The following is a 104,085-nucleotide window of genomic DNA, read 5'->3' as shown; positions in this document are numbered from 1 at the left end:
GATTTAGGTGAGGCTTTTGAATCACTTGGAATGGAGGTTTGTTCAGGCTGACAAATATGGTGTTATCTCCTTTCTTCTACACATAGAATCCAGTGAGAATGGAGCCATTTGTTAAAGATAATTCTCATTTGCATTGCATAGTTCTGGCTTCTTTATAAAATATCAGGTGTTCATAGGTATGTGGATTTGTCTATACTTTGTCACTGTTTTTACATGAAGAGAAAACGTTTTTATCTAGATGTGTAGTTACACTTTCAAATAGATTATATGAGCCGGGCGGTGGTGGCGCACGCCTTTAATCCCAGGACTCGGGAAGCAGAGGCAGGCAGATCCCTGAGAGCTCGAGGCCAGCCTGGTCTACAAGAGCTAGTCCCAGGACAGGCACCAAAATCTATGGAGAAACCCTGTCTCAAAAATAAAAAAAAATTATGTGCAATTATTGGTCCATGCCTAGAGTATGTCATGACTCCTGGAGAAGCAACCTAGGAACGGAAAGAAAGTTACCTATTGAGAGATTCTTAAGCTTTTCAATTTCATTTTATTTACTTGTGCACATTACATATATGTGTATATATATATATATATACACACACATACACATGTATATATACATAGCAGCACACGAGCACACACATATACTATTCATGTACATTATCCCTGTTAGGCCATAGAAAACTGTATACATAACACCACCTGAATGAATCAAAAGAAGAATAGCCCCTTGAGATGCAAGCACCAACTGAACCAAACGAAGATGTGGTGAGTGATTAGTCTTGCAGCAAAAATGCCCCAATCCCTATACCTAAGCCCTAAGACACTCTCCCTGCCTTTCAGTCCCTGTGGGTCTTGGTGAAGAGCACCTGGGAAATGATCTTCCAACTGCATTTCCAACTGTCCAGGCCCTGGCCCAGGTAGACCTAGAGCTGGTCACACAGAGCATTGATCTCCTTCTTGATCTTCTTGGGGGTACCCCCGAAGAGCACCGTTCACATGCCAGAGGGCTCTTTGGGGAAGACCCACAGACAGGGCTCCAGCTGTGAGTTTACCAGTCATAGCTGCTAGTGCATGGACAGTAGAACATGGAAGGAGAAGTCAGCCCAGCTGCACTCTTCAGCCTGATACTTCAGCTATGCTGTGGAAGAAAGGTGGCTGCTGCTCCTAGTCTGTGAGCAGTGGTGGTGCCTCTTCCTCCCTCACCATTCCAGGCACCTTAATCTCCTGGGAGACTGCCCTGCAGTCACTCACCACAGCACCAAAGACACCAGTGACACCAGGGGGGCTGGCATGGCAGCCATGACCACATCTTGGGATTCCTTGACTTTGGGAAGCCGGTGGCCTTGCCCTGGGAGGAGCTAAGGAGGGGCCTCTCTGGTCCTTTGGGTGCAGAACCCTAAAGAGGAGAGGATTCCCCTGGGGCTGTGCGTGCTGAGCATAGAGTCATCCTCAGCCCAGGATGGGCACTTCTGCCTCCAGGGCTCGGGAGTGCCAAGAGAGATGCTGTGGCTTTCCTCTGCCTCAGGTGTCCCCATCCTTTCACTGGAACAAGAAACAATCTCAGCCTCAAAGACAGACCCTACATCAGAGTAAAGGGTGGCAAAGGATTTTCCAATCAAATGGACCTGAGAAACATGCACGTGTGGCTATCCTAATATCTAACAAAATTGATCTCAAACAAAATCAATCAAAAGAGATAGAGAAGGAGCTTTATACTGATAGCAGCACAATTCATCAAGATGAAGTCTCAATCCTGAATATTTATGCCCCTCATTCAAGAGCGACCACATATGTAAGTGAAACTTTCCTAAAACTTAAATCGCAAATCAAAGTTTAGGAGATTTAAACACCCCTCTCTCGACAGTGGACAGGTCAAACAGACAGAAACTTAATGGAGAAATAAGAGAACTAACAGATGTAATGAATCAAATGAAAGTAACAGGAAGAGAGGGGGTGGGAATTTGAATTGGTATTTTTAAGTAATATTAATAATAATAAAATTCATGACCTCATCTCTAATTATTATGGCTACTTATGTAAGTACATACAAATGAAATATATAAAATATATAATACATCTTATACATGCATATGCTATATAGATCTAGATATAGATATATATTCTGTCCTACCGCTTCCGATAACTATTGCCTGTGTGAAGGGGTGTTTAGGTCTGAACACTTGGGAATTAGATTTCAGGTGGCTCATCTAATTCTATCATCTCCCCTTTCTCTGTCATCTCTCCAAAATGCCCCATATACCTATATATCTCTTATTGAACCCATTCACCTCAATGCCCTCTTTTCACATTAATTATATATATATATATGCATGATATATATGTATTATGTTATATATACATATTTTGTTATGTATGTACATTACTACATATTCCTAAGTATATAAATGCTATGAATACTATCATTAACTTTGAAATGAGCAAAGCAGTGGACCTCCAAGAGAATTTTTAACACATTCTTAATTTTACCTAACCTGCTATGTTCTTTAGCCACCATACCCATGATAAGATGACACTTCTGAAAATACTATGAGCTTTAGTTAAATGACATCAAGAAATCAGTCTCAAATCAACCACCAAACTTCTTCCCTACCACCTAGATTTCATAATGATAAAAGGTGCTGATTTGTGGAGAAAAGACATCAATGGTCTTACCCAACTTTAGACCTAGTATCTGAAATACTTACCTTACAGGTAAGATACGTCTGGTGAGACAATATTTACAAGCCTATTATAGAGTAATTAACCACTTTCTAATTAGATTGAATACTTGCTTCTCAGAATGGAGTTTCATGTTTGATCCAAGGCAGTACATGGTAATGCTATCTTGCAAATGGTCATTCCGTCAAGTTGCCTTCACAGTTTATATGTGCACACCAATAGAGCTATGCTGATGTCGACCTTAATCATAAAAGCTTATTTTGCAGTGAACAGAAGTCAAAGAAGTTCTCAACATATTAAGCACAAAAGCCTGAATTCTCAATTCTAAACAGCACAATTATCTTAAACCCACCACTACCAACAAGTTTCCAATAACAGCAAGAAGGAGAAAGCAGAGCAAATGTTACAGGGAAGAGGATTACAGGGTGCTGTCTTGTGTACATGACACAGCTGTAAAAATCATGACCTTATAGCAGCTGTGGTTCTCTTCACAGACCTACACAAGATCAAGAAAGCCAAAATCCTAGTGTAGATGGAGCAAATAATTTCTAGATACTACTCAGTACTGAGGAGATACTGGTAGCTGCTGGAGGATGAAGAATCATTTGTAGTGAGGAGTTGCGGGCAGGCCTGCTTTTCATCCTGCCCAGCTCCCACACGGCTAGCTTAGCCCCAGAAATAATAACACATAAGTTGTATTCATTTAAGCACTGCCGGGCCCATTATCTCTAGAGAGTTAGTTACTGGCTAACTCTCATATCTTGATATTAACCCATTTCTAATAATCTGTATAGCACCACGAGGTGTGGCTTACAGGGAAAGATTCAGCATGTCTGACCTGGTGGCTGGCTCCATGGCGTCTGCCCCATTGCCCTCTTCCCAGCATTCTATTCTGTTTACTCCGCCTACCTAATTTTCTGTCCTATCAAAGGGCCAAGGCAGTCTCTTTATTGACCAATGAAAATAACACAATAGACAGATAACCCTCCTCCATCATTTCCCCTTTTTCTGTTTAAACAAAAAAGAAAGGCTTTCATTTTAACATAGTAAAATTACATATAACAAAACAGTTATCAAGCAAGAATTACAGTCACAATATTTATAACTATATCTTTATCATAATAATGGAAAACTATAACTATGACTATCCATTCTTCAACTCCATCAAAGACTCCAGAAGGATATAATATTACCTAAGTAAACAAGAAGCAAGCAACTTCCAAAACTCTAGAAATGACAGAGACATCTCGCTGCCTGGACAGTCACCCAAAGTTCCTCTGTATCGTTGGGGCACCGATCTTCAGCCTTCAGGCCCATAATATCCAGAGAAATTTCCATGAAGCAGGAAATTTCAAAGGCAATTCAGTCACTATCTGCTGTGTCCTGCAGAATGTCTCGCAGACTCTTTCATGAATCAGGAACCCTGAAAGATCATCTCACCTTTAGGCAAGTTCAGCAGTCCTCTCTCTGCGGGTTCTGTGTCCAGTTTATACAACAGTCCAGGCAAGAGCAGTTTCTTGACCAAATGGCTAACCAACTCCATAAGGAGCCTCTTCGATGCCCATCTTCCTCTTGAAGTAGATTGGTGCTGCCAGGAGCAGACGTGTCTCATTGTCATGAAAAGTCCTAAATTATTAAAACATTAAATGCCATGTTCTGTAGTCTTTGAAAGATATGAAGAATGCATATCTGAAATATATCTATGCACATCTAGAAAATCAAACCAACATTACTACAAGCTTGACTATTATCAATGATTATCCATTAACAACCTATATTTTTAATTATACATTGCATTTTAAATGAACTACACAATCAAAATCAGAAATATATACACATATAACAAAATTGACCTTAAAATCCATACCAATGCAAATTATTCATATCTATATCATATTCCCCTTTAAATGTAAAAGAACATTTATAAGCAATATTTGGGAATATGGATGTAGTTATTTCTCTCCAAACTTTTTCCTGTTGTATAGGGGCACAGTTAATCTGGTCTTTCATGGTATAACCTGTCAGCCAGGTTCATCTCAGTCGGCAGCTGAGTGAAGTAATTTTTTGAGGGTGTTCACAGAAACCTTTCAGGAGGGCGTGGTCTATCCTACCATATTGGGATAGAAGCAATCCACAGGGTCTCATCCTCTGTGAAAACAAAAGAAGAACCTCCTTTCCAAAGTATCATATCCTTAGATCCAAATTTAGAAGTCAAGGTATTTTTAACATATCTATCTTGGATTAGTTCAGCAGCATTTATAAACAAATATCTTTTAGCAGTTGTTGCTCTTTTCTCAGCATTTAAACAATTTAAAGGGAGCATAATAGCATACAGTATCAAGATTCTTTGTGTATTTTTCATCTTTATGTAGCTTTATTTTTAACCTCTATTTTTTTTATTTTTACTTTTACTTTTTGACACAGGTTCTCTGTATATCTTTGTCCTGGAATAACTCTGTAGACCAGGCTGTCCTTGAACTCACAGAGATCTGTCTGTCTCTGCCTCCCCAGTGCTGGAATTAAAGGCGTGTGCTACCACACCTTGAACTCAGAGATCCTTCTGTCTCTGCCTCCCAGGTATTGGGATTAAAGGTGTGTGCTACCACACCTAACTATCTGTAGTGAGGAGTTGCGGGCAGGCCTGCTTTTCATCCTGCCCAGCTCCCACACGGCTAGCTTAGCCCCAGAAATAATAACACATAAGTTGTATTCATTTAAGCACTGCCGGGCCCATTATCTCTAGAGAGTTAGTTACTGGCTAACTCTCATATCTTGATATTAACCCATTTCTAATAATCTGTATAGCACCACGAGGTGTGGCTTACAGGGAAAGATTCAGCATGTCTGACCTGGTGGCTGGCTCCATGGCGTCTGCCCCATTGCCCTCTTCCCAGCATTCTATTCTGTTTACTCCGCCTACCTAATTTTCTGTTCTATCAAAGGGCCAAGGCAGTCTCTTTATTGACCAATGAAAATAACACAATAGACAGATAACCCTCCTCCATCATTTCCCCTTTTTCTGTTTAAACAAAAAAGAAAGGCTTTCATTTTAACATAGTAAAATTACATATAACAAAACAGTTATCAAGCAAGAATTACAGTCACAATATTTATAACTATATCTTTATCATAATAATGGAAAACTATAACTATGACTATCCATTCTTCAACTCCATTAAAGACTCCAGAAGGATATAATATTACCTAAGTAAACAAGAAGTAAGCAACTTCCAAAACTCTAGAAATGACAGAGACATCTCGCCGCCTGGACAGTCACCCAAAGTTCCTCTGTATCGTTGGGGCACCCATCTTTGGCCTTCAGGCCCATAATATCCAGAGACCTTTCCATGAAGCAGAAAATTTCAATCATTCATTTTGAGTATGTGGCTTTTGGCATGTCTTCCATGCTCCATGAAATGGCCCCGTACCCATTCACATATGGACACGATTATTTGTAATATAAAAAACAAAAATATTGAAGTTAGGAAGAATACATACAAAATACATAGGAGATCATCTTGGTTGGATTAATGGGAGTGGATATGGTTATGTTTAATTGTATGCAATTCTGAAAACTAACAAAAAATTAATATTAAAGTCAAATAAATAATGAGGTAGAGGTGTTTGGTACTTCATCCTCTTTCCTGATGAAATCGTGATTGATATGTTCACTTGCTTTCTGTTGCTGTGATAAAACACTATAAAACCAATCTAGAGAGAAAAGACATTTATTTCATCTTACAGTTTGTAATCATCATCAAGAGAATTCAAGACACCAAGTATAGACAGGAACCTGGAGGCAGGACCTAAAGCAGTGACCCTCAAGAAATGCTGCTTACTGGCTTGTTCCTTGTGGTTTTCTCAACTTGTTTCTTTATACAGCCCAGGACCATCAGCTCAATGGTAGCTCTTCCCACAGTGGGCTAGAACTGCCTGAATCATACATTAACAACAACAAAAAAATACCTGTTACATTGTTCAAAGGTCCCATTCATGTCTTCTCCTCACCTGTGAGATAATAGTCTGGACATCTAGTGTCCCAGTCACTAACCTTAAGAAATTCTCCCCAAGCCCTCAGCCCCGAAGCAGGCTGAGTTGGGAAAGACTGGCATGAGTTTGGCAGAGTGGGAGGGTGGAGATGGAGGAATGGTGGATATAGGAGCAGGGAAGAATATATCTACATTAAGGGAGCCATTTTAGGGTTGGCGAGAGACTTGGCTCTAGGGGGGATCCCAGGTGTCCACAGGGATGTCCCCACCTAGGTCCTGGGCAGCAGAGGAGAGGGTGCCTGAACTGTCCTTGCCCCACTATCACACTGATGATTATCTCAATTTATCACCATAGAATCTCTGTCCAGTGATGGATGGAGATAGAGCCAGAGACCCTCATCAGAGCAATGGACTGAGCTCCCAAGGTCCAGTTGAAGAGCAGAAGGAGGGAGAAGATGAGCAAGGAAATCAGGCCCACAAGGGGTTGATCCACCCACAAACCCTCCAAGGTCATTGCGTTTTATTCAACAACCTCTGTAGACATAGACTTTTCACAGGGATTCCCACCCACACAATACTGTACCACAGCAGAGATGTGCTAAGAGAATAGATTTGGTCCTCTCTATCACACACCTATACCTAGAAAGTAACTATGAGAAGGTGTGCTACACTAACTCTGTGGCTTGTATTTAGTATTCAATAATTTCTATAGTAGGAGGAAAGATTACTTTTCCTAGGCATATCTCAGTCCCTCTACAATGCATGATAAATAACTCCTCTATTCCATCGGCCTGCAAGACTGTGTGTCTATTTCAAAATAGCCAGTATGGTTCCTGTTTCGGCACAATACAGTCACACCCCTTATGCAAAATAAGATATACCAGATTAGAACCTAGTATCTGCAGACTAGCACCGGAATCTCACCAGCACAGACACTGCACTGAGCAAGTCCTTTGCTCTCAACATGCTGGACCTGGACTCCTGGCCTCACACTCTTCTCAGTGTCCTGCTGCTGGCCCTACTGCTGGGACTCTCAGGTGAGCATGCTCAGGAGTACAAGAGTATCTCCTGTGTGAAAGGGGAAGTATTGACTCAGGACCCCCAAGTTCAAGTTCTCAGACCCAGTTCTCAGGACAAAAATTTATTTGCCCCAGAGGGACAGAGGGTAGGGATAGGAGACAATGACAGGAAACAGAGAAAGAGGGGATGGGAACCAGGGAAAGGGAGCTGGGATATTTGTCCTGGAGGGACAAAGTACTGCCTCTGGATAGAGAGGAGACAGATGTGGCACACAGGAAAATGTCATTTTATAAAGGAAAAATAGGAAACCCTGTGTTAGAAAGAGGTGCTTAAGTTTAACTGGGCATGTTGATTAGGTGAGCCCAAGAAGGCTTTTGACTACTGGATATTAATACATTGATAGCAGAATGTTGGCAATCAGCCTCAGGAAAAGGGATTGTCCAAATACTGGAACAGACCTTAGGGGACTAGCTTCAGGAATGTAATCTGGTGGTTTTTAGCAAGGCAGAAAGAACTGGAGAGAAAGTCAATATCTGTTAGAGCCACATGCTCCAGTGGGCTAGTGTCCCCTTCACTGTGAACAGAACTGAAGGGTTTCCGGTAAACAACAGAACTGCCACAGGAGAGAGGATCAGACCATTGTTCATTTTCTAGAGGCCATGTCTGGAGTACTGCTATGTGAGTCCATGGGTTCCCACAGGTGACCAGAAACATTCTGTCTGAAAATCATTAAAAAATAATAATGAAATTTTTCTAATATTATAGCTGACAAATTTATTTTAGTAGAACCCCACTTAAATCCATGTAACTCTCAGTCCCATCAGAGATTGCAAGTCAATTCCAAAGTGGTTGATGGCCTGTCTCCACACTCTCTGCTCACTTCCTGAGTCAAGGGCGGTGACATGGCTAGAGGGAAGTGTCTCTGGCAGTGCTCACCCACCATCCTTCTCACTAAGTTTCCTCATTCTGTCCTCCAGTTCCTTCCTCGTGTGACCACAAACTTCTCAGTGAGTGCTTCTGTCTTACTAGTGCTTGTGTTTTATTGGTAGGGTTCCCACAGCATTGTACTACATACTGGTAATCAATAAAATAGACACTCATTTCATCGTAGTTCTGGAGGCTGGAAATCCAGGGTCAAGATGCCCACTAAGGTATTTTCTTCCTTGATGCCTCTGCTATTGTGAATCGTACCTTCTCCTTCTCTCCTCACAGGATCTCACTTCAGAATGTCTCTGGATCTTTTGTTTCTTGAAATGAAACCAGTCACATTGGGTTAAGATCCACCTTAATTTGACTCCTTCAAAGACCCTGTTTCAAATATAGTCACATTATGAGGTACTGGGCTATGGCTTTGATATGTAGAGTGCAAGCAATTCATCTATACCAGGCACTCACACATCCCTGATCTTGTTGGTATTCTCCAGGGAACTTTGTTTCCCTTCTTCTCATATAAGGATGGTTGACACTCTGAGTGGTCCCTGCTCATGATTCTCAAAGACAATTTGACCTCAGTTCCTTCTTTGTTCATTAGAGAAACTTGATGACTTCAGGTCAGGGCTTATCAGCCCTCAGGCTCCCACTTTGGTTAGGGGATCTATTGTGTTATCTAATAACAGAAGTCAAACTTTTAATCTGTCCTCACTATACTCTCACTGCAACTGATACTAGCAATAAATGATGAGTCTTTCTAGTTATTTGAGCACTTTCTGAAACTTTTGTATTTTATTTTCTCAAATTAATATATATCTTTTTCCCTAGTCCCATTCTCTAATTTATTGACTCTGTTTCTTTAACTGTTCTCTTTCTCCCTCACTTTCTTTATATGCATATTTCCTCTGTATCTCTGTTTTTGTCTCTCTTTCAAACACACACAAACACACATCTTCCTAAATATATAAAAGCAATTTGCTCAGTCCATATACTGTTACTGGAACAAGGACAACACCAATGCACATGATAGCATTAAAGGAGAATATTTTTCACTGATAGACATTGTGTGTCCTTGCTCTGTCTTTCTATTCACATTTCACTCAGCCTTGCTTGCATTATTCCTGTCTCCCTACCATGATCATCTGTTTTCCTACAGTCTCCAATTCAACAGAATAGCCAGCAGATTGAAATTTCTAAACTGTGATATTTAGTGCAACTTTGGCTTTTATTGGCTAATTTATCTTAGGAATTTACTTCAGTATTGTGAAGTTGTCTAGTACAAATGTCATACTTTTTGAGTATGAAATATACCCAAAAATTTGTGTATTAAAGCCTTTGTTCCCAGATGATGGAACTACTGTGAGAGATGATTGGGTGTTTGAAGGTAAGATGGACATGAACAATATTGTCCCATTATACACTGTCTCCATAAGGAGGTTCTGCCTCCCCTGAGACCACAGCAATGGAGCCAGTAAGCACTGTGACCCTTGAACTCTCTGAAACATGGAGACAGATGTAATATTATTTGTTTGCACCCTCCAGTATTTTTCAAATCTATAGAAATATAATTTAGCAAGCCATAGCTATCACCAGATGTACATTTATACCTAGAGCTAGATGCACCTCCATAATCTGGACCAAACTCCATGACACTATGCAGATACCCAGTGTCAGTGAATGATCCATGACCCAGAAATCAGCTGAGAAATTACTTTTCAATGTCGTGAGCGTGAGCACTCGCCATATCCCAACTACTGTAGAATGTACTCCACTGTTCTACCTCATATGGACCTACAGGTCAGGTTAATGCCCTTGTGACACTGCCACAGACACAGAAGAAGAAGCAGAAGCACAAACAACCCTGACGGCAACGTCTAGAGCCGTGGTTTGAATTCAGGCTGACTGACTGAGGTCATAGGATTAGCAATCACTCCTCCCAGAGACTTTGTTCTCTCCCATGAGCTTTAGCTGGTGAAATGAGGGCAGGCTCTATGGGTCTCTGCTCCTCTGTTCTTCAGCTTCCTTACATGCAAACAGCTTCCCTTCAGAAATGTCATTCACATGGGAAACAAGGTTTCTATTTCTACAGAAATTAGCAATTTCAAATGGGTTTGAGTCGCATGGGAAGATGTTCACTGAGCAAATCACACATACGGGAGAATTTGTTGAGTCCTGACTATGAAGTAGAGACTGGTGACAAAACGGATCCACTATCCTTTACCTTTATGTAAAGTCTCTTTTCTCTTCTTTGCTGAAGCGATTTTCTCCTGCACACTGTGGCACTTGACAGGCTTGAGTGTGGCTGTTGTTGTTCTCCTGGATATATTGAATATTGAGGTTGCAAACTCTGTGGTAGTGTTCTGGGATTTCTGTGGACTCGTAGATCAGGGTGTGTAAAGGACGGTCTACCTTCCACGACCCTAACTGGGTGAACTCAGAAACTCTTCCCTTGCTTAGATAGTACACAGCTACAGCAGCCTGGACTCTAGACGTGGGACGGAGAAGAAAGCTCCTGTGCAGACCCCAGTTCTCCCTAAATCCGCTAAAGCCGGGAAGGACCGGACGCTTCTACTAGCTGTGATCATCTTCATCCATGCAAACAAAATTTGACGAGAGTCTCAAATCCACTCTGCAAAGCAGATTTCACAGATGTCAGGATAATCAGTTCAGTTTTCTGTTCTCTCCTCCCAGAAACACAAGGTCCTAGCGCTCACTTGATGACTTCCTTCTCTCTCTCTCTCTCTCTCTCTCTCTCTCTCTCTCTCTCTCTCTCTCTCTCTCTCTCTCTCATAGTTGGCTGCCTCAAGGAGCAGCTGGCTACTGCTTTAGTTCTTTGTGAAAGATGAGGTGGGTCCCAGGCACATGATATTGACTTTTAAATCTCCCCATATTTACCATTTTACTTTTATAGAATCAAACTACTTTTTAAGTGACAAAGACGTTATTTCATTTTAGTTTCTATTAAATATGTTAGAGCATCATTGCTAATAAGAAATGATACAGAGTAATGACTACTACTTATATATGGTTTTAAGCAAGTCTATTGGAAAAACAAGCCATACATACTGTTTCTATACTTTTTGTCTCATCTCTGTCTCTACATTATAGGTCCCATTGCTCAATAAAATTTGAAGTTACAATTTTGTTTTTAAATGCAATGTTAAATCAGTCCACGAAGTTTTGAGAGTTTCTACATTTTTCAAATTCTGAACCTAACCTTATCTTAATACAAAAACTAATTAGGTCTTTTTAATCTTTATGATTTTCCTAAATTTTTTCTTTCTTTTTTTTTAAAAAAATATTTATTTATTATGTATACAATATTCTGTCTGTGTGTATGCCCACAGGCCAGAAGAGGGCACCAGACCCCATTGCAGATGGTGTGAGTCACCATGTGGTTGCTGGGAATTGAACTCAGGACCTTTGGAAGAGCAGGCAATGCTCTTAACTTCTGAACCATCTCTCCAGCCCTTAAATTTTTTCTTAAAAGATTTGGTCTAGGAATTTAGGATTTCCAGTTCAACAAATTATGGAACTTTGAGAGAATTATTTATATAATTTTGCACATAGTTATGCCAAAATGTAAATTATTATACAGGCTCATATAGTCTACCCATTTCCCATTATTTTTCCCATATTTCATTTTTAATCAGTAAGTATTCTAAGACTATCAACATGCTGGATGTGTTTTCTCTTTTAGAACTGTGACTACACACACTGTCTCATGGCCTCCTGGATGTTAACACTTCTGATAAGGGCTGTGATCCTATCATTTGGCAGGATGAGATGAGTCATGCTCCATCCAGGCAACACTCAGCATTCTCTTACTACTCTGCTTTTGTCTGTTGGATTCTAGCGTCTGCTGGTGTGTGTCTCTGAGTTTATCTCACACTGAATTAGGTCAGTTGTTGGATTTATAGTTCTTATATTTTAATAAACCAGGAAAGTTTTAGACAACGGTTTTTCTCCAATAATCTTGTCACTACACTCCAAACACTTACATTTTTTTCTCTATTGTACCTCTGCCCCTGCAGTGCTGCCTGAGTAATGCTACAGTACACATTTCCATGATTTTAGATGTTTGTTGTAACCTGTTAAATCCTCTGTGGACCCTGTCCCTTAAACTAATAAATTATATCCCTGACTCCTCATTCGGTTCCTTCCCACAGTTTCTCTCCATTTGATGTTACACCTTGCTATTCAGACTCTTCGCCTTCCTTAGTATTTTTTCTTACTTTCCTTTCTCTTTTTTTATATCTCAAACAAATGTTGCACAGTCTTGGTCCAGTAGTATAGGACAGTGCAGTACAATACAGTCCTACAAGATCATCAAGTCCAGGCAAGAAGCAGACAGAAGTGTCAGCTATGGGACTTAGAGTAACTGAGTAAATAGGGTGCTTTGATGGCAAAACAGGTAACAAGAGAGAGTGTCTCCAGGTGACCATATCATGTGCAAGGGAACAAACATGACCTCCTGGAGGGTAGGGCACTGTGACCCCTTGGTAGCGGCCATGTCACACCAAACTAGAACTTCTGACATCCAAAGCGTGAAATAAAACGTTTCTGTTGTGTCAAACCATTACCTTTGTAGGAATCTGTTACATTATCCTTGAAGTTAATATAATGTTGGGTCCAGAGAGAGATGGTTTGGAGCTTAAGACCACTTGCTATTCTTCCATGGGACCCAGGTTTAGTCTGAGTACACACATGGTGATCTATAACTATGTATAACTTCAGTTCCAAGGTCTGTGACACCAAACTAGTACTTAAACCAGGATTTTATTTCTCTAACTAATGTGCATGTTATTGCATGTTGGGAAATATCTACAACATTATCACTCCACTGACTTGGGACCCTGACCTAGAATCAGGTAATCAAATGTACATTTCAACAACTATACCTCACATTTAACATTTACATCATTGGTCTCAAAGAGTCATGTAATCACATCCAATACTATTATATAAGAAGTACAACAGGCCATGAGCGCAGAAAATGAAAACCAAGCTGATACTGGCATGAGAATCTCAAACAGAATTGGGGCTTCATGAAAATACTGCCAAAGACTCAGTGTCTCTGTGATTCATTTCCTCACCTGTTACATTCATTTGCTAAGAGGCCCAAGGGAGGGGAACTGTGATCACCTCATGCTGAGGTCTAGTTTATAACATTTTTTGATGACAAACTAGAGGAGGCTGTGTGTTCCCCTCACGATGATCACTAACTGATGTTTCCTCCAGGAGCAGCTACACAGGACCTGAAGGTGATTCAGCCTGAGACATCAGTTTCTGTCCGTGCTGGAGAATCAGCCACTCTGAACTGCACTGTGACCTCTCTGCTTCCTCTGGGGCCCATTATATGGTTCAGGGGCACAGGACAGAATCGGCAACTAATATATGCTTTCTCAGGAGAGAAGTTTCCCAGAGTCACAAACGTTGCAGATACTACAAAGAGAAACAACCTGGACTTTTCCATCCGCATCAGTAAAGTCACAGCTGATGATGCTGGTACCTACTACTGTGTGAAGATTTACATAACAGGCAGGGAGATTCAGTCTGGGGGAGGCACAGTGCTGTCTGTCCTTGGTAAGTACTGCATTGTCCTTGTCCCTCATAGCTCCAACAGGTCAAATGTGTCCAAGATTGTGTGATCAACAATGAAGAAGCAAGCCTATAAGTGACCCTCATGCTCATAGGGTGACTTTACCTAGCTGTGGGCCCAGGAAACTGAGGAGAGGACATGCTATGTGCTAGCAATGCTATTGGTAAATGGGGGTGAACCCATACCCTTGCCTGTCTCACAATACCTACTTTCTCATTCTGTCCCAGTCTAGTGGATATATAAAGACAGCTGATGCCTTGTTCAGTGACAGGGACAAACCTGGCCTACTACGTGCAGAGTGTATTACCTCACCCAATTAAGTCTTCTCTTTCTGCCAGACAACCTGGGCCTAGTGTAAGCCAGTTTCCATTCTAGATGTCATACAGAAGGCAAGAAGCAGTCAAGCATGAGCTCTTTACCCGAGATGTGAGTCTCCTCACTCCTAAGAGGAAATAAAATAAAGGCAAAAAGTGACAAGACAGTATGGTTTTCTTACTTGTTCTTTGTCCACAGCACACTGAGATCCATTGTATGTGCCCACATTCACTGTGGAATCACTCACCCCTGGTTTACATCTTTGTCTTGGGTCTCTCTGGAAACGTTTTGAATCCTGCTTGCACAGGCACTGGAGGTTCTGGGCAATGTAGATCTAAGTCCTGGAGTTGGTCTCCATGTAGCTGATCCCCAATCACCTGCACAGGCATCAGGGCATTCACTTTCAACTTCCTGACAGAGGCCTGACGTCTTGTTTCTTGGTTTTGATTCTGACGATTTTACAGCAGGATGTATAGTCAGATGATCCAGTGCAGTCCTGTTTGAGATGTGAGCCCAGTTTGCCAGTGCCCTGCCCATGACCACACAGCCTGCTGATGCTGGGTTCTGGACTTGCAAGCTCATCTGACTTCAGGCTAGGTTCTTGCAGTCCAAGCAAGAAACACCATCTCCACTTAGCAGTCATGTACACATGAGATGCTGAGTCAGAATTTCTCAAACTCAGCCATAATTTCCATTCGTCATCAGCTCACTAGGGTTTTGAGATGTTTCTCACACTCAGATGCTACTAGCAGTGATGGGAGAGTTTTATCAATGTAGCCATACCATCCCTCCATAGCATATCTGTTCCCTGTGTAAACGAAGCATCACAGTCCAGCAGCTGGAGATGAACTAATAAAGATTTTAGATCTTGAATGCCTCCTTTGTTTCAGTTCATTGCCAGGTGACAAGAGAGAGTGTTTCCAGGTGAGCACTTCACTTACAAGGAAACAAACAGGACCTCCTGGAGGGTGGGGCACTGTGACCCCTTGGTAGCGGCCATGTCACACCAAACTAGAACTTCTGACTTCCAGATCGTGAAATAAAACTTTTCCCTTGTGTCAAAGCATTATCTTTGTAGGAATCTGTTATGTTATCCTTGAAGTTAATATATTGTTGGGGCCAGTGAGGTTTGGGGCTTAAGACCACTTGCTATTCTTCCATGAGACCCAGGTTTATTTCTGAGTTCTCACATGGTGACCTATAACTATGTATAACTTCAGTTCCAAGGTCTGTGACTCCCTCTTCTAGATTTCTTGACCACTAGACATGTGTTTGATGCATAGACATACTCGGAAGAAAAATAGCAATATATATAAAATTGGTTAATTAATGTGATAATAATACATATTTTTAACACTGATAACTTAAACCGGGGTTTTAATTCTCTAATTAATGTGCATGTTATTGCATGTTAGGAAATATCTACAGCATTATCACTCTACCTCATAAAGCAACCTCCTTGACTTGGGGCCTCACCTAGAATCTGGTAATCAAATGTACATCTCACTCACGATACCTTACACTTAACACGTGCCACTGGTCTCAAAGAGTCATATATTCACATCCAATACTATTATATAAGAAGTACAACAGGCCATGGGCACAGAAAATGAAAACCAAGCTGATACTGGCATGAGAATCTCAAACAGAATTGGAGTTCATGAAAATACTGCCAAAGACTCAACATCTCTATGATTCATTTCCTCATCAGTTACATTCATTTGCTAAGAGGCCCAAGTGTAAGGAACTGTGATCACCTCGTGCTGAGGTCTAGGAAGTAGCAGTATTTGATGACAAACTAGAGGAGGCTGTGTGTTCCCCTCACGATGAGCACTAACTGATGTTTCCTGCAGGAGCAGCTACACAGGAGCTGAAAGTGATTCAGCCTGAGACATCAGTTTCTGTCCGTGCTGGAGAATCAGCCACTCTGAACTGCACTGTGACCTCTCTGAGTCCTCTGGGGCCCATTATGTGGTTCAGGGGCACAGGACAGAATCGGCAACTAATATATGCTTTCACAGGAGAGACGTTTCCCAGAGTCATAAGTGTTACAGATACTACAAAGAGAACCAACCTGGACTTTTCTATCCGCATCAGTAATGTCACACCTGCTGACGCTGGTACCTACTACTGTGTGAAGATTGACAGATTCGACTCTGACAGGGAGTTTCTGTCTGGGGAAGGCACAGTGCTGTATGTCCTTGGTAAGTACTGCATTGTCCTTGTCCCTCATATCTCTAACAAGTCGAAATGTGTCCAAGATTGTGTGATCAACAATGAAGAAACAAGCCTGTAAGTGACCCTCATGCTCATAGGGTGACTTTACCCAGCTGTGGGCCAAGGAAGCTGAGGAGAGGACATGCTATGCACTAGTGGTGCCATTTCTGACAAATGGGGGTGAACCCATACCCTTGTCTACCTCACAATACCTGCCCTTCTCAATCTGCCCCTGTCTAGTGGCAACATAAAGACAGATGATGCCTTGTTCAGTGACAGGGACAAACCTGGCCTACCGCCTGCAGAGTGTATTACATCACCCAATTAAGTCTTCTCTTTCTGCCAGACAACCTGGGCCTAGTGTATGCCAGGTTCCGTTCTAGATGTCAAACAGAAGGCAAGAAGCAGGCAAGCATGAGCTCTTTACCCAGGATGTGTGTCTCCTCCCTCCTAAGAGCAAAATAAAATCAAGGCAAAAAGTAACAAGCCCAGGCACAGTATGGTTTTCTTACTTGTTCTTTGTCCACAGCACACTGAGATCCATTGTATGTGCCCACATTCACTGTGGAATCTCTCACCCCTGGTTTACATCTTTGTCTTGGGTCTCTCTGGAAACATTTTGCATCCTGCTTGCACAGGCACTGGAGGTTCTGGGCAATGTAGATCTAAGTCCTGGAGTTGGTCTCCATGTAGCTGATCCCCAATCACCTGCACAGGCATAAGGACATTCACTTTCAACTTCCTGACAGAGGCCTGACGTCTTGTTTCTTGGTTTTGATTCTGACGATTTTACAGCAGGAAGTATAGTCAGATGATCCAGTGCAGTCCTGTTTGAGATGTGAGCCCAGTTTGCCAGTGCCCTGCCCATGACCACACAGCCCGCTGATGCTGGGTTCTGGACTTGCAAGCTCATCTGACTTCAGGCTAGGTTCTTGCAGTCCAAGCAAGAAACACCATCTCCACTTAGCAGTCAGGTACACATGAGATGCTGAGTCAGAATTTCTCAAACTCAGCCATAATTTCCATTCGTCATCAGCTCACCAGGGTTTTAAGATGTTCCTCACACTCGGATGCTACTAGCAGTGATGGGAGAGTTTTACCAATGTAGCCATACCATCCCTCCATAGCATATCTGTTCCCTGTGTAAACAAAGCGTCACAGTCCAGCAGCCCAAGATGAACTAACAAAGAATCCAGATCATGAACGCTTCCTTTGTTTAAATTTATTGCCAGGTGACAAGAGAGAGTGTCCCCAGGTGAACACATCATGTGCAAGGGAACAAACATGGCCTCCTGGTGACCCCTTGGTAGCGGCCATGTCACACCAAACTAGAACTTCTGACCTCCAAAGCATGAAATAAAACTTTTCTGTTGTGTCAAACCATTACCTTTGTAGGAATCTGTTATGTTACCCTTGAAGTTAATATATTGTTGGGGCCAGAGAGAGATGGTTTGGGGCTTAAGACCACTTGCTATTCTTCCATGAGACCCAGGTTTAATTCTGAGTTCACACATGGTGACTTATAACTATGTATAACTTCAGTTCCAAGGTCTGTGACTCCCTCTTCTAGATTTCTTGACCACTAGACATGTGTTTGGTGCATAGACATACTTGGAAGAAAAATAGCAATACATATAAAATTGATTATTTAATGTGATAAAAATACATATTTTAAAAACTGGTAACTGAAACTGGGGTCTTATTTCTCTAATTAATGTGTATGTTGTTGCATGTTGGGAAATATATACAGCATTATCACTCCATCTGGTAAAGCAACCCCCCAGACTTGGGGCCTGACCTAAAATATGGTAATCAAATGTACATCTCACTCACTATACCTCACACTTAACGTTTACGTCCCACTGGTCTCAAAAGAGTCATATATTCACATCTAATACTATTATATGTGAAGTGCAACATACCATGTATACAGAAAATGAAAACCAACTAATATTGGCATGAGAATCTCAAACAATATTGGGGCTTCATGAAAATACTGCCAAAGACTCGGTGTCTCTGTGATTCATATCCGCATCTGTTACATTTGTTTGCTAAGAGGCCCAAATGTCGGGAACTGTGAATACCTTGTGCTGAGATCTAGTAAGTAGCAGTATTTGATGACAAACTAGAGAAGCCTGTAGGTTTTGGGTTCTCATAATGATGAGCACTATCTAATGTTTCCTGCAGGAGCAGCTACACGGGACCTGAAGGTGATTCAGCCTGAGACATCAGTTTCTGTCCGTGCTGGAGAGTCAGCCACTTTGAACTGCACTGTGACCTCCCTGTCACCTGTGGGGCCCATTATGTGGTTCAGGGGCACAGGACAGAGTCGGCAACTAATATATACTTTCTCAGGAGAGAAGTTTCCCAGAGTCACAAGTGTTACAGATCTCACAAAGAGAAACAACCTGGACTTTTCCATCCGCATCAGTAATGTCACAACTGATGATTTTGGTACCTACTACTGTGTGAAGATCATTAGAACAGACTCTGACAAGGAGATTCAGTCAGAGAGAGGCACAGTGCTGTATGTCCTTGGTAAGTACTGCATTGTCCTTGTCCCTCATATCTCAAACAAGTCAAAATGTGTCCAAGATGCTGTGATCAGCAATGAAGAAGCAAGCCTATAAGTGACCCTCATGCTCATAGGGTGACTTTACCCAGCTGTGGGCCAAGGAAGCTGAGGAGAGGACATGCTATGCGCTAGTGGTGCCATTTCTGGTAAATGGGGGTGAACCCATATTCTTGTCTGCCTCACAATACCTGCCCTTCTCAATCTGCCCCTGTCTAGTGGCAACATAAAGACAGATGATGCCTTGTTCAGTGACAGGGACAAACCTGGCCTACCGCCTGCAGAGTGTATTACATCACCCAATTAAGTTTTCTCTTTCTGCCAGACAACCTGGGCCTAGTGTATGCCAGGTTCCATTCTAGATGTCAAACAGATGGCAAGAAGCAGGCAAGCATGATCTCTTTACCCAAGATGTGTGTCTCCTCCCTCCTAAGAGCAAAATAAAATCAAGGCAAAAAGTAACAAGCCCAGGCACAGTATGGTTTTCTTACTTGTTCTTTGTCCACAGCACACTGAGACCCATTGTATGCGCCCACATTCACTGTGGAATCTCTCACCCCTGGTTTACATCTTTGTCTTGGGTCTCTCTGGAAACATTTTGCATCCTGCTTGCACAGGCACTGGAGGTTCTGGGCAATGTAGATCTAAGTCCTGGAGTTGGTCTCCATGTAGCTGATCCCCAATCACCTGCACAGGCATAAGGACATTCACTTTCAACTTCCTGACAGAGGCCTGACGTCTTGTTTCTTGGTTTTGATTCTGACGATTTTACAGCAGGATGTATAGTCAGATGATCCAGTGCAGTCCTGTTTGAGATGTGAGCCCAGTTTGCCAGTGCCCTGCCCATGACCACACAGCCTGCTGAAGCTGGGTTCTGGACTTGCAAGCTCATCTGACTTCAGGCTAGGTTCTTGCAGTCCAAGCAAGAAACACCATCTCCACTTAGCAGTCAGGTACATATGAGATGCTGAGTCAGAATTTCTCAAGCTTGACTATAATTTCCGTTTGTCATCAGCTCACCAGGGTTTTGAGATGTTCCTCATACTCGGATGCTATTAGCAGTGATGGGAGAGTTACACCAATGTAGCCATGCCATCACTCCATAGCATATCTGTTCCCTGTGTAAACAAAGCGTCACAGTCCAGCAGCTAGAGATGAACTAATAAAGATCCCAGATCATGAATGCTTCCTTTGTTTCAATTCATTGCCGGTAAAGCAATGTTACAGCAGCGGAACTTGAATAGTCACAGTCTGGGCAATAAGACCCATGCCCTCTAGAGGAGACTTGCTGCATTTGAAGGTGAATTAGTTTATAGGGATGTTACCATTTTCCTACATGGGTATGGTATAAGAAGTCTTCTCACAACCCCTCATAGAGAGAGACAAGAGGAGTCACTTTATCCTGACACTATTGTCACCAATGTTCTAGGTAATGTAATGCCTAGACAACTCCAACCAGCAAGTGGCTCAGTCAAGATGCAATTCATAGACTTCCACTAACACTAGATTTATCTGACATGTCATTGTCCCTCAGGATTCCCTTGATGAGAAAGTAAATGGAAAGAGGGAAATGAAATAGCAGTGTGCTATGTGCTGCATGTCTGTTATGTCATTTTCTACCTAAACATGTACTATAGAGGAGAGGTCACTTCTTCCCTTTAGAGAAGAAAACTCTGAGGTTCAAAGAGGTCTCATGAGTGGTGAGCAGGTGAGAAAGACTCAAGTTTGACTAAATCACCCTACCTCACAGAGTCACACAGCATACATGGTATTCCTCCTACATAGCTTATTCTCTCTGAACTGCAGAAGCATAGTCCATAGCTGCATTTGTGTCCAGTCTTGAAAATGTGGGCTATCCATGGAATAAGGAGAAAAGCAGGTTCTGCAGGAGCCACTTGGAAAAGAGTCTCCTTTCTGCAGTTACCTGAAACGGGGATTTGGGCTAGAATTCCTCAAGTACGATTCTTAGAGACAAAGAGGCAGAATCAGAATTACAGAAATGGGGACAGTTACTTTGTTGTGGTAAATGAAAGTGAGGGACAGGAAATGACCTCTGAGACACAGCAGGGAAGAGGGACAGAGTCTCTGTTTCAGCCTCAATGTCCTCATCTGTGGCATGGTGGTGATCATAGATCTTTAGAGGGAGATGCTTGGCCCTCTACATATCACATGGCAAAACAGCACCCAAGAGTCAACATGGCATCATCATTATACAACTTAGATAATTTACCGGGTTTGAATGACAGTTTTCCCTTCTGTAGAACTTGGATACCTGCACCCACTTTTCCAGAGTGCTATGACTACCCCGAGAATTACTGAGAAATTAGCATCAGGAAGTAATGTCATCACTTTCTGTGATGATAACAGCCATATTCCCTGGTCAAGGGTATGGACACATCCTAGATGGTGATGTCAGTGACATTCCAAGCAGCTATAGTGCAGTGGTCTGCAGGGGAGAGGAGGGAGACAGTGTCTGCATATGTATCCCAATATGCATCCCATTACTCTCCTCTCTCATGTGTGCCCAGGGCAACCCTCCACAGGGGGGACTCACTTCACAGACTCTCCCTGCTAGCACAGTATATAGACCTGCTATACTGATGGAGTGAAGTCATGTAACACATTTAGAGAAACTCCTAACTTGTAGGAACTGTCTCATCAATATGAACTTTGTTACTCAGAAGTCGTGTGACCTTGGATTCTTATGTTTCCTCTCCAGGCCTTTGTTATCAATTAAGTTGAGGGGTAGGGGTTTGGTGATTCTCAACCTGGTTTCTCTTTTCTCTTTAGAATAATGTGGGAAACAGAGATAAATCTAAGATCTATGTTTCTTTATTTGATCTGATATGGGTTTTGGCATCTGAAATATTAAATGTTTCCAGAATGTTCTAATATGAAGCTTGGGTTTAAAATATCCTCAGATACATTTTATGAAACAACAGGAGATATTTGTGATTAGTCCCTTGATAGACCTGTTCCATCACCAAGCTGGGGCAGGACCAACCCTTATGTTTCAGAATAGAAGTGCCCACCATGCTGCACACAATACCCTAGAGACCAAGTAATTGGTATTTCTTATGAATATTTATCTTATGAGAAATGCCAGGGACATTTCTCAGGGAGGAGACCCCAGGGTTCCCAACATCCAACCAAGGCAGAACACTGTTCAACTCCAATCTCAGGACACAACTCTCATATATTGCACATGACTACAGAAGAACAATCTCTGAGGTCTGACATTTCTCTCTTTCTCTGAGAACTTAATGGCACAGTATATTTCTGAGCTCTGTCCTTCAACCTTCTCATGGTCATTGGCTCTCTATAATTAGCCCCTCTAGAGGAAGTGCTTGTGGTCCTGAATGTGCTGTAAAAGCCACTGGCCAACTTAGTAAGAAGATCCCTAAGAAAGAGGAGGATGTCATGGTACAGAACACTGTTTCTCAGCCTGTCGTTCAAGACCCGTCTGCTGGTTGAACAGAACTTTCAAAGTAGATTCATATCAGATATTTATATTATGATTTATAAAAGTAGTAAAATTATAGTTATGAAGCAATAACAAAAATAATTTTAGGGTTGATGGTCACCACCACGTGAGGAATAAAGGGTTGCAGCATTAGGAAGGTAAGGGATAGGGCAGAGATTCAAAGTCCTCAGAGTTCTGGTGGGCTTGGGTGCATAAATGACCCAGGTAAAGGTCTCTGATGATAAACTCCTTGTGTCCTCTCTAATGGTTCCTCGTACCACTTGATTTCCAGAACTGAAGACATCAGATACTGCTGAAATCCTTGTAGCTGTGTTCCTTGTACCCAAAATGCTACTGGTAATCGGTGCCTCTGCCATCTACATGTACAAGAAGCAGAAGGTCTGACTGTAAGTTAGGAGGGATGGGAGGGGTGTTAGTGACTATCTCTTGTCGTGACAACATAGCACAATGAAAATAACTTACAGAATAAAGGGTTTCTATGGTCTTACTCTTCCAGCGGCATGAGTCCATCAAGCCTGAGAAGCTTGGAAGGCAGATTAGGGAGCTAAGAGCGCACATCCTCAGTGGAGAGCATGAAACACAGAGGACAAACTGAAAGTGTGACAAGTCTTTTTAACATCACAGCTCACGTCTTTAACATACTTTCTCTGGAAGGGCTGCACTGCCTAAACCTCACCAAAATGTAACACGGATTGAAAAAAAAAAAAATATATATATATATATATATATATATATATATATATATATATACTATAATATAGAGATTATTTCTTTTCTTGAGGGAAAAATTTAACAACATATTTACTAATATTACATTTTAAGCTCTCTGTGTGCTAGATCATATTCCAATAGATTTATTTACATGAACTCTTTTAATTTGTATCATTCTGCTATTTTCCCTGAATGGTAACCTTGAAGTTAGATATATATCTTTTACTATCTATCTCAAGCTCATAGGTACTTGGCATTGAAATATTGTTTATATTTTGTTATTTTTAATTGGGCTACATATAGATTCCCTACTCCCTTTCCTTCCTCCTCTCTCCCCTCTGCTCTCCCTCTCTGTCCCACATGCTCCCAGCTGACTTAGGAGATTTTTTCTTTTTCTCCTTCCCAGACAAATCCATGTATCTCTCTCTTAGGGTTTTCTTTGTTGTCTAGGTTCTCTGAGGTTGGGGATTGTAGACTGGATATTCTTTGCTATATGTCTAAAACAACTTATGAGTAAATGTATCCTTATCCATTCTTCAGTTGAGGAGCATTGAGACTGTTTCCAGGTCTGGACATTATGAATAATGTTGCTATAAACATGGTTGAGCAAATGTCCTTGTGGTATGATTGAGCATCCTTTGGGTATGCGCCTAAGAGTGGTATTTCTGGGTCTTGAGATAGAATGATTCCTAATTTTCTGAGAAATTTCCATACTGGTTTCCAAACTGATTGTACCAATTTGCACTCCTAGCAGCAATGGAGGAGTGTTCCCCTGACTCCACATCCTCTCCAGCACAAGTTGTCATCAGTATTTTTGATCTTGGCCATTCTGACAGTATCAGATGGTATCTCAGAGTTGTTTTGATTTGCATTTCTCTGATGGCTAAGGATGTTGATATTTCTTAAATGACTTTCAGCCATTTGAGATTCCTCTGTTTAGAGTTCTCTGTTTAGGTCTGTACTCTATGTTTTAATTGGATTTTTTTGTTCTTTTGATATCTAGTCTCTTGAGTTCTTTGTGTATTTCGGAGATCAGCCCTCTGTCTGATGTGGGGTTAGTGAAGATATTTTCCCATTCTGTAGGCTGACATTTTGTCTTATTGATCATGTCCTTTGCTGTAGAGAAGCTTTTCAGTTTTAGGAGTTCCCATTTATTGTTTCTCAGTGTATGTGTTTCTGAGGTTATATTTAGGAAGTGGTTTCCTGTGCCTATGTGTTCAAGGTTACTTCCCATTTTCTCTTCTATGAGGTTCAGTGTTGTTGGTTTTATGTTGAGGTCTTTGATCCATTTGGACTTCAGTTTTGTGCATGGGGATTCTACAAGTCAAGATCCAGTCATATCAGCACCATTTGTTGAAGATGCTTTCTTTTCCCATTGTATAATTTTAGCTTCTTTGTCAAAAATCATAGGTTCATAGGTGTGTAGATTGATATCTGGGCCTTCAATTTAATTCCATTGGTCCTCCTGTCTGTTTTTCTGCTAATACCAAGTGGTTTTCATTACTGTAGCTCTATACTAAAGTTTGAAGACAGTGATGCCTCCAGAAGTTACTTTATTATACAGGATTGTTTTGACTATCCTGGGTTTTTGTTTTTCTATATGAAGTAGAGTAATGTTTTTGAGGTATGTGTAGAATTTTGCTGGGATTTTGATGTGTATTGCATTGAATCTGTAGATTGCTTTTGGTAAGATTGCCATTTTTACTATTTAATTTTACCTATTCAAGAACATGGGAGATTTTTCCATTTTCTGGTATCTTGTTCAAATTCTTTTTTTTGTTACTTCTTTTTTTTTAAAGTAAATTTTATTAAATTATAAAAGTTTCCATTTCCGCCCCCCCTTCTTCAAATTCTTTCTTCAAAGATGTAAAGTTCTTGTCATACAGGTCTTTCACTTGTTTTCTTAACGTTACCCCAAGATACTTTATGTCATTTGTAGCTATTAAAAAGACATTTCTCTGATTTCTCTCTCAGACCACTTATCATCTATATATAGAAGGGCTACTGATTAAGGTGTTTATCAATTGTAGGAGTTCCCTGGTACTATTTTTGGGGTCACTTATATATAATATCATCAGCAAACAATGAAAGTTTGAATTTTTCTTTTCCAATTTGAATTCCCTTGATCTTCAATTTTTGTCTTATTGCTGTAGCTATAAACTATAGCTTCAAGTACTATTCTGAACAGATATGGAGAGAGTCCTTTCTTGTCCCTGATTTCAGTAGGATCACTTTGAGTTTCTTGCCATTTAGTTTGAGGTTGGCTGTTGATTTTCTGTATATTGCCTTTATGTTTATGTAGGTATGTTCCTTGTATCTCTTCTTGTATTTCCTTCTAGTACATTTTGTAGGGCTTGATTGTGGATAGGTATTGACTAAATCTGGTCTCATCATGGAATATATTGTTTTCTCCATCTATATTGAATGAAAGCTTTGCTGGGTATAGTAGTCTGTATGGCATCCATGGTCTCTTAGCCTGACTTTCTGACTTTCATTGTTTCTACTGATTAGTGGGTGTAATTCTGATAGGTCTGCCTTTATATGCTTTGGGCTTTTTTTCTCTGTAGCTCTTAATATTCTTTCTTGATTCTGTATATTTAGTGTTTTAATTATGAGGTGAGGAGACTTCCTTTTTTGGTTCAGTTTATTTGGTGTTCTGTAAGCTTCTTGCATTTTTATACATTTGACCCCTTTTAGGTTATGAAAGCTTTCTCCTATGACTGTTGAATAAATTTTCTGTGCCTTTGAGCTGAATTTTCTTCAATTCCTATTATTTTTAGGTTTGGTCTTTTTATGGTGTCCCATATTTCCTGGTATTTTATCTTAAGGATTTGTTGGATTTAGCATTTTTCTTTGACTGATGAATCTGTTTCCTCTATCATGTCTTCCAGGCCTAAGATTCTCTCTTCTATCTCTTGTATTCTGTTGTTTATGCTTACATTTGTAGTTCCTGATTGTTTACTCAGATTTTCTATCTCCATATTTCCTTTGGTTTGTGTTTATTTTTTTATTGACTCTATTTCAGTTTTCAAGTCGGGAACTATTTCTTTTACTTGTTTGACTACTTTTTCTTGGTTTTCTTTAAGGAATTTGTTGATTTCTTCCAATTTTTTTGTCTTTTCCTCCACTTCTTTAATTTTTATTTCCTCTATAAAGACCTCAATCACCATCATAAAGTTATTTTTAGGTCATTTTCTTCTGCTTCACTTGCATTGGGATGTTCAGGCCTTGCTGTTGTAGAACCACTAGTGTCCGGTGGTGCTGTCTTGTTCTTTATGTTGAGTGTATTCTTACCCTGTTGCCTACACATCTCTTCCTCCAATCAGAATAGGCAGAGTCTGTGTTTCAGGGGATACATTTTCTCTAATTGGTGTAATTGGGGGCTGTGGCTCTGTTGATTGCTTCTTCAGGTGTGGGCAGAGGAGAGCCTTTGGTCATTACTCCTCCAGGTGCCTATGGGCCCGAGGCTCAGATGATCATACCTCCTGGTGTTGGCAGGGTTGAAGCTGAAGCTCCAGTGGTCAGATAATGTCTTGAGGCCACTGCTACCATCATGGCCGCTACATTGCTACTCCTGCTTTTCTTCCCAGTGGTCTGTCCCAGTACAACACACTATGCTCATGCTTCTCCTCCCCGGCAGCCTGACGCAGTCTGGCCCTTCATGCTGATGCTCATGCTTCTTCTCCCAGCAGCCTGGCCTGGCCTGGCCTTCTGTGCTACTGCTCACGTTTCTCCTCCCAGCCATCCGGCCTGGACTGGCCTGTTGCACTGCTGCTTATACTGCTCCTCCCAGCATCCTAGTCTGGCACAGCTAGCTGCTTCTCACGCTTCTCCTTCCTGTGGTCTGGTCTTGTCCAGCCTGTCACATTGCTGCTTAAGCATTTCCTCTCAGCAGGTTGGTGTGGCCACCCCTCACTACTGCTCACCTTCTCCTCCCAGTGGTCTATGAGAATATCTTTTATTCAAAGCACCAGGGGAACATCAGTCTATGAACTAACATAGAAGAGGCAGGATCAGGAGGAAGGCCAAGGCATTTGCCAAAGAGATTTAGGATCTGTGCTGATGACATGTTGTTGAGGATTCTCAGGAAACTCTTACAACCCTTTGAGACATTCCAAGTAAGGGTTCATTCATTGTCAATAAAGGTCTTCAAAGAGGCCTAAATGATGTGAAGGACATGGGCCCTGGGGTAGGATGTAGGGTATTGGCCTCCCTGCTCCTGCTGGAAGTCACCATAGAAAGTGGAAGGCAAAGATCATGGGAAACAGAAATCTACATTATGAACCAATTTTTATAATTGGAGACCTGTAATAAGGACGGTTTCTGCTTTGGTCTCTCAGTGATCATAAAGAAGAGACTCAGAAAGACCATATGACTCAGGGACTAGGCTTAGATGACACTTTTATTGCATGGGCGCCTCATCAACTCAGGACAGGAGGAGAGCAGCACCCAAGGACATTGTAGCACGAAGATACAATGTGTAAGTGTAAAGGGAGTAAGGAATAAGAGGTCATTTCCCACAGATCTTCTCTTCATCTCCTGCCACATTGGATCCTGAATGTCTGACATCACCTTTCTTGGAGAGACTGAGACTAGAAAAAACTGGTGAGAAGCTGTGAAAATCTTCCACAAATGTCTCCATTAAAAGACACCTCCAACTCGGAATTCCCTATTGTTCTTCTGCATAAGCACTGACAGCTCAGAGCTATGATGCTTCCATTATTGGATAATATTTCTGGGATTCTTAATCTCATTAATAAAAAGTTTTAAAATGTACTCAAGTGAAAGTCCAAAGATAATCTGTTCAAGTTATGAGGGAATATTTCAAACTCATGCAAGTATGCAAATCAGCAATCACAGAGGAGGACAATGGAGGAGGATGAAGGGAGAAATACACTCATGCTGTTTAAGCAGGTATGGAGGGCAAACATATGATAAACAAACTGCCACATGGTAAAGGGGGCATTTCTAGAAAAAGTAAAGGAGCCTAAAGTATCAGAAAAGTTATACTTAGATTCAGCGAGTGTCCAAACTCCAAATGAAAGAGACAGAAAAAAAAGAAAACAGGAAAAGTCTGATCTGGCCACCCTGGGATAGACAGACCCAACTGAAACTCAACATAGCATGCAGGAACTACACTGGGTAGAGAGAATTCTAGGAATGAAATGGATAGTATATCAATTAATAAGAAAAAGTTTAGACACAGAGTCGTACTACACAGCCTTGACAGTCCTGTATATTGCTATGTAGGCAATGTGCATTAAGCTCTTCTTGTCTCTGATTCCAGAGTCCAGGGATTGAATGTGTGCTGCACCATCATGCCTCTCTAGGAAAATTATTCTCCCTATCCCTTTGGTATGTCTTTAGAGGGTCCTATGCCTAGGTGATAGACTCTGCCCCCCTAGAACACTGGGTCTCTACCAGGCCACAGTTTCTGTTCACTTAATCACGAGCTTTCTTTAGTGGGCCTTTATAGCTACTCTAACATCTTCCTGAAATGGTAACCCTAAATCATTTAGGAATGAGATAAGGATCAGAGCCTCCAAACACTTTTGCTCTCTCTGTCCTTGGAAAGAACAAGGCTTCCAAGAGACCCAAGGCCATTTTGGGCTTCTAGACAAAGAAGAAACTAGCTGTTTCTTAGAGGTCATTTGCCCTAAACATCCTGCTTAGTTTCAACCCCTTAGCTTTTTTTACCATAATTCTTGATTGATTCTATGAGATACCCAATTCTGCTCACTTCCCAGTGTCTCCACATCTGCCCATCACCATTGCAGAATTTCCCCTCAAAAGAAAACCCTGCAAAATTAATTAACCACATGCCAACATTTGATCAATGTGACCACAGAAGCAGCTTTGCACATAGACACCAACATGGTCTCATCCTCATGGCCCTAGGTGGTAGCAGGAGCCACAAACATCAACTCAGATCCTGGCTGCTGTAGAGAAATGGAGCCAGACATAACTCTTGACAGCAGCCCAGACTTGGGCAACCATGACCCCATGTGGCAGCACAAGCCACTCAGATCGCATGGCCCCTATGGCAGGACAGGCCCCAGATACCAGCATAACCATAGGTTATGGTCTGTACTCAGACATCCATGTGGCCTTTGGTGGCAACATGGTCTATGCACACCAACATAGACCCTGGCTGTGATAATAACCTGGACCCAGACTTGTCCTTGGCAGCAGTCTGAGCCTGGATATCACCATGGCCCCAGAAGGCAGTATTGGACATTGGACACTCAGATTGGCACCACTCAAGTGGTTGTGTGGCCCTTGTACGGCAGCATGGCCCCAGGTAGCATCCCAGAACCCCAAGCATTGGCATGGCCTTGAGTAGATTAAGGAGCCACAGACATCAAGACAGACTCTGGCTGCAGTGGGGCCACAGACCTATTCATGTCTCTACATCACAGCTTGGGCCTATATGGCACTTGGTAGCAGCACAGGCCCTTAAGATCAGCATGACCACCGTGGCAGAATGGTCTTTGAGCACAAAAATGGTCACAGGTGGCAGACAAGACTCCTGGAACCCTTGTGGTCTTTGGTGGCAATATGGGTCATGAGTGTCAACACAGACACTGACTGAAGTAGGACCACAGGACTCAGACGTGGTCTTCAACACATTCCAGGCCCTGAATCACCCTGACCCCAGGTAGCAAGCAGCCCACCACATCAGCCAGGTCCTCATCATGGTCTTTGCTTCTTCAGTCTGCTTCTTTTCACAGCACGTGAACTGTTCTGCTTTACTTCCTCTACAACTTGTCCATCATGTATTTGCTTATTAAACTGACACCTCCTCATAAACAGAACGTGAAGGTGCCTTCAGCCACCTGAACTGTGAGGACACAACCTGCCCATGGTCATCTTTCACCCACAATGTCTTCATGGCATCAAACAGGCCTGTAGATGAATTTAGCCAGCCCAGACTGTTAATCACTTATTCTTGTGACACAGTCTTAATCTCAGGTCTGAAAATTGTTCTGATCTCCTCTTGAAAATATGAAGAGTCTCTTTATGAGTGCATCTGGGTGTTTGGAATCCATTATCATGTGTTGGCCCTCACTATGTTTTAAGAGGCTGCTTGTTCATTTCCTGGCTACCAAGACTCCAAAAATAACCACACAGAAACTGTACTAATTAAATCACTACTTGGCCAATTACTTAAGTGAACTGCTAGCTAGCTCTTACAGCTAGAATTAACCCATCTCCATTATTTTTTATTTTATCACGAAGTTTGTGGCCTACCAGCAAGGTTTCAGTATGTCTGTATCTCATGGAAGCTCCATAGCATCTCCTTGACTTGGCCTCCTTTCTTCCAGCATTCAGTTTAATTTTCCCCTCCTAGCTCTGCTCTACCCTATCACAGGCCTAAGACAGTTTCTTTACTAACCAATGGTATTCACAGTATACAGAGGAGAATCCCACATCATCACTATGTAATTTAGTAACCCTTAACATTACTAGTATTTGCTACATCCTCATCTTCTGAATAAAATTTGTTCTTTTTCCTATTTTACCGTGTCCTCACGTAGCCTCAATCAAAAACATAAAAATAAAAATAGGCTTTCTTAAGTGAGCATAAAGTCTTTGTCACCCATTTCTTATCCCTACTGTTTATGGTACAAATGCTGTGAAATTTCAAAGTTTGAGTCATTTTTCTCTTTCTTTATTCACTTACCTATACACAATGATGAGTTTAAAATAAGTATGACTACCTTTAAGATGATAAATATTTAAAATTTGTCTCTGGAAAGAAGAGAAAGTGTTGATTTGTAGTGCTCGTGACATTCTATCATGTAGAGACTCTCATCAAGGTCAGTCTCAAGTAACCAGCATTTTAAACTCTGGATGGACAAGGATAATTTCTCACAGGCTGGGCCAAACTGCACCTACACACCACTGCACTGAGCATACAGCATGAACATGGCTCAAATCCTCTGCCCCTCAACCCTAGCCACAAGATCAAAGACAGATTCTACAGCATCTACCAGCTCCCATTTTAGCTATCAGAATGTGATGGAAAACTAGGTTAACGATAATGACCCTTCTGCTTCTTCCAATATATTTTAATAGTTCATTTTCTCTCTTCTTTTTTATCTCTGCTCAATGTCACTTTGTCACCAATCTTTTCTCACACCACAATATAAAAATTTGGGCAACCACAGTGGCACTCTGAAACACAGCCTGCCTAAAGACAAGCAATGACCTAAAACTATGTCCTTGGATATCTGTGAATGTCTTAAATGGAATACTTTTGCCTAGACCCTAAACAATGGCCAAATGCCTAGCAATAAAGATAATTACAGGAAGGCAGAACTTTGCATTTACATAGAAGAGAGAGCAGGTTTCTTGACTGTGCAATCAGTAAACCCCAAATGCATAGGAGAAACTGTGCCTAACAAGAGATCAAATAATGCTGAAATGTGGGCAATAAATCCAAGATTTGTAACAGAGGGGACAAGCTATACCAAGGAATCTACAGCAAGAAACAGTCACTTTATTCACAAGACAATAATTACAGCATGCCTTGCATTTTGGTTTAATCCTCCACACAGAATTCTTAACTCTGATGGGGTGACCTTGTGAAATGATACTGATTACTGAATAATCCTGTGACTCATAGCAATGGAACACCATGAACATATGTGTTTATGGTTAAATAGCTTTGTATTCATGTAGATATAGAGAGTGTCTTGACATGATAGTATTAGCAGGAGTTAATGCAAAGTTTCAAATTCATGAAAATATATATTAAATATGCAGAAATTTTGTGTGTCATTATACTTCAGGAAACTGAAAAGAGACTCACTGCCTGCCTCAATTCTTCCTTGATTTGGTTTGAGATACAACATTTGTCTTTCAACCTTAATATGAACAATATTTGAAATAAAATTAAAATCCAAATGTTGTGGATTTAAAGGTTTTTTATTTCTTTAGATTAATTTGTTTTTGTTCTGTATATGAGTTTCCTTCCTGTATGCATGTGCCTGGTGCTGGTGAAGACCAGAAGAGGGTACTGGATCCCCTGGAAGTGGAGTTACAGATAACTGTAAGCTCTTATGGAGATACTAGGAACTGAACCTGAATCTTCTCAAGAGCTGCAAGTATGTCTAACCACAGAGCAATCTCGGGCCCATAGATCTGCATTATTTTTATTTCTGTATACTGCATATCTAAGGATGTTCACAAACTGCATACCTGATGTCTGCAGAGGATAGAAGAGTGTGTCACATTCTTTAGAACTGGAGTTACACCATGTGAGTGCTAACAACCAAACTTGGTTCTCTGAAAAAGCAGCAACTGCATCTAAGTGCTAACATACCACATGTGTTCTATTCCCCTGCTAGTGACATCCCCTATCCACTGCCCCTGATTTATATGGGTACTCCAGTTAAGGAAGATACCTGAAGATTCAAAACTAACATCTGCAAATGAGAGAAAGAATTTGGCTTTGTCTTATTGTGTCTCTGTTACCTCATTCACTATGGTAATTCCAGCTCCATTCATTACATGAAAATTTCATAATTCCATTTATGAAATAAAATTCAGTTGTGTACAAGTACCACAGTTTCAATATCCATTCATCAGTTGATGGACATCTAGTTTGCTTCCATTTCATGGCTATTGTGAGTAAAGCAACAATTATCTTGGATGATCAAATATTTCTATAATAGAATATATATGCCTAGAATTGATAAACACAGAAGATATTGTAAGTATCTTTCCACACTTTTAGAAAGACCCCACACTAATTTCCATAGGGCCTACACCAGTTTATTGTCCCTTCAGCCCACATAAATGCCAGCATTTGTAGTAAATTATGTTCTTGGGTAAGATAAAAATCTCAAAGAAGCGTTAATTTGTATTTCACTAATTGCTAAAGAGATTGGACATGTTTATAATCTTTCTCGGTCATTTGTATTTCATTGTTTCTGAACTCTCACTTTTATTCCATGCGATTTAACTTGGATTGTTTGTTTTGTCAACAATTAAGTCAAGGTTTGTTAATAAGACTTTGGGACCTCTGTTTCCTGTTATCTCAACTTCTCTGGTTTCGGATCTAGAGAGATGCAGTCTTTAAGCCACACAGTTCTGATGTGCGAATGGGTTATCTAGCGTGTTTGTAGCCTGTGCACCAGGCAGCTTCTCTTGTCCTGTTAGGCTCCCATCACATGGAAAGGAAAGCTGTTCTTTGTGATTTGGGACATTTCCCTCTGACAAAGCTCTCAGTCCACTTGGAGATGCCCTAGATTGAAATTCTTCTTGTCACCAGGACACTTACCTTCCTATCTCCCAATGTATTCTCTGCTTTTTCTTAAAGCTTGCTCTGCAGACTCCTCATGTGCATGCTCCAATCTCTTTTCTTTCTCAGATTTAGAGATTCCATTAATCCTAGTTTGCTGCGGGATAATGCTCTTGTACCCTGTAAAGATTTGTCACTCACATTGGTTTAATAAAATGCTGATTGGTCAGTAGCCAGGCAGGAAGCATAGGCAGGGTGACCAGACTAGGAGAATTCTGGGAAAAGGAAAGGCTCAGTCTGCAGTCACCACCCAGATGCAGAGGAAGCAAGATGAAAACGCTGCACTGAGAAAAGGTATCGAGTCACATGGCTAAACATAGATAAGAATTATGGGCTAATTTAACTTGTAAGATCTATTTAATAATAAGCCTGAGCTAATACACCAAACCATTTATAACTAATATAAACCTCTGTGTGTTTCTTTGGAACTGAACAGCTGTGGGACTGGGCAGGACAGAAACTTCTATTGTCTTACTGCAAATAGACTGCCCTCATGATAGCTCAATGGCAAAAGATGGCACACTTGATTTCCAAACGCCCACAGGTTGTAACAATTTCTGCTACTTCACAAGAGTATGATCACTTCCTTAGATCTTCAAAACTACTATCAACTTTAAACCTTCTTTTTCCATCCAATTTTTTACCAGGAGACATCAACAGTTAATTAATAAAAACAATGATTGAAAAGCAAGTTCTTCTAAATAAAGGAATAGTTAAAAGTAAATGTTTGGCTGGTAATAGCATGTTCGGAGTTTTGGCACATCAATCACTGGAGTAGCTATTAATCTAGCCTTGGTAAAGCACTGCCTACTATTATCATAATCAGAGGGCAAATTTTTTAATTTCCTTTTATTGTTTTCTAAATATATAATTAAAAGTTGTTCTCATTTTGCTGAAAACACCTCTGATATATATAATTTATATTATATTATATTGTATTATATAGCATGGTGTGTGTGTGTGTGTGTGTGTGTGTGTATTTCAGTTTTTTGAGACAGGGTTTCTCTTTGTAGTCCTAGATGTTCTGAAACTCGTTCTGTAGACCTGGCTAGCCTTGAACTCACAGAGATCCTCCTGCCTCCACCTCCCAAGTGCTAGGACTAAAGGCAGGCATCACTACCATCTGACAAATTTGGGAGGTTTTGTTTGTTTTTACTTTTGATTTTTCAACACAGGGTTTCTCTCTGTAAGAGCCCTAGCTGTCCTGGAATTTGCTTTTTAGACCAGGCTGGCCTCAAACTCACAGATTAAAATCACTGCCATCCAGCACCACCTGGCAAATTTTAAAAAGGTATTTATAAATGGGGGGTAGAGAGATGGTTAAGAGCACTTGTTGCTCTCACAGAAACCTGGTGGTTTGTTCCCAGCCCATACATGGGGCTCACAGACACCCACGACTGCAATTTCAGGGTACCTGATAGTCTCTTCTGACCGCTGCCAGTGGTACATATGGTATACATACATACACTCAGGCATACACACATATACACATGAAATGAACAAATATTAAAATTTATTTATAAGGATTTTAAAAAATAACTTGTGTCCAAATTATGTCCATTTGAGGAGTAACTTTCTGACCATCCAAGCTTATACCACCCTCATCTACACACAATGTAGAAATATAAAGAGCAGGTGAACATGGTATCAGCCATGATGTGGACTCTAGCAGAGGTTTGCAAGCCCAGTCAGTTGCTAACTGGGTTCTAGGAGTTTTCATTGCTGGCACACACAGCATGTGTCACTGTACTGCTCTGACTCCTGGGTCTTAGGAGTTTTCATTGCTGGCACACACAGCATGGGTCACTGTACTGCTCTGACTCCTGGGTCTTAGGAGTTTTCATTGCTGGCATACACAGCATGTGTCACTGTACTGCTCTGACTCCTTCTCTCTTCCTCCCTTTCTCCCCCCTTCACCCTTTTTTCCTTTCTTTTTCTTTCTTTATTTTTTTAAGTTTTTCAAGACAGGGTTTCTTTCCCTTAATTTTTGTAAAAAAAAAAAAATGGTGTGTGTTTTGTTAAAAAAAAAGGGGGGGGGAATGAGGGGGTTGTTCACGTTATACCAAACACATATTGGTAGGCTCTAGGGATGGAACTCGGGTCCTCAGACTGGGAAGAAAGTGGCTTTACCAACTCCGTTCTTTCTTTCTGGTATGTATGAGTGCCCAGATCTACTCTCTCCAGCAACTCAACAATATACAGTATTACTAAGAGTAAATTTCATGTTGTTAATCTCATTTCTGAATTTACCATCCTGCAAGCTGTAATTCTGTACCCTTTGACCAACATTCCCCCTTCCCTCCATCTCCCACCACTCCTACTCACTGGTCCGTGCTGTGTTCTGTAAGGAAGGGGTTTCATAGTCCTAGAGAATACTCAAAAATGAAACTTAACGTCTGAGGTTATAAATTAAAAATAGGAAATCAGAGGTCAGCCCGCATGAATTTATCTCATTACTTTACCCACCGAGCCAGCTCTGTAGCACCAGGATCTGACTTCAGAAATGCAAGCTGGTCCAGCCCCTTTGGATGTCAATGTGGCGATTTCTCAGAAAATTAGGAAACAACCTTCCTCAAGACCCAGCAATACCACTTTTAGGTATATATCCAAGGGACGCTCAATCGTGCCACGAGGACATGTGCTCAACTATGTTCATAGTAGCATTGCTTGTCATAGCCAGAACCTGAAAACAATCTAAATGCCCCTCGACTGAAGAACGGATAAGGAAAATGTGGTACATTTACACAATGGAGAACTACACAGCAGAAAAAATGATGACATCTTGAATTTTGCAAGAAAATGGATGGAGCTAGAAAACATCATTTTGAGTCAGGTAACCCAGACTCAGAAAAAAAATTATCACATGTACTCACTCATAGGTGGCTTTTAAACATAAAGCAAAGAAAACCAGCCTACAAAACACAATACCAGAGAACTTAGACAACAATGAAGACACTAAGAGAGACTTACATAGATATAATCTACATGGGAAGTAGAAAAAGACAAGATCTCCTTTAAATCTCAAGTAAATTGGGAGCATGGGGACCTTGGGGGAAAGTTGAAGAGGAGGGGGGAGGCAGGGAGCGGAGCAGAGAAAAATGTAGAGCTCAATAAAAATCAGTTTAAAAAAAATAGTCTTGCCAGGTAGTGAGACGCATGCCTTTAAATCCATTAGGTAGAGGTGTGGAGGGCCGCAACCACATTCTCCATTTCTTCAAGGGACAAAGGTAGAGATTGACCTCTGTGACCTCAAGGTGTGGTGGTACACGCCTTTAGTCCTGATGCCTGGGAGGCAGTGGCAGATTGACCTCTGTGACCTCAAGGTGTGGTAGTACACGCCTTTGGTCCCAATGCCTGGGAGGCAGAGACAGGCAGATCTCTGCAAGTTCAAGGTGTTGTAGCACATGCCTTTAATCCCAGCGCATGTGCTTGGTAACTCTCTACTGCTGCGTCCCTGCCTACTTCCGAGGCATCATCTGGGATAATGGGCAGCGGACCAATCCAAGAGTGACACGTCAGAAGCGAGGACTGTTTCCTTTATAAGGGCTGGGTTCCCCTCATTCGGGGTCTCTGCTTTGGAAGCTGATGCTCTCCCTCTCAAGACGCATTAAAGCTTTACTGCAGAAGAATCCTAAGTGCCCCGCGTCGTTCTTGCTGGCGAGAAGGTAGCGCGGGACATCTGGTGCTTGAAACCCGCGATGCCGGGGGACCCTGACAACTGCTCACACCGCCGGAGACCCCTTGGACACAAGGAGGATTCAGAACTGCAGGTCTGTTTGCTCAGAGAGGTATGACTATTCCTGGACTTTTCGATTTTGGGCTTGACTTGTTTCCGCATTGGGAAGGTTTCATAGAGGTCTCAGTACTTCTTAGCAGTTCTCTTATCACTTTGAAATTGCTTAGAAGATAAATCCTGCCAGGCGATTGTTGCAGACGGACAAAATGTATTGGAGGAAGTCCAGGATAGCATATCAGAAACTGAGTGCAGTGAGAGGTTAGGCGCACGCGCAAGTAAAGAAAATAAGGAAAAAGGATCCCTCGGTGGTTCTAAGAATGGGGGAGACTGATTTACAAGGTCAAAATCTTTCTGATACTAACAATAAGAAAAAAGGACAGATATATGTTATGTTGTTTGTGTTGTCTTTTGTGTACTGGACAGGAGAAAGATATTTAAATTTAGGAACTGCTAAGGATATAATGTTTTGGAAAAGAGGTTCTGTTTTCGTCTCCACAGAAAATGAGAGCCTAAGGGTGTACTTGGGATTTATGTGGTTTGAATCACCGAGACCTCCTGAAATGTTGTAATAAATACCCCTAAGAATGCAACGGCCCAATTCAGCAGGAAGTAGCCAGAGAGACTAACAACGCCCAAATTCCCTAAAAGATTGTTTAAGTGAGGTCCTTTCAATGGTTGCAGAGCAGCAAGCCTGCTTCTCTGAGTTCTGCTTTACTCCGTGCACCAGTTTGGACTCGGAATGAATGCAGCTGCGGCTGGAGGGCGGCTGGAGCAGAGCTTTGCTGGATGGCTATGGTGGGGGGCACGTTGCGCCGGCTCAGTCGGTGCCTGGCCTGGAGGGTGTCACAGCAGTACCGAGAATGAGAGCGATGCCACAAGCTGCCAGGCCAGAAGGCTTGCAATATGCCTGAAACTGTGAGGGGCTCTGAGGCTGGAGTGGCTTCTGCTCCGCTTGGCTGAGCTGAGCTGTGCTGACCCTAGGTAACAAAGGCGGACCAATAGCCTGGGGCAACGGGCGGGGCAAACAATGCCGGCTACTAGCCCGAGAGATTTTCCATCTGAATAAGGAGCTAAAGAGATAGCTTAAGGGTTAAGAATGCTGCCTGCTCTTCCAAGGGTCATGAGTTCAATTCCCCAGCGACCACATGGCAGCTTACAACTATTTGGTTTTAAATCTAATGTTTCAGGATCCACAGGGAGGTAGATGCAAAAAGCCCTTAGATTTTTAAGGTGATTGGGTCATTGGCTAAATCTGTGACTGTGGCAAAAAAGCCCATAGTTTCCAACACGCCTCTGGTAGACTTCTTGATGCAGCTGGAGAATTGTGCCCCTGCGATCCCAGATGCAATGACTGATTATTAAGCAATTGTCTAGTTATCTTCTAGGTAATTGGACTGGAAAACTTGATGAAAAAGTAACAAGGATGACCCTCCAAACAATGACAAGGGCATGGCCTATATCGATACCAGTTCTTGTTAAAAACGAAAAAAGGGGGAATAATGAAGGAGTTGCCCCCGACGCCAAAAATGGCCATTGCCATGGCTCTGTTCACCATAAATTTTTTAAATTTGGATGATAATGGCCAAAATGCTGCAACACGACATTGTTCGGATCCGCAGCGGCCCAAAGATTTGGTTAAGTGGAAAGACGTGCTTTCTAATGAATGGAAAGGCCCGGATCCCATTTTATTGAGATCCAGGGGAGCTGTTTGTGTCTTCCCACAGGATCAAGAAAGCCCATTCTGGCTGCCAGAGCGATTGACCCGAACAGTAAAGAGTGATCTACAACACACGGATTCGCCTGAGGACCTGGCTGCTGTTCCTCCTGCCATTTTGCGGATGGATGACAGAGTACCGATGGAGGACACTCTCAGCTTTCCCGAAGCTGTTACCAGTCAGCCATAGGATGGCGGTGTTTCCTCGATTTTTTACAACCAATAAGACTCTGCCCCCCCCCACCATCCTAGAGATGATTTATAAGCTTAGCCGAAGGATTCCAGTCCTGGGTTGTGTCTTTCATCCCCTACTTCAAAGAATGGGTGGGGGTGGAAATGTTTTTGGAGCAGTCCTATGCTATGGAATAGTGTTTCTCCTCTGGATGGTCTGCTGACTCAAATCCCAAAATCGTAGGGACAAAGTGGTTATTGCACAAGCGCTGGCTATCCTGGAACAGGGGCCTCTACTGATGTGTGGTTATCTATGCTGAAGCAGTAAGGTTTAAGCCAACCAGCTCCTGCACCCCTAGGACTGTGGTCCATGGCACAGGGTGGAATGCTTGGCTTAGCTAGCCCTGAAGGTTGTCGAGCTGAAGAGCATCGCACAGAGAATGGCCCTCTCTGAGAGATATGTCGCCCTGCATAAGGGTTTCCTGTCGTATATTCCCTTTCCCAGAAAAATGGCAGAGGGCAGGCCGGATAGGTTCCAGGTGTCATGAACCTAGGGGCAGATTCCGTGCAAGCCCATTGTAATGTTTTCGCTCTGAGAAGTGCGACCTCTATCTTTGCCTTCTGAGGGAGTTGCCTTTCTGCAAAGAAGTAAAAAAAGGGGGATATGTGGAGGGCCGCAACCACATTCTCCATTTCTTCAAGGGACAAAGGTAGAGATTGACCTCTGTGACCTCAAGGTGTGGTAGTACACGCCTTTGGTCCCAATGCCTGGGAGGCAGAGACAGGCAGATCTCTGCAAGTTCAAGGTGTTGTAGCACATGCCTTTAATCCCAGCGCATGTGCTTGGTAACTCTCTACTGCTGCGTCCCTGCCTACTTCCGAGGCATCATCTGGGATAATGGGCAGTGGACCAATCCAAGAGTGACACGTCAGAAGTGAGGACTGTTTCCTTTATAAGGGCTGGGTTCCCCTCATTCGGGGTCTCTGCTTTGGAAGCTGATGCTCTCCCTCTCAAGACGTATTAAAGCTTTACTGCAGAAGAATCCTAAGTGCCCCGCGTCGTTCTTGCTGGCGAGAAGGTAGCGCGGGACATAGAGGCAGGTAGATTTCTGTGAGTTCAAGACCAGCCTGGTCTACAGAGTGAATTCCAGGACAGCCAGGACTACACAGAGAAACCCTGTTTTGAAAAGCAAACAAACAAAAGAATAGTCTCACTGGGAGAGCTTGATTAAGAACAGGCCAATGTTTTGACACAAAAGTTAAGGAGTGGATAGAGAAAAATGAATTTGGCAGTCAGTCTCTCATAGTTGCCTGCTGGTTTAGACTAGTCTGCTGTTCCCTCCCTGGTTCTCTATACTTCAGGCAGCCTTTGTTAGATCACCAGTACTTCCAACGCTGCACTGCAGTACAAGACTGTGTATCTCTCTGCCTACTCTATGCCTCTCCATGAGTTGGGTCACTCATCATTCTATGCCCAACAAACAAAAGTGTCTAGTTCTCAGTAAATCCTCCCTCACTGTTAATCATGACTGCAGAAAAACAGATACTGACTAGTACTAGGTTTATGAAAATGAGTAAACCCCAAGTCCTCAATGCGGCAGAACCGGCGCTGGTACTATACTAAGACTATTCTCTCAACTACCCACACAGAGGCATTCCAGGATGCTCTCCAGTAACCAGCCTCACTTTTTATGCATGCTCTGAGTTAGACTTTCGACTTTCTTCCTTTTGTTGTTTGCACTAATTTATTTATTATTATATGTATGGTGTGTGTGTGTGTGTGTGTGTGTGTGTGTGTGTGTGTGTGTTACTGGAAGCTAAATTCCAATCCTCACACTTAGGGCAAGTACAGGATCAGCTGAGACATCTCCCAAGACCAGCATATTCCAGTGTTCTAAAAATAAGACAGAGTATGGAAAGCAAGACAGAGGGGAAAAGGTTAATGATCTTTCTTTCTCTTTTAAGCACATAACTCTGTGATCACTCCAAACACATGAAGCAGTGCTTAAAAATATTATTATACCAAAAGTAGAGTCAAAAAATCACTTGTCTTTTCAAACATGCTGTTCCAATTTTGATAACATTTATTTATTATCCATATATGTAGGTGTGTAAGTCCCACATCAGGCATGGCTAGAGGTGGTCAGAGAACAACCAGATGTAGTCAGTACTCCCCCTCCTTGTGGGTCAAAGAATCTAAATCCGTGTGATCAGGCTAAATGGCAAATGGATTTACCTGCTGAGTCGTATTGCTAGCCTTTAAATTTTTGTTTGTAAATTATTATTGTGTGGGCATGCATGTGTGGAGGTCATAGAACAACACTGTGGAGTTGGTTTGCTTTCTTCCACTTTTACATCTATTTGGGGGGATTGAACTCAGGGTATCACAGTTGAACCTTTACCCAACAAGTCATTTCATAGAGAGACAGATATAGATATATCTACTAGCGTATATGTAGATATACATATTCATAGATAGATACAGATATATCTACTAGCATATACATAGATATACATATTCATAGACAGATACAGATATATCTACTAGCATACATATGTATACATATGTAGCATGTATGTATATGCTGATGGTAGTTAATAGTTAATCCTTAAAAACTATCAGACTTCAAACTGACATAAATCTCTATTTAAAATTCTCAGATACTAAAGCATTTATTGCTATCTTATTTAAGATGAACAAAATTTTCATTATCTCTAGGAGAAGAATATTTTCAAAAACTAATACATAAGAAAAAAAGATTTTTTTAATGAAAAATTACATTATTACAAGAACACTGTACATTAGGTTACAATATATACACACATTTTAAAATCTCTTTACAAACCTGGTATAAACAGTCTCATACTCACAGATTAAGTAATAGTCTCACAGGATATAAAGAAGAGGAAGCAGGTCCAGGCCCCAAAGCTTGTGTTCCTATCACTTCTGTAGTGGTTAGGAAACATTTAGTTTGCGTAGATGTTAAGGTTTTAAGCACACTAGCTGCTAACAGAAAATGGCTACTGAGAAAGTATGTTGTGGCTGTTTATCGGTAATTTACTGCTGTAAATACGAAGTCTACTTGCAGGCTTCAAACATGGAAACTACAAAGAAACAAGCCAGCCTGTGACTGTGAGTTTCTAACTGCTAATTTTAAATGTCCAGCCTACTACTGCAGATATCACACCTTGTAACACATGAACCAAGGAGTGCTTGCCAAATTCTGCTGTGGAGTTAAGGGAATGACAAATACAGATGCTGAAAATTTTATACCTGTTTTTAAGATCTGGTACATTTAGAGAGAATTAAACACTTGAACATGGGAACTGATGCTAAGCGTCTTTGGACAGCACTGGCACGCTGCGACTATACAGGCGTTTAGAAGGCAAATGATTTTGTACACACATTTAGATACCATTTTGTGAAATAACTACTCACAAAAATGTTGATAGTTCCAGTTTCTACCTAAAAAAAATAAGAACATACAATTGGGTATTTAAGTGGTCAGTTTTCTGTTTTATTTGTGTTGAGGGAAGAATATATGTAACTTTCTGTCCTCAGGATAAAAAATATTAACAGAAGACCCATTCATACAGAATGAAGTAGCAGAAATTATATTTTTTTGTTTTTATTCAAGACAGGGTCTCACTTTGTAGTTCTAGCTGTCCTGAAACTTGCTATGTAGACCAGGCTGGCCCTGAACTCACAGAGATCCACTGGAATTAGAGATGTGCACCATTGCCAGAATGGAGTGACAGGAATATACATATATATGTATATATGTGTTTGTATGTGTATATATACAACTATATATATGTATATATTATATATATACATATATATTTTGTTGTTGTTTTCTCTGTGTAGCTCTGGTTGCCCTGGAATTCACTAGGTAGACCAGGTTGGCCTTGAACTCACAGAGATTGGCCTGTCTCTGCCTCCTGAGTGCTGAGATTAAAGGCATGCAGCACCACTGCCTGACTTGGAAATATATTTTAACTGCTTGTTCATGATTAAACATTAAGCTCTGAATCCTCACAGGAAACTGGCTTATTTCTTAACAAGCATCTCTCCCTAACAATTCAACATCAAAAAGGACTGTCTCCCAAAGAATACAGCTCAATGAATGAAATATTTAATAATAAACCTTAATCACTATTGGAAGGTGAAAACCTATTAATTCTGGAAAAACAGTTTCTATAATAAGGATAACAAAAAGTATTACCTATCATACAGTTGTAAATACATACTAATTTGGTCTCATTCCTCATAAGTACAGATAAGGAGACTCGGGTTTTGAAGTGACTATGAGTTGTGTTGAACTTAGCATAACATATTCAGATTGAGCAACCTGCCTCTATAAATACTGGCACTAAATATCTTCATTTTTTTAAGAAAAGAAAAAGCAGTTCTTACTAACAATGTACATATAATTAGATATGAAATTTGCATTAGATAAGATAAATAATAAACTTTATGTTGAGTAGATATAGTTGTAAAGATAATGAATCTTGGAGTTCTACCTACTTCTAAATAACAGTGTTTTATACTTAGATACAGGCCTTGTACCTAAAACATGAACAAGAATGGGAGACTGAACAGAAGAGCCAAAGGTGATGGATACCACGTAAAGTACTGAGGTCAAATTTCATAGTATACTGTTCATGCTTTGAATATTAAACTTTAATATCCACTTGAAATTCTTATTTTTTAAAAAAACTAAAATTTAAATACACTCACAAATGAATATAGGTTGATTCCTTCTTTCTTTCTTAGTAGGATCTGTCTTTGTAGTCTAGGCTGGCCTTGAACTCACAGAGACTGGCCTGTCTCTGCCTCCTGAGTGCTGGGATCACAGATGTGCACCACTGTGTTTAGATCAGTTAATTTCATGACAGTTACATTGAAATTTCTAGCTACCCAATCTTTCAAAAAAGGAGCTTATAATGAACATACTGATTATAAGTTATTTGGTACTAGATATAAATATACATATTTAATAAGCAAATATCAGATTAAACATTTTCAGGTTTTAAATATGGACTAAATTTTAAACTATATATATACTTACCTTGAAATATATAAATTGTAATACTATCAATTCAGTAAGAACTCTAGTATAGAAAAAAAATGTAAATATCACTTAAATGATTTTCTAGCCAAAAATTGAATATTTAAAAAATAACAAAAATTTTGCTACCACCAAGCTCCCTTAACTGATCTGTAAACAGTAGAAAATTATATTTCCCCTATTCTCTGAATTTTTCATCTTTTCTATTCCTAAATAGGGATTTACTTCTAATCCCATATAAAATTCATTTGTGTTATTAATCTGATTAATTCAATTTAAACTTTCAAGTCATTGAACTTTCTGACAGAAGACCATTAGTACAATTCATTTATAGTTAAAGGTATAAAGCCTAGAGGATAAACCACAAATGCAGTGTCGGGGGATGTGACTAGCAGCTGTGTGCTACTATGTAAATCTACAAAGATGTGACTAGCAGCTGTGTGCTACTATGTAAATCTACAGGCATGTGACTAGCAGCTGTGTGCTACTATGCAAATCTACAGGGATGTGACTGGTGGCTGTGTGCTACTATGCAAATCTACAGGGATGTGACCAGCAGCTGTGTGCTACTATGTAAATCTACAGGCATGTGATTGGCAGCTGTGTGCTACTATGCAAATCTACAGGGATGTGACCAGCAGCTGTGTGCTACTATGCAAATCTACAGGGATGTGACTGGTGGTTGTGTGCTACTATGTAAATCTACAGGGATGTGATTGGCAGCTGTGTGCTACTATGTAAATCTACAGGGATGTGATTGGCAGCTGTGTGCTACTATGTAAATCTACAGGGATGTGATTGGCAGCTGTGTGCTACTATGCAAATCTATAGGAATGTGATTGGTGGCTGTGTGCTACTATGCAAATCTATAGGAATGTGATTGGCAGCTCTGTGTTTTCATATAAATCTATTGCTCTATCTTTTCAAAAAAGACACATAACAAATATTCTCTTACCTGTTAGCTAATCGAAACTCTCCTCACAATTTTAAATTTCTGAGCATACCACCGTATGTTCTACACACTCACACACTCTTATTGTTGGCCTTTTTTGTCTTGTAAGAACCAATACTAGGTATTTCCGGGGGTGAGATAACTATTTGTGTTCACACTAAATTACTGTGAAGTTCAGATGATCTTTTAACACTTGTCTTACTGGATAATAAAAAAAATATAGGAATACAAAATAAAGCAAAATACTTCTTGAGAGAAATACAAATATGGAATTGACAACAAATATTCAAGTTTTAAGTCAAAGCTGCTCATCACTGAGTTCTGGTCCAATGATTGACATGCCATGCCCCGCAATCTTCACCTTCTAAGACATCAGAACCAGAGCTGTAGAATTTGAAAAGCTTTAAGCATTTTATGTAGCAGATAATTTTTTACAGTCCAGAAAAGTTTTTGCTCCTATAGACAGTGTTGACTCTTTGGGTTCTTGTTTAACTTGGTTCACAGACAGAGTATCTTCTAGCCTTTCTTCAACTTTAAAACCAAACAAAAAACACAAAAGGGTTAGTATATTTTGTTACACTGTGGTCTCTTTAAAATTACACAGATTAAAGCCAGACATGATGGTGTACACCTGTAATGCCAGCACTGGAGTGTTGAAAGCAGAAGATCAGGAATCCAAGATCACCCTTAGTAACACAGCCAGTTTAAGGCAGGCCAGGAATACATGAGACTTTATCTTTAAAATATAAAAACAATCTGAATCTAGAATAAACTCAAACCACAGTTTAGAAAAGGGTCATGATAAAATTGAAAAAAAAATTGGCATATTTGAAAACACAGTGGGACATCTTAAAATGATGGCCCTGTCTCAGCTGTGTGAACTGTTTGTTGATCTAAAACATTTCAGAACATCTATGCACCCTCCACCATGCTTATAACCACACGAATGGAGAGCCAGCACACCAGTAGGAACACTGTCAACTGGCCAATACAATGATCTTCATTTGTTTTTTGTTTTGTTTTGGGGACAGGTTCTCATTATGTAGACCATCCTGGGATTATAGGCAGGCACCACCACACCTGGCCTCGGATCATCATTCTTTATCGAGAATGTCTGCTATTCAGTTGCTCTTAGAGAACAGAGGGTAGAGGGACTGCGACTTGCTTACTGATATGCTGGCCACATGCATATTGTTACAGGTATACTGGACTTTATACTGCAGTTCAGTCAACAACATGGGGACCCACAGAAGATAGACTTGAATGACCCCAACAGCTCACATCCTGGAGGAATACATTGCTAGCTAGTTAGAGGTCGCAGTCTGCTATGGCCTGGCAGCTTCCCTCCCACCAGCAAAGCTTCCTGCTCTCTACCTGCCTTTGCCTGGAGAATGTCCCTGGGTCTGAGGGACTGACCTTATCTGAAAGCTGCTGTAAACCAGATGCCTGATTCATCTTTAGCTTGACCGCAGGCAAAGATCCCTGCTCAGAAGACTTGTGCTAGGGGCTCTGCTCTAGGAGAGATGTGCTATCCTGCCACAGGCTAAGCCTTGTGAAAGGAGTGTGCCACTTAATGCAAATCAGGGTTTGTCCGCAGGCTCCCCAGTCCTACATATTCCTTATACTCTGAAATAAAGTTGAGCTGACTCACCGAAGTCTGTCTCATGGATGCTCCCTTCCTTCCATCCACTTTTCATGGACCGCCTACAGAGCTTCCTGCCACACCCTCCACCTCTTTCTCCTCTCGGCCTGGCAGCCAATGAGCCAAGAAGGAGAGCGGACCCCACAATCCTGGTGAAGCAACCCCCCAGATTACAACCTCACTAGATAAATCATACAAATTTGGATTAAAAGGGGTTTCTTTGAAAGCAGTTTGGATTAATGCTCCCAGAAATCCTATGTGACAACACAGAGGGAGAAAGCATGCTTTAGAGGTAAGGAATACAATAGTAGGGCTTAGTCCCCTCCTCTATCACTGACTAAATGTGAGCACTAGGCAGTTATTTAACCTCCCTGAGCCTTGGTTTCTTTATCTGTAGATTGGAAATATGGATAACTTTCGCATGGTGTTACGACAATAAATTTACATATACTCATTTTTCTTCTCACCTGTAACGCTACTCTGTAGTTATAAAAGGTCTCTGTGAATTTCACACAACTGTGTTTCCCTATAAATTTAAAAGGTTGTAACTCTTTCTAAAAGAAGCTACTCACAGTTTTATTTACCAAAAGAATGGTGATTAAAATTGAGCAAATACATGTTGTAAGAATAATTTCTGTGAAGATGTTTATACTTCCAAGTAAAATGCATACCTATCTCTTCCCATAGAAGTATGCTGGCCAAACAAGCTGTGTGAAAGTAATGTGAGGTCAGGTAGGAGCTAACACGCTTTATCACTATGACGACTGGGTTAGCAACAAGTAAAGATAAACAAGGTCTTCAAACAAACTCATGTGCTCAAATCTTACTGGTTTTCTGTAAATTTCCATAGAACTCAATATTTAAGTGTATAACTCAACTTCTTATTACTAACTCTTTTATTGGCTACTTATTCCCATCCTTTCTATGTGCATTTATCAATGTTATTTATTTGTTTTATATACAGTGATCTGTCTGCATGCATGCCTGCAGGGGGGCACCAGATCTCATTCCAAATGGTTGTGAGCCACCATGTGGTTGTTGAAATTGAACTCAGGATCTGGAAGAATAGACACTGCTCTATTATTGAGTCATCTCTCAATAATCTTTTTCATAATCTTTGCCCTAAAGTAGTTTTCCTTACATGGCTTGCTTCTAGTACATTCTGTGCATTCTAGCACATTTTAAATAATTTTGCTAGTTTACATCACCATAGACTTTCCATGGAAAAGCAGGTAATCAAGGAACAAGCTATGAGGCTAGGGAAATAGCTTGGAGGTTAGAGCACCTGGGCTCGGTTCCTAGCACCCATGTGGTGATCCAGTTCCAGGAGAACCAATGCTCTCTTCTGCCCTAGGGCCTGGGCCCCAAGAACACATGTTCTGCACATACATATCATACACACAGGCAAAACCCTTGCATGCAAAATAAATTAAATAAATCCAGCTAAGCATGGTGGTCACATGAGTTTGAGGCCAGCCTGGTCTATACAGTGAGTTCCAGGACAGCCAGTGAGACTCTGTCTCAAAAATAAATAAATAAATAAATAAATAAATATTCAAAATGAATAAATTCCTCTTTCCTTCTTTTCCTTTCTGCACTGGCGACTGAACCCAGTTCTTAGGACCTGCTAAGCAATAAATTACTCTGCCATCCAGCTCTCTTTTTTATTTTGAGATAGGGTCTTGCTAAGTTGCTCAGGCTGATGTAGAACTTGTTTTGTAGACCAGGCTGGCCTTGAACTTGCAATCTTTCTGCTAAGCCTTCTAAGTGCTGGGATAGACAATGAATAATTTCATTGGGATTAAATAATTAGACAGAATAAGAAAAAATATTAGGTTAATGAAATATTTTTCTCATAATTTTGTTTGAACTTTATAATATTATAAACCCACTGGGTAGAAATGACAGCTTTTTCCGTTGTTTGGGGGTGATTCCAGGCAATTGTAAACTGACGGTCACTTACTAAGAGCTGGATGGCTGCCTATGACTCGTGCTGGAACGGTCTGTACATCTCCCAACAGAATCCTATTCACACTTCCCTCCAGGTTCCCTGTATCCTCAACGTCGTCAGCTTCCACCAGCTGATCCATTACGAGGTTTTGAACTGACTCTGGGAGGTTTCCCACGGTAGAGGCAGTGCTGCTGTTTTGCGTTAGGCATGTGTCTGTTCGAAGGTTCTGACTCTGACCAAGCAGTAGAGAATGATTATTCACTACAGCATTCCCTGCTGTATCCAGAAGTCCTGAAGGACCAGAGGAAGGGTGGCCATTTCCTGATACCAGAGCTTGGGATCCATCAAGAGAGGAGAGTCTTGGCTGTAACTTCAAACCCTTCCAAAGAGAAAAGAGTTATTTCACAATGTTTGGATTTACTGAGTATGACATACTCATTGGATATTCTTTGACAACAAAATAAATTGGAACACCAGGTAATAGGTGTGTAGTTAATAACAAACACTGCATGAAGACAGAAACAAGGACTAAGGAAAAGCAGCACAACAAACTGTCCTGCAGTCAGAGACTCCCTCAAACTTTTCAAAACCTGAATTATCACCTTCAATCAAGGTATGATGTATTCAAGAATTAATAGTAAAGAAATATATGGCCATTATTGTAATTTTACAGCAATTCTCTGAAGTCCTTAAAAGAGGAGTCATGAAAGAAGAATAAGATTAAACTTAGCTGTTTAATGGGTGCCTACCTGTAAGTGTGAGGAGATTTTAGGCTGAAATGAAGGAAGTGGGGAGAGCAAGTGGAACGGTTCAGGAGACAACGAAGTCTGTGTCCTGCTCGCCCCCACGCTGCTGGTAACTGGTTCTCCCAGTGAATTTCCTGAATTGAGGAGGAGATGTACACAGTTATTTCTCTTGAATTTTATAACAATCATTACTATCAGAATCGAAATAGAAGACTTGCAGAGGACCTCAAAAAATCATCAGTAAGCTAGGAAACGCAGCAAACGCATATAACCCTGAACTCTGGCAGTGCACAAAGGAGGACCAGCAGTACAAGGTAACTCTTGGCTACAGAAGTGGGCTTAAGGACAGTCTGGGCTACCTGATGCCCCAACTGAAAACAAACAAATAAACAAACAAAATCATCATTAATCAACAAATCAACACATAGCCAAGCATGGCGGCACATAGGAGGCAGAGGCAGGTGGATCTCTGAGAATTTGAGGCCATGCTGGTCTACAGAGTGAGTTCCAGGACAGTCAGAACTACATAGAAGACCCTACCTCAAAATTAATATGAATTAATTAATTAATTAAACCCCAAACTAGCCTGCACAGTGCCTCGTGCTTGTCAATCCTTAGAAAATTCTAATTCAGATGGGTGGTAATGGTGTATACCTTTAATCCCAGCTCTCAGAAGACAGAGACAGATGAATCTCTGTGAGTTTGAGGCCAGCCTGACCTTAACAGAGTGAGTCCAGGACAGGCTCCAAAGCTACAGCGAAATTCTATCTCAAAAAAAAAAAAAGTGACATTTTCTTCTCTCTCTCTCTCTCTCTCTCTCTCTCTCTCTCTCTCTCTCTCTCTTTTCACTATGAAGTCCTGGCTGTCCTGGAACTTGCTCTGTAGACCAGGCTGGCCTCAAACTCACAGAGATCCTCCTGTCTCTGCCTCCCAAATGCTGGGATTAAAAGCGTGCACTACTATACCCAGATCTAAAAGTGATATTTTAAAGAGCAACGCCCTCCCACTCCTACCCTCCCTCTAAGTGCATGTTTCTAGTAAATTCCCACATGGCACTTTTTCACAATAGTATTAATTAGAAACAATTTGTTTAGTGTTTGTCCATTGCTAATCTTTAAGCCCATGAAGTAGGAACCTTCCTGCACAGAGCACAGCAACTTAATAAAGTAAAATGCACAGGTGATGCCAAAGAGCATCAGTGTAAAGTTCCAATGTGAGAACTAATGGACATGACGTGACCCCTGGAAGTTAACAGCGGCAGAAAACACTCTGTATCCATTAGTTGATTCTAGCAACTACGGTGTTGATGCTTTAGAAGACATTATCCTCTAGAAATTTGGTTTGATTAACTATAACCTTGCCTCTAAAGAATACCAACTAAATCTACACATGTGTAAACAGCAGCCTACCTCAGCAGGTACAGGGGTAAACGTAACAAGTAGCTCCCTTAATGTAAGAGATGAAGTTAGAAAAACACTCAATCAAAACCAGAGACTGCTCTGAGTGAGAAAAGGATTTTCTACACAGAAAAGAGAAAACATTTCCAGGAAACAGAACACATGTAAAAGAGTAAACAAAAACAAACAAACAAAAGAAACTTCAAATGTTTCAAGAACACAGGAGTTAGGAACATATGAGATGGCAGGCAGAAGTGGTGCACACCTGTAACCCCAGCATCCGGGAGGCAGAGGCAGGTGAATGTGTGAGTTCAAAGCCAGCCTGGTCTACACAGCAAGTTCCAGGACAGAGAGTGCTACACAGAGAAACCCTGTCTGAGGAAAGCAAACAATTCAAAATAGACAACAGTTTGCACATCAAGGCACACGGGTCATTCTTCTAGCTGACTATGCTAATTCAGTCTCAGATGCAGTTAGTCAGACATGCTGGCACATGCACAGAATCCGAGCACTTAAGGGCTGAGCAGGAGAATCACAAGTTTTAGGTCAGTTTGGAATACATAACTAGATCCTTTTACTCAACAACAAACAACTTTTTTGGTCATAAAAAAGCATAAAGGTTCTAGAAATGTTTGATAAAGTCCAACATACTACTCTTTCCCTCTATGATGAGTCAAGGACATGGCTCAGGGAGTAAAGGACTGGATGTGCAAACAGGATGAGTTCAGATTCCCAGCACTCATGCCAGGGGTAGCCTGAGTGTCTGCAATCCCAGAGCTAGAGGGGCAGAGAAGGCAGACCCCAGGGGCTTGCTGACCAGCTCAAACAGTGAGCTCCAGGCTTAGTGATAAAACTCGCCACAAAACAAATAAATAAAGATATGGAGAGTAGTGGAGGAGGAGGCATGACATTGACCTCTGACCTTCACACATGCATACACACCAGGACACAGGAGATTTTTTTAAAAAATGATTATATGAGATAGCTAACATTCTTTCCAGATATAACACCAATTGATTTCTATGTTATAAAAAATCCAAAAACAGCCTACCTTCTGCAAATGTTACTGTAACAGTCTCTCTGAGAATATTCCCACTATCTGTAGTCCACTGAAGCTGAAGTGAGAACATTTGTTTCAGCAAAACAATGGAGTTATATTGAAAATAATCTTAAGACATTAATACAATCATCATATTTTCTTTTAAAAATTTTACACTCTTTTACTTATTTTGTGTCTCATGTACACACATGGTTTGGCACACATGTGGAAACCAGAGGACAACTTTTGGAAACAGCGAGCACCTTTACCTACTGAATCATCTAGCCAACTCTATTTTCTTTTTCTTTTACGCAGGAGCTGATGCAGAGGCCAGAGAAGAGTAATGCTTACTGGCTTGCTCAGTCTGCTTTCTTTCTTTCTTTTTTTTTAGGATATATTTATTTATTATGCATACAGTGTTCTGTCTTCAGAAGAGGGAACCAGATCTCATTTTAGATTGTTGTGAGTCACGATGTAGTTGCTGGAAATTGAACTCAGGACCTCTGAAAGAACAGCCAGCACAAGCCATCTCTACAGCCCTCTATTTTCTTTTTTCACTCTCTCTCTCTCTCTCTCTCTCTCTCTCTCTGTGTGTGTGTGTGTGTGTGTGTGTGTGTGTGTGTGTGTGTGTGTGCATATGGATCCAGAGGACAGCACTAAGTCTGTTTCCTTTGAGATGGCTTCTTTTATTAGCCTGGAGCTCACCAATTAGGCAGCCAGTTCCATCCTGTCCCCACCCCCCAGCACTGGGGCTGGAAGCTCACGCCTACCACGCTCAGCATTTTTATGTGAGTCCTAGGGGATCCCGCTTAGACCAGCATGTTTGTGCGGCAAGCATTTTACAGAATGAGGTCTCCCCCAGCTTCCTGTTTTATTTTCACCACACTCGTGTTTTGTCCTGTAATCACCCTCTACTTGTTTACATTCTCAAAGCACAATATGTCCCACTATGTTAGGGTCTATGAACTCAGATATCAACAATTGCGATAGGAAAAGTAGATGGAAAATCTATTTTATTTCTTGAATGTGGTAGAGTAATAACTAAGTTTAGATATACAACAAACAAAGAGACAGCATCCCAATAGGTCTAGCATCTGAAATATCCAAGTCCTACTGGAGAGATGCTCAGCAGTTAAGCACAAGCTGATCTTCCAGAAGACCTAGGTTTGATTCCCAGAGCCCATCATGATGGCTCACAGCCACCTATTACCCCAGGTTCAGAGAATCCGACACCCTCTTCTGACTTCCATGGGACCCAGGCATTGCAAGCAAAACATCCATATACATAAGAAATAAATACAATTCAAAAATGTTCAGATACTAAAACTTGGAAAGTAAAAAGTCAAGAAGGCAAAAGTTAAAGCTACTCAGATTTTAATTCCTAACTCAATCACTACTTCTACTATAATCATTAATTTCTGGATAACTATGGTAAAGTTATCCAGAAATTACTAATATTGACAGAGAAATGACAATATAAAATATGAGGTAAACACTGATATTCATATATGTCATGCAGCGCTCACATCAGCACTCTGTGCACCTGAAACTGAACTACTTAACCTTGACCATCTATGTTTTACAATGAGCAAGGGATATACTCAGTATGTGCTCAATAAATGTCTGTAAACTGAATAAGAAATAGTTCTCATAAAGAAAAATACTGATTCTTCTCTGTTATACTTAGATTTGAAAATCTACTGTTTCTTTTCCTTGTGAGGGTAGTAAGAAATATGTAGTTAAGTCATTATCTGAGAGCTTGTGGAATTCATATTTTAGAAAATTACCTAATGTACTTTCTTAAATCATAGCAATTGAGATGGTGTAACAGTAGCCTTTTCTATTAAGTATTACCAGAACTACAGAATTGCTAATGCATTAATGGGAGCTGAGAAAGACTCTAATGAAACAAAACAAAGAAGTGGGTGTGATCATACCGTTGCTGGAATAATCTCTGGGTTATATGCCACATCTCCAGTCCTCAAGGATTTCTGTACCTCATGGATATGATTTTTTATATCATTTACAGTTGGAAAAAAGGATAAATTATGTCTTTCAGGTACCTCATCAGGTTTGAACAGCTCTCTTTCCACAAATTTTCTGTGGAGGATATAAAATAAAAATATAACTGTAATGATGCACTTATAGACTGAAAGTTTTTCTTTCAAATATAAGCTTTTATAAAGTATGATTCATATTTCTATAAACAATTCATATGTATGCAAATAATTTTGTAAATAATAAAATATCAGCCACTTTAAATTTCTTTCTGTTCATTAAAACATAGAATTTGCCAGGCGTTGGTGGCACACGCCTTTTATCCCAGCACTCAGGAGGCAGAGGCAGGTGGATCTCTGTGAGTTCGAGGACAGCTTGGTCTACAGAGCGAGTTCCAGGACAGGCTCTAAAGCTACAGAGAGAAATTCTGTCTCAAAAAAAAAAGAAAGAAATAAAGAGAGAGAGAGAGAGAAAGAGAGAGAGAAAGAAGGAAAAAGAAAAACAAACAAACCAAAGGTGAAAAAAAGATGCTATTTTTTATTTGTGTTTGTTTGTTTGTTTGTTTTTCAAGAGAGGGTTTCTCTGTAGTTTTGGTGCCTGTCCTGGAACTCCCTCTCTATACCAGGCTAGCCTCAAACTCACAGAGATCTACCTGTCTCTGCCTTCCAAGTGCTAGGATTAAAAGCTTGCACCACCGCCACCCAGCAAAAGGTGCCATTTTAATTGGTTCAAATCACACATATTACAGAACTTCAACATTTTATTTTGTTTGTTTGTTTGTTTCAAGACAGGGTTTCTCTGTGTAAACTACACGGGCTGTCCTGGAACTCACTCCGTAGATCATGCTGGCTCAAACTCACAGAGATCCACCAGCCTCTGCCTTCCAAGTGCTGGGATTAAAAGTGTGTGCCACTACCATCCAACTGAGCTTGGACATTTTTATGAATTAAACTTGGACCACAATCCTCAATTTGAACATTATAATGTTTTTAAGTGCTTACCATATCAGACACAATTCTGAACACACTACAGGTATTTCCTTCAACTATTACTGTGACCATGTGACCCGGTGTAAGAATCAATTCCACCTTACAGATGAGGGAGTTGAAGGCTGGACAAGTTGAAGTTGCCCTGAATTATATACCTGTTTAATAAGTAAGAAAACATGGACCTATTTCCAATTTGTATATGTAAACATCATGTTACACTGCTTCCAAAGGTACCAATTAATACTACATGAAACTTGATGGTTCGAATATTGTAAGACAATAAGATTTCGGAAGGCAAGATAGTGTAAGAAAAGCAGCATTGCTACACAGTTACATGTTTGATACATTTGTGCTTTATGTATTACGTTTACTAGATCTGCAGAGTTGCATTACTTCTCTATTCTCGTTGAAGCTCTTTTTAAATAATTTGAAATAAATAGAATAAGAATTTTAAAAATTTGAAATAAGTAAAATAAGCCAAATTTTAGTAAATAGTGGATGGCTTTACTAAATTTAGGTTTTGTTCTGTAGGCAACTCAATGAAAACAAATGTTAAAGATTCTAAACAGAAAGGTTATACGGTGACTGAAAAGTAATGCTTGTCTGCTCACTGTAGCTGTGCACACTTTGAATCCCAGCACTCAGGATGCAGAGGCAAGTAGATCTCTATGAGGCTTGGTCTACATAGTGAGTTCCAATCTAGCCAGGGCTAAACAGTGAGACCCAATCTCAAACAAACAAAAACTAATTCTTATAAGTACTCATTTTGTTACTCAGATTTCAGTACACAGTAAACAAAAGGAGCAAAGTATCATAATATTACACACAGGCTATAGAGCCAGATCCAGGTTTCAGTTCTGACTCTGTCTTTCAAGGCAATTACTTAGCAATTTTTAATTTCCATTCATTTTTCCATGTGTAAAATAATATATTTAAAGATTTGGCAGAATATGTGATATGCATCTATCAATCATTTTATTACAATAATTATCATTGTAGTTAATCTGGATAGTTATTCATCTAATAAAAAAATTCTTTTTTCTTTTTTCAAGACAGGGTTTCTCTGTGTAGCCCTGGCTGTCCTAGAACTAGCTCTGTAGACCACGCTGGTCTTGAACTCATAGAGATTCACTTGCTTCTGCTTTCTGAGTGCTGGGATTAAAGGTGTGTGCCATCACCTCAAGCCTAATGGAACTTTTATTTGTAGTATTTTGAAGTATCTTTAATGGGTACTCAAGATAATTAATGTTGTAGTGATACATAACATATATATAATTGAATATAACACATTGTTATAGTAAATAGTTTAACTTATCATCTTTTTAAAAATCAAATATTTTAATTTTTGAGAACATCATACATGTATATATTCTATTTTGATCATATTCATTCCCCATTACAATAAAATTCTATTTAATTAAAATAATTAAAATAATTACTTTAATCTAGGTTTTTAATTTTCTGATTCTATACATTTTTATCTCAAAAATATGTATCATGTCATTCAATTCATTTCGGGAATAGTGACTCACACCTGTAGTCCCAGCACTTAGTTACCTGAGATAGGAAGATTGCTGAAAACTGGAAGCCAACCTGGGCTATATAAGCGAAATAAAGGCTAGGAAGACCTTAGCTAGTAAAATAAAATAAATTCATCACGTAGAAATAGTCTAATCTGCCAAAGATTTAGTGTCTCAAATGAGCATTTAGAATTATATTAAGAAATACCATATGAAGCTTGCCAAGCATTGGCTGAAAACAATGTTCACAGGTGAGATGCAGAAACACACTATGTCCCTCTACTAGCATATGTCCTGGAAAATCAATGCTTAGTGTATCACTTAGGCAACCAGTGTAAAAGAAAACGCTGCTTCTCCTGTACCTGAGCTGCTTCCTCACTGCATACACTTGTCCTACTCCCTGAGACACTAATTCCTGAATCTTATGCGCTACTTGCGGGTGGAGACGTGAGGGCAACGCACAGTTCTCATCTCTGACTACAGTTTCCTCTTCTTCAAGAGAAGACATAGGAAAAGGAGATGGTGACAGAGAGAGGCCACGAGTCTCTAATTCATGATACTGATGAGCTTGTTGTGTAGGTAACTGCACATACCATCTGATAAGAGAAAACATTTGAAATAATTAAAATTTAAATATTAAAATTTGATTAATTCAGACAAAAGTGGGAATCATAATTACTTAGGCTAATATGCATCAAGAGAGGGAATAATCTTTTAAACAAAAATCACATATGATTATGCTATGTAAAATAAAATTTAAAATGTCTTATGTTCAACTCCTCTAAGATTGACTTTATACTCAATTAAAAAGGTAACTTCATAAACTTTTACTATGACCCTAACATTAAGGCAATGTTTACACATATATGAGAGTAGAGGGATTGCTCAGAAGTTAAGAGCACTTGCTGATCCACATGGTAGCTCACAACCATCTGTAACTCCAGCTCCAGGGTCCCAAAGCTTTTTTCCAATTTACATAGGTACCAGGCATGCACATGATACACACACAGAGAGAGAGAGAGAGAGAGAGAGAGAGAGAGAGAGAGAGAGACGCATACACACAAATGCATACAAAACATAAATAACATTAAATAAATGAAAAATAAATTAACAAACAAACAAAGCATTCTCAATTCTTGTTGGCCCAATGAGTAAAAAGAGTCAACTAAAATGTGAATACATCTCATGTACAGTAGTGCAAGGGATTGATACTAAGAAACTCAATCAATCTGGTAGACTACTGCTTTAATTGATTTTTATTATTGTTGTTGCTTTTGTTTTTGAGACAGGGTTTCACTATGTAGTTCTGGCTTGCGGGGAACTTGGTATGTAGACCAGGCTGCCTTTAAACTCAGAAATTCACCAGCCTATGCCTCCTGAGACCTAGAATTAAAGGTGTGGATCACCATACCCAACTTAAGAGACATTTTTGTATGAGAGAGAGAGAGAGAGAGAGAGAGAGAGAGAGAGAGAGAGAGAGAGAGATTGGCAATTTAACTGTTGGCAAAGCACTTGGATAGAAAAGTGCTCTATTGAGCTACACACCAAGTCTTTTACATTTATTATTTGTGTGTGTGTATATGTGGGGGCACATATGTGTCAGCATGCAAATGTAGAGGTCAGAGAACAACTTGAAGGAGTCAGTTCTTGCCTTTTATCATGTGGGTCCTGGAGAGTGAACTCACTGAGCTATCCCAGTGACCCCCTGTTCTTCTGTTTGATATAAACCGATAAAAACAAAAGAGAGCAAGTTGTATAGTATGGAGCTGGGGAGAGAACTCAGTTGTTAAGAGTATTTGGTATACTTCAGAGATCCCAGGTTTGATTCCCAGCATATACATGGTGATTCACAACCATCTATAACTCAAGTCCTAGGGGATCCAATGCCCTTTTCTGACTTCTATGGCATCAAAATGTGCATGGTGCACATATATACATGCAGGAAAACCTATTAAACACAAAATAAAATTTAAAAATCTAATATTTTTAAAATAAAGATATTAGAGCTACATATTTTAAAAATTGAAGGGTCTAATTATTGACTTCATTTTTTTAATTTTTATAAAAGATCATATAAAAGTGTTCCTTATATTTGACCTCATACAATAATAAATTCTTCACCTGAATTAACAAATAAAGAACAGTAAGCCAGAAATATTATAGTTCCTTCTATCTAAAACATGAAGCAGAAAATGAAATTTTACTTAGGGCTTAAAATTCACAGATGGCTCTCATAGTAATCAGCAATGTATGCTTTGAGTTGTACACAATTTTTACGTAATAAAGTCAATAACATATACAATAGTAAATAAGTTAAATACTGGTGAGGTATCTAACTTATAAAACCAGTCCTTAATGAAACAATTGAAAACATAACTATGAGTCCTTGTTAACGATATTAATCCGAAAAGGAAAGAGCTGTATGAATGTCATACCGAAGAACACCCCCAGCATCCACCAGGTTCTTCTTCAGCATGGTGAAGGCTTTCTCTTGCTCCATTCTGATGATCTTCCTGTCAATCTGGGGGTCTGTAGGCACTCTATATTCAGGGAACTTCTGTACCTTTTTAATGTAAATCCTTTATGCAATACAAAGAAGAAACTGTTCATTATAATCTCAAGAAATACCTAACATCAATAAAGAACTCAAAGAGAAAAGTTAGAGAATACTGAATTTAGTATTCAGAAGCTTATAAAAGTTGTCATATTGCGTGCATGATACCTATAAAATTAACAATGATCACAAACTGAGTATAAATATCTAAATATAGATAATCCTTTTGAACCTTTTTCTCCTTCCCTGTCCTGGAAGCCATAATTTGCATTTGATTTATTTTACGGATCTTCTTCCAGGCTGATCGCCCTGAAACTCTCATTACCTAAATTCATTCATACAACAAAGACATGTAATTTTTTCTCTTTTTTTTCAAGACAGGGTTTCTCTGTATATCTCTGGCTGTCCTGGAACTCATTCTGTATACTAGGAAGACCTTGAGCTCACAGCAACCCACCTGCCTCTGCTCCATCCCCCCAGTACCGGGATTAAAGGTGAGCACCACTGCCTGGCCAATAACAACACATAATTAAGCCACTCATGGTAGCTTTAATTCCAGACAGGAGGATCTTTATGAGTTCAAGGCCAGCCTGATCTACATAGCAAGTTCCAGGACAGTCAGAGACTGTTTCCCAAAAAGAAAAAAAATTATATTTCTCTGTTGAAGAATCTCTCTGTATTTTCAGTCAAGCACAAACTACTTGATCACATTCTAGCTATCTCATGAGACCTTAAATTTAAAAAAAAAAAAAACTTTCCTGTTTTATGAGTATGGGTGATTTGACTGCATGCATGTTGTGTACCATGTGACTGCAGAGGTCAGAGGAGGGCTTTACAGTCCCGGGACCTACAGTCAGAGATACTTGTGAAACACCATGTTGGTGTTGGGAATTGAACCCAAGTTCTCAGTAAGACCAGTCAGTGCTCTAAAGTGTTGGGGTATCTTTCCAGTCTCCTAGAATTTTTAATACATTTTACTTACTTACTTATATTGTGTACTGTGTGCACACCTGTCTCTGTGCACTCATGCCACTTCTTTCTCTACCCTCGAGTGCTGAGATTACAGGTGTGCGTCTGTGTGTGTGTGTGTGTGTGTGTGTGTATGTGTGTGTCTGTGTCTGTGTGCGTGTGTGCACGTGCCTGAGGATATGTATGCGTATGACTTCTGGAACTGGTGTCACAGATGTTTGTGAGCCACCATGTGGGTGCTGGGTTCTCCACAAGAGCAGTTTACCACTGAACCATCTCTCTGGCCTCCACACAAGTCTTCTAAAACATGAGAATGCTTAAATTTGTGATATATGTAATGCTAAGATACAACTCTTCAGTTATCAACCGAGTCCAACCATAATATATTGCCTTTGTTTTGTTTGACGAAGGGTCCTTGTTGCTAAGGTTGAACTAATCTTGTAGGCTAAATTTGTAGGCTCAAATGACTCTTTCCCCTAACCTCCCAAGCACCCAGGATCACAGGTATGGGTAGCACATTCAGCATATATACTCTCTTCTTTTGAAGCGCTGCTGATTTGGCCTAGGGCTCTGTGCATGCTACACGCCTGAGCTATCTGTACCACTTTCCTATCCCCCAGCCCAATATGTCTTTAACATTTTTCATTTTACTAACAATTTTGAACATTTTCAATGTCTAAGAGAGTATAGAATATTAAGAAAAAAATCCTTCATTGATTCACATTTTTTAATCTCACCCAGAGCAATGACAACCTAGGTCTCTACCTAAAAATTACTATGGCTCTTATACATTGCTGGTATGAGTGTAAATTGGTAAAATCTCTTAGAAGCAATTTTTCTTGGTCAACATTTTAAAAATATATAACTTTTCCCTAACAATTACCATTATAGGCATTTATCCTACTTATAAACTGAAATGAGGTTATTGTTGTGGTTTTGATCTAGTACAGAATTTGTCACTAGGTATATTGGTAAACATCTGTAAGTCCCATAATTAAAGAGGCAGAGGCAGGAGGATGAGAAATTCAAGGCCGCCCTTGGCCACACAGTGTGTGTGAAGCTAGGCTGGTTGACATGAGATACTATCTCAAAAAACCAATGTTTTCATAGCTTACATATCTATCCATAGAGGATTAATTAAATGGTATGCTTTAAAATGGAATATTACACAGCTCTTTAAAAGAAAAATTACCCATATGCCTATATGAAGTCACTTTAAAGATACACTAGAAATGAAAACAGCAGAGGGTTTAGTGAGTCGTGCATGTCATATGAACACCAGTCAGCAATTTGGTGTCTGTGCATTAGATAGTGTGGTGGTCTGAATGTAACTGGCCCCCATAAGCTCAAAGGGAGTGGCACTATTAGGAGCTGTGGCTTTGTTGGAGTAGGTATGGCCTTGTTGGAGGAAGTGTGTATGTAGCATGAGGGCCGGCTTGTTGGGGTTTCCGTCCCGCCCAGTACCCCAACAGCCGGCAAATCCCAAAGAGAAATTACACACGTTGGGCGCCATATGTAACATGAGGGCTGGCTTGTTGAGGTTTTTGTCCCACCCGGTACCCCAAAGCTGGCAACTCCCAAGGAAAATCACACACAGGACTCCATAAGGTTATAAACTGATTGGCCTATTAGGTCAGGCTACTTATTAGCTCTTATAAGTTATCTTAACCCATTATTTTTATCTATGTTAGCCATAATGGCTCCGTACCTTTCTCAGTTGGGCAAGTTACATGTTGTCTCTTTAGTGGTCTGCGCAGGAGTGGCGAGAGAGCTTCCTGTGTCCCAGAATACTCCCAGTCTCTTTGCTCCACCCCTACTTCCTGTCTGGCTTTCCCGCCTAAACTGCCTGCCTGGCCAATCAGTGTTTTATTAAAATATGATTGACAGAATACAGACAATTCTCCCACACCATGTGTATCTGTGGAGGCAGGCTTTGAGGTCTCATATATACTCAAGCCATGCCCAGTATCTCAGACTACTTCTTGTTATCTGTGCCAGATGTAGCTCCCTCTCCAGCAGAACTGTCTGCCTGCATGCCGCCGCATCCCATCGTGATAATAGACTGAACCTAAATCACCCAATTAAATGTTTTTGCTTTGTAAGAGCTGCCATGGTCAGGCTGGAGAGATGGCTCAGAGGTTAAAGCACTGTCTACTGTTCCAGAGGACCTGAGTTCAATTCCCAGCAACCACATGGTGGTTCACAGCCATCTATAATGAGATCTGGTGCCCTCATGCACTAAGGACACTGTATGTAAAATAAATAAATAAACATTCAATAATGTTTGAATTAACAAACAAACAAATAAATACATAGATAAATAAATTAGATAGGTAGGTAGGTAGCTAGGTAGACAGACAGACAGACAGACAAAAAAAGTTGCCATGGTCATGGTGTCTACTCATAGCCATAGAAACCCTAACTAAGATAAATATTCACTATGGTCTTTCAGGCAGCAGCAAAGAGGGAACACTATTGCCTCATTTTAAGGAAAGAAAACATTAGCAGGCTTTACTGACCTTTTAGGGTAGAAGAGGATATGTGTATATTCCTACATATACATATTCATATACAGAAAATCTTTGTAAAATGACACAAAAAAACTGTTAAGAGTTGAGGCTTTGGGCTGGAGAGATGGCTCAGAGGTTAAGAGCACTGGCTGCTCTTCCAGAGGTCCTGAGTTCAACTCCCAGCAACCACATGGTAGCTCACAACCACCTATAGTAATATTTGGTAATATTTGGTGCCCTCTGGCATGGACATAAAGGCAGGCAGAATATTGCATACTTAATAAATAAACAAAATCTTTATTAAAAAAGAGTTGGGGCTTTAATGAGAAAGATACAAAACAGTAGTGGGAAAAAGAACTTAGAACTCACATAATTGGACTGCTTAAATTAATAAAAATGCTTCTATTTACTATTCAAAAATAAAACTTCAATGTAAAAACATAAAGTAAGATAAACTAAGCTTACCTGGCTGGGCATGTAGCTTTGTAGAGATGGCAAGACCTGCTTTCTTGTTCACTGATTCTCTTTAACTGAAAACCTTTCCTCCTTGGTCCATACTGACACTCCATTACTACAGCTCGACTACCTGTAGCCCAAAACCAACAATGATAGTAATTTAGGTGTTCATGTATTCTAGACAGATCTTTAACAACTTGGTTGTGGCAATTTCAAACTCTATACTCTTAATTACATAATCTTATGGAGCAAAACATCAGTATTTCTTACTAAAATGCAGCTTTTATATTCTTACCTCTATTTTTGATACATATGAAAATTCCCATAATTTTATTTTTCTTTTTTTGATACAGGGTCCACTAAGTAGCCTTGGCTGTCCTTGAACTCCTACAGAGCCTTCTACCTCTGCTGGATTATAAAGTCAAGCCTCAGTACTCCTGGCTGAGTTTTTTGTTTGTTTGTTTGTTTTGTTTTGTTTATATATCCTTGGTTGTCCTGGAACTTCCTAGTAAATCAGACTGGCCTCAAACTCAGAGATATTCCTATCTCTACCTTCTGAATGCTGGGATTAAAGGTATATGCCACTATGCCCGGTCTAACCTGGATATTTTTTTAAAGTCTGGAAATACTAAGCCAGGGATTGCATGTAGAGAAGTTTATAACATTGTCAACAGAAGTAAAAATCAGCACATTAATTCTTTTTTTTAATTTATTTATTTATTATGTATACAGTGTTCTTCGTACACACCAGAAGAAGACACCAGACCTCATTACAGAAGGTTGTGAGCCACCACCTGGTTGCTGGGAATTGAACTCAGGACCTCTAGAAGAGCAGTCAGTGCTCTTAATGTCTCTCTGGGCCTTCTCTCCAACCACCCCGCCCCCTACAGCACATCAGTTCTCTATGAGTAAATCTGAAGCCTTAAAACCTCAAAAAACAAAGCTTCTGGAACTTACTTGGCTGTAGAATCTGTTCTAAACCATGAAATTTTATGTGTCTGTCCATATATCTATCATCTATCTATCTGAGCGATGATTTGTTTCTGCTAGTAAGACTATTAAAGAATTACTTTTGATTATGTAATGTTGTCTATAGGTCTACTTGGAATTTAAAGTTCTATTTATGAAGTATTATTTATTCAGTGTCATAGAGTAAAACAGTTTTATGACGTTAATTAGTTATATTTGCTATGTTTTCTTTTTAGTTTAATATTCATTTTCAGCAATTAAAATGAAATTCTTACCTACCAAAATGAAATGTATGCTCTCACAAAGAAATCACGTGTTTACAATAGAGCACAGATACTGCGGAGTCTGTAAGTACTGATGAGGAGTACCTGCATTGACAAATGGGATTCCGTCATAGGGAACATACTGGGACTTCCACATCAAGCGCGTGGCAGGTTTGGCTGGGCTTGGAGACTGGCGAGTGCCCCAGACACTCTGGGTTTGCTGCTTGTGAAAAGTTAGGATGCTTTCTAATTCAGTCTCACTCACACAGTAGCCACGGTAGGAGTCTCCAATTTTCTGTACAAAGGAGTGAACAGTTAGTTTAACAAGACAGTTATCTAAGATGAAACAGCATCAGTTCACTTCCTCACCACTGGCCTGTACAACGGTATCATCAAACAAATGCAATGGTGTATAATGTCACATTCACTGCCATATGTAAGTTTTAGAAAAGAAAACTTGGAAGAATATGTAACACACCCATTCTCTTGGGTATCTAAAATTCTACCCCTAGATCAACTAACACAAGTTTAAAGCTAGCTTTGTCTGCATAGTGAGTTATCAGGCCAGCTATGGCTACATTGTGAAATCATCTCCAACAAACACACAGTCAAAACAACAATAACAACAAAAGCCAGCTAAGTATTGAGTGAAACAAAGAAATCAGTCTAAAACTTTGAGTCTGGATATCTAAGGAAATGGTGTTTATTAATGAAACAGGCAAAGAATTTAGGAAGCAGAACTAATATGGTTGCAGTGAATTTAAGGTAAACTCTTAAATAAAACTTCCAAAAAGACGCTGGAGATCTGGGACAACAGTAAGAATTACAGAACTGGTGATAAAGGGTTGCAAATTATTTTATAAACACGAGAGCTGAAAGTCAACAAAATAGGTACAATCCTTCAAAAGATAAAATGAAGACAAGGTCAGAAGCAAATCTTGAGGAATTTATATTGAGACTATAAAAAAATAAATGCAAACAGAGAGACAAAGAGAGAGGAGGTAATTCAGTGCAAAAGTAGAAAGGAATGATAACAAGGAAAGTCAGCCACAGAGAAGAAATGGCAGTGGGGCCAGAAGAGCTTTTTCTCTGTATTTCAAGGAGAGGGCTTCGTGCAGCCCAAGCTGGTCTCAAACTCATGTAGCCAAGGAAAATTTTAAACTCTCAATCCTCAGCCACCACCTCCCAAGTGCTGGGATTACAGGCATGCACCACACAATAGGCAAAACTTCCTCTTTACCTGAGCCTTTATCTTTAAAGAAAGAAACAACAGGTGAGCTTAGATTAAGTATAAATGCATACAGAATATGACAGATGCTGACTTACTATTTGTATGCAAAAATATTCAGTCGGGGATGAAATGTGGCCGTAACCAGGTAAATGAAACCCACCTCACAACTCCTAAGACGGCAGGCCCATATAGGTGTGTTAGAAGAAAGTGGCTGCAGAGGAGACGGCAAAGATTCCTCAAGCATTCTGGGAGAGAAGAGTAGATGTAAATACACAGTCATGCACACACACAAAACATTTAACTGCTTCGTCTTTTTCTTTACTTCATAATATATGTGTAATATTGTAATATATGGGCACACATGTGCATAAACATGTGTGCATATGTATATCAAAACCAGAGGTTGACATCAGATATTTTCCATAGTCACCCTTAACTTTTCAGGTTTTTTGTTTGTTTGTTTTGTTTTGTGTTCAGACAGGGTTTCTCTGTGTAGCCCTGACTGTCCTGAAACTTGCTCTGTAGACCAGGATGGACTCAAACTCACAGAGATCCACCTGCCTCTGCCTCCCAAGTGCTGGGATTAAAGGTGTGTCCCACTACCACACCATCTGGCTCACCTTGTTTTTTAAGACTGGGTTTCTCACTAAACCTGGAGCTCACTAACTCTGCAAACTGGCTGGCTAGTGAACTCAAAAGATCAGTCTTCCTTTGGGCCCCACTTCCCAGAGGCCACAGATAAGAACTACTACCCCTGGTTTTGAACACAGAGCCTCATACTTCGTACTGAATGCTTTACTAACTAAGCCATCTCCCCACCTCTTTAAAAAAAATATTTTATGTATCTTCATAGTTAACCTGCATGTAAGTATGCGTACCACATGTGACTGGGGTCAGAGTGGGCACTGAATTCCCTGGAACTGAAATTACAGTGGCTGGACGCCGCTATATGGGTGCTAGGAACCAAACCCAGGTCCTCTAAAAGAACAAGTGCTCTTAAACACAGAACCATCTCTCCAGTCTCTGACTCCTTTTTAAAAAACAAACAAACAAAAATTTCTATACATTTATGTAATGCTAGATGTATTCCATGCCATTGATTTATGTTTTTCTGGTCTCTTCTAGAAGTCTCTTTTTTTCTATAAAACCTTCTATTCTGCTTTAGAAACAATTTCTTCCTTTTCACAAAGGATCATCTCAATGAGCTCTTAATTGCTGAGCAGTGTCTCCTGCCGTAGTAACTTTCCTATTGGTAATCTCCATTATAGTTCTTGATGGGGCTAAAGGATAAAGCAATAAACTCTTCTTAGGTGTGGCCAGAGGTGACGTATGAAAATGATTCACCACTCTCTTCATTCAGAAAACCCTACAGAGTCATGTAAATCAAAAGGCTCAGATCTTGAGCTCATTTTTAAAACACCCAGGGAAGTGTCCAGACCATCAAGGACACACATATGTCTAAAACCATGAATCATTTGTAAGGTGTTCCTTTAAAGAAGCAATGTGCACCATTCTGGCAGAAGAGTGGTCGAGCTGGCGGTCATGCTCAGGCCACACAGTGGGGCTAGCCAGAGCCAAGAGCTGTAGGAACTCTGCCAACTTCTAAGTATATCTTCCATTCCAATTATATATTCCAGATCTGGAGAAATAACCACAGGATGAGTTCAGGGACCCACCGGTTCTACTGTGAGACAGACTTCACTAAAACTCCATTATCATCTTGACCTCCAGAGCCCCTGCTTTAACTGGAGGACTACAACGCTTCTAGGGATTTCCTAGAATCAGTATCAATTCAGAACCAGTATGCAAAAGACCCTGGAAGGTTAATTACTTCCCCAGTGTACACTTACCCTGGTAAAAAGCCATCCGTCACTCTGGGGAAATGTAGGAGAAAGTCTCATAGCAAAATTCTTAGGTATTTTAGCAAGGTCCTTTCCTAAGGGGAACCTGTCCTTCTCTTCATTCAAGGGGTTCTGTGTCTGCAAACTTGATCAAATCTGAAAATTGGTTTAGTGACTGAGATTCCTTCTTGCCACCATCCAATGTAGACTTTCATTTGTCTGAGAATATGTTTTCTTATACAGATCAAACAAAAGCACAGTAGATTTATTTCATTCCTGGAAACACCATGACTGTTTAGCTAGTACCAAAGGTCCACATAAGCCATGCCACCACAAAAATCATTTTGCCTGTGCTGCACATTATGGGTCAGGCCATTATGGACATGGCTTTGTCTATGCTGCCCATTGCAATAACTATACTCACCTTACCAAATGATAAAAGAAAGGGTTTACTTTGACTTACAGTTTCAGAGAGATAGAGTCCCTCATGGCAGAGAAGTCTATAAGTCTATAAGAACATGCCTATAAGAGCAGATCTGAGCAAGCACTTCTCAACCCCACACAGGAAGCAGGGAGAGACAGAGAGACAGCAAGAAGTGGGTCAAGGTTCCAAACCCTCCACACCTGACCCCAGTGACTACTTCTTCCTGCAAAGTCCTATGATTTCCACAAACAGAGACACTAATGGGGACTAAAGTGTTAGAAAAGGTGAACCCGTGGATGACCTTTCTCAAAGCATCATGTCCACCATCCAGTTTTGTAAAACAAATACCACAAGATTTTAAAATCACAGATTTTAAATCACAGATGACTACCAAACAGTAGTAGTGTGTGACTGCAACACCCCATTCTCACTACTGAACAACTCAACTGCACAAAAAATGAATAAAGAAACACTGAAATTACGCGTCATTGCAGATCAAACTAACTGATGAGCCTGACTGACAGCTACAAAACATTCTACCCAAACAAGGGACAACACACGCTCTTCTCAACAACCCACGGAATTGTCTCTAAAATAGCTCACACATTAGGACACAAAGCAAGTCTCAACAAATACAGTAAAGACAAGTTCCCCCTTCCCATGATTCACCTGGTTCCTGACTTTCTGGGTAGCACAAGGGATGCTTGTGAATGAAGAATACAATTACTGGCACTGGCTTCTAGAGTATCTGCTCTTACAGTTGGTAAGCTTCTGTCAGTGGGTTTCTCTTCAGAGGCATCTTAACAACAAAAATAAGAAACATCAGTATCTTGAATAACATTATGAAGGTTACTTAACTAGAATTACATCACTTAAATAGGAAAAAGAAGACTTGTTCTGAAGTTAAAAAAAAACTTTAATTAAGTTATTGAGACTGTCACTGATAAATTTAATTACTTTTAAATTGTATTTTATTTAAAATTTTAAAATGCAATTTAAATTGGATCACTATGAAATTTTGTAGTTAACTTTTTATACTTATATTTAACAGCAATATTGTTATATTAAAGAGTTTCACATGTAATACAGAAACAAAAACTTACTTATACATTGTGTTTATAATGTTCCTGCAAACCATGTTTTGTTTTAACTTTTAATGACTATTAATAAAGACAACAAATCATAAAGTTAAAAAGAACTATGTATAAAAGAGAAACAAAACAGTGTAGCAATGATGTTAAAAAGAGATTCAACTGTATTGCAAAGGGAAGAAAGAAAACTAATAGGGATATTATCAAATGGGCAAAAAAAATGGGTGAATGGGAAGACTGAAACAAAGGAATGAGGGAGGAGGAGAAGATTCAAAAACAGATTAAAAAAAGAATGGGTCACAAAGCTAGCAAAAAATCAATAAAATAGAAATATAAAAACTCCTGTATCTAGGTACTATTTTGTGCTATTGTTGCAATTTCATTGCTGTTTCTATAATTAAGAAGAATTTATTTTATGCTCACTGGTTATTTGGGAGGAAGCAAGAGTCAACCAGCCTCATAGAATTCCAAAATGAAATAGAAAGCTAACCTAGACAGGAGTTCAAAAACGAACTTAAGATTTATTGGAGCTAAACTAAAAAAAAATGTTTCCTAATTACTTAATTCACAATGTTACCTAAAGAGATAAACTTTAATATGGATGTCCATGGGAAATTTTCTGGACTATCACCTTAACCTTTAAAGCACTGTCAATCCCTGCTCCCATCCCATACTGACTCACCTTGAGGCCTAGTCACATCCACCAGCGGCTCCCGAGGTATGATCACCTGTGCCATTCCTGTCTGGGTGGGTGGGATTACATGAACCACCTGTCCATTTTCTGAAGGGCTGGTAGTGATCGTCTTGGAGACATTAAAGAAACGATAAGCCATTCTGATTTACCAGGGCTACTAGGTTATTGAAGCAGACACCTACTTCTAGGATGGCCTTATTACTTCACTCTGCAGACACAGCACTGAGACTGCCAGTTTCTCCAAAGGTCCCACAGTGGACAAGTGCTGAAGCTAAGATTCAAAACAATCAGTTTGACTATAGCTGACGGTCTTAAGCACCGTGTGATCTTAATCATGACAGCACATGCATGAAGTTTAATAACACAGAGAGGGCAACGACAGCTTGGGTTATATAAAATCTTGTCTCAAAAACAAAAAGTAACTTACAAGCAAACTTTAGCATCTAAGCACTAGCTATAGACCACACCCAGCTCATCTCAGACACCAGTGTGCCTGACACGAGAGTAAGGACTGCTTTAAATATTATTTGTAGCCTTTGCACTCCTAAAAGGAAAAATACCCATATTGAAAAAAAACAAAGTCATAGAAAGAATATTTTCAATATAAAGTATAAGTCAATAGTATCAAGAAACTAAGGTCATTTAGTATGATTAATAGATATTGTTAAATATAACACTCATTAGCTATAAAATATACTCACCATTTGTGCATTAGAGTCTCCCAACGAGTGGAGATCATATTGAAGAGGCTGCCCATTTGGGTCTAAAAGATGGAACTGCTCTGCATAGAGGGCCTGTGTATCAGTCAGTGTCTCTGGCAGATCCTGAGATGTGAGGGGATCATCTGTTTCAGCAGTAACAGGCAAAATGGTAGGGGGCTCATTCTGTCCAAAGGAAGGATCCCCAGAGTCCATACAAGTTATATGCTTTTGAAAAGTCAAAAAATAAATTATTAATTAAAAAATTACATCAGTCTTTGAAAAATATACCATATTTTTACAAAGGTTTTCTTGTTGTTATTGTTGTTGTTTGGTTTTTGATTTTTTGAGACAGAGTTCCTGGCCATGGAACTTGCTCTGAGGACCAGGCTGACCTCAGTGTCTCTGCCTCCCTAGTGCTGGGTTTAGAGGTGTGTACCACCACTACTCAGTCTATTTTTACAGTTTTTAAAAAGACTGTATAATAAACATAGAAGGACATTTACATTTCAGTTCAGTATTCATTTTACTACAAGAGATTTTTGTTTTGTTTTGTTTTGATACAGGGTCTCTCTATATAAACCTAGCTCTTCTGGAGATACGTAGACCATGTGTGGCCTCAAACCCAAAGACCTGCCTGCCTCTGCCTCCTGAGTGCTGATATTAAAGATGTGCACCACTATGCCTGGAAAGTTTGGGTATTCTTAGTGATGGATATTGAACCCAGGACCTTCTACATACTAGGCAAACAATTTACCACTGAGCTACATTGCAGCCCAAAGTATTTCTTAACACAGTGCTTCTCAACCTGCCTACATCTGTGGTCCTTTAATACCATTCCTCATGTTATGCTAAACCCCAACCATAAAATTATTTTCAATGCTACATCATAACTGTAATTTAGCTACTGTTATGAATCATAAAAATCTGTGGTTTTGGATGTTCTTAGGTGACCTCTATTGAAAGGGTCATTCGACTCCAAACAGGGCTATGACCCACAGGTTGAGAACCACTGTCTTGAGTGATAGCACTGACTTACATATGTTTTAACTTTTTATTTTCCCAGGAATGTATATGGAAATGATTAAATATAATTTTATATATATATATATATAGTGCAAAAATTTTATGGTTATATCTAAGTGTAGGCTCATATTTCAATATGGTGTGGCAGCCAGGCTCTGAAGCCATAGGGTCCATCTGAGGTAGTCACGTAGCCCTGCAAACAGGCAGTCACTGCCCTAACAAAAAGTCAGGATGTTGTTGCTCTTTTCTTTGTAATTTGGAGGATGCTGATTCAAGCCTACGTGACAGGTAGCATACGCAGCAGACAGGTAGATGCAGACCTGACAAAAGGCCATTCACCTGGTTACCTAGGAGACAAAATGTTAGTGTATTTCCCCGCTCAGTTTATGGGTTGGTATAAAAGCTGCTTGGAGAATAAACGAGAGGAATTCTTCAGGATGTGAACTCAGGATTTCATGATGGATCACTGAGAATCTCCCACCCGATTAAGCCATGTGAGTTGTGTCTTGCCAGTCAAGAGAGAGAGTTTATGTTGGGGTCTGGTCTATAGAAATAATTTATGGTCTAGGCTAGAACTGGGCCCAGACATCTAAGCATTATTTAAAATTTCTATATTAAAAATTAAATATATGAGAGATATGTAATCAAAACCTTTCTGAAACAGAGTCTCAAATATGCACCCCAGGCCTGACCTTCAACTCTTGGCCCTGTGCTGTGCCTCCTGAATGTCTGGAAAACAAGTGTGTACCACCATCCCTGGCATATTAAAAATCTTGTATGACTTGAGTAAAAGACTGTCTTCAAGCATGAAAAGTTGTTAAATGCATGGTGTTCTTCTTAAAACCAGAAACCCTTGCAGTTGAATCCCTACCTCGGATTCCTGAGCTCCTCTTTCGGACTCTTTCCCATCGCTACAGCTGGCTCCTAACAAACGCCGCTGTTCCATGCTGGCTTCATATTCAGTCTCATTTTTCTCCTATTAGTTAACAGCTGAAAGAGTAAACATCTGGTCAACTGTAGTACTAACATTTTTATGGGGGTGTTAATCCTAAATAAATCTTTCATCTTCCATAACCATGGCACCTTACACAATACAGGCAAAATAATTTCCACTCTATAGATAGAAAATTACTGTTTTATTAATTAACTTGCCAAGGCACCATAATACATTTAAGGCAAATAAAAGGCAAATAAAATGTTAGGATTACATAGTTCCCTCAATTTTTTTTTAGTGGAGACAAGGTTTCTCTGTGGCTTTGGAGCCTGTCCTGGAACTAGCTCTTGTAGACCAGGCTGGTCTCGAACTCACAGAGATCCACCTGCCTCTGCCTCCCGAGTGCTAGGATTAAAGGCGTGTGCCACTACTGCCCGACCCTCATTCTGTTCTTAATTACACTCTACATTGGCTCATTAAACTTGAATTTGTGATATAAAGTTATGTCAGATTCACTGCACAATTATTTAATGCAAATAAAAGTTTATTTTCAGCCAGACAGTGGTGGCACACATCTTTAACTCCAGCACTTGGGAGGCAGAGGCAGGAGTATCTCTCTGTGAGTTTGAGGCCAGCCTGGTCTACACAGTGAGTTTCAGGACAGCCAAGGCTACATACAGAAAACCTATCACAAAGAAACAAAAAACAAACAAGACTAAAAGAAGAGTGAAATGGGGGCCTAGAAGATGGATCAGCAGGTAAAAGTCCTCTGGTCTCCACATGCACACATACACGCATACATACACACACACACACGAGAGAGAGAGAGAGAGAGAGAGAGAGAGAGAGAATAAAAAGTCATGAAAATGTTAATTCATTTGATTGAACCCCACCATAAATACATATCAAATATGTTCCCCTTTATAAATAAACACAATTTTTGTCAATGAATAAAAATCTATGAAAAGGGAAACAATAAGTATCTAATGAATAAAGTTAAAAATGGTAAACACAGAGAAGAAACATATATTAAACTCATACTAAATATTACTAAAATAAACAATGAAGACAATAACAAATCAATATTACAAGTAGTTCTCTAGGGAAAGAAAACACTCATCAAGAAAGAGTGAGAGAAATCATACATGGTGGTGCACGTCTTTAATCGCAGCACTCAAGAGGTAGAGGTAGAGGCGTGTGATCTCTGTGAGTTTGAGGCCAACCTGCTCTACAAAGGGAGTTCCAGACAAGGCTATACAGAAAAACTCTGTCTCAGAAAAAGTTCTTGGAACTTTTGGAGAGACCAAAAAAAAGAAAAGAAAAGAAAGAGTAAGAGAGGCTGAAGCAACAGCTCAGTGGTTAAGAGCACTTGCTGCTGCTCTTTCAAAGGCCAAAAGTTCAGTCCAAGCACCCACATGGTAGCTCACAAACTGCCTGTAGCTCCATTTCCAGGCACCAAGCATGAACATCATACACATGTATAGATGTAGCCAAAACACCCATGGTGTAGGACAATTCTATATTCTGTCAATTATGTTTTAAATAAATGCTGACTGGCCATTAGCCAGGCAGGATGTATAGGTGGGACAACCAGACAGGAAGTAGAGGTGGGGCAAGGGGAGTAGGAGAATTCTCGGAAGAAAGAAGCTCTTTCTGCAGTCCTTCCCAGACCACAGAAGAAGCAAGATGTGACCTACCCCATAAAAAAGGTACCAAGCCATGTGGCTAATATAGATAAGAATAATGGGTTAAGTTATAAGAGCTAATATGAAGCCTGAGCTAATGGGCCAATCAGTTTATATCTAATGTAGACTCTCTGTGTGATTTTTCTCTAGGACTAAATGGCTGGGGAACTGGGCAGACAGAAACCCCAACAAGCAGGCTCTCATGTTACACACCCATATACATATAATTTAAAAATAAGCATTTTTTTACCAGGTGGTGATGGTGTACACCTTTAATCTCAGCAGTAGGGAGGCAAGGAAGGCAGATTTCTGTGAGTTTGAGACCAGTCTGACTTACAAATAAAGTTCTAGGACAGTCAGATCTGTTATATTGAGTAACTCTGCCTCAAAAAACCAAATTAATTAATTAATAATTATTTTTTTAAAGAATAGGGAAAAAAACACAAATCAAATTAATATCAGGAATAAAAAGGGACAAACTAAAGTAGACATTAAGGTGAAGATATTATGGGCAGTTCCTAGAAAAAAAGAAAACTTACCAAATAAATTCTAGAATTATAAAGGCTGAACAGTCCAATACATGTTTAAAAACATTGGAAGTGAAAAATCTTAGAACAAAATGAGTATCAAGGCAAGACATTTTATAAGGACATTTTTAGAAACCAAGCAACTATAATCTTGCATCAGCTCTTTGAGACTAAAGAGGGATTACTCCTAATTCATTCTATAAGAAAAGAAAGAACACAAAGGAAGAAAATTCAAAACTAATTTCAATTTTATATTTATCATATTTTCTAGTTTTTGTTATGACCCTTTGGCATCTTTGGAATCTCACTGACCAGGGAAGGACTGCTCTGATCCAGACTAACCAATTCCTAGAGGTATAAAAGATGCTCTCACAAAACTAATCTCCCTATGCAAACAAGTTCAAATACTAGACTCCCACAGCTAGCTTCATTATAGACTCTGACCCTCTGGGACAGCACTCCCAGCTTTAACTTCTGTAAGACCAGTTATCAGTCAATACAAGCCATAGTCCAATAAGTTTATTCAAACTTTCTGATCTTAAGTCAGCTTAGTCTGCTTAGGCTTCTTTGCCCATTTTTTCTCTCAAAAACCACAAGCAAGGTTCTTCTGCACCCATGTGTTCCTGCCACCAACCTTGGGTTACATTGTGTGGTTCTCTGGGGTACAGCATGCCCACTCCTTTTGAGACCTGTGAATAACAGGCTATCTTCTCTTCATCTGTTGGTCTCACCATACCTAAATGAAAAGAAAACCATAAGCATATGAATGGAAAACACCCAAATATAATCACAGAGAGCAAACTCAGCAGATTGGACTTAGGAGATGGCTCAGTGGGTAAAGGCGCTTGCTGCCAAGCCTCGTGGTCCATGTTTGAGTCCTGGAACCCAGATGGTGGAAGGAGAGAGCCAGGTCCTTTAAGCTGTTCTTTGGCCTCACATGTGCACAGTGGTGTGTGCTTGAATAAGCACAAGCATGCACATGTGTGCACACACACACATGCACCATCACACTAAATACGTCAGTAAATAAATAAAAAATGTAATTATTAAAATCTCTAAAACCTGAAAAAACAGCTAAACAGTTAAGAGCACTTAGCTGATTCCTTGGAACCATTTTCAACTTAGAGTTTCTGGTACCTACGGTAAGGTCATTGTGGCCACAGACAGAACAGATATTCTTATTTCAGCTTCTGACATATTGATAAAACATGGCTGATATCTCCTTTCATCCATCCAAAACTCTTCCTTACACCTATTAGGTTTTGAAGAACTTAGAGTGTTCTTAAATCTTTAAGCAACAGACACTCATTTTTCAATGATTTTAACTTCAGACAAATAATCTTAATAAACAAATAATCTTTCTCCTTTTCATGTATCTCTGCCAGCATTTGTTTGTTTTGATTTTAACCATCCTGACAAGAGTAATATAAAATCTCATAGTAGTTTTAATTTGAATCTCCCTGATAGCTAAAGATGCTTGTTGAACATTAAAAAAAAAAATTCTTAGTAATGTTTTTTTTTCCCCCTGTTTAGTTTCTGTCCAAGATAATTTAATTGGATTATTTGGGGTTTATTTTCTGGTGCTCATTTTTTTGAGTCACTTGTATATTCCAGATACCAGTCCTCTGTCAAATAGTTCGTACATCAATTCACAACAGCTATGACTGCATGCATAAGACAGGATTAAGCCAAAGTCCAAGAACCAGAAAGAAGTGAGAGTCATGAAGTTCCACCCCCAACTGGGGAACAGTTGGGAGCTGGTGGCTCCTGTCCCTCAGGGATTCGACCCTGGAGAGGTTACTCAGACTCCAGTGGATGGCCCTGCACTAATGACCCAGGTACACACTGGCAGCACTAAGATGACTCAGTGGGTTTAAAAAAAAAAAAGGCATATGAAGTTGAGAGTGACCAGAGGTGAGAAGTTGGAATGGAGAGAGGGGATGGGAACGGTGAATGGATTTGGTAATTTACATAGTTAAAACATAAAAATTTAAGAAACAAAAAGACAACTAATGAATTTAAAAAAAAAGCAAAGTTTAAAAAGTTATTACCTTCAGGCAGTGGCTCAGGTTTCAAGCTCGGGTTCCTACATTCTGTTAGCCTCAGAAATGCCCTTTTATGTTCATTGACAGTCTTCCTCTAGGGCACTAAATTACAGTAGTGCTAGCTTTGTTCACGTGAAAACTGTAACTATGTCTTCAGGGCAGCATGTTCTCTGCAAGGAAATGGTAGTCAATGTATATTTTACTCTTTTACACACAAATAAAACTACTAAATTTCACGGTATATGTTTTATTTATTGCCAGGCTGATATGGTAGGACATTATTCTGCTCAGTTGAAAGAGCTAGTCAGACATCACTTATGCCCTAGAAGAGGCGACTTGACCCTTGTCCTGCTTCCTTATCTACAATTAGACGTTTATTTTAGGCCCAACAGTCTATACAGTCTGTTAAGTATCGTTGAAACAAAGATTTCTGTAGCCACATGTTTTTCCCCCTCAGTGAAAGTAATTACCAGTAGAGCATCTTTGAAAGCCACGAGTTGAAAATAGAACGTTTCTATAACTACAACCTCCAATCCTAGAGCTGACAAATGTATCTTGTAAGCAGGAAGAACCAGGACTGGGGAACAGAAAGAAGCATTAAAGATGGAGTCTTTGGGAGCTAGAGAGATAGCTCAGCAGTTAAGAACACTGGCTGCTCTTCCATTGGACCTGGGTTCAATTCCTAGTATCCACATGTTTGCGTCATACAAACGTACATACACAAAAACACATTAAGCAAAAATAAATTATTTTTTAAAATGATAGAGTCTATTCAGTAATTTTGGGGAGCTTGCTTTTCTTTTTCTGGGAAAGGGCCTTCATGGATGTTCCTATCACTTTACAAAAGTGGATTTTATTGTGTATCAAAAGTAGAGGGTTCCAGGCTGGAGAGATTGTTCAGTAGTTAGGAACACTGCTTTCGCGGAGGACTAGGGTTCAGTTCCCAACACCCATGTGAAGTGGCTCCCAATACCTGCAACTCTAGCTCCAGGGGATGCCACACCTTCCTCTGGCCTCTGTGGGTCTGTACTCGAGTGTATAAACCACAAACAAGACACATACATATACAAATAACTAAAAATCATTTTTTAAGAAAATAAAGGTTTGGAAGAATCTTATTGTTTCTGTTTTTACTTTATAACAGCTATTTGACTGCTTACACATGGTAAATGCATAGCAGAGGGCTAGAGACTAATCCAGACACGGATGTTTCTCTATAAAGGGCATTACTTGGGATATGGATGTTTGACTTTGATTAACAGCAAGTTTATGTGTCCAAGGCTTTAAGGGTAATTCCTCAGGTGTACTTCCCGGAAAACTGTCACCATCAATCTTGTATTGCTCCCCTAACCTTTATGGATTAAAACATATCCCCTAAAACTAATAACCTAAGTCAGGTGTGGTGGTGCATGTCTTTAATCTCAGTATTGAAGAGGCAGAGGCAGGCAGCTCCAACTTAAACATTTTACTTCTTCGTAGAAAAGTTAAGGATCATGTTTACCACTTTTACCTATAATTGTGATTTCTACAGCTCCTGCCCTGCACACACACAGACATACACACACACACACACACCTTTTAATTTCCGTGCTCTTTGAGAGCTTAAAAATTACTGAATTTTACACAGATTCCAAAGGGACTTTATTAGCTGTTTAAGGGTAAGCCAAACACAGTGGTGCCCCACCCTCTTATCCTTGGGAGGCACAACCTCAGCTCATGTGAATACCTGGAATCAGGATTCCTAAAGTGAGTACAAACAAATGATAGCTAATTTATAATTAAGCAGAGAGAAAGAGAGTAAAAACAAGTCTTAACGACATACTTCAGTAAAACTTCCATGATGTCGTCTCTGAAATAGCTTGTTTATTGTAGATGTTACTAAACTAGCCTACAGCTTTTCTTTCCAAATTAAAAATTCCATCATTTGACTTAGAACACTAAAACTTCTCTTTGGCACATGTGAGCGGCCACTATCATCACCTTTGCACTTACTGAAATACAGACTGTGATACTGACTTAATAACCAAAAAGGTAAGTATTACCAACAGGCGGGCAGTAGAGTGGATACTGTCCCTGGACATGATACCTCTGATAGCACAGTGCAAGACATTATGTTACTTACTGAGAAAGACATACAATCTAAAACTCATGAGTTATTCCTAGGATTTCTGTTTAATATTGACAGAAGGTAACTGAGACTAACACAAAACTATGGATAAAAGGGAACTGTGGTAATTCTAAGATCCCATAACTTGGGCTATGATATAGCTCAGCAGTACAGTGTTTGCCTGGAACACATAAAACCCTGAGATTAATTCCAGAACTTTAGATTCAGGTTCAAAACAAACAACAGCCAAGTGCGGTAGCAGGCATATATAATTCTAGTATTCAGGAAGTAGGGGCAGGGGGATCTCAAGTTTAAAGCAAATCTGGGAAAACACAGTGAATTCAAATCCACCCTGACTACATAGAGAGACTGAGACCCTTTCTCAAAACAAAAGATTGCAACAAAAGAAATATTTTTCCCTGTTGGGGGTCCTCCAGATAACTGTGAGTGTTCATGAGAACCACAGTAAAATGAATCCCAAAGGTTTTCAGTTGATATTAACTAAACTTTTAGGAAACCAAGACACAAAAGCATTAGCTATGTTATCCAAGCACCACCTGGATACAATGAAGACACCCAAGTCACTGTTGGAAGAAAAAAAAAATCATGCTGGATATTCTACATTTTGCAAGACTAGTAACTAGTTTTTCCTTAACTAAACATCTTAGCCAAATAAAAACATCTTATTAGTGAATCCAAGATTTCTGCTTTGCAAATTGATGTCTTTCCTTGAGTAATTCAGGTTCTGCATCTTCCTAATCATAGTTCCGTTCAAATTAAAATATAAAAGTATTGACTTTTAAGTATTGGTAACTTGATAAAGCCCAAATTAAAGAAAGTTTAAAAAGCTAATTAATCAATCATATGCTATCAGCAAGTAAGAATTCAATAGTTAAACTTCAAGTTAGGAATTTCAAGTTTCAGCTGTCGCAGCTTATTCAATGTAAATCCTCAATATTGTAATGGCTCACGTGTAAAGGGTCACACTGCTATTAGCAAGCCCAATCTTATCAAAGTGATTTCTTTCTGGAACTTGGGCAAAGGTTTTCTCATTTTATGCCTCCACCTGCGTCAGTGACGTTTCTAGTGAAAACTTGTACTGCTAGCTCTTACAAAGTCAATAGTTAACATTTAGAGTGTTTCTTATGTGACATTTAATTCTCGCAGTTGATCAGAGTGTGGCACAGAGGTTAAGTAGCACAGGTAGAATCAAATGCAGGCATTCTTGTTACAGGGCATGCAATTCTGTAAGGTGAATATACTGAAAACAGTCATGCTTTCTACTGTCATTGCTCACTTAACAAATGGTTTTTCGCCTTCAATTGTTTAGATCACTTCTAATTTTCTACAGATGATTTAAATATTAGGCAACATATATATATAATATATATGTGTATTATATATATTAAAAAAGAAAAGCGTCCGGTGTTTTCACCTGCACACATACCGCTAAGCCCACATATTTTGCAATCCAGTTCTGCCTGACTCTCAATTATTGTCCCGGAATGCCAACCGCTCCACCCGCCGCGCCCCTTGGAGGTATTCGGGCAAATGCCTTAGAATGTGACTTTGGGATCTTAAAGTATCCCCCATCTATTCTCCACTCGGGAAAATAACTAAAGTAATAATAGGGACCATTGAGACCGACACAGGTCTTTGAGTGAGTTCACGATTCAAAAGCAAAAACAGTCTGAAAGCAGGGGAGAGGTGCAGAGGAAGCCTTTCTAAACTTCAGGCTAAGAAAGGAGGGGAGCGGCCCCTCTACCACGGGTGCTCTCGGGCTCAGCACCCTCCGCAGGGCTCCTAGCCTCCCCTGCTGCAGCCTGCCTTCCCCTGGCCGCGGGTCCCCTCCCGAGAGGCCGGCGAGACTCTGGGACAGCACGCAGCCCGGCCGCGGCGGCCGGGGGCGGGGGCGGCGGTTGCTCCCAGGCCGGGAGGGTCAGGAGGTGACGGGAGGAGGCGGAGGCGGGAGGAAAAAGGGAGGTGGGGAGGGAGCGTCCGGTCCGTGGGCGCAGACAGCTCTGCCAGACCTCCGGCTCCCCCAACCCTGCCGCCGCAGTGAGCCCCGCAACGCAAGAGGGGAGTCGGCCGGAGCAGAAGGGAGAAAATTCAAAACGAGTCTACTCAACCTCGTCTTGGCTCAGAGGCCCTGCCATGGAGACCAGCACAGTGCGCACGCGCACCCCTCCGGGAAGCGCGATACAGGCCCATAAGGTTGGGCCCTTCTCGGCCACCGTCGCCCCGGTCCCTTCCGAGTCGTTTTCCTGTCCGGCACTTCCGCTCTGCAGCCTGTGGTAAGAACACATGGTCTCGGCAGAGTCCGGCTGTTGCTGGAACGACGCGTAAAAAAACAGACAGGTAGGACCTTTGTCACAGAGCTAGGGAGCAGGAAATGGAATGTCTGACAGGAGAAGGGAGTTTTAAAGGCAAATAAGAGAACCTGAGTTCGGTGTGGCTAAATAAATAAAACCTGCACTCCCGGCGTTCAGAGCGTGTCGGGAACGCACTCCCTTCTGGGGTTTGTAGTATCTGAGCGCTGAGGCCGAAGTATCCGGCCTAAAGACACCCTCTAAAAAAATCAGGTTCAAGCTAGTTCTTTTCCCTGTCTGTCTTCCTAATCGATTATGGGTCTGATAGTGCAAACATAGACGTGTTAAAGGGACTGGCTGCTCTCAAGACTGTGCTTGACTGATCGATGTTTCCTGGATCTCGGGATAGGTAGTTGATGTGTGCGGGCTGGGCGCTTGTGCAACGGGAACCTCGTGGTATGGTCTGAGGAAGCTGAAGGTAGCAGATCCTACCATCCACGGCGCTTGCCACGTGCTGACTGTCAACGCACACATCGTTGTGGAGGAGCCTCGTGTGCACTTTCCGCCATGGCACAACTCCAGGCACGTTTCTACACCGAGAACAAGAAGTAAGTAAGCGTCTCGGCGTTTGCCCCTGCCTTCCCGGAGCCGATCTGGTTTTAAGACCCCGTTGGGTTTGGACCTTGTAGTTACTGGTAATCCTTGCGGTTTTGACTGGGAATATACGTTAAAAGAAACAGGCAACGCTTTAGTAAATCAAAGCTGAAAGGAGTTTAATAAGTCTCATCTTTGAACACTTCCTAAAGTAAAATTACTGCCTGAAATAGGAGCAAGTTTCTTTGGTCTGCTGTTCTTTCTTTCCCACATTCTCATTTCTAGACTACCTTACCTGGCCAACATCACTTTGTAACTGTGGCTTAAGAATGGTCTTTCTGTGCATCCTTTTGGGTCCTGCACGTCCACCCTTTTTCTCTGGTTGAAGTGACTTATTTTTGATAGTCACATCATTTATGTGGCACTGTGGTCACAGGGTTTCATTATGCTTAATTCTTTTTGTTTTGTTTTTTGTGTTGTTTTTGTTGTTGTTTTGAGATAAGGTTTCTCTATAACTTTGGTGCCTGTCCTGGAACTAGCTCTTGTAGACCACGCTGGCCTCAAACTCCCAGAGATTCGCTTGCCTCTGCCTTTCCGAGTGCTGAGGTTAAAGGCTCGCACCACCACCGCCCAGCTGTTTGTTTTGGTTTGGTTTTGGGGTTGTTTGTTGGTTGGTTGGTTGGTTTTGATTTGTTTTTCGAGACAGGGTTTTTCTGTGTAGGCCTGGCTGTCCTGTAACTCCTATGTGGACCAGGCTGGCCTTGAACTCAACAGAGATTCATCTGCTTCTTCCTCCCAAGTGCCTGCTTGATTCATTAAGAATAAAGACACTTTACATCATTTTGGTTTTGCCTTGTAGCAAATGTCTGGCATGAAGGACCCAGTAAATAGTTGTTGAATGAATAAATTCAGATTTACCAAAATATGTGTAGACATAATACTGACATATCATTTCCCTTTTATAGCTATGCCGTAGATGATGTTCCTTTCTCAATCCCCGCTGCCTCTGAAGTTGCTGACCTTAGTAACATCATCAATAAATTGCTGGGGACCAAAAATGGTAGGTATATGTGCTCCAAGAAGTTAGGAGAGGACACATTGCCACCAACTACACATAAATACATTTTGTTTTGACACAAAATTTCCCCTGTAGAACCCTGGCTTTACTGGAACTTGCTCTGTAGACCAGGCTGACGTCAAATTCAGAGATTCACCTATATCTGCTCATAACTGTCTGTAATTTCAAAATCCAGTACCCTCACACAGACATACATGCAGGCAAAAGACCAATGCACACAAAATAAAAATAAATTATGAGAAGAAAATAAGGTCTGGAGAGATGGCTCAGTGAATGGAAGTGTTTCTGTGGAAGCTTAAAGACCAGCATCTAGATCTCTAGCCCCCATAAAGGACAGGTTGGTGTGAACCGGCCTGTAATCTCAGCACACTGGGAGCAGAGATGGTGGTCTCCAGAGTGAGCTGGCCAGCCAGACTAGCCCAACATCAAGCTCTGGGTTCAGTGAGATCTTGCCTTAATATTTAAGGTAGTAAGTGACATTCAACATTAGCCTTAAACTTACACATGTACTCACACACGCATATGTAAAAAAGAACACACAACTGGTTAATACATTCATGTTGATGTGGTAGAAACTGAAGTCTTACCAGACATTTAAGGCTCACTGGTTTACATGATATAATAGAGGAACATAAAAGACACTCTGTAGGGCCACAACATAGCTCAGCTAGCTAAAGGTGCTTGCTGTCCAGTGGTGCAGGCCTGGTGACCTGAGTTTACTCCTCACAACTCAAGTAAACGTGAAGAGACCCAACTCCACAAAGTTGTCTTCTGACCTCCACATGGGTGCCATGGCGCACATGCCCACAAACACACATCATACATACACAATAATAAAAATAAACTTCAAAAATAGAAAGACACTTTTGAGATGTAATTAACCAAGCCCAGAATGTAAGAAATAAAAGCTAGTTGGCCTGCTTTTCTCAATGAGGAAATGACAGAAAAAGGAGGGGGAGTTTTAAAGATTGAGTAAACACATTAACCAGTTAGGTGCCAGCTTTTACTACACAAAATGAACAGCTGTGCCTGATAATACACACCTGCAATTACAGTGCTCTAGAGACTGAGACAATGAGTCTGAGATAGCCCTATTTATCTGTCTAGCCTCTAGAGGCTACCCTGGGCTATGTATGTATGAAACCAGTGTGGGCTACACAGTAAGACCCAGTTTAAAATATGTTACATTAATTTTTTTAAAAAAACACTCATGAATAATGACCTGACTATTTGATAATAACATGGCTAATTTTTGTTTGTTTTGTTTTTTGAGACAGGGTTTCTCTGTGTAACAGTCTTGGCTGGCCTCGAACTCACTGAGATCTACCTGCCTCTGTCTCTCAAGTGCTGGTATTAAAGGTGTGTGCCACTACTGCCTGGCCATAGTTAATATTTTAACATTGTGTTTTAAGTCTTTATATTTTAGAGACACATAATAAAGCCATTTACAAACAAAATGGTATGATTTCTGAGGTTGCTTTAAAGGAAGCTAGCAAAAGAATGGAGATAGGGGTAGAAATTATTGATGAGTTGTTTAGTATTGGAGCAGGGTGTAGGTGTTCACTGTTATTTATATTTTTATGTATGTTGTAAATTTTCTGTAGAACGAAATCTTTTTAAAACTCAGAGAATGGGCTTCAGATGGTATTCAAGCTATTGTCTAGCCTGTTGACCTCTTGTAGTGTACTCAATAAACCGTTCTTTTAAAATAAAAAGGTGGGATTTATAGGGTGTAGTTAATTCAGTGTTAGAACATGTGCTTAGTGTACATATGACCTGGGTTCAACCCCCAGGCTCTAAAATATTACATCACCTTAAAACCAAGTGTAAGTCAAAAGAACAAAGTATATTGGTTCTTTAGAAATCAAGTAGCCAAGTGGCATGGTGGTGTACGCCTTTGATCCCAGCACTCAGATGGCACAGTCGGGTGTACCTCTGTGAGTTCAAGGTTAGCCAGATCTACTTAGTGAGTTCCAAAGACCCTGTCTCAAAAAGCCAGAAATTAGCCAGGCAGTGGTGCGCATCTGTAGTCCCAGGACTCGGGAGACAGAGGTAGGCAGATCTCTGTGAATTTGAGGCCAGCCTGGTCTACAGAGTGAGTTCCAAGACACCCAGAGCTGTTACACAGAGAGACCTTGTCTTAATAAAAACAAGTCATTCGGTGTGCTACATGAGCCCTGAGAAGTTGTGGAACAGCTGGGGCAGCAATGGGCACTGCTTTGGGGCCCCCATACATATGACACTGGTATCCTTAAAACCCTTACTCTTTTGCAGAGCTCCACAAACACGTCGAGTTCGATTTCCTTATCAAGGGCCAGTTTCTTCGAATGCCCTTGGTCAAACACATGGAACTGGAAAATATTTCATCGGTAAATCCAAGTACTGCTTATATTTGATTTAATATATTACTAAATATTTTAAGTAACTGCTTATAGTATCAGTTTCAATTGTTTTCAACACCCAAGATTATTTTGCCCTTTTTTTGTGTGTTTTTTTTTGTTTTTTTTTTTTGTTTTTTTTTTGTTTTGGTTGTTGTTTGTTTGCTTTTATTTTTCAAAACAGGGCTTCTCTGTACCCCTGTCTATCCCTTGCTCTGCAGACCAGGCTGGCCTCTGCCTACTGAGTTCTGTGATTAAAGATGTGCACCACCACCACCTGGCCTTTCGACTTCTTTTTAAGTGTCTCAGAAGACATTTTAAAATTACATTTACTTATTTACTTGTTATATGATATGTGTAGGTGCCAGAGCCTGCATGTGAAGATTGGAGAACAATCAGTGGGAGAGTGGGAGTCAGTTCTCTCCTGTGGGTCCCGGGGATTGGATTTAGGACCTCAGGCCTGCTAGCTCACTCACCAGATTTGAACTTAATGTGTCTATATAGTCATCTTTTAGACCCCTTCTAAGAGTATTTTATTTAAGAAAATGAATTAATCTAATCTTTAGGTTTGTGAAAGTATGAGTAAGAAAAGGAATAACGTGTGTTTATGTATATATGTGTGTGTGTATATATATATATATTAATAAAACAGTACAGAGTAATTGTACACATCTCAGAAAATGTGGGATAGGTTATAGTGATTGTGATATTCTATAGTTTTTAAACTTTCTTTTTTTTCTGTCTTCAAAATAATATTTTGAAACTGTCCCCTAACTTATTTTCTGTTTTCTGTGTGACTAGGAAGAGGTTGTGGAACTAGAATATGTGGAAAAATACACTGCACCCCAGCCAGAGCAATGTATGTTCCATGATGACTGGATAAGCTCAATTGAAGGGACAGAAGAATGGTATGCCACAGGAGTGTGCTTTTTGTTCTCTCTCTCTCTCTCTCTCTCTCTCTCTCTCTCTCTCTCTCTCTTTCTAAGATTTATTCATGTATTATGTATACAGTGTTTTGCCTGCATGCCAGAACAGGGCACCAAATCTCATTATAGACGGTTGTGAGCCTAACCTCTAAACAGTGCTCCTAACCTGTGCCTTCTCTGCAGCCTGATTGTTGTTTTCTTATGTACATCCTTCAGTCCTTGTCATCCACAGTGTGACTATTTCTCTCTGATTTCTTTTTCTTCATAAAAGCAACTTTGGGGGCTGGAGAGATGGCTCAGCGGTTAAGAACACTGCCTGCTCTTCCAAAGGTCCTGAGTTTAATTCCCAGCAACCACATGGTGGCTCACAACCATCTGTAATGAGATCTGGTGCCCTCTTCTGGCCTGCAGGCATACACACAGACAGAATATTGTATACATAATAAATAAGTAAATAAATATTTTTTTTTAAAAAAAAAAGCAACTTTGTGCTGTGTGTATTGGTGACCATACCAAACAGGCATTTGCAGTCAATGTATTCCAGAAGAAAAAAGTGTTTATGTTAGATTTTCTTTGTTTAAAAATGTTGTGATATTTGTATTTATATAAGTCAGCAGTTGTTGGAGGGAGGGCTGCTTGTTGGTTCCTAGCTGCCCGGCTAGTTTAGCCCCGAAATAATCACACAGAAACTGTATTATTTAAATCACTGCTTGGCCCATTAGCTCTAACTTCTTATTGGGTAACTCATACATTAATTAAACCATTCCTATTAATCTGTATATTGCCACGTGGCTGTGGCTTACCAAGTAAAGTTATGGATTCCATCTCAAGTAGCTCCATGGCTTCTCTCTGACTCTGCCCTTCTTTCTCCCAGCATTCAGCTTAGTTTTCCCCACCTACCTCAGTTCTGTCCTATCAACAGGCCAAGCTAGTTTTCTTTATTTATTAATGATAATCACAGTATACAGAGGGAAATCTCACATCAAGCAGTCATTGATATTTAAGACCAGAGATACTGCTTCATAGAGAAGAAAAAAATAATGTTTATGAGTATAGATCTCCCTACTTTCCATGAAGATTCAGACATGCTACTGTAGGGTTAACGTGGGCAGCCTGAAGTCAGAGAGGTATGGACGAACGTCTTAGAGCACTGGTTCCCAACTTCCTGATGCTGTGACCCTTTAATATAGTTCCTCGTGTGACCCCAACCATAAAATTATTTCATTGCTACTTCATAACAGTAATTTTGTTACTGTTTTGAATTGGAAATATCTGATATGCAGGATATCAGATATGTAACCCCCAAAAAGGGGTCTCGGTCCATGGGTTAAGAACCACTGTCTTCTTTTTTGGTTTGGTGGGGTTTGTTGTTGTTGTTGTTGTTGTTGTTGTTGTTGTTGTTGTTTGGCGCGGGTGGGGGGTGGTTTTGGTTGGTTGGTTGGTTGGTTGTGATTGATTGGTTTGGTTTGGTTTTTCGAGACAGGGTTTCTCTGTAGCTTTGGATCCTGTCCTGGAACTAACTCTTGTAGACCAGGCTTGCCTCAAATTCACAGAGATCCTCCTGCCTCTGCCTCCCGAGTGCTGGGATTAAAGACATGCACCACTACCACCTGGCAAGAACCACTGTCTTAAAGCAAATGGCTACTACTGATCATAATCCTAACTGGCTTTACTTATAGAAAAATACCTTAGGAGTTGATCAGAGGGGTACCTTGCTTCTGTCTTTTCTGGGGCCATTTTGTTTTTATTTATTATGTGTTTGTTTTGGGGGATGTGTGCGGGGGGGGGGGGTGTCATTGCACGCATGTATAAAATGTGTGGCAGTCAGAAGACAACTCTGAAGTCGGTTCTTGCCTTCTACCTTTACATGGGTTCCGGGGACTGAACTCAGGTCTTTGGGTTTTGTAGCAAATGCTTTACTGCTTAGCCATCTTATCCTGAAGCTTACTTATTCCAAAGAATAAGTACTTGGAATTATTATACAAAGGTAGGTGTGTGTGTGTGTGTGTGTGTGTGTGTGTGTGTATGTGTGTGTGTGTCTGTGTAGTCCTAATTGTCTTCCTATATAGATCAGTCTGGCCTCAAGCGCAGAGAAATCATCCTGCTGTCTCGGTGTGCCACCATGCAAGGCTTGGTTTTTCTTTTGTTTTTCATGATTTTCCTTTTTGCTTTGGTTTTGTAGGGGGTTTGTGTGTCTGTGGTGCTGGACATCAGATTGAGAGGCTTCTGCTTACTGGACAAGTGCTGACCACTGAGCTGTATCCCCTTCCTGTTTTTCTCTTGAATAGTTTTCAGTGGTTAATTAAGGAATGTTAGGCTTTACAAATAGTTCGTATTGCTTTGAAATTTACAGCATTTTCAACAATAAAAGTGAAATCTCATATTGTTTCAGTGGTTCAGAAAATTAGTGTAACATCTAAGCTACTGTTATACTTTGACATCTTGTTCTTCATGTTAAAGAGGAGTTTACTTTGCCATTGCCGTAGAAACAATTGGTTTTCAGGACTTCAAACGTCATCTTATTGTATTTCATAGTATTTCTTCCCATTTTAGGATCCTGTCTGGTTCTTACGATAAAACCTCTCGGATCTGGTCCTTGGAAGGAAAGTCAATAATGACAATTGTGGGACACACAGATGTTGTGAAAGATGTGGCCTGGGTGAAAACAGGTAGGATTGTACGTAAGAGGAATCCTAAGAGTTTAAAATGCTTCATGCCTCAGTTGGTCTACCTCAGTCTTTCAGATGTGTAGTACTCAAGAAGCAAAGTGTAATGAGTTCAAGGCCAGCCTGATCTCAGAGCGAGTTCCGGGACAGGCTCCAAAGCTACAGAGAAACCCTGTCTCGTTAAAAAAAAATAATAATAATAACAGGAAGGAAAGAAAAAGAAAAAACCCCCCAAAAAAAAGAAGAAGAAGAAGAAGGAAGTGTGTATGTGTGGTTTCTATGGCTTTGAGACAGGGTTACTCTGTGTAGCCCTGGCTGTCCTGGAACTCACTCTAGACCAGAATGGCCTCAGACTCACAGAGATCCACCTGCCCCTACTTCCTAAGGGCTGGGATTAATGGCGTGCAACACCACCACCCAGCAAGAATTAATAATTTTTAAATCCATAGATTGCTGTTTGTTTCAGCCTGGTCCTGGAAACTGAACCCAGGATTTTGTGTATGCTGGGCAAGCACACTGCCACTGAGCCATGTTACTAGCTCCAAATCCAGGAATTTACAGAAGTAAATCTTTACTAAAATTATCTGTACATTTTCTAGTTATTAAGTATATTGAGCACATTTTCCTACTTTTAAAGAATCTTTTCTTTTTAGCGACAGCAGCGGGTGGTATGTCACAGGGTCTCACTGCATAGCCTAGGCTGGCCTGGAACTTACTGCCGCCTTTCTGCCTCAGCCTCCTGAGAGCTGGGATTGCAGATGCATTTTCCCTCTGTACTATGATAACTCTCTTTCAAAAGCAGTCCATCTGATTATTATTAAAACAGTCACAAAAATACTGAGTGATAAAAAATAAGATGCAGTTAAGATTTTGTACTAACTTGTTTCTTATTTTCTCTTTTCTTCAGACAGTTTGTCCTGCTTGCTACTGAGTGCCTCAATGGATCAGACGATTCTTTTATGGGAATGGAATGTGGAGAAGAACAAAGTGAAAGCCCTACACTGCTGCAGAGGTCATGCTGGGAGTGTGGACTCCATAGCAGTCAACAGCTCTGGAACCAAAGTGAGTAGCCAGTGTGTTGCCACTGTTGTGTTGAGTTAGAATTTAAGCAGCTGAGTAAACATTTTATATATACATATATAGTCCTAGTCATTTTCTAACTTCCATAACAACATAGCCTAAAAAATATTAAGACTTTAGATCCAAAGTAAATACAGTAAGATAGATATATTTATTTGATATACTTCTTCTAGATATCTGTCTTTATTATATTCTATAAGTTATATTTTTAAAATTGGAATAAGCCTGGTGGTGTTGGTACACACCTTTAACAGCGCTCGGGAGGCAGAGGCAGGCAGATCTCTGAGTTTGAGGCCAACCTGGTCTATAGGGTGAGTTCAGGACAACCAGAGTTAGAGAGAGAGAGAGAGGGAGAGGGAGGAAAAAAAGAGAGACCAAATAAACTAGTAATTTTTTTAGATGACCTTAAATAATAGTCATTGACAATTTTTTTAATTCATCAAATTTCTTTTTTTTTTTTTAAGATTTATTTGTTTATTATTGTGCAGTGTTCTGCCTACATGTATGCCTACAGGCCAGAAGAGGACACCAGATCTCATGAGCCACCATGTGGTTGCTGGGAATTGAAATCAGGACCTCTGGAAAAGTAGCCAGTGCTCTTAACCTCTGAGCCATCTCTCCTGCCCTTATCAAATTCTCTTAAAGTGCTGTCATCTATTAAACATCTAGATGATACCCAAGCCTTAGCACACTAAGGCTAATGCCAACGCATATTTTATTATTAGTGTTAGCACACATCTTGTACTTGACCCAAAACTAAATCCTCAGTCTGTTATTTTTGGTCTTTGATGCAGGTTCTCACTGTAGCCCAGGTTGTCCTTCTACTTATGTGGTCCAGTCTGGCCTTATATCCCTTTTGATTGGCCTGCTTCAGCCTCCTCCTGAATACTGGGATTACAAGCATGAGCCACCATGCCCAGTCTGACCTATTCTTTATTCTAACAAAATGGATACAAACCAGAAAGTAATAACCTCATTGCCTTATGAAGGGTTGCAGACCCTCTTAGCATTTGAAAGTTCTCTTTGCTGCATTGGAGAATTCCAGATTTAAGAGTGTTCTGCAACTTTGAGTAATAGAGAATGTTTGATGCACTCAAAGATAAAGGTTTATGATTTATCTTGAGTCACAGAGATTATATGTTGTTGAGTACAGATTTACATGAATTAACCATTCTTGTCTTTTGACTAGGAAGTTAGGCCTATATTTTGCTTATACATGGGCAGAAACTCATCTTCAGTTTGTTAAAAACTCAAGAGAATGGGGGCTGGAGAGATGGCTCAGTGGTTAAGAGCACTGACTGCTCTTCCAAAGGTCCCGAGTTCAATTCCCAGCAACCACATGGTGGCTCATAGCCATCTGTAAAGAGATCTGGTGCCCTCTTCTGGCCTGTAGGCACACATGCAGACAGAATACTGAAAATACTGTATCCATAATAAATAAATCTTTAAAAAAAAAAAAACTCAAGAGAAAATTTGATTGTGATGGCCAAAGAAAAAATGAACAAGGCAGAACAAGAAGGTGATAATACATTTGGGCCTCAACCCTCTGGAATGGAGGCTAAATGTAGCTGGCATACCTCAACCTTTCGTGTGTTTTCAAGTCACTTGTGTTAATTTTGAGCCATATTCCAGTGTTCTGTACATGAAATACTTCTAGTTTTATCCCTTGTCCCTTGCAGGGAAATCTGTTTTCTTTCCCCTATGAACAGTCTAAGTTCATTTCTCAGGATTTGTGTGTAAAGGTGCTAGACGCAGAACAGCCCTAGTAGTACAGTATAGTTAGGTGCCCACTCTGATCTAAGCTGTGTGGTTGCAGTGGAGATCAAGGCCACCGCTTCCAGAAGACTGGGAAGCCAAGTATAATTATCTAGTAGTAAAGATTACAGAGCCTGTGTACAAAGAGATGAAACAAGCAAAGCAAAATTTGGAAAGTAAAAATGGGGGCAAGGGGCAAATAATGTAAGTTATTACATATGCTTTCTCCTTCACATGTATCTAGTTTTGCAGTGGCTCCTGGGATAAGATGCTAAAGATCTGGTCTACAGGTATAAATATTTTTTGTACTTTGACTTATTAATCGTGTTTCTAGAATTTTAGTGAAACTTATTTCTCATATTTGCTGTAAAAATAGACCAAAGTATTTTAGTATATACAAAAAGAAGTGTAGTATGAAGACAAATTAGTATATATATGTTTTAAGTTTTTTGATTCTATTTTGAACTCTACCACCTTTTTATTTGACAGTCACTGATTTGCTACGTATATAACAAATTATCTTAGATCTGAGAATGCACTTAATTTTAAAAAAACCTGGAAGTTATTTTTTGAATAGTTTTGACTCATCTTAAGTCACTTAAAAATGAGTTTTGAGTGACTGGAAAGATGGCTCTGTGATTAAGAGCATTTGCTGCTCTTGCAGAGGACCCAGATTAGCTCACACTCACGTAGCAGCTCACAGCCGTCCTCAGCTCCAGTTTCAGAGGATCTGACACCTCTTCTGGCTCCTGGCACCAGGCACATGTGGTGTGCATACACATAAAGATGTCTTTTTTTTTTTTTTTTTTTTGAGGCAGGATCTTTTTATAGCTCCCTTGCTGTCCTGAAGCCTGGCACTAGCCGTGTAAACCATCCTGGCTTGTGATCCTCTTGCCCTGCTTCCCTCATGCTGGGATTGCAGTCATGCACCACCGTACCAGCTTATTTTGAAAACATAGATTAAAAATGCAGTTGGAGAGGACAGATTCTTAAAAGAAGTTAGGAAATGCTAATGGGGAAAAACCCACACACATTATTAAATTTTGAGACCTAACAGCTGTATATGTAAAAAGATCAAAAGACCCCATTACTTCTGATGGAAGTTTACAGTTCAGACCCCAATTAAATCTCACAAAGAAGTTAGTGAGTTCAGAACCAGTTCAATCAACTTTAAATAATTATGTGTAATATGGCAGAAAATATACATATTAGTAGATGTTATAAAAATGCTTAAAGCAAACAATTTTTGAAAAAGAATGTAGTTTAGTTTCAATTGCTTACCTTTTATGAAATGTCTTATTCTTTGATAGTATCAAGTAATGACATACTGTTTGGTACCAGCTATTACTGTTAAGGGATTTATAATCTAGTTAGGAAAAATAAATCAATATTCATGAAAGTTACAAAATATTAAAATCTGTAGTTTTCAGTGTTAGTATTCTACCTGACTAAATGATGTTTATAGCAAAGATCTTTCCAAAATAAAATTTAAAAAAATTAAAAAGCATCCAAGAACCTGGACATATATAACTCATTGATAAAGTACTTGTCTGGCTCTAGCTTGGATCTCTAGCACTACAAAACAACTTTGAAGCATTTTTATTTTTTAAAAAAGGAAATAGTGAGATTAAGCATGACTAAAGTGCATCTTCTGACCTGTGTTTACATTATTTTCTGCATGGCATAAATATATTATAGCCATAGTAACTTAGTCTGAATTGAACAGGAAACGGCTTTTCATCATTCTAATAAAATGGTCCATATTTTTAACAATGAGCATAAAAACAGAGTAAGATTTCAGACTGTTTAATTTTGAGTTTTTTTATTATGCTTTTAAAAAAAATAGTCTTTGTCCATGTTTGATTGTCAATCCAGGAAATGTTTTTACTTCTGCTGCTTCTAAGAATTGAGTCTAGGACTGTGTGTGCTGGTCGGGTGCTTTGCCTGCTACAGTCCTCAGTGGTCAGAGAGAAGGTTTAGATGCAGTTTGTGTTAACCGAAACAACAAGGATATCCATTCCCAACTAAGTCAGAAAAGAAAACTGTATACCCAAAATGTAGGACATTCTTGAAGTTTACCATTAATAGTAACTAAATTTTTCAATATTAAATACTATTCTCTACGATGCAGTTCCTACAGATGAAGAAGATGAAATAGAAGAATCCACAAATCGGCCAAGAAAGAAGCAGAAAACAGAGCAATTGGGACTAACAAGGGTAAGTTTATTTTTGTTTTAATTAAAATAATAATCACATCATTTTCTCCCTTCCCTATCCAACCTCCAACCTTCCATATATACATCCGCCCAAATTCCTGACCTGTTTTATTTCTTTATTATTGTTACCTACATGTGTAGAAATGCATAAATATTATAAATACAACCTACTGAGTCCCTTCAGTGTTTTTTGTATATATAGATTTCAGAACTGACCACTTGGGATTGAATAACCAATTAAGAAGCTCATCTCTGGAAGAAAATATTTCTATCATTCTCACTCTTTAGTTGCCTGTAGTTCTTTGTCTAGGGCGAGGCCCCATAAGATTTCCATCCTCCATGTTAGCATGGCTGGTGATAGTGTCCTTGTCCAGGTCTTGGTTGGGCAGTCCTATTGTTGAGGCTGTCATTGATGAAGCTTCCCTGTCATTTTTAAGAGAGACAATCTCAGATTTCCTGGTTCTCAGGCTTTTAACAATCTTTCTGTCCCCTCTTCTACAATGTTCCCTGAGCCTTAAGTACAGGAGTTGTGTTGTAAATGTATGCATTGGAGCTGGGCATCCCAGGATCAGTTATTTTCTGCATTTGACTAATTGTCGTTTTCTGTAATAGTCTGTCTGTTAAAGTATTTGTGAGCATTGGCTATAGTTGGCTTTGGTCTATTTGATGAAAGTATGATAATTCAGCAAATCTCTTTTTTTAATTATTTTTGTTTTTATGTGCATTGGTATTTTGCCTGTGTAAGGGTGTTGGATCCCCTGGAACTATAGTTACAGACAGTTGTGAGCCACCATGTGGGTCCTGGGAATTGAAGTCCTCTGAGGAGCAGTCCATGCTGAGCTAGCTCCACCTACCTCCGTTTTTATCCTGTTGCTTCAGCCGTGGTTGTGCTTTCTTCCAGCCTGTACTGTTGTTACCTTTTTCCGAGAATTTGGACAGTGTAACATCTGAATCAAGCTTACAGAGTGATGGGGCTATCATGGTACATTTTAATCATGAAATCTTGATTGACAGTAATTATCTGACTGTCTAATACTATTTATTTCATATACTGAAGATAAAATTTATTTTAGAGCTGCTAGTTGTATCCTGAATCACTAGAAATCATTAATGTGAAGTTTAATTCTATTGTTTAGGAGCTAGATCTCATTAAACAAAGTTTGTTTAGTTTGAGACGGACTCTTGCTATGTGGCTTAGGCTAATTTGGAACTCACTGGCTTGGACTGGTCTCAAACTTCAGTAGTTCTTCAGCCTCCTGGTTGCTGGGACTCAAGTATGTGTCACTATACCTGACTTTTTTTTTCCACCTTAAATCTAACTGACAAATAGGGATTGAATATATTTGATGTAATTAAATACACTTATGCATAATGATTATCATATTCAAATTACTATGTTCACACCACCCACGGTACACTAGATCTTCAATTTTTTTCCTTTTATAACAAAGTTTGTGCTCTTTGACTGATATTTTCCCATTTCCACCAAATCTGGCAATGACTAGTCTGCTGTCTGCTTTTATGAGCTTGGCTTTGATCCTGTTTCGATATAAAGGTGTTATGCTATCTAACCTTGTTTATTTAATGGAGAGGAAAATGGTGATTCAGCTATGCCATTGAGCATGTGACCATATGATCATACATTAGTTATTATAGTCATCGTTAACATAAATATAAAAACTGTAGACAATGAGATGGGACTGGAAAATGACCACTAGCTCCAGAGGACCCAGGTTGATTTCTCATTCCCTAATGGCGGCTCTCAATTTCCTGTAACTGCAGATCCAGGGGAACTGATGCACTCTTCTGGCCTCCTCTTGCATCAGGCATGCACATTGTGTACAATGCAGACAGAATACCTATGCACATAAAAAATTAAAATAAGATGGTCACAGATTTTCTCACTGAAATCAGTACAGTTTTGGTTTTATGTTTGTTTGCTTTTAATTAAAGTTTAACATACATTATGAAGCTTACTGGGGAGTGGTGATGCACACCTTTAATCCTAGCACTCAGAAGGCAGAGACAGGTGGATCTCTGAGTTCGAGGCCAACCTGCCTGGTCTTTAGAGTGAGTTCCAGGAAAGCCAGAGCTACACAGAGAAACCCTGTCTTTAAAAAACAAGCATCAATCAATCAATCAATCAATACATTTTTAAAAGCTATGAATGAAGACACATGCTTACAAATTAGAATTTTAAGGAAAGGATTGAATTTAGTGCCTCGTGTATGCTAGACAGATGCTGTGCCAGTGTTCCTTGTTGTTGAATGTTAGGTGTTGTAAGTTTCCCAACTTTGGGTTCCACGTGCCTACAAGTACTTGATATAATCACTTCTTTTAGAGCTATAACTGGCTGACATTATCTAACATACTTAATTTATGCCTCTTTGAAAGTGAGAAGAGTTCGTGTGTAGCCCAAACTGACCTAAAATTTCTGGGCTCAAGCAATCTTTTTGCTGTAACCTCTCCAGTGCCCAAAACTACAAGGCTTGCCTCACTGCATCTAGCTATGTACTAACTTATATAAATTTATTTTAAAATGTATTTATTTTTATGAGTATGGGTGTATGTCTCTATATTATATGCATTCTGTTGCCTGAGGAGGCCAGAAGAAAGCATCAGATCCTCTGGGACTGTGATTATAGACTATGTATGAGTTGTCATGTGGGTGCTGAGAATTGAACCCAGGTCCTCTGGAAGAATAGCCAATGCTCTTAACTGCTGAGCCATCTCTCTATCCCCTGACTTACTTTAAATAAAGTATATCATTTAGAGCTGGGCCTACTGTCACATGCCTATGATCCCAGCACTAGGGAGGTAGAGGCAGGAGAAATGGGAGTTCAAGACCAATTACATAGTGAGGGGCCAGCATTGGGTATATGAAACGCTGTCCAAAAATAGACAAGAAATTATGTAACACTGTACTTTTGTTTATGTGCAGTAGAATATAATTTAAGCCCTAGTTAGCGCTTTGATACTGAATTGTGAATTCCCTGGTCATAATTTTAGCTTGTTCATATGTAGAAATCAGTAGTTTCAAGATTTTCTTTTTCAATTTTTAGTTTATGTGGTATGTGTTACTGTGTGTGTGATATGTGTGTAAGGTCAGAAAACAATTTATGGGAATTGATTCTCCTTCCACCATCTGGGTCCCTTGATTAAACTTAGGTCATCAGCCTTGACAGCTGACACTTATCCACTGAGCCCCTTCATATATAAGATATAGACGTGTGTGTGTGTGATAAAGACAGAAATATCTATCTTGGAGGATCACTATAACAACAAAATAACCCACTGGGCAAAAAATCTGATCTGTGTACTTTGACATTAACATCTCTTTTATTTTGGCAGGATATCATTGTGTATCCTTGGCTGGCCTGGAACACAAAAGATCCGCCTGCCTCTGCCTCCTGAGTGCCGGGGTAAAGGTGTGCGCCACACCTGACCCTTAAAGATTTACTCTTGTTTCAGTTACTCTGTGGTGAAAATGTTTTTCCCTTTTGGGGACCTTTTATTTCTAGACTCCCCTGGTGACCCTCTCTGGCCACACAGAAGCGATTTCCTCGGTGCTGTGGTCAGACACTGAAGAAGTCTGCAGTGCATCTTGGGATCACACAATTAGAGTGTGGGATGTTGAGTCTGGGGGCCTGAAGTCAACTTTGGTAAGACTTAACTTTGGTGTTCCTCTAATTAATATTGATCTTTTCAGTAATAAATTTCTAAAAGGTGGTTACTTTTAGCTCTGTGGTTAAATGTTCTTTCCTTTTATTTTCAGACAGGAAATAAAGTGTTTAATTGTATTTCCTATTCTCCCCTTTGTAAACGTTTGGCCTCTGGAAGCACAGATAGGCATATTAGACTGTGGGATCCCCGAACTAAAGGTATGTTGTATCCAGTGGGAAATATTCAAAAAGATCAGTTTCTATTAAAATTCCCTCGGTGTCTTCTGCTTTTCTTTCCTAAAACCACTGCATTCTCTTTGTCTCCACTCAGATGGTTCTTTGGTGTCGCTGTCCCTCACCTCACACACAGGCTGGGTCACAGCAGTGAAGTGGTCTCCTACCCACGAACAGCAGCTGATTTCAGGCTCTCTGGATAACATTGTCAAGCTGTGGGACACAAGAAGGTAAATGTTGGGACTTGGAAGCACGGTTCAGCAATTAAGAACACTTGCTGTTCTTCCAGAAGACCCGGGTTTGGTTCATACTATCTCATATGCCCAAATACTAATACTCAAAAAAATCGCAGGATTGGGCTGCAGGCTGCAGTAAGTAGAGCATTTGCCTTGCACACATGAGGACCCTGGAACCTAAATAAACAAAGTGAACAGTGTTGGGTATGCTGGTGATCTTAGCACTGGGGAGCTAAGACATGGGAATTCCTGGGGACTTCTAACTAGCTAGCCTAGCCTGCTTGGTCCTGAGGAATAATGCCCAGGGTTACCCTCTTACCTCTGCACATGTGATTCTGTCTACATACGCACACGTGTGCATGTGCACACAATACACTTACAGAATCCAGGAACAAAGGAGTTTTATTCCTGTTAATGTCTCTTTTTACCCCTTTTAAAAATAATGCTCCACCGCTTATAAAATCCATTTTTCTGACCTTTTTAATAAAGCAGGAGGAAAGTGTTTTAATTATCCAGAACTTTAATAGAAATTCTGTTAATGAAAGATGTAATAAAAATATGTATCTTCAAAGATAATTAGATGCCAAAGGAATCTTTTTTATTCACAGGCTAATACTGTGATACTAGTACATACAGAATGTCCATCTTAAAACATAGGCATAACTATAGTGGTATATTATTTGTCTTTTAATAAATAAAACTGGCCTGAGGATCAGAGGGCAGAGCAGCCATACCAGTCAACCATATAGACTAGGGAGTGGTAGGCACACACCTTTAGTCCCAGGACTAAAGCAGATGGATCTCTGAATTCAAGGCCACCGTGGACTACACAAGATTGGATCTGTCTAAAAAAGAAACAGAACTCACACAAAAGTGATCCCAGCACTAGGGAATTGGAGATAGAGTCTCACTGTTTTTGGTCTGAAGTAGAGGTGGGAGGCTGTGGCTGCTTTGCTTTTCTGCTCTTCAGGTTGTTATCCGTGCCACACATAGCTTGCCGTTAGAAGATAGCTTTAGTACTTACTCACTTGTGTGTCTTTTTTTATTTTAACTCTGCCCTCAAACATTTTTATGATACCTTAGAGGGCTTAGGTGAAGACATTTATTGACATTTTAGATGATAATTAACGTAGTTTCTGGTAATAGCAATAAGTATTATGAACAAAGCAGAACAGAGTAAAGCTGCACTTTCACAGGACTTTCTCTTGGAAGAAATTTCAGTAGCAAATCACACATTCTGAAGGTATCACCTGTACATATGGTAGAGAAAACCACAGATAAAATAGGAAGAATCATGGCGTATTGGTAAATTAGCAGCCGGGCCAGTATTAATGAAGGGAACGGGGGTGGCAGAGCATGAGGCAGATAAAGATCAAGGAGGACTTGGCAAGGCTCTGAGGGTTTGATCAAGGGACCAAGAATAGAAGCTGGAAGACCTGTTTATTCAAGAGACAGGTCATGGAAGCATAGAGTATGGTGGGAACACCGGGGACAAGTGATGATGTTCTAGGTATATTTTGAATTTAGGTCTTTGGTAAGATTAATGTCCTGTGGATTAAATGTGGAAACATAAATCAAAGAAAATTGTTGACATTTTCTGCTTGAGTGGCTGGGTGCACAGAAGTACTATGTACTACGCTAAGGAAAAGTGGGGAAATGTGGGGCTAGAGAGACAGCTCGGTGGTTAACAGTATTGCCTACTCTTGCAGAAGACCTGGGTTCAACTCCCAGCATCCATAAGGTGGCCCATAACAATCCAGTCCTGCAGGGGATCCAGATCGGGAACTCTGGCCTCTGTGGTACTGCATGCGTGTGTGGTGCACAGCAAATACCCATACACAGAATAATTAAGTGATTGGTTTATATTTTAGAAAAATAGGTTTATGAGGGAAATTTCAGTTTTGATTTGATTACGTTTGTTGCACATCTGACTTTCATGTATTTAGATATAAATATATCAAACTTAAGGAAAAGATTTGGGATAGAAATATAAAGTATAAAGTGAAATTGACCTTATTGTGAATAAATTTTTGCATTTAAATAGCATTTTTCTTGAGTGTTTGTTATAATAAAATCAGTAAAATCCAGTAAAATTTTAAGAGAAGTATTAGTAATTGTGTGTTTGTATTAAAACACTGCATGCATGTAATGTGTATGTTTTCATCTTTAGTTGTAAGGCTCCTCTCTATGATCTGGCTGCTCATGAAGACAAAGTTCTAAGTGTGGACTGGACAGACACAGGGGTAAGAATTTACAAGTTACTTGGTGAAGAAAAAGGTAGGATAGACCTGATGCTTAAAGTTAACAGGCTCGGTTAGTTTGGTTCTGTTTGATCTGGTCTGGTCTGTCCTGTCTGGAACTCACCGTGTAGACACTGCTGGCTTCAGACTCTGAGCTCTGCTGGAATACAGGCTTCTGCTACCACTGCCCGTTTTAAAGTTAGCAGTTTTAATATTTCTGATTTTTTTAAAATTATTTTTACATCTCATACCAAAAAAACTAAAAACAGATTTGCTCTTTAAGAGTAATAAAAGTTGAAGTTTTAAAACATGTCTTTTTTTTCCCCTCTAATGTATCATTTTGTTTCTTTTGGCAATCTTGGGAACTGAACCCCCGGGGCTAGGCAAGTGGACTACTACTTGGCTATATACCCAAATCCCATATGGTCTATAAATTCACTACTTCAAACTGATTGTATCACAATATTTCTAGTTTGAAACACCTGTTATAGAAGGTTTCTTGTGATTTGTTTTTGTGAGGCCAGGTCTTGATAGGTAGCCCTGGCTGACCTCAAGCTAACAGCACCCTCCCTACCTCAGCCTCCTGAGTGCTGGAATTGTAGGTGTGTTTTACATAAGTTTATATAATTAATTCTACATAATAGAAGTGGATTAAAAAACATACTTCAAGAATTACAATCAACCATGCAGTGGTGGTATACACCTTTAATCCCAGCACTTGTGAGGCAGAGGCAGGAGGATCTCTGTGAATTTGAGGCCAACCTGGTCTACAGAATGAGTTCCAGGACAGGCTCCAAAGCTACATAGAGAAACCCTGTCTCAAAAAACAACAACAAAAAAAATTATAATCATTTTTATGTGCATATGTTAGCTCTTGTCCAAGAATTCTTTTAGAATGTAGGTCCTAGAGGTACTTGGTATAATTTACAGTGTACATTTGCCTGAAAATAATACACTCTTTTAAAACATGATTATTTCTAAGTGTGGTAGCTAACACCTGTAATCTCAGTTCTAGGGAGGCTAAAGCAAGAACATTGCTGCCTATCTTCAAAAAGCAAGCGGAGCCTTTGGTTTTTTTTAAAGGCTAAAACTATTTTAGTTTGTTATATACCTTGGCAAATACTTCATTGGAAGTATAATAACATGCTATGTCTCAACCAAAATAATTGATTGCTTTTAATATTTTGTACACTGTATGGTGATGCAGATTGAGTGTTCCTTATCTGAAATGTTTTGGATGTGCAATTTTTTAGATTTTAGAATATTTGCACATTTATGAGATATCTTAGAATGGATCCCAAATCTAAATTTGAACTTCCTTTTTGTTTCTACTGCCTAGCTATTGGCCATTCAGCTTTTTAATTAGACCAATCAGGTGCCTTAGGCGGGCAAAGCAACACATCTTTACATCGTTGAAATTGGCCCAAAGCCTTGTATGTGCTCAGCATGTGCTCTCCCTGTGAGCTACATCTCCAACCTACACTGCAGACCTTTGGATTAGGGATACTCAACCTAGTAGCAGAGATGTTTGTTTGTTTTAATTGATCCCCTTAAATACTGCTTCAAGCTGTGCAGTTTAACATACATCAGATCGTTTGTGTGTGTTACGTGTATGACATCAAAGAAGAAGCAAAACTGGGAAGAAGAGGATATAGATAGATACATATATACACACACACACTTATACATACATATCTTGTGTATATACTCATATATACACACCATGTGAACAATGTCTTGCCAAGCAGTGGTGGCACGTGCCTTTAAGCTCAGCATTTGGAGGCAGCGGCAGGCAGATCTCTGTGAGTTCGCAGATAGCCTGGTGTACAGAGTGAGTTCCAGGACAGCTATGGCTACACAGAAACCCTTTCTCAAAAAAAGCAGAACAAAATGAAAGTTGTATTTAATCATGGCTAGCTACTGTATATTTATATTTACTTTTCTCTCTCTTTTCACACAGCTACTTCTGAGTGGAGGAGCAGACAACAAATTGTATTCCTACAGATATTCACCTACTACTTCCCATGTAGGGGCTTGAACATGAATGATTGTTCAAAAATATTGTTGGGTTTTGTTTCATTTTTTTGTGTCTTACTGTTGTGTCATAAACTATGAATGAAATTGGAGAGGACTGAGGATGTAGCTCAGTTGGGAGAGGGCTTGCCTAAAATGTGCAAAGCCCTGAGTCCTGTCTCTGACACTTGGAAAGAAAGTCGGTGTGGCAGTGCATTCCTGTAACGCCAGGACCTGGGAGGTCAGCAGCAAGAGAATCAGAAGTTCAATGTCATCCACCCCACCCCCCCACTGTATAGTAAACTCAGGCAGCCAGAGTTACATGAGAGTGTCTCAGAAAGAAAGAAGTCAGTGGCTAATCCTCCAATACCACTGTCAGTGCAGAGATAGGAAGCAGCCCTTTAATATGTGTATAATGGTTCATCTTTCATAATAGCTACATTTTACTACCTTTGTCTTTCCTTTTTATAAAACACAATAAATGTGTGGCCTGAATTCTCTACCCTATGCAGACCCCAAAAACTTAATTGAGTTTTAAAGTATACTTTTAGAAATACTGGTTTGAAATTAAAATTTGTCTTCGAAATATAAAAGGATGTATTACAAATACAGTAAGTAACTTTGTCTCTTTTTTTTTTTTCTATTTGAAGAAAAACCTAGAAAAGACTGATATTGCACCAGGTAATGGTGGTGCATTTCTTAAATCCCAGCATTCAGGAGGCAGAGGTAGGTGGACCTCTGTGAGCTCCAGGACTGCCAGAACTACTCAAAGAAACTTTGTTTCAGAAAACCATCATAGCACATTCATGTAACCCCAGTACTTAAGAAGTGGAAGCAAGAGCCGTAGGACTGCCAAATCATGGCAGGCTTCATAACTAGTTCAAAATAGTATCAGGATGAACTACTACTAACACCACTCAGCAACTTCCTAAATTTAAAATTAAGTCGAGTTCCAGGATAGCCAGGGATCCATACAGAGAAATCCTGTCTAGAAAAAAAAGAAAAAAATTATAAGACCTGTCAACTGACCATTAGGCATCTTTGTTTCACTTCTTTAGAATAAAGATGGATAGGGACCTAGCGATGCATTAGGCAAGGTGCTAGTAGGCAAGGCTGCAGAAGTACGTAAGACTGGAACAGTGAAGCATCTAATGGAAAGAGCAGACTGGTACATAAACGTGGTACACATATTCTGTGTAACTTCCTGGGGAAACGAACACATCTGTTCGCTGTGGACAGTGGACCAACTTAGTGAAGCCATGAGTTTATCAGACTTAGTTTAGGAGCATGGGTGACACAGTGACAGTTGAATCATCAAAAGTTTTCTCCAGCATGAGTGACAACGCCCAGACTCATCCCTGGAGCTCTGCAGGCACCTCACCGAACAGTCTCTGCTGCAACTGTTGGCTGCTTTTATAACTTTGGATCTGTCACGAGACTCTTGAGTCTTGTGAGACTTTCAGAAACACATTTGAATTCTGAGGAAACAGCTACACGAGGTGTTAAGAGGCCAAATAAGCTGGTTAGAAGGGATCCCAAACGTAGGGACCGTCTGTTCTATGGGTTCTTGTCTTGCACTCCCAGGAATGGAGTGGGTGTTTACCTAAAGGAAACTTAATTGCCATGCAGGAACAATTCAAACAGGAGAGTAGCAATTGAGACACTTGGTGATAGCAGAATGTCAACTGAGGGACAGGCTCTGCTCTGTGCGCAGGCTGCAGGTGCCAGCCGAACACTAGGAAGCCTTTGGGGTGCCAGACTTGCATTTCAGTCGCAGACAGCAGGTTACTAATGTAATTAAGGCAGGTATCAGAGGCTAGAGTCAAAAGTCACTGGCCGGGTGTCAGATTGGAGGCAGCTGCAAGAATGGATTTCCATCTACAACTAAAGCCTGGAGAGGCTGGGACAGGAAAGTTTCAGGTCCT

General features: G+C 40.1%; 3 protein-coding genes across 7 annotated transcripts; 2 read left to right on the top strand and 1 right to left on the bottom strand.

Moving 5' to 3' along the window:
- Positions 1-7,558: 7,558 nt before the first annotated feature.
- Positions 7,559-40,375, top strand: LOC148117714 (signal-regulatory protein beta-2-like). 4 transcript variants are annotated; one of them, XM_087902246.1, is made up of 6 exons: positions 7,559-7,699; positions 13,854-14,198; positions 16,383-16,733; positions 18,934-19,284; positions 23,074-23,188; positions 28,037-28,289. In XM_087902246.1, exons 1-5 carry the CDS (start codon positions 7,627-7,629, stop codon positions 23,184-23,186), a joined length of 1,233 nt encoding a protein of 410 aa, XP_087758372.1. In that variant the 5' UTR covers positions 7,559-7,626; the 3' UTR covers positions 23,187-23,188; positions 28,037-28,289. The 4 variants fall into 4 exon arrangements, with proteins under 4 accessions (XP_087758372.1, XP_087758370.1, XP_087758369.1 ...); XM_087902244.1 differs by lacking the exons at positions 7,559-7,699; positions 28,037-28,289 and adding exons at positions 12,312-12,477; positions 39,283-40,375; XM_087902243.1 differs by lacking the exon at positions 7,559-7,699 and adding an exon at positions 12,312-12,477.
- Positions 40,376-42,190: 1,815 nt separating this feature from the next.
- Positions 42,191-75,357, bottom strand: Carf (calcium responsive transcription factor). Of its 2 annotated transcripts, none has more exons than XM_087902385.1 (15): positions 75,256-75,357; positions 72,347-72,465; positions 70,453-70,677; positions 69,740-69,860; positions 68,636-68,765; positions 65,862-65,946; positions 64,576-64,765; positions 63,248-63,368; positions 59,185-59,328; positions 57,112-57,345; positions 54,180-54,342; positions 52,255-52,318; positions 49,810-49,940; positions 49,073-49,439; positions 42,191-45,998 (listed from the first exon to the last, which is right to left on the bottom strand). In XM_087902385.1, exons 2-15 carry the CDS (start codon positions 72,419-72,421, stop codon positions 45,880-45,882), a joined length of 2,169 nt encoding a protein of 722 aa, XP_087758511.1. In that variant the 5' UTR covers positions 72,422-72,465; positions 75,256-75,357; the 3' UTR covers positions 42,191-45,879. The 2 variants fall into 2 exon arrangements, with proteins under 2 accessions (XP_087758511.1, XP_087758512.1); XM_087902386.1 differs by having other exon boundaries at positions 70,453-70,635.
- Positions 75,358-80,975: 5,618 nt separating this feature from the next.
- Wdr12 (WD repeat domain 12) lies at positions 80,976-102,208 on the top strand. Its single transcript, XM_087902387.1, has 14 exons — positions 80,976-81,131; positions 81,492-81,690; positions 82,642-82,736; positions 85,029-85,123; positions 85,934-86,040; positions 88,612-88,727; positions 89,632-89,786; positions 91,804-91,849; positions 93,691-93,776; positions 97,297-97,437; positions 97,551-97,656; positions 97,769-97,901; positions 100,078-100,150; positions 102,108-102,208. The coding sequence occupies exons 2-14, from the start codon at positions 81,650-81,652 to the stop codon at positions 102,183-102,185; spliced, it is 1,272 nt and encodes a 423-aa protein (XP_087758513.1). The 5' UTR covers positions 80,976-81,131; positions 81,492-81,649; the 3' UTR covers positions 102,186-102,208.
- The last annotated feature ends 1,877 nt before the right edge of the window (positions 102,209-104,085 follow it).

The sequence above is a fragment of the Myodes glareolus genome, chromosome 27 (assembly GCF_982192425.1).
Source record: "Myodes glareolus chromosome 27, mMyoGla1.1, whole genome shotgun sequence".
NCBI classification, from domain to species: Eukaryota; Metazoa; Chordata; class Mammalia; order Rodentia; family Cricetidae; genus Myodes; species Myodes glareolus.
Note: the sequence above shows the minus strand (reverse complement) of the source record. Positions and strands in the feature narration are given on the sequence as shown.

Coding starts and splice junctions, on each gene's coding strand:
- LOC148117714 (XM_087902244.1), top strand. CDS start 12,399: ATGAGTCATGCTCCATCCAGGCAACACTCAGCATTCTCTTACTACTCT. Junction 12,478..13,853: donor TTGGATTCTAGCGTCTGCTG/GTGTGTGTCTCT, acceptor TGTTTCCTCCAG/GAGCAGCTACACAGGACCTG. Junction 19,285..23,073: donor CACAGTGCTGTATGTCCTTG/GTAAGTACTGCA, acceptor CTTGATTTCCAG/AACTGAAGACATCAGATACT.
- Carf (XM_087902385.1), bottom strand. CDS start 72,421: ATGGAACAGCGGCGTTTGTTAGGAGCCAGCTGTAGCGATGGGAAAGAG. Junction 69,861..70,452: donor GAGACTCTAATGCACAAATG/GTGAGTATATTT, acceptor AATGTCTCCAAG/ACGATCACTACCAGCCCTTC. Junction 63,369..64,575: donor AATCCCATTTGTCAATGCAG/GTACTCCTCATC, acceptor TTTGGGCTACAG/GTAGTCGAGCTGTAGTAATG.
- Wdr12 (XM_087902387.1), top strand. CDS start 81,650: ATGGCACAACTCCAGGCACGTTTCTACACCGAGAACAAGAA. Junction 81,691..82,641: donor TTCTACACCGAGAACAAGAA/GTAAGTAAGCGT, acceptor TCCCTTTTATAG/CTATGCCGTAGATGATGTTC. Junction 91,850..93,690: donor GCTAAAGATCTGGTCTACAG/GTATAAATATTT, acceptor TCTACGATGCAG/TTCCTACAGATGAAGAAGAT.